General features: G+C 39.2%; 1 long non-coding RNA gene and 1 pseudogene across 1 annotated transcript; one reads left to right on the forward strand and one right to left on the reverse strand.

The window, feature by feature from the left end:
* Positions 1–12,172: 12,172 nt before the first annotated feature.
* LOC131515005 (large ribosomal subunit protein uL15-like) lies at positions 12,173–24,915 on the forward strand (annotated as a pseudogene).
* Positions 24,916–53,507: 28,592 nt separating this feature from the next.
* Positions 53,508–121,444, reverse strand: LOC131505120 (uncharacterized). Its single transcript, XR_009258279.1, has 4 exons — positions 116,178–121,444; positions 113,830–113,917; positions 112,164–113,091; positions 53,508–64,521 (listed from the first exon to the last, which is right to left on the reverse strand). It is a non-coding gene; the product is annotated as an uncharacterized LOC131505120 (long non-coding RNA).
* Between the last annotated feature and the right edge of the window lie 452 nt (positions 121,445–121,896).

Genomic DNA, 121,896 nt, shown 5'->3' on the forward strand with positions numbered 1-121,896 from the left:
ATCAAGCCAAAAAGAATGCTCAAAGTAAAAACAAACCTAAAAAAAAAAAAGTCTTTTTCCGTGAGAAAAAACAATAACAGGAAGCAGAGTCACCTTTCCTGACCTCTTGGGTACCTTTTATCAGGATCTTTCATCTATACAGCTTAGAGTCCCATACACCATGATTTTGAAACTTTGTACCAGGTTTGCATAAAGATTCCCCAGGACTGTTACTGTAGCTTGAATTATTGGTATGTAGAATACAGAAATTGAAGCCATCAAATCTTGGGTTTCTCTAAACCAAGACTGTAGCATCATGAAAATACACAGTTTTGGTGGAATTGGTCCAACTGCCCTCTTCTCTGAGGCATTCTTCTTGGGCCCTCCATGCAGAAGGCTGAGGGATCATTTGATGGTCTATGAATCTACTTTGTTTCTTCTATAGCTCAACTTTTCCACTTTTAGCCCCAGTAATGCTAGAAGTTATACAGCATATCATGCCCAAAAGAGAAGTAACTTGAAGCAAACGCTTTAACAAATGGGCAACTTTTAAAAATCTGGCTTTCTTTTAGAAACTGCCACAGTAAGAGTTAAAATAAAGCACATGAGGCACCTGAGTGGCTCAGTCAGTTAAGTATCCGACTTCGGCTCAGATCATACTCTCACAGTTTGTGAGTTTGAGCCCCATGTCGGGCTCTGTGCTGACAGCTCAGAGCCTGCTTTGGATTTTCTCTCTCCCTCTCTCTCTGCCCCTCCCCTGCTCATGCTCTCACTCAAAAATAAACTTAAAAAAAACTAAAAAAAAATAAAGTACAGATATGAACACCTAAATACCATAAAATACGCTCCAATATTAGCAGTGTGTCTGCCATTATAACAAGACAAATGTCCAGTGATGAGGCAAAGGCTAACTGAAGTGACCAGGTTCCAAATGGAGACAGACATGTTTACTTTCAGCTACTTCTCCCTAAAAAGAAAAAAATACATATTCCAAAGAGTTATGTGCTCTTTCAGTAACAACACTATGCATCCAATTTCTCTGAAGGCTCTTGTTATATGCTAATAAGAGAACTATCTGCATGTTATCTGTGGATAACCAAAGCCAAGGAGAACACATACCTACTTAGGAAAGACAGCCAGGTAATGTGAAAAGCAAAGCTACTCTCCGGAGCAGCTGGAAACACTCATGCTGAAAGATGGCCATCTTGCTATTGTGGTTGTTCTCAAAACTCTCAGGCCATAAAATCACCTGGGAATATTGTGAAAGCTATGTATTCCCAGAGCCCTACCCCTCTGAGGATACTTAAGGAGTAAGGCCCAGGAAATTGTATTTAGAACAAGTATTCCAGGAATACCAGAGATATGTGACTAAAGGGTTGAAAATAGAGTCCACAGGCAAGGGCCAAAGATGTGAGTTATTTAGAAAAACTGAAACAGGATTTCATTTTTTTTCAAGCACTGTATACGAAGATTATAGATATACATGTATAGATAAGGAAAAATTTTTTATTTCTACTAAACTGGACAACTTCAAATTGCAACACAGACATATAGATAAGACAGGCTAACTGAATGTTATGTTACTTGGCTAATTAGAGTCAAGAATGGAAATTATAGATATTTCTTCTGGAAGGATTGTAAGAATAAAGTATCAGGATTTCTTTCAGAATGTTTTTAAGAACAGGACTTTGTAAAAACAGGGAAGACAAATAGACTGCCTGAAAAGATTTATCATCTGATCCCATCATGATTTTATGGAGGAAAGGGCATCTTTTCTAAGGAATCTTGATGTTACTGAAGAACTGCTGTCACATGTTGGCCACTTGACCCCAACACTGCTTCCATCTATTTGTCCTGCTTTTGTCAATCATTGTTTATGCTCCCACACAGGTAAACAAGATATGAAAGAATCAATGCCAAATTAGTTTTGAACAAATTGAATTATTGTTTAACTAGATACTACCTGCGGGGGGGGGGGGGGGCTTTTAGAGACACTCCTGCTGTTTTTAAACTCAGCGTAAGAGAAACCCCTAAATCTCCTATCTCTTCTTCCAGGAAACAAATGCAACCCATACATGTAAAAGGAGTAGGGGGAGGAGAAGGAAGAGGAGGAGGGCTAGGAGGAGGACAAGAAAGAAGAGGACAAAGAGGACTAGAAGAAGGAGGAGGAGGGGAAAAAGAGGGAAAGGAGGACTAGAAGAAGAAGGAGGAGAAGGAGGAGGAGGAAGCAGAAGACGAGGAGGATAAGGAAAAGGAGAAGGGCTAGGAGAAGGAGGAGGAGAAGATGAAAAGGAGGAGGGGGAAAGAGGAGGAGAAGGACCTCTGTGTAAGTGAACCACATTTTCACATGTAATTGGCATGACTTCTGTGCAAGAATGAATAATAACTTTGCAAGGGAACCATAAAAATATATTCGTTTTCCTCTGTCATGTAGAAAATGTAAAAATTACATTAGTTCTGTGCATTGTAGGATATTTAGTAGCATCCCTGAGTTCTACCCACTTGATGCCAGAAACACGACCCATTCCCAGTTGTGACAATCAAAATATCTCCAGATATTGTCCCTGGAGGATAAAATCATCCATGGTTAAGAACCACAGTACTAGAGCAATAATCAATCAAGGTAATCTCAACCTGCTTCCAACTGCTGAACATAATTATAGTGCAACATAACTAGAATGTACCTGTTCCTAGAATGCTCTAATTAGCATTTCTGGGACTCTTCCTCTGTGCTGTTGTTTAGACATAGCAATACATGGAAAAGATGGGCAAGATATCAGCAGCATTCATGAGTAGGGCACACATGACCAGGAGAAAATCACTGCAGATTGTAACCCACTATGGGAACTCCAAAGGGAGAAAAAAAACGGATACAGCCAGGGTGTTCCCAGCTACCCATAGCTTCCGCAACTGAAAGTTGCCACAGAAGGGGACCAGAGTCATGGCTCTGCCACTATCTGCCCCTTATGTGGACTGATCTTCCTCTGCACCTAGGCTTGAATGTACATGAAGGTGATGTAAAGTAATGTTTGTTTTGGTTGTCACTTTGGTGACCTGGTGGTTTCAAGTCATGGACTTTGGAGTCACAATAACAGCATTCAGACCCTAGTTCTGCCTTTTACTATCTGGTGATCTTCAACAAATTACTTTATCTCTTCAAGTCTCAGTTCCCTCATCTGTAAAATGTGAGTAATAAAATCAACTCCACCAGGTGTGGCAAGGATGAAATGAATTAATGTATGCAAACAAAGGTCCAACATGAGCACTCCCTGAATTCTAACTTTTTTTGTAGTCACTTTTGTTGTTGTTTTTTCTATTACTGAAATCATTGACTACATCATCATCATCATCACCACCACCATACCAATGGATCCTAATGTTCTTAGACTCCCAATGAGTTCAGGAATTCCAGGCCAAAGACCACTGCTTCAGCCCACTCCCCCTTTTCTCTTTGACAGCTAAGAAATATCTATAATCTCCTAACTTAACCCCAATGAGTGAATTCATAGTAAAGTGGTATCATCTTTGTTGCTAACCCAATCACCATTACCAATTTTACAAATGCCTTTACAAGGGTGACTTCTATGTCTTAAATTGAAACCATAATCCTAACAATGAGAATTTAGGCATTACAACAGATTGAGGCCAAAACTGGGGGGGTTAGAAGGACCTGTTAATTGATCTTCAGTTACAACACCTTGGAAGAAGCCACCCAAGAATAAGCAGAATCAGCTTCTTCAGAGTCTCCACTTTCAGTTAATGCTGTGAAGAGAGGGTGAAAGCTGGCACTGGAACAGAAAATGTGGCTAGTGACAACATGTAACTGCGAACTTTCAGTTTCAATATCCCTTTCATCCTTCACCCCTGACTACTTGCCAGATAGACTATGTACTTCTCACAGCCTGAAAAAGCTATGGCCCTCTTCTCTTCCCAGAGAAATCCGACCATGCTTCAAAGATCAAATCAAGAGTAACCCTCCATGAAACTTTCCCTGACAGCTCAAAGTTGGAGGCAATCACTCATAGAACTGTAGAGCAAGAAGAAACCTTCTCTAATTTTAGAGTTTGAATAAATCCCATGGTTTAAAGATATAATCAAAAGGCTTTTGGTAGAAAAAGAAACCACCAATTCCAACTATCCACATTCCACTTGGAATTATGAATTGCTCTTCTCAGTGTTTCAGTTTTGTTTTTTGTTTTTTTTTTTTTCATCTGCACATATTTGTCTCAGGACCTGCATTCACAGGAACCCAAGAAAAGCTATTTCATAATATTTATGCTTGTGAGGATGTAAGGAAACAATCAGACCCACACAGCATGTGACAGGAACATGCTTTTTCACAGCCTTTGAAAGGTAATTGAACAGGCTGTCAACATTTTAAAAGTGCAGACCCTTTGAATCAGATAATCCTCTTCTCAGCCTCCCTCCTCACAGAGATGATACAAATATGAGGTATTATCTGTAGAATACTATATAATGGAGAAATATTGGAGATATCTGTTAATATTTCTGTCAAGATTTCTGTCAATAGGATAGTAATTAAGTTACAGAGTAAGCATTCCATAAAACATGATGAAGCTATTAAAAAAGCATGAGTTTGAGCTATATCTACTACTAAGATGTTTATAATATACTAATGTATCAAATTTAAAAGACATATTGTATTGTGTTGTATATCTGTTATTTTTCTCTCTTTCTGGAAACACACACACACACACACACACACACACACACACACACACCTCAAACTAGTAGCATGGTTACCACTGGGGAGGGAGATGACTTAGGGGTAGAAGTGGTGGTCAAGGTGGTACAGAAGGGTTGTGAAGGGAAATGCCTCTGTGTTTTTTTTATGAGTGCATATTCCCCTCAAAGTTGGAAAAGAAAAGAAATGCAATGCATTTGCAAATAAACATCTGAAACATTCTTTATCACTTTAATTTGTCTTACACTCCACAATCAGTCTCAGCAGCAGGAGAACTCAGGATTTTAGTTGCATGTTCTCTTTCTATCTGACACATGCAAGCATAAAAGGTGTGTTGTAACCAAATTTAAGCACCTAAGTGATCTAAAAAGTAATTAATAAGAAAATTATCTGTTGACACTATTGTCTTATTTATTTTTATTTTTATTTATTTATTTTTAATTTTACTTTTTATTTTTTAAAATTTACATCCAAATTAGTTAGCATATAGTGCAACAATGATTTCAGGAGTAGATTCCTTAATGCCCCTTACCCATTTAGCCCATCTCCCCTCCCACAACCCCCCCCAGTAACCCTCAGCTTGTTCTCCATATTTATGAGTCTCTTCTGTTTTGTTCCCCTCCCTGTTTTTATATTCTTTTTGTTTCCCTTCCCTTATGTTCATCTGTTTTGTCTCTTAAAGTCCTCATGAGTGAAGTCATATGATGTTCGTCTTTCTCTGACTAATTTCACTTAGCATAATACCCTCCAGTTCCATCCACATAGTTGCAAATGGCAAGATTTCATTCTTTTTGATTGCCGACTAATCCTCCATTGTATATACATATATCACATCTTTATCCATTCATCCACGGATGGACATTTGGGCTCTTTCCATACTTTGGCTATTGTTGATAGTTCTGCTAGAAACATGGGGGTGCATGTGTCCCTTCAAAACAGCACACCTGTATCCCTTGGATAAATGCCTAGTAGTGTAATTGCTGGGTCATAGGGTAGTTCTCTTTAGTTTTTTGAAGAACCTCCATACTGTTTTCCAGAGTGGCTGCACCAGCTTGCACGGCCACCAATAACGCAAAAGAGATCCTCTTTCTCTACATCCTCGCCAACATCTGTTGTTGCCTGAGTTGTTAATGTTAGCCATTCTGACAGGTGTAAGGTGGTATCTCATTGTGGTTTTGATTTGTGTTTCCTTGATGATGAGTGGTGTTGAGCATTTTTTCATGTGTTGGTTGGCCATCTGGATGTCTTCTTTGGAGAAGTGTCTACTCATGTCTTTTCCCCATTTCTTCACTGGATTATTTGTTTTTTGGGTGTTGAGTTTGATAAGTTCTTTATAGATTTTGGATACTAACCCTTTATCTGACATGTCATTTGCAAATATCTTCTCCCATTCTGTCGGTTGCCTTTTAGTTTTGCTGATTGTTTTCTTCACTGTGCAGAAGCTTTTTATTTTGATGAGGTTCCGGTAGTTCATTTTTGCTTTTATTTCCCTTGCCTCCGGAGACGTGTTGAGTAAGAGGTTTCTGCGGGCAAGATCAAAGAGGTTTTTGTCTGCTTTCTCCTCAAAGATTTTGATGGTTTCCTGTCTTATATTGACACCTTTCATCCATTTTGAGTTTATTTTTGTGTATGGTGTAAGCAAGTGGTCCAGGTTCATTCTTCTGCATGTCGCTATCCAGTTTTCCCAGCACCACGTGCTGAAGAGACTGTCTTTATTCCATTGGATATTCTTTCCTGCTCTGTCAAAGATGAGTTGGCCATACGTTTGTGGGTCCATTTCTGGGTTCTCTATTCTGTTCCATTGATCTGAGTGTCTGTTCTTGTACCATACTGTCTTGATGATTATAGCTTTGTAGTATAGCTTGAAGTCTGGGATTGTGATGCCTCCTGCTTTGGTTTTCTTTTTCAAGATCGCTTTGGCTATTCAGGGTCTTTTCTAGTTCCACACAAATTTTAGGATTATTTGTTCTAGCTCTGTGAAGAATGCCGGTGTTATTTTGATAGGGATTACACTGAATATGCAGATTGCTTTGGGTAGTATCGACATTTTAACAATATTAGTTCTTCCTATCCAGGAGCATGGAATCTTTTTCCATTTTTTTGTGTCTTCTTCAATTTCTTTCATAAGCTTTCTATAGTTTTCAGCGTCCAGATTTTTCACCTCAATCCTAGGTATTTTATGGTTTTTTGTGCAACTGTAAATGGGATCGATTCCTTGATTTCTCTTTCTGTCACTTCATTGTTGGTGTATAGGAATGCAACCGATTTCTGTGCGTTGATGACACTATTGTCTTATATATGATTGTTTTCTGTTTTAAGATGAGAGAAGCCACATGAACAGAAAATATATTTCAAACATACATGGTTTTCACAAGCAAACTAAGGAAAATCATAATATAGGGGCAAACAGGAAATTAAAATCAACTATAAACATATACCTAAGCCAGCTTTTTGTTTTGTTTTGTTTTGTTTTGTTTTGTTTCTTTATTCAGGAAATTAAATGATGCTAAATGACAAAGATTTGCAGTCTCTCAAGTGTTTGTGAGGAAGATAATGGCAAAGATATTTCTATCAGTGGGATTGAGTATTTTTTATTAATGCCATGAAAACCTAACAGGAAGACCAAACTCATTGTGGCCCATGCTTTTTTTGTCTCTGGAATTTGCTTTCCATAGAATTCTATGATTGTGGGTGGGTTTGGGAGATTATATGCAAGCTAGTTACAGTGAATCCCATAATGTAATAAGAAAGAAAGGGGATTGATGGTGAAAAACAAGGCCCTGCTTGGGTGTGTGATTATGAACAAAGAATCCTAAGCTTTAACTTTCAGTAAACTGGGAATAATTATATTAAGTGGTAAGATTACTCTGAGGATTAAAGAAGAAAATATATACCAAAGCACTTGGTCTAGGTAAGACTACCTACGTGTTGATTTTTGTCATTATTCCATTTGTATTTTCTTAAACTTTTGTATTGGACTGCATTATAGCATGATGATCAAAAGATGTAAAAGACTTGAGCAATACATCATTTCTGTAAAATTATTCCTAATCACCTACAACATGATCAACATGGGTGGCAGGTATCTATGGAAACTCAGGAGGAACAAATAAACTGGTATTGACACTCAATAGCAAATAATGTCTATCACATCTGCTTGGTTAATGATACAGAGTCCATTCATTCCACTAGTATTTTCTGAGTATGAACTATGCTTCATGCAGTCTGTGGACAGACTGTATTGAGTAAAACAGGGCTCCCACCCTAACAACTTGGAATCTAGTACAGATGAAAAACACTGGAAAAAAATTCATAATTCTAAGTATGCAGCAGTTTATTTAGGAGACAATGCCAGGAATCACTGTGAGGGAGTGGGGAAGTGAGACATGAAAAGGAGGAAACCAATAAAGAGTAAGACTAACCAGCTACCTTTATGGTAGAGTGGTCAAGTATCCCAGGTTATGTGGAATTGAGAAGGTTCTCACAACACAGGGCTTTCCAAACTAAAACTGGGACAGTCACAAAAAATCTGGAAGGAGTTAGTCACCTTATTCTATGGGAAAACTACGGTCAATCATTCTGGAGACCTTCAGAGAGGATGCAGGGAACACAATTTAGAATTATCTCAAAGAGGGGCACCTGAGTGACTCAGTTGGTCAAGCATCCGACTCTTGATTTCAGCTCAGGTCATGATCCCAGGGTCGTGGGATCAAGCTCTGCACCAGGCTCTGCACTGAGCATGGTACCTGCTTGGAATTTTCTCTCTCTCCCTCTGTCCCCTCCCCCTGCTTGCTCACTTACTCTCGCTCTCACGCGCTCTCTCTTTAAAAGAAAAAAAGAAAAAATTATCCCAAAGAAAAGCAAGGGAGTATTTCTCCCTCAATGGTTTAACCCTCAATGGTTGAGGGAGGGTCACTTCAAAGCATTATCTTTCATTTACTCTCCATCTGTCCTGTGCATGCTGCTATATCCAGAGAATGCTCTCCAACAAAGACACAAGAAAATATTGGCATGTCTAAGAAGTGTCTGCAAGCAATCTCTGGGGTCAGCCAAAGGGATATGGATAGGGCACAGACACCATCTGACACATGATTATTTATCTTCAATCTCGAAAGCAAAAGGATGATTTCAATGTTACTTTCATTTGGATCCTCTAGTTAACAGAGAGTTGAGACTTAACTTAATATTTGCATCCTTTTCTGAACATTTAAAGACAGTTTTAGGGTAGGTTATTTTCTTGACCTCCATAATAAAACACAATTAAAAACTTTCACTCAATTTACCTAGAAATATGTGCATATTTTGTGGTGGGAGTAGCAGGGGGAGCAAAGTAAACCCTTTCATGTGAACTGAAGGTGAGAAGTCATCATTTGGTCATAGTGTTCCCAGTGCCATGATCCTTGTTCTACTTCCCTCAACCTTTAAAGCAGAATTGAGGTCCTTGAGTTTTGTGTGTCACATTTTTTAGGTTCCCACTGAGTTGAATTACGGTCATGATTCCTATCTGTCTCTCCTCCAAGACTCTCTTCACATACCCATTTCCTCTCTGGTATATTTTCAGATCACTCCTCACTCTCCATAAGCCTATGAACTGTTGTGGGAGTGCACTGCCTCTATTTCACTTCTCCTGTGACCACTGCTGTACATTTCTATTTTTTCAAGTCTCACTCACTGCAGCCTATTTTGAATTGGATTCTAGCTCACTCGTGGGGAAATTGGGGATGTTTTATTTTTTATTTTTTTAATTTTTTTAATTTTTTTTAAATTTTTTTTTAACGTTTATTTATTTTTGAGACAGAGAGAGACAGAGCATGAACAGGGGAGGGGCAGAGAGAGAAGGAGACACAGAATCTGAAACAGGCTCCAGGCTCTGAGCTGTCAGCACAGAGCCCGACGTGGGGCTCGAACTCACGGACTGTGAGATCATGACCTGAGCTGAAGTCGGACGCTTAACCGACCAAGCCACCCAGGCGCCCCAAAATTGGGGATGTTTAATGAGAAGTCATGATTGAAATGTAACACTCAAATCTCGTGTGTAATTTAAAACCCATGACATTGTTTAGCTTAAAACCTACAGTTTGGGGTACTCACTGTATCATAATAAGAACATGAGCTTTGCACATTCAGAATATAACTAAATTATAAATTTAAACTTTAGATCCTGTCACTTCATTGATTAAACTCTCAAACATTTCTGCAACCACCTAAGACCTACTGCTATTAATCTTACCTAGTTTTATGCATTCCATTTCACTGTGTTTCTCAGCACATATGTGATGGCCCTTTACCAAAGCCATCCTCTGATCATGATTATAAACTGACAGTACCTTAGAATGATGATCCTTTGATGATTTTATTACTGAGCAGAAAGTAATCTATATAGTTCCTATTTCATAAACAAATTGCTTAGACTTTTCTGGCTAACCTTCTGTCTCAAAAACTTGTCCTTCAAAGAGTGTACCAGCCTTCATTTTACAAATATGGCAAATGAGCTAACAAGACAGTAAGTGACCTACTTGAAGTCACACAACTTATGATCAAGACTAGAAGACCTCTTCCTATGCTGCTTGTCTTTCATCAATGTCATCCTTCTTATTTCTCTGGAAAGAAAAGGATACCTCAGACAGCCGTCTTCCCATTCATCCACGTGACTCAGATCTCTGTGCCCCACCCTTCAACCATTCCATTTCAGACATGGTAGGACTAGCTTCTTTGTAAAACCTTCAGAGCATTGACCTCCACAGGCATGGCATGAATTCCAGTAACACTTACAGCCTCTTCCAGAGGCTGTACTCTGGTACTCACAGCATCCTATCTAGATAGTTATTCACATCTTCTTAAATAATGTACCTGTCTGCCTAACTCAAAGTCAAAGCCCTTGAGGGCACACTACAGATTTGGACAATTCTTTGCATTCCCCACCACGCCTAAATGCCTGACACTATGCATATGGTAGATGTTTCACAAATATTAAAGAGGATGCTAATGATAACAATTCCATATGTAATTATATGCATAAAATATATATATTATACATAATATATATGTACATATACACATTTAGTTTTAATTTTTTAATCTTGAGAATCAAATTATATTTAGTACTGAAAAATCAGTAAGAGATATCGGCTCCCAAATACAGGACTGCCTGTAGAGAACAAAGCAGATTTCAACAAGTGTGTCCACCTGAAATAAGGCAGGGAAGTTATTTCTTGTATTTTGTTGTGAATTGTTTTTGTGTTTGTTAAAGCAATCACATAGAACTAAAGAGAAGAATTTGCATTTAGAGAGTTCACAATTTTAGTAGACTCCTGATGTAAATGCTGTATTGAATTTATTTCCCCAGAGAGGGCAAGGGTCAAGTCAAATTCTGCACCATTTGGAAAACTGATGAAATACAAAGGCAACTTCTGTTGCAGAGTTGAGGGCCAAAGGATTACTAGACACAGAATGACACTTCTATGTGTCAATGAACAACAGGGTCAGAGAAAGTCAACTCACATTTTTATCTTGCCACTGCTTTGGCAACGTGTTAGGAGTTTGGTATTCTGCCCAAATTTCTCCTTTAAGGTATATGTGGAGATCTCTAAGGTGAAGACAGGGTTAAGAAATAGGACTTAAGGGGGAAAATGTATAAAAAGGAGAAACTTTAGCTAAACAAAAGACAGAGGGTTTTTGTTGTTGTTGTTGGATTGTTTGTTTGTTTGTTTTGACCATCAGGTCTTTAAAGCTAAGCCATGGTTTTACATTTCTACTACACTAAAACAGGTGTGAATTGCCACATGGAATTGGGAATTTTGTAGGCAAAGGAGGAAACACGTTAGGAGAAGAGTAGTATTACTAAATAGACAAGGTACCTTAAATGCTCCAAACTGGGTTTTATCCAAAGCAAAAGGTTTTGAGTTGCCACTTGGTAGACTGGTACAAAGTGAACAAAAATTTGCATATCTGAGTGTGCACAAAATTCCCAAAGTAAAAATTTTAGCTTGGAATTGTAATCCAAGTCTTCTATTGCCCTAAGGAAAGGTTAATGATAAGAGCCCACTGTTTCACAAGGGCTCAGGAGTGGTGGCTTTTGGACAGAACACTGCTAGCAGGACACTGGAGTCAATTTATTCAGCATGCCTCTAGTCCTCAAACTGTCATCAAAAGCCTAGACATTCGGGCCTTTCAAGCTCAAAATTGCCATTCTGAGGGGTGCCTGGGTGGCTCAGTCGGTTAAGCGTCCAACTTCAGCTCAGGCCATGATCTCACGGTTTGTGAGCTTGAGCCCCATGTCGGGCTCTGTGCTGACACCTCAGAGCCTGGAGCCTGCTTCGGATTCTGTCTCCTTTGCTCTCTGCCCCTCCCCCACTTGTGCTCTGTCTCTCTGTGCCTCTTAAAAATAAAATAAATGTAAAAAAAATCTTTTTTAATAAAAACAACTATCATTCTGAAAATAGCCACCAAAAATTAATAAACGTAAAAAACTATGCCAAACTATAAAACATGACACCACAGAAAGATATGGACACTAACACTGATACCCATTCTATCCGCTTGCAGCAAAGAGGTAAGAAGAACAAAAAGGCCAGGAACTGTCACAGACACTCTTGATCTTCATGGTTCTGTGTGTGATGTTAGAGAAAAAGAAAAAATAGAAAAGTTCACATTTGTGAGACTGTAAACGTGTACATACACATATAGTTAACGAGGTAGTATAAAGTGAGGAAATCTAATTTCCCTACTTGGATAGAGTGGATGGGGGTTGGCAAAATTCCTGGCAAAATTCCACGGAAAAATAAAGTGCTAAACTTTCCAGTATTCCTTATGTAAAGTGGTGCTAGAAAAAGAAATGGTCTAAGGCATAATCTGCCTTTCTCTACAAGGAAGATCTCAGGACATCAGGGTCAATATGAGACTTTGCATGGATAATACTCCTGTATTCAGCTTCAGATTTTTTTTCAGAAGCTAGTAGAGTATAAAGCATAATTTTTATTATATATATATATAATATGAAACTTGAAAGCTAAGTATGGCACAATGGCAAGGAAATGTATTTAATCTTATCTTCATACCTGTACTTCAAAAAGAAAAGAAACTATTCCAGCCAGTTGTCCTGCACCAAAATCACATTGTCCTTCCCCAGAACCAGACACCAAGTTCTAAAAGCCAAAAAGCTGTCACTGACCTTAGACCCAAAAAAGAGCCCAGTAGGCTGAACATAAGTTGGCTAAACTATGTTTATATTCTTGGATCAGGTTTATTATAAGTTAAACCCTGTATTTTATAATAAATTATCTCGTGCATTTTATTATGAATTATACCATGTGGCTACTGATCAGATCTGGGACAGGCATTTCCATAAGCAAAAAAAAAAAAAAAAAGTTGTTTTATGTTAACGTTTCTGAACAGCTGAGTCAAGACCAAGCCCAGGTTACCTGCTGTGATTCAAGGAAATGCAAAACTAAAATGTGACAGAACAGTTCACTAACAAAGGTCAACCCTTGAACCTTGTGCTTTGGGTGTTCAGAAGTCACTGATTAGAATGCAAATACCCTTGTGAGATTTTTCATTTTAGGTCTTATCAGCAGACAGCAAAGCTGTCTGGTATCTGTATTCAGATAGCCCTTTAATTAAGCCCTAAAGTATAACTTATATATGTTTTTATAATTTCCTTGTTGGTTTAAATATTTTATATTTGAAAAAGTTATCTGGGATATTACTTGGAAGACTTGCTTAACCTTATAAAGTTGAATCCTTATGGTCACTGAATTTTAGGAAGGATCCATGGACAGGCATATATAAAATATCAGATTTAAGTACACTTATATTGGCCAACACCAGGATGTGTTCTATAAATGGAATTATTTTGAATTAAGAGTTAATGTTAACATTCCCAAGTGTTTTAAGTGTTTGATGTAATTTGCAAAAAAAATGTTTATTTTCAACATTTCTTTAAATTTAAAATAAAGCTTACATTCATGGCCACCAGCGGACAGCACAGCTCTTGAATGACTGCAACCCAAATTTAATACAGAGGTGGTGGTTTGGGATGGTGAGTAGAGACCACAAGAAACCAAAGAGAATCAAGGGCAATATTTCCCTCTGAACACTCAATCTAATCCAATGTTGAGACCTCACAAGTGCAAATTCCAAAAATAAAAAAGAACAATCAAGAATATAATCAGGCTACCTGAAGAAAGACAGATACAGACATCAGGATCCTGAAAAAAAGGTGGGAAGGGTTGGGGAGTGGGATAGTCATGGACAAAGGAAATCTGGCTCAGGAGAGAGATAAAGAAGCACCAAGATATAAAGTGATGAATAGAAACAGGAGAAAAACACTAATTTGGATTCGGGGCACAAGAAATGTTGCCAGCAACCAGCCTACAACTGTTAGGTCTCTTCCATTCCTTGACCCAAGCTTGCTGTTAATTGCTTGCTCAGCCAGTCTCCTCCACTGGGTTTTGGCAATCTCAGTGACTATCTGGTTTCTGCTTTCATTGACACTAGTATGAGCTGAATAAAATACCTGTGTCTGGCCTGTCATTAGCATGTGCTCAAAAAATATTCATTGGTTTTTTTCTTCCTCTTAATTTCAAAATAAGAACCAAGGATCAAATATATTTTCCTATTAATATTAGAATGAATATATGCATACTAAAATTCCAAAAATGTTTTTGAACAGTAGAGAGGGTGAGGCTATAACTCAAAAGTTTTATAGATGTCTTTGAGGACTGAGCTCTTAAAACCACCTTGTCAATGAACCTTGAAGAACCAGAAGTTTGCAAAGAACTCCTTATGATGCGAACATGCTTCTGATTAGCCCCAAAACCACATACACCCCAGGGGAGAAATTCTTGCTCTCCAGAGCCTTCTTCCCACATCCAAAGAGCTTTAACTATTATTCTTTGAGGCAACTTATGGTCAGTGTGCCACTGGAAAGCTTCTCTTCAAATCTGTGCAGCACGCTACTATGTCAAACTCTGAAGTGCTGCATGTGCTAAAATAAGTCACAGATGACTGACCAGATTAGGGGAAAAAATACTGTGGGCGGGCAACCAGAGACGAAATTGGCAAGAAAGGATGTCAGAGGGGATTTCCAGAGTCTCTACACTGAAGGATAGTGATAGTGAGTTAGTGAGAGAACCCACCGGTGGCAGGAACTCTAATACTTTTGAGGGAAAAGGAGCTTAAGGACTATAAAAAAGAAATGTCAAGAAGGTAACCTACAATTATCAATTCTGCCCTAGGGAAACAAGGGAAAGAAAGTGTTTCATAGAAAACTGCTTCACAACAAACACCAGAACGACCCTCCTGGCAAGGTCTTACCACAGATAATTTTCATGGCTATAACTTCACAGATATTTAAATTTCCATTATACTACAAAGTATTTTTCTAAGGTTTGCACTATCTCTATAATATCTGATAATAATGGAACAGGCTTCACTTTCAGCCAATAGAAGGACTCGTCACTAGGACATGAATTACTCTGAGCCCAGACAAGCCACAAAAAGCACAGCCTCAAACGAATGTTCAAGACTCTCAAAATACACACACACACACACACACACACACACACACACACACACAAACACACACCACCAACAATGACAAAAACCAGAACCACAGACCAGTTTCCTTAATTTCGAGTTATGGCTTGTCATGAAGCGTTCCCTGTCTTCCAGATCTGTGCCACAGAGAAAAGGAAAAGATGTGTATGATTCTAGTTTTATCACCAAGAGAAGCCCTTTCTGTTCTCTGTGTGAAAACTTCAAGGGTTTGTCACTGCTCACAGAAAATGTACTATCAAGCCCCACAACCTTATGTGACTTTTTAAGGAAGAAGGAAGTTGCTAGTGCCTGTCGTGCACAGCGGCAACATGCTCAGGTTCTCGGTGCAAACCACAGCACTCGGTTTGCTAAGAGTCCTACCACCAGAGGAAATGTGCAATGAGACTCCCAGCCATCAGCTACCAAAGGAGAAAACAAATATCTCACATGGCACATAGAGAAAGCAACGGCCCTGGGGGTGGGGCACAGGGGTGGGGGGGTTGCCTAGAGCTTCCAGAAAAAGAATGAACAGGTAGCACCCCAGACCCAGGGCAGAGGGAATTGTCCTTCAGCAAGTGAACCCACAAAAGGCTATAACCTTGCTGATCTCACAGGTCAAAAACATCCAGCAGATGGATTGCTCTCATAGAGAAATAGAACTGTTTGAAATGCCTTCCATCTCCATAAAATTTTGATGCATGTAAATATTTATATCTTGCATGTTTATCATATGCATTTTTGCATGTTATAAGCAACAGGATTTTCTCTCAAAAACTCTATAGTGCAAGCCAAGCAAATCCTCCCTTACTGACATTGTTCACCCCCATATACAGTCATATACAGAAGACATCATTTTGAATGGTTACATCCCTCTGATTTCTAATCTTTGAGTCAGAGAATTAGCCTAAACAAAGTCATCTTTAGAGAACCAGACCTTATTTCTTTAGAGCAAAAAGGAGCAGCACCCTAGCAATACGGTACACAGATGGAAGACGGCAGAGAGGAAAAAAACCAGGCTCTGAACTGACATTATCTTGGCTTGCTACTGATTTCTATCAGTGAGAGGCAGCACTGATTTTTTCTTTCCAGTGAATTGAGGGGTGGGGAGGGGGAGGAAGAAAGGAATGGAGGGAGGAAGAGAGGGAAAAGAATGAAAGAACGAAGAACAAAAGAAAGAACAAAAGAATGAAAGAAAGAAAGAAAGAAAGAAAGAAAGAAAGAAAGAAAGAAAGAAAGAAAGAAAGAAAGAAGAGGGAAGGGAGGGTGGGAGGGAGGAAGGAAGAAACTAGCATATCTTCTAAACTATATTATGTAAGATATCATTAACTATATAGGAGTGCAGCTTAGGACTTCACTCCCAAGCAGCTGGAGTCCATACTGAGCCTGCAGACATTCTAGCTCCTATCGTGAGTATTTTAGGAGGTGGGTGAACTATTTGGGGACTGAATCACTTTCCTAAGAACATTCAGTGTACATCAACCAATCCCTCATAGCTCTGCATCACCTGGGCTGGTGAGATGGTCTTCTCCTTGCCTAGACAACTGACAGTTCTAGAGCTTATAGATAAGAGCTTAAAAGACAGCTGAGAAAAGATCATGTGTTAGGAGGACTAGGGGTACAACTAGGACTGGTTGTACTCAACTGGAATTAATAAAGTTAAAAACCAAACTAGAAACAGCCTATGGCAGATTAAAAAGGGTCAGAAATTCTTTGATACTCTTTCCTGCAAGAAATGGGGTCTCTTTCCCTTCCCCTTCAATCTGGGCTGGCTGGCAACTGCTTGATGAATAGAATGTGGCAGGAATGACACTCTGTGAGCACCAGGCCCTGACTCTAAGAGAACTGGCAGTTTTCACTTCAGTCTCTAGAAGTGCTGAGCTGCCATGTTAGAAGTCTAACTCCTCAGTGGAGAGGTCCTGGGAAGACATGAAGATGGAAAGCAGCCCAGCAGAGCCCCCTCCTTACAGCCATCACCATCCTGTGACCCATCAGAGTCTATTTTGGATGTCTATTTTGGATTTCTTCTCTACATCCAGGCACAAGTCTGCAAGGCTTAGATGATTTACCAGGGAGGAGCTCTGGGGGAGCATCAAAGACTCAGAGGAAGGGCAAGTCAGCCTAGGAGGGAAGGAAATGTAGAGTTGGAGTTGGAAGGCACATGAGCCAAGGCAGCCTGAGGTTGCATGACTGTTAAGCAAAAAGCACTCAAATAGCAGAAGTGGGACTCTGGGGGGAAAGACAGAGTGCCAATATTCAAGAAAAATCTCCCTGCTTTGTAAACACTGAGTGTCCTTAGGTAAAGCTCCTCTTGGAACATACTTAAGACACCTGGAGCCTGGCAAATTGGAAGCACAGAGATAAACAAAGAAGTGAAATTAAGAAGACATTCTTCTGTTGAATGGCTATTTGTTTATTTTCATCAGGTGGCTGCTTACTTTTCCTCCAATTGTGCCATATTCCACTTTATGCTCAAATAAGCTCATTTTGGCAAGAGAGTTGCTAAAGGTTCCATGCTTTGCATACTAAAGTTTTGTTTTGTTTTGTTTTTATACAGAGACTTCAAAACTATTGAGGGGCGCTGGGGTGGCTCAGTCAGTCAAACACTTGACTCTTGATTTCGACTCAGGTCATGATCTTACGGTTCATGAGTTCAAGCCCCGCATCGGGCTCTGCGATGACAATGTGGAGCCTGCTTGGGATTCTTTCTCTCTCCATCTCTCTCTGCCCCTCCCCAGCTCGTGCATGCACACATGCACTCTCTCTCTCAAAAATTAAAAAAAAAAAAAAAACTATTGAAAAATCTAAGCAGTGGTTCTCCAGAGGAAGTCTGTTGTCAGCCTCCCTGCCACCAGCACCCCTTCACCCAGTCCCCATAGAGAGACAAGAGAGCTACCTCTATTGGGAGAAAAAAAGAAGTCAAAGACACAAAAATTTTTACCCTTTGTAGTCAACAATAATGTATCTTCTAATGCATATCCTACCTGCCTCCTGCCCATGCTCTTGGCGGCAAAAAAGGTGTGCACTCTATGCCCAGGATGGCAGATGTGACCTATATTTTCATGTTCTGATGCTCTTTGTGGCTTCCTCTTCCCCTCATGGGGCCCATGATGCCTCTGTTCAAAGCACTTTTTCCATTAGCTTATGGCTTTGTGTCAGGCAAGTCCGTAACTGTTTCAATCATCCTGTCCATGCAGTCACCCAAACAACAGGAATTAGGTAAGCACATAAACCAGCCTAAGAGAGGTCTAGTCTGCTTTGGAGAACAAATGGAAAGTCCTGTAATGATGTACAGGCAATGTTTTGTGTGATTAAAATAATATCAACTAGATGACTAATGACTTGTGGGTTTCTTCTCATTTAGGAGGTCACATGATTCCTCTCTTGGGTCCAAATCTACCACTTCCACTTAGCTTAACTTACAAAAACAAAGGTCTCCAACACTCAACTGTATCATTTTTTTTTAAACTAGATTCTGTAATATCTCCCTCACTCTGCAAACCATGCTATTTTTCACTTTATGCTTTAGCTCTTATTGGTAAGATAAAATAAAAGTTTAAAAATGCGGATGAGGGGCACCTGGGTGACTCAGTCAGTTAAGCATCCAACTATTGATTTCGGCTCAGGCCATGATCTTGTGGTCATAAGTTTGAACCCCGCAGTGGGCTCAGTGCTGGGTGTAGAGCCTGCTTAAGATTCTCTCTCCCTCTGCCTCTCCCCCTCTCCCGCTCGCTCTCTCAAAAAAAAAAAAAAATGGATGAAATTTTGCTTTTATTATTAGTCCTGTTTTGTTACAATGAGCCTGATTTTGACCCTGTGGACATATAACCTGTTTAGATAATAGTGGTGTTTATGTTCATAATACCTTCCCCTAACACACTGACAGCACAAATTTGAAAACTAGAAAGAAAGAAGGAAGAAAGTAAGGAGAGAGTGAGGGGAGGGAGGAACGGAAGAAAGGTAGGTATATTTGGCTCATGTTTCTACCTCTTTTACCTAGGATTCCAACTCTACACGTATTCCTTCCTACCTGCCCTTCTATGCTTGAGCTGGTAAAGGACTTGGCTTGTCCTCCTACTAAGAGAAAAATCCTTAGTACCTTCTTTCTCTAAAAACATTAGGACAAACTCAATGAAGTCAGCGCACAGAAGGTGAGGAGTTCTCAGCCAATAAGACTCTTTCGGACCTTCCAGATATGATATGGTCTCTCCATCTTCATTCTGCCAACCAGCTCACTGTTTCTCTACCAGCATCTGCCAGAATCTGCAACTGCCAAGAACAGGAGCAGGCAGCTTTCCATTTTAGTCAGACATCCAGTCTTGGATGACTGAGCCCTACATCCTAGAACATGTTCCTTCCCTCTAATTGCCTTACTCTTTAGGAAGCTGTGGTAGGCAGAATAAAGACCTCCCCAGAACATCCATGCTCATGTCCACACCCTACTCCCTAGATCCTGTGAATATGTTGGGTTACATGGCAAAGAGGAATTTAAGGTTACAGGTGGAATTAAAGTTACTAATGAGCTCACCTTTAAAAAGGAAAATCACCCTCCATTATCTGAGTGGGCCCAACATAATCAGAAAGGTTCCTAAAAGTGGAAGAGAGGTATAGAAGAGGAAATCAGAGTGATATAATGTGAAAACAACTCAACCTGCCATTACTGGCTTTGAAAATGGAGAGAGTTGCAAGCCAAGGTACATGGACCTGGAAAGCTGGAAAAACAAAGAAGAAGATTCTTCCCTAGAACCTCCACAAAGGAACACAGCATTGCTGACACTTTGATTTTAGGTCAGTGAGGTCTGCATCAGACTTCCAATGCACAGAGTTGTAAGATTGTAGACTGTGTTGTTTCAAGCCACTAAGTATGTGGTAACTTATTACAGCAGCAATAGAAAACTAATACAGAAACCATTAGTACAAAGCAAGTCTACCCTACTTGGGTAGCCATCCTGCACTCATTCTAGAGTCTCAGGTTGAAGCCCAGGCACACAGTTCATCCCACTTGAACATGGGGTTCTAGTCCTCCCAATGTACCCTTCCTGGAGGTTGACATGGGACCACATCTACACTGCCTATTCCCTCTAGACTTAACTAACCTCTAAAGTTCCCCTCATAATTCTAAGGATGCTTATGCAAATTGTTACACTGAGCAGCCTGCAGAACGTCCTTGTAGATGTGCAAAATGGGCCCAACTTTTCATTCATTCATTGAAGAAATACTTATTGTTGAGCCAAATGATCCCTAAATTTTCTGTAGACTCTTAAGACTCTAAAGAGAAGACTCTAAGACCCTACTCATATAATCGAAAAGATAATAGTTATTACTTCTGAGAGCAAATATTCAAGCAAATACTGAAGTAAATGCCTTTGCTATTACTTTTATTTTTCTCTCATGTTGGCCTTCTCTAGAAGTCTTAGGAAGCGTAGATCAAAAAGCTCTAAGTGGCATGTAGGTCATTGCTTTGCCTTTGTAGATACTCATCTTAATATAAAAAGCCCCTTGTTTGGTTGAAAGGTAAATGAGTTTCCCAGAGAACCAGCCCTTCATCAGTGGCATAGTGCAGTAGTGGAGGCCCAGACCCCACTTCAGAATGCTCAAGTTCAGAACAACCTGGGATCTGTTTCTCACAAGCTATAGAAGGGGACAAGCTAATTCACTTCTCACTACCTCTGTTTCCCATTTACAAGATGAGTAAAATAATAATATCTACTTTGTAGGATACTTGTCAGGTTAAGTCATTAATACATACAAGATGCTTAGAGCACTGCCTGGCATAGGGCCATCCATCACTGTCACACTTTGTTACTCCTTTGGTTCTCTCACTGTCAGGGTTTTGGAAATCCTGATAATTTCTGGTCTTGCCAAAGGCCATGGCTTTCCAAAAAGAAATACAATGGTGTACTTATTCCCAATAGCCATCCAAATATAAAATCCATGTTTGGAAAACTTCTCAATGCTTCTTTTAAGCTGCTAAACTCCCCTTAATTAAGGTTTAAAATAAGTTCCTCCAAAAGTTTCAAAGCATAGGTCACTCATAATTACCTCTCCTAAGTTATTTTACAAAATTCCCAAGGGGAGAAATTCCTCCAAGTATATAAGGCAGTCTATCAGTGTTTAACAAACGGGGATGTATTTTAAAATGTAAATTCTCAGTCCTTATTTGAGATTTAATAAATTGGAATGGAGGCCCATAAATCTGAATATTAATAAAAATATTATATATGGTATATTGTTCTTATGCATACAAAGTTTAAGAAACATTGCCTTAGCAATCTTTAATTTAGAAGCTACCCTCATTTTATTATGCTAGATAATTCTGCAGGTAAAGACAACTCTGGAAAAAGGCGAGGCTTAACTGGCTTCTATACCATTCTCTTGTAAGATTTTTTAAAAATAAATCACCCATCTGCTTTCTCAAGGAAGGGAAACAGAAAGACCTCGCATACTGGAAAGTGACTTATTAACAGAGAAAAGCATTATTACCTCATAGCTCAGACACCACTGGATGAATGAGTGTTAAGAACACAATTACACGTGGTTTTCACAGTAGACACTGCATTATGAGAATCTAGATTCTAATATTAGAGTGTCTGAAGTGCACTCATTTGTGATAATAATATTGAAAATGCAAGTTGTAGTTGAATGCATTCCTTATTAATTTTCCTTCAACACATGATATAATTAACTGACAATCGTCAGCTCTTAAAACAAAAGGAACATTGCCTCAGCATGTTTGTTGTGAAATAAAAGGGTGACGTGTCAAAAATGTGCTAGGAACAGAGGAGTTGACATCATCTGCAGCGTGGTGATGAGCTTTCCTTACATACCTCCAAAAAAGGAAAAGAAATTCATGTTTTGGAAAACAACGCCAAGTTTTAACACTTTTCATCTTTATTGTTGGTTTTTTTTACTGTGATAATTAATGTTCAACCTCAAATATTAAAGGAAAATATTTGGGGGCACGTGGTTTCATGTGGCTAAGTTTTCACTTTTGGAAAGCGTGAGTGGGAGCCCACCTGTGGCAGCACCCTCTGCTTTCCTCCTTTCAAAGACGTCCAGACTCCTCTCTAGCCTCTGAGGTTAATGCCCAGAAAACTGCATTTTTAACTATCATCACTGGTGATTCCTGCACCCATCAAATTTGAGAACTACTTCTTTGAGAACATATAATGGAATTGAAACTTAGTGATGTATGTTTTCCTTATTTTTGAAGTACTTTAAAATTATCATAATAGTAAACTAATAAACAGAAATTCAGAAAATTAACATGAGAATCAAGTCTAAGACTGTGATAAGAATCAATAAATATTTCCCAAATAAATGACTAGAAATAACTAATAACATGAGTAAATATAATTGAGCCAAGGAGTTATGTATGAATTCTTTGACTTTACCAGTATCAAAAAGATAAATTATTAAAGCTTTATCATCTGTATTAAACTTGTATTCACAGTCCAAAGTAACCTACGAACTTATGTATCTCAATAATATTCTTCATTTTTTTCTCACTTGTTGGGGGAGGGGAGAATTATTATGTATTCACCAGAAGCAAAAATAAAATGTAAATCACACCAACAAACCTTTGCAATTTTTTTTGTTGTCACATCTTTGTTTTGACTTTTTAGATTTTTCTCGAGGCAAGTGATATTAGCATCCATCTACTTGAGCTCTTCATGGGGCTGCTTGTCTATGGTCAGGGGTGAGTAACTGGCCCCATAACTCATGAGTCCAGTTTACTGGTCACGCAGGTAGGAATCCCCTGACTAGCAACTGCTCCCACAACACTGGTTTGTCCTAATCTGTTTGAGAAATGACACTTGCTTCCACCTAATGCCAACATCAGTGCTCTAAGCACTTTTGGGTGCCTCTAGCACCCAAAAGATGAAATGGGATATCTACCAAGTCATCCAACTGTATGGATTATCTCCTTACATTATTGCTGTCTTACTTAAAATTATACGAAAATATTTTCAAATTATAGAAAATTTATAACACAGAAAAAAATTACTCATTTTGACATTACCCCATACACTTATCACAATCACATATGAATCTATTTGTAATTATTAATTATCTTCTCTCACTTAAAAAATAAGTCATATTTTTCATATTTATATTTAAATAGTTGTATAATGTTCCCTCAAATGGACAAGCCACAGTTTACCTAAACTATCCTTATTGTTGGGCACTTACATTGTTTCTAAAGTCTTACTATCAGCGCACCTGGGAGGCTCAGTTGGTTAAGCACCCAACTCTTGGTTTTAACTCAGGTCATGATCTCATGAGTTCAAGACCCACACTGGGCTCCATGCTGACAGTGCAGATCCTGCTTTGGATTCTCTCTCTCTCTCTCTTTCTCTCTGCCCCTCCCCTACTTGTCCTGTCTCTCTCTCTCTATCTCAAAATAAATAAACTTAAAAAAAATTTAAGTCTTGCTAGCATAAATCATGTTTTGATGAATATTTGTGGTGTTTTCTGTATTTTGAATTATTACCTTAGGACAGATTCCCAGTTCTGAGATTAATAAAGCAAAAGTATATTATTTTTATTGATTTTTGGAAAAGGGGTAACAGTTTAAAGAGCCCCAACAAAGGTATTATTAGTTTACTTTTTCACAGTATCCTTGTCAAAACTGGATGTACTTCTTTGTTTTTGCTAATTAAATAAAAAGCAGTCCCTTTGCCGATAACTGTGCTCTGCAGCCCTTTGTTGTTTTTCATCCAACTATATTTACAGTAAAGCTCCTTGAAAACTAGAACTAGGAAAGCTGCAAATGAGCAGAATCTCAATAAAAGAACTGGTATCCAAAACAATTACAACCGGCCAGTGAAGAAGGCTGGGAACATCCCAGAATAACTGCAGAAAGAGGGAGACGCAGACTGTGGAAACAGAATGAGTTCAGCGTCTGGAGTCCTGCAACGGCCAAGTGGCCACGGGGCTGGGGGTTGGAAAGAAAGGCAGAGAACCAACAGTTATCGAGCTACGATATGAACTAACATGGACCAGCAACCACGCTAGATAGTTCATAGACAATACGTGATTTCATCCAGGCAACAGTGCTGTACCCTACTGTGCTGGGTTAAAATCCCTCCAAAACTTCTTGTCCACCCAGAAGTTCAGAACGTGACCTTGTTTGCAAATAGCGTCTTTGCAGATGTAATTAGTTAAGATCAGGCCATACTGGCTCTCTCCTCCGGGCTGCCAACAGGCCATCCAGACTGAGGAAGACCCGAAAACTTCGGGGCCACGTGAGCCACGGACACGGCCGCGTCCACAAGCACCGGAAGCACCCAGGAGGCCCGGGTCATGCCGGTGGCATGCATCCCCACAGGGTCAACTTTGACAAATACCAGCCAGGTTACTTCAGAAAAGCTGGTGTGAGGCATTACCACATAGAAAGGAACCAGGGCTTCTGCCCAACTGTCAGCCTCGATAAACTGCGGACCTTGGTCAGTGAGCAGTCACAGGAAAAGGCTGCCAAAAACAAGACGGGAGCTGCTCCTATCAGCGATGTGGTGCGATCGGGCTACGACAAAGTTTTGGGAAAGGGAAACTCCCCAAACAGCCTGTCATGGGGAAGGCCAAATTCTTCAGTAGAAGAGCTGAGGAGAAGATTAAGGGTGTGGGAGGAGTCTGTGTCCTGGTAGCTTGAAGCCACATGAAGGGAGGTTCATTAAATACTGACAAGTGCTTAAAAAAATAAATAAAAAAAAAAAATCAGGCCATACTGGATTAGAGTGAACCCCAAATCCAATGACTAATGTCCTTATGGAAAGGCCACGTGAAGACACAGAAACAGACCAACACACTTCGGGAAAAACATGTGACAATACAGACAGAGACAACAGTGATGCTGCTGTATGCCAGGGAAACCCAAGGACTGCCAGCAACCACCAGAAGTTGTGAGGAAGCAAGGAAGGATCTTTCCCTAGAGCCTTCAAAGACAGCATGGTCCCCCAAAACACCTTGGTTTACGGGGCGCCTGGGTGGCGCAGTCGGTTAAGCATCCGACTTCAGCCAGGTCACGATCTCGCGGTCCGTGAGTTCGAGCCCCGCGTCAGGCTCTGGGCTGATGGCTCGGAGCCTGGAGCCTGTTTCCGATTCTGTGTCTCCCTCTCTCTCTGCCCCTCCCCCGTTCATGCTATGTCTCTCTCTGTCCCAAAAATAAAAAAAAACAAAAACAAAAACAAAAAAAAAACACCTTGGTTTAGACTTCTGGCTCCAAGAATTGTGAGACAATCCATTTCTTTGGTTTTATGGCATCAAGTTTATGATAATTTGTTATGGCAGCCATAGGACACTAACACAACTAGATATTTCATTCTGGATTTACAGATGAAAACGAAGTTCAGAGAGATTTAGTGTCCTCTAAATATACCTCTAAGTGGCAGAACCAGGATGCAAACTAAAGCAGCCTGACTCCAACCTGTGTTATTTCTTCTACATTTTGCTGCTTCACAGGAACCTTTTGGTTCTAAGCCTGGTTGTGTCACCAGTTTGCTGTGCGGCCTTGAGAAGTTCACATAATCTCTTCTGGCCTTAGTTCACTGTGTGTAAAACAGCTACTAGGGTGGTTGATTTCTTTTTTTTTTTTTTTTAATTAAAAAATTTTTTTAAGTTTATTTTGAGATAGAGCATGCATGCACACACAAGTGGGGAAGGGGCAGAGAGACAGATTGAGAGAGAGAGAGACGAAGAGAGAGAATCCTAAGCAGGCTCTGTGCTGTCTGCACAGAGCCAGACACAGGGCTCAATCCCACGAACTATGAGGTCATGACCTGAGCTGAAATCAAGAGTCAGACCCTTAACCGACCGAGCCACCTAGGTGCCCCTGGGTTGGTTGATTTCTGAGATCCTTCTTCCTCTACAGCATTCTGCAAGGTAGCTGCCCACCTACAACTCTAATCCTACTAGTACCTCCAGTGAGTGAGGCTCAAGGAACCTGGAGAATCCTTGCCTATGGCTCCACTAAAGGCATTTCCTATACTCAGTCCAAGTCCACAACAGGTTTATATGAAGGAACCTACAAGAAAGAAAGAAGCCTTGAGATCCTTAACACCACGGAGTTTGAGTCATGAACCTGCTGGTATTAGAGGCCAAGTTGTATCTTATTCAAGAAACAGCTTAAGATAAAAGTCACCACGCTCAGAGCAGAACACTCTGCAACCAACTCTGTTCTTTCATACCCCTGACTTCAGTGACAGGTTTTGCCAATACAATGCCATTTCTGGATTAGGCTTCATAGCACATTCCCATGCTCTAGAATTATAAACACTTCATACTAGATTTACTATCTGTCTCCAAACTGTAAGGAAAGGTCATTATGAATGGTCTCAAATCCTCTGAACCAAACTATTTAGTGTATCTCTCTCTTTTCAATGAGAACCAAAATAATAGCAATAACAGTTTTGAATTACAGAGTGTCTGTTGTATACCAGTGAATGAGCCCTACACATCCAGCATCTCATTCAACCCTCAGAACTCCAACACTATAGTTGCTGTTTTTATTCTCATTTTTTCTGGGATGGATCTGAAGACTAAGAAGCTCAAGGCTATTTAGTCATTTAATATATGCTTATTAAACTTCTCTTTATACCAGGCACAAGGGCTAAAAAGAACAAGGACATGGACATTAAGTAACAATTTTGATTAAATATATACCCACAAAAAAATCTGGAAAGGTGTCACAAAATGTTCAGGGCTATAGGACTTGCATAAACGGTGACTTTCATTTTCTACTTTGTTCTTCCATATTTCTACCATGGATATCACTTACATCTATAATCATAAAAAACACTGTTTTAAAGACAGAATCTCTGCCTTCGAGGGATTTATAGTGACGGGAAGCAGAGAGTATCAACAGCTTGCTCAGACAAACTGCAGCTCATAAGTGATGAAACAAATTCTAACCTAGGGCTGTCAGAATTCCAAATTCTAGTTTATCTTTCCTACCCTATACTGCCTCTAGTGACATATTCATTTGCCTTGAGGTCTATTTATATTTACTTTGCTTTGTTGAAATTATGTTATAGACTTCATGGGGCAATGGCAACAGTGCCGTCTGAAAGATGTGCCTTTGTGGGCTCGCTCAAGGTTGTTGGTGGCCCTCCCTCCTTTGCTTCTCCACCCACAGATCTTTGTACCCAAGGAAATGCAGAGGTGGTGCCTGTGAGCATTTTATCTGATATCCTGGCACCCTAAAGAGGTATTTCAGATGCAGTTAAGAGCTTCTAAAACATTCATCACACAAATTATATTTTACCTGCCCTATCACTTAAATCTGAAATACACAACATATTCCTTAATGATAACTATGCCATCCTAAAACTAGTTGGTGAAAGAAAAGTTCAAAAGAGCTCCAAACTCTTTCTCCATATCTAATTTATTCATCTGCAAAAAAGTTTTCAGTGAGAACCTCTCAGTCTGTCCTTCTCAAATGCCCACTGAGCCATGGGATTTGAGTTTTGATATATGTCTGCCCATGACTGATCTAATTTCTAGTCCTACAGCAATAGTCTCCTGGGGATAATTAGAATTATTTTGATTTTTCTAACTTTATTAATGTTTTTGTCTCCGTTCTTATAATTAGGTTAGGGATCGTGGCCAATATGGCTGCATTCCTGACAGTTGTTGTAGTTCTGAGCACAGAGTGAGTAATGAATAAACACTGACCAACAGATTAAGTTATTATTGCAATTAGGCTTAAGGGATTTTTTTAATCTCAAAAACAATAAAAGATAATTATTTTCTTCCTATAAACCATACAATGATTAACTCTTAATCTTACAGCTGTGCAGCTAGAAATTCTCCCAAATTCCCTGCTTTACCTTTCTGATATTTTCCCTGTCCTTCCTTTACTTGGAATTCTGAACTGCTTAGTGGAAAAAGCAATAGCAGCATAAACATGATGTAGAGTCCATTTTGGACTATTGTGTTCCCCTGTCCTCAAAAAGCTCTATCTTTCTCTATTCAATGCAGTTTCTGTATAAAATATCACTTGCCATTGAAAGCCTGTGTCAATTAGGGTCACTGTCGTCAAAACTGAGATGCGATGCAGGAGTCTAACAAAAGCACATACAGCTTAGAACAGACGTCACGGAGCAAAGTGAACTCACATCAAGACACCACAGCATGGCTCCCCCTGTGCAGTGAGGACCTGCTTATTTATTTTCCTTTCTTAATCACAAAAAGTATGTTCCCAAAGGGAAAGGAGATGAGACACAGTGAGAAATGGGGAGAGTGGGGAACAGAATGGGGTAGCAAGAGAGAGACCATTGCCTGTGACAAACACCTGATTCAGGATGTGATTGAACTCACCATGGAAATATCCCATGATGAAAATTGAACTCACTTATTTTCAGGGTGGTGGAAAGATCTGCACCACCCTGCCCTGGGCTGTGGCCTAAGCACACAATGCAGAGAGCTGAATTTTTCTGTGGAAGGTCTGAGAAAGATATGTGAGGAAAAAGAAAAAAATTTGAGATAAAGGTTTGAGATAAAGCACCCATTAGGTGCCAAGTGGTGCCCATCCATGGGGGTTCCACCACACAGCCCAGGAGGCAGGCTCCTGGAGGACTCAACTCATTCTGCAGTCAGGAGACAAAAAGAGGAAAAAAGAAAAGAGTAAAAGGAAAGAGAAATATAAGAAAGAAAAATGGGATATTGAATTCATTCACAAAATGGAGCTTGTTTTCCCCTCATCCATGATTAAAGGGTAAAGAGATCTACAAATGGTGAAGAGATCTGTTTTTTTTTTTTTTTTAATTTCTTTTTAACGTTTATTTATTTTTGAAACAGAGAGAGACAGAACATGAACAGGGGAGGGGCAGAGAGAGAGGGAGACACAGAATCTGAAACAGGCTCCAGGCTCTGAGCTGTCAGCCCAGAGCCCAGCGCGGGGCTCGAACTCAGGGACCGCGAGATCATGACCTGAGCCGAAGTCGGCCGCTTAACCGACCGAGCCACCCAGGCGCCCCTGGTTTTCTGATCTAAGTATGATGTCAGAGGGGCAGTACACGCCCGGGAATATCTAGCTGGAACTCATGAAAAAGGTTTCATCTCTTTCAATAAGGAATGTTTTCAGGTTATTGTTTCCATTTATAAACCGAATTATTTGAAATGTTATGTACCTGAAATGAGGAAGAGAACTCATAGCCTTGAGGAGAAAAGATGAAATGTTATTGGTTAAGACCAATGATAAATACAAACTGAGATCCATTCTAAAGCAGCTATTTATTATTTTTTTTAATATGAAATTTATTGTCAAATTGGTTTCCATACATCACCCAGTGCTCATCCCAACAGGTGCCCTCCTCAATACCCATCACCCACCCTCCCCTCCCTCCCACCCCCCATCAACCCTCAGTTTGTTCTCAGTTTTTAAGTCTCTTATGTTTTGGGTCCCTCCCTCTCTAACCTTTTTTTTTTTCCTTCCCCTCCCCCATGTTTTAAATCACAGGCATTTTCAAAGGCAAGCAGTACACTGAGGCACACTTATATGGTTATAAAACGTGTATTTTCACTTTTATAGAATAATTGTGTTTGGCAAATCTGACACAAAACAAAACATTATGGGACAATTCTATTTTCCCAGAGACTTGTATATTTAAATACCACATTTAACATTTCACATTTTAAAATGTCTTTTAGTGAACTCAGTTAAAAATGATGCTAAAAAGAGATTTAGGAGACAGCATCTAAAAATCAAAGTCCAAAACAGGAACATACCCACAGGCAGCCACAACCTTCCCTACCCATACCCAACCTGTTCCTTTCATTTGCAGGTTTTCTCTGATTTAGCTCCTTTTCCTTGGCCTCATACTTCTTGTTGGGTTTTTTGTTTGTTTGTTTTTAATTCTTAAAATCTGCTATATTTTAACTCTTGATAAGCCATGTTTTTTTTTTTTTAAAGTGTATTTATTTTGAGAGAGACAGAGTGAGTGGAGGACGGGCAGAGTGAGAGGGGGAAAGAGGATCCGAAATGGGTTCTGCACTAACAGCAGACAGCCCAATGCAGGACTCGAACTCATGAGCACCAAGATCATGACCTGAGCCGAAGTCAGATGCTCAACCAACTGAGCCACTTAAGGTGCCCATTTGCCTCACACTTCTAACCTTCATCTTTCCCTACAAATCCCTTCATACTACCCTCAGTTCATAAAATTTGCCCAGACTTGGGAATCTCAATAGTGACTCTTGTCTGGAGCACCCTATGTAATATAGATTATATTTATATGTTATATATAATATGTTGTATTTATACAGTATTATATTTATATATAATTATATATGATATACAGTGCCACCCCAGTAGTGGGTGCTGCTTCCCAAAACAGCATATTCTAAACTCCATTTAAGCTTCCAAATTATGTAAAATAAGCTAACTATCTGATGTATCATATATAAAGTGTAAAAATTTTCCATGGTTGGAATTTCTTTAACAGAAACAATAACAGGTAGCTTTCACCGAATACTTAAATTACGTCAGGCCGATTCCTATGTATTATTTCACTTAATTCTCATACAACCCCATAAGGGGGATACTCCCCCTGTGCCTCACTTGCAGTTATTCAGAGGCCCCTGTAGTTAAGTATCTAATTAGTCATCACAGAGATGAATTTCGAACCCAGTCAGCCATCCCCTGGACTCCTTGTCCGATTCACTGCACTATAGCACTGAATAACTAACAAATTCCTTATACTACTACAAAGTCTGACCTCAGAAAGTAGGTACACAACAAGCAAATAAACTAAGAATAATTATTTTCTTGGCGTTTCAATTATACCCCCATCTTCCCCCCTATTAGTTATGACCAATTGGGTTAATATACTACTTCACAACTGCCCAATTATTCCTTTTCCAAGTTCCAGTAAAAAGTAAATATTACAAACTTGCAGCTGTGGAATCCTGGGGTTTTTACAGCTTTAAGAAAAGTATCATCAGACCATTCAATCACTGTTTTGAGAAATGATTTTCTGCTAGAACTGATACACGGCCAGTAAAACATACAAGAGATGAAGCCCCCAAGTGAGAGTTTAAAGCCATAAATCAGATGCCATCACTTCCATGTGCTATCCTTACAGTGTTCCTAGGCAGCAAAGATCGAAGTCCTCCAAGACCTAGCCCCCCCCACCGTCCCCCATCCCCCTCTCTGTGGTTTCCTTCCTTCCATACTCAGTCCCTCTCCCAGGGTTTCTTTAGCTGGCCTCTTGCACTTCTTTCAGGTTCCTAATCTGCTCACTTTTCCTCCTCTCACCTGACCTGAAATTATATTTCATGCTCATATGTTTACTGGTTTGTTTCTCTCTTGTTTTCTCTCCTACTCCAAGAGGTCTGACACTTGATCCTGCTTATTACCATTAACCCCAGCACCTAATAAATATCTGTTGACACAAAAATAAATACCTATTGAATGAATAAATGAATGAATGAACGAACCAATTGTTCCAGACCAAGAAATGTATAGGACACTTCTTAGCTCATCACCTGGAGACAAAATTCACTTTGCCTCTACTCCCCTTGCCCATCTCCATTCATCAACGATCCTCCACATTCTAATTCAATGCCTAAGAACTGGAAGGTAGAAATCACACTCTTGCCTCTCACTCTTCCTTATTTGGCTCCTTCCCCTTTCTGTTGGTGTCAGCACTTAGAAGAAAGTGGTTTTCTCTGTTTAGAACCAGCCGGAGGACAGTAACTTCAAATTGTTGCCATTTTTCACAGCAAAACCACTACTTGTCTGAAACACTGAAAAGCTATACTGCAGTTACATACCTTACCCAGACACACAAGCATACTTACAAACACAGTAAAAACCTGCTAAAAACACCCACCCAGGGCTACAGGGTTAAGTAAAGGGAGACACAAGAAAATGTACCGCAATCACATACATTATTTTACAACTGAAAAACAAGGATTATCAGCAGTTCTGCAACAAATAACATGAAAATGTCACTCTCACTAGAGACATAATTATTTACCAGCTACCCGTATCTGTCTTCAAACCCCATCCAACTCCAGAAATAGCAAAGATGCAATCAATAGAGCCATTCATGACCACACTGGCAAGTAAAGGCAACATGGTAGTTTCAAGAACTGACACACCCAAATCGTGAACACGTTACAACAGCCACTGATAACTGCACATACTAAACCTTGTTTTTATCTTCAAATAAACTTGTATCACTCACATAAATTGACCTGGATTTTTAAGGTTTTGATGTCTTGGTTTCCAGTTTCCCAGACATTGTCGGCTTTTCCTAGAAAACTTCCTGCCTCTCTGAGTGGCCCCTGGTACCGATTAAATGACTAGCAGCTCACCAGGGTGATGATGTATCTGCCTCCTGGTGGCAGCGGGGCCTTGACTCCCTTGCTACTGTTAACCAGTGGCTCCAGCTCCGGCTGCCAAGAAAATGCCAACAGATGAAGGATGAGAGGCAAAACCAGGCCACACACACAGCTTCGAAGATATTTAATCACTGCCTTTTACTTGGATTTTTCTAAAGAAAAGCTTCTTGTCCCATACCCTGAGCAACTCATGTTCCTTTCTGAAACAAAAGCCCAAAAGGCACTTGCAAAGGGACTTGTCAGGTGACAACACCAATGACTGAAAATAAAGCCGAAGGAGGAAAACTGAATGTTTACTCAGGTAATGTCAACAATATGACTATCTCAAAGCTCCTCTGAGAGAGGAGTCTATAACAAAAGAGTAATAAAAAACATAGCCACACATAGTCTCTGATTTATCCCAGAGCATCCCCTTCCCGGCACGCATCTCCATCCAGCTGGGAGAACTCATTCCACCATCCCTGCTCTTAACAAAAGGCTCTGCCCGGAGGACCACACACATCGCCTCGCCAAGAGAAAGGGGTAGGGAAATGATGCAGTCTTCACTCTTGCCCTTGACCCGTGTAGCTAATCCAAAGGGACATAAAAATCCCTCAGTAGAGACATTTACCACATGGAGCAGGCCCTTGCTGGGAGTGAGAGCTTTGATCCCCTGTCCCCACAAGCCCTTCAGGAAAGATCATCACATCAGCCAGGCAAAGGATAGCCACAGCTGACTGAATGTGCTTTCTCTTTTACCTCTCAACCCTTCCTCTGTGGTTGTCCACGGCAACCTGAGTTTTCAGAGAATTCCAAAGTGACTATAAGAGGTTGTTTTGTTTTCTTTCAATCTGCTGCAGACATTTAATATAAGGTGTTATAGTGAATTGGGGAGCTGGTGGGAAAAAAAAACAAAAAACCTTTGTGCATATGGCCAAGTCATTTTAATCATGCATAGCTCTTAGATTCTTTTTGATGGATAATGTTAGTTGCTGAAAATGTTGGAGATACACATATATTAGTGACTCTTTCATAACCTACCACGTTATAATGAAAGCAAGTCTTAGGCTCAATTCTGCCACCATGCTGACTAGCTTCATTAGTAAGCAACAACAAAACAGTCAACGCAAACTTCTCTGTTAGCTTAAAGTTCTAGCTTCCTGTCCTTCTTTGTGTCAAACCATCATCTTCCATGAAAGGTTTCTGTCAGGTGGACATACCATTCTAAAGGTGAGATTCTGGTACTCTGACATTGGCATTAACCAAGCAGAAATCCTCCTTAATAATGGCATGACACAGGATTATTTAGAGATTAAGTCTTGAACACCATCCTTAAAGAACGGGCTATAGAATTCACTAACTCTTGGAATTTGTTTATGCAAAAATGGAAAGCCTTAAAATATATATATTTTTAAAATTTTTTTAATGTTTATTTTTGAGAGAGAGAGAGTGTGAGCGGGGAAGGTGCAGAGAGAGAGAGAGAGACACAGAATCTGACGCAGGCTCCAGGCTCTGAGCTGTCACCACAGAGCCCTATGCAGGGCTCGAACTCATGGACCGCAAGATCATGACCTGAGCTGAAGTCAGACGCTCAACTGACTGAGCCACCCAGGAGCCCCTAAGCCTTAAAATATTTTAGCTACTCTGTGTGTCTTAAGTACCTTTAATTTTATCGGTGTGAGCCCATTTCTCATATCTATCATGTTAATAAGCCAAAAATTTCACCAAATAAAAAAATGTATCTGACTCACCATGTGCTAACAAAATCTATGATTGAGGTAGGACTAGCTCAAGTACCTGTGGTAGCCAACGTCGGAGGGTCGCTTTTCTGATATATAATGCTTGTTGCCCACCCTTCAGGTGTGAATTCTTCATTAGAGCACCTGACTACTCCGAGTCGAAGGCCTAGCCAACTAGAAACAGTATCACACCGTTTTATGGTATTTGAATTTGCAATGTTTTAATATGGAGGCTACAATTTTTGAGATTAGGTTATCTGCATCATAACTGGATAGGGAAGAAAAGAGTTTGAGTAATTAATGATGAATGAGGATTATTTTCAAAGCGAATTCAAATCTCCTCCTCCTTCAGTTGGCAGACACGAAAGAAGGCAATTGGAAACTCAGAGATTTCTACCAACGGTCCAGAGAATACAGCCCTCTACAAGTGTGTGTGTAAGACCTTCTTGAGGGGTAGGTCAGAGTGACTGATGTGTGTGTGCACGGGTGTGTGTGTGCATGCTGTGTGCGTGTCCACAGAGGTAAGATTTCCTTTTCATTTTTATTGTGATTTGTTGGTTAGTTTCCTGTCTGGGTTGAGTTTTACTTCCAATCTCCACTCTACCCCTAAGTGGAAAAGTCCTTCCTTGAAAACCGTAAATAAGGTAAAATCTTTGATGTTAAATACCAAGGGATTAGTGCTTAAAATTTCAGATTTCCATGTAAAGCTGCTTACCCTGTGAGTTCCAAAGCCAGAAAAGAGAAATTCAACAGGACTAACAACTATTCATGAACATACTATTTAAGTTGATACTTAATACTAAGATCATTTAAAAAGCATTTAGAAATGTTTGCAGTACATAATTTGATTAATACAATTAAGTATGTGCTAACTATTATCATCATCAATGATTTTTACTATAGATATTTTTGGATTGTGAACACACTCTTTGGTCCCTCATAATTGTGGCAAATATAATCTTAGCTTTGAGTCTGAGACGTCTTGATGAAGGAGTTTGTTCTTTGTTGTTCCCGGAGGCAACACTTAATTCAATGGGTGGAGATAACCTAAGAGAATCTCTCTAACTATTAGAGCTGTCCAACAGTGGAATGGAATTTTTTTAAACAAAACTATATTCTGGTCACTATAGATAAGCTGGTCTTGATTCTTTCTCTTATTCCTGTATGTGCAGTTGCTTTATTCTCTTGTATTTCCCTTTGCTTCCTTGCCTCTGTGTGACGCTCCCCCACTCCCGTTTCCAAACACAAATCCATAAACACAAGTCCATATACCCACTCCACCGCATATCATCCTAAACATATAAGCATCTTGATTTCTTCTGAGATAAGATTTCAAAAGGAACTTTTATTAATTATGTAACTGAAGAAGAGAGAAGGAATAAAGAAAAGGCATAATAAGAAGAGATTCATTTGTAAAACATAACTGGTCTGTAAGGTTACGAAAGGCATTTTTCCAGCTCCAGTTGGGGCCTCAATGCCTGTTAAAGTCTATTTCCTAATACCTCCAAATCATCTTTATGACTCTCATCTACTTTGCCTCTATAAATCCTATTCTTACTTCTATCTCCCAAAGATTCTCTCTCTGAACTGTGAATACCTTACAATTACCCTGGTTTTTTGTCTCCCTTGAAGATAGCTATCACCGGACCCCTAGAATACCTTATCATACATATTGCCTAAAGCACATGTACTAGCAGGTATTGGCTGTTTATACTTTTCAGGAAATTTAGGCTATTTTGCCTACTATCTCACACTGGTGCTAAGGAGCCTTGATGATAAATGCCATCCTGCCTCAAGTCTGCCACCATGTTTCTCCTTATTTTGAAGCCCACCTTCCCTTTTGGGATGCCCACTAAGCACCTTTTGTTTTATAAGAGGGTACTCCCAACTCTTAGCTCACTCAAAAATTGGACATAATTGACATACCTTGAACCCAGCTAGTTAAGCCCTACATGACCCAGGATGATAACTGTTAACTTTCTCAGGTTCTCTTTTGGTGGCTCAACCCTTGGCAATTCTCAGGGAAGTGGTTTACCAAACTCTTATTTCTGCAGTGTTAGAATACCAAAATGCTTGGTTATGTATGAGGAGAAAGAAACATCCTTTTCCCCTAAAATAAAAATGAAACTTGACTGAAAGATGCCTTCCAACATAACATAATTAATAAACAAAACAAAACAAAACAAAACAAAACCACAGCCTTTGACTACCTGAGAAACTTTAAGTGCAACTTGCATAAAATCAATGTTAAAAATCCAATATGTATGTTCAAGAACAGTGATGTTCTGAGAAACATTTAAATTCTAGGATCCCTGAGCTTGAGCAAAAGGGTTGTAGAACAATCAGGAACTCAAATAAAGAGGTTCTTCTTAGGGGATCTGATTCACAAACCTGAACTCCCATGATACACACTGGAAAGCACCCCTAGGAAAAGACACGAAAAGTGAAAATCAGGAACAAAATCAGCCTAACAGGGCCTTTTCAAGTAAAACTAGTTTTTGGAATGGAAAATTAGAACAATTGTTGCTGTGGGAGAAATTGTTAGTCCTTCTTACTGCTAAAAGATAAAAAGAAAAGAAAGAAAATTCTGAGACTAACACGATTAAGAAAATTGGAGAACCAAGTGCAAGACCTGGAAGAAGTTGGTTCGACATCAACATCTACCACAATGACACCTCATCAGTGGTCTGAAGCAGAAACATTTCTCAAAGGAATCTAATGTTATCCATATCATCCCTCTTCATCTCTCCCTTCCATATATCAGGATATTCACAAAGCAGTATTTGATACCAATGAAACTTCAGTTTCAATAGATATACTCCTACATATTAAAGTATGTTTTCTGATTAATATTTTTGGTATGTTACTGTGTTTTTTCTACTTTTTCAGTTGATGCCTTTGACATATAAGTCCCCTTCTTTCTCCCCTCTGACATTCTGCTAATGACATTAGAAGTATGTTTTCTGATATTTTTGATATTACTGTTTCTTCTACTTTCTGAATTGATTCCTTTTGTATATAAGTTCCCTTCTTTCTCCCCTCTGACATTTCGCTAATGATATTCATAATACAATAAGTTCAAATAATACTTAAAGAGACATCTCCAGTGAATTTTTTGGTATTTACTCAGGAAGACACAAAGGTACATTTGACAGTTCCTCATTCAAGTTATTTACACTTGAACCTTTACAATAAAGCATTATAAAATCAATTAAAGTAATAAATATAATATATAATAAATACAAAAGACACAAATTTCATATAAAATACAATCTATTTAATAAATACAATATAAAATAACTATAACACAATAAGCATGATTAGTGAGTACACAAATAGATACAGTATACAATAAATTCAAATAATAAACAATATAAAATACAAAAAAAATAATGCAAATTACGATGAATTCAAGAAATAAATACAATATACAATATATTCAAGTAATGAAAGTAATTTACACTCTAGCATGTACAATAAAGTACTAAATGTAATACACGTTATGAGCTATATAAGAATTAAGCTTCCCATTTCTCTCTTCCCTGACTCTAAATGGAAAACTCAATTAATATTTCTGATCTTCAGTGCTCTTATCTGTAAAATGAGAAGACAACGTTGATCTGCATTATTGCTAAGGTTTTTGAGACTATAAATACCCTACAGTTCTACAAATATTTGATGTTTGAGGAGGAAGATTAAAAAAGTACACTGCTCTTGGCCTAATACAGAGAGGCCTCTTCCTTATTAACAGTCTCCTTTGGTTTTAGGAGGAATCCAATTTTATTTGGGATAGCAATATACATGCAATAGAGGTAGCCATTTGAGATCCAGACAATGAGATAAACAGAAATTGCTGAGTAGAGCTTTAAGGAAAGTCTTTTAAGATATGGAGACTTGGGGTGCCTGGGTGGCTCACTCTTGATTTCAGCTTAGGTCATGATCTCACGGTCATGAGATCAAGGCCCATGTTGAGCCTAATATCAGGCTACCCACTGGGCATGGGGCTTGCCTAAGAGCCTCTCTGCCTCTCTCTCTGTCTCTCTCTCTCTGTCTCTCCCCCCCTCCCTCTCCCTCTCTTTCTCCCCCTTCCCAGCTTCCACATGTTCACATGTGCTTGCTTTCTCTCTCTCTCTCTCTCAGAAAGAAAGAAAGAAAGAAAGAAAGAAAGAAAGAAAGAAAGAAAGAAAGAAACATAAGAAAAAAAAGAATAGAAAAAACATAAGGAGAGTTATGCTTTATCCATTTTTATATTCCTGGAACATGTATATGAATCTGGAAGTGCAGCAGCCATGTTGTGGCCATGAACTGGCAAGGAAGAGGTCAAAATATTACATTTTTGGAGAGAATAGATAGAATCAGCCTGGGTGTCTATAGCATCCCTGGATTACCTTCCCTCAGATTTGTGTGGTGTGTGGGGTGTGTGTGTGTGTGTGTGTGTGTGTGAGAGAGAGAGAGAGAGAGAGAGAGAAAGAGAGAGAGAGAGAGAGAGAAATACAAAAAAAAATCCTATTTAAGCTCAAGAATAGGCAGGTGCTATGAAATTTTGAATTATGAAGTTAGATTCCCTATCTACTAGTCTCTTTCAATAGAAACTTTTGTGCATCATGAGTTATTTTTTCCTCTGTGTCCTATACCTAAATAAATAAGACTTACTCAATACACCAAGCCTTTATTAACTCTTGTCTACATAGTAGGCACTGTTTAGTATTAGGAACAGAAGGGATAACACACAGTCTCTTGCCTTGAGAAACTCAAAAAGTAGCTAAAGACATAGATGTTGCCACAGGAGGATAAGACACTGTAGTTCTTGCTACAAGACAGTTGAGGACAATGTATTATGGAAATAAAGCTAAGTCCTGTCAAATATGATGTTCAAAAACTTAAATATACTTCCAGCACAGGTGTGGCTCTCTTGGTCAGGTGACAGTACACCTGCACAAACACCTTCTGTCATACAACTGAATCTATGCACATTCTCTAGCTCCCACCGAACTGTGCTAGCTAGCTTCAGGCTTACAAAAAAGTTTTAGTAGATTTATTCTTAGAATTGCCTTAAATACAATGTTTCCATTTTGAAAACATTGTCAAAAGTAGCCAGTAACATTTTCACTTCTGCAGTGGGATTTCCCCCATTTTCCACTAGAGACAACATCAGTGGTTTCTCCTTCCACTCTTTCTTGGACCAAACAAGCGAGGTATCCTCTATAGTAGTTTATACGTAAATAGCAAACACCATGGGCTAACATCCACCAACTTGGCTGCTCCCACCCACTTTTTATCACTTAAGTAGTCAGCCTGACAAACACTGATTCAGCAATCCCTGGTACCCTGGTAGGAAAAGGGCCATCACCCTCAATTATTTCTCAAGAGGAGAATCATCTGGTGGTTAGAAGGCGACTGTGAGTCACAGAGATGCTAATCTAGCCCAAGCCCTGACTCATTCTGTGACCCTTGCCCTACACACTCCAACGCTGGGGTTCCCAAGATATTGGGGTACACTCCTTTATTTACATGTCACAAGGAATGAGCTATATTTAGAGACTATTTGCAAATTAGCTCAAGCTGTGGGACCTAAAGTGGCAGCAACTACGTGAGACATTCAGGAACATAAAATAGTTGTTCGTATCAAATAGTTTTCTCAGTGCTTAAACATCTACCAGAGAAAGGATTCAAATTTAGAAATTAAGCAAACATCAACGTGTACGAGAATCCTTTCTAGCTGGTCACCTTTACCTCCTGCCTTTCACAGATGTGTGTGCTGACATCTAGAGTGGAATGACCTGTCCAAGGAGGCACAACTCGCCAGCACTGAATGCCACATCAACCAACAGAAATATAATGCCAGTCACAAATGTGAACCACAAGCGGAATTTTAAATTTTCTAGTAGAGAAAATTTTTTTAAAAAGTGAAATTAACTTTAAATATGTGTTTTATTTAGCCTAATATGTTCAAAATATTATCATTTCAACATACAGTCAATTTGTAAAAATTATTCACTAAGTACCACATAACTACTTTATGCCTGTCACAGCACTGTTCTGAACTATTCTTTTATTCCCTCATGACCCTTTAAAAAAGAATCTCATCTTTCTCCAGAACTCCTCCTCTCCATCCCTTTCCGGTACTCTACTTTGATTAAATTCCTCTGAAATTCCCTTTGAAAAATTCACTTTCTGTTTACCTGAGAGCCTGAGTGTGTCTAGGGGAATCATCAGTAGGGATTTTCTTACTTGTAAGTTATCTTTAATTCCTAACATTTCTGCCTGTCTTATCTTTAATTCCTAACATTTCTGCCTGTCTGAAAGCATTCTCAACAGAAACTAGTCACAGAACCAGCATCTGTGACTTCATGTTGGTGATCTCAGTTGGTGATCTCATAAGAAAAACTGAAAAAATTGCTAACTTTCATTGTCCTAGAAGTTGATCTGTGTCAACACCACGTTCATTCTCAACAACATTATGCCTTAAAATGATATTTCCTTGTATCCTTGGAGTAAGGCATGATTCCAAGTTTAGAGATTTCCAATGATGAATATTTTGAGTAGAAATTCAATGAACCCAGATATCCACAGAAAGTTGGGTGGTGAGTAGATCGAACCTAGGGAACACACTCCTTTCTCTCTACTTTCCAAGACAGGCCACATTCTTGGAACTGTCAAGTTCACAGCAGACAGTCAGAGGGCTACAATGGCCACAGTAAGCTATCCAATGTGCAACAGGGCTGTATTTCAAATTTTTCTTGGCATTACCTTTTTCTGTAGACAAATAGCAAATGTAACTAAAATAGGCCATAAGCAAAACTCTGAAGTCTACAAGACTGGACTCCATGCCACAAGAATTCATTTTCCTACTTACAAACCACTGTCTAATCTGCATTACAGATAAGAAGCTGGAATCCAGCTGAAGGTTAACAAGTCCATGGCAGCAAGAAAGGGGGAATTTGGGGGAAGGTTTTCAAAAATTGAGGAGGCAGAATAATATGTGTCTCAAAGAAGAAACCATCTCCATAGCTAACAGAAGCGTTTATATGTGTGTATTTAGAAGAGGAAGAGAATGATTTAAAACATTGTTTTAAAGAATCATGCTGGACCCACTAGCTCTACAAAATAGGGTATGGGATGCCAGAAAAGAGGCATGCACCAGGCATGAATCAGAAAGGTATGTGGGGTAAAGAACACCTGGATTCTGCCCACAGTTCTGTCTTAAAGGGGTCATATGATTTTTTTTTTAATTTTTTTTTTCAACGTTTTTTATTTATTTTTGGGACAGAGAGAGACAGAGCATGAACGGGGAGGGCAGAGAGAGAGGGAGACACAGAATCGGAAACAGGCTCCAGGCTCCGAGCTATCAGCCCAGAGCCTGACGCAGGGCTCGAACTCACAGACCGCGAGATCGTGACCTGGCTGAAGTCGGACGCTTAACCGACTGCGCCACCCAGGCGCCCCAAGGGGTCATATGATTTAGATCATGTAGTTGATCTTCATTTGCAAAATCTAATCAATTTTAAGTTCCCTTAATGTTCAATAATGTAAAATTGTAAATAGAAGGGCAGAGATGTTTTAGAAAAAGAAAAGTTTGTGGGACAGAGGTGGAGCAATTGGCAGGAAAAAAAACCTGAATGTTGTTAATACTCTCCCATGTGTTTCCAACCACACCACCTCCTTCTAGAGAGGAAGTTTTCTCTTTCTCTGGCATCCTGCTAGATCTCGGCAGAATTCAGGGCAAAAAATCCCCCTACCCCCTCAATTCACATCCAGCTACATTACAGTTACCAGGGAGATCCTGGAAACATAAAGATCACATACAAGAAGACTGGGAGGCAGGGCAGGGAAGTCTGTGCTACAGCACAGTTAACAAAGCGCTTGTTCCTACCACCACCTCTCCCCCTTTCCAAGCAACTCATGCCCAACCCTGTCTATTTACAGAGCCATTATGACTATGAAAGCACCAAATATTGGACATAAAGGGTAAACATAAGTTTTATTTTTCATAAAATTTCAACTTCATAATCTTTAAATCTATAGTCGACACCAAATGTAATAACCACTAACCAGTGAGAATGAAATATATTCTCTGGTCATTAGCATTAGCTCCCAAGATAAATTTACCCAGCTCTGGTCCTTGGAGAAAGTCTGCCTTAATCCTTGAGGTCCCCAAGAAATAACAGAAAGCATTAGAATTTCAAATAATATCTGTAGTGTGAGAAGCCCATAACATCATATGATTAAAATGTGCTTCTATTTATTTGCCATCATGATATGAATTCCCCTTCTCCGTGGTGTTGCTGACTTTATCCCTAACATCTGTACTGTTTTGAAATACATGGTATGCCCAGTAAGAGAAACTACGGAAAGGTTTCAAGGAAGCCTTACTGTTTCATAAGATTTGTGGCCACAAAAGTTAAACATTTAATCTGGCAGGAACTCAAAGTCCATGCTGCCTCTAGTCCTTCAGCAAATTGTGTTCTGAAAGTAAGTGGATTGGTGTTTTAAACCTAGACACAACTGCAGTGGAAACAGTGCTGTGAATAGTGGTTAGGTTCCTTTCTAGACTCTAATGCCCACTGTAGCTGGCACACTATATATTTATGATAAATGTGGCTGGAAAGAATACTATTTTTAAAATTCCATAGAATGATTCAGTTCTGCATATGACCCTACTTCCAACTGTTCCTTAGAACACTGGAATAAGCCTTCATCCATGCGGGTTCGGTGCACTGACTTAGTATAAACTATGATAAAGAATAGCTGAAGTCTTTCATCTGATATGGGAACCGGCATGTATTTTATTTTTAAGATATACAAAATTCTTCAGACTCCGAACTAATAAATCAGTTAATGTGAGCAATGTCTGATGCAATCTTCACATGTATTAATGATTTCCCCAGAAATTTCTTTTAACAGATAGTATCAAAACAGAAGTTTCAGAACTTAGCAATTGTAGCATTATGCTATATGTTAAGGTCAGGTTTTTTTAATGTTTATTTATTTTAAGACAGAGAGAGAGAGAGAGAGCTTGAGTGGGGGAGGCAGAGAGAGAGAGAGAGAGAGAGAGAGAGAGAGAGAGAATATGAATCCCAAGCAGGCTCCATGCTGTCAGTGCAGAGTCAGACATGGATCTCAATCCCACAAACCATGAGATCATGACCTGAGCCTAAATCAAGAGTCAGACACTTAACAAACTGAGCCACCCAGGCATCCTGTTAAGGTCACTGTTAAGAAAAGGCAATGTTCGGGGCGCCTGGGTGGCGCAGTCGGTTAAGCGTCCGACTTCAGCCAGGTCACAATCTCGCGGTCCGTGAGTTCGAGCCCCGCGTCAGGCTCTGGGCTGATGGCTGGGAGCCTGGAGCCTGTTTCCGATTCTGTGTCTCCCTCTCTCTCTGCCCCTCCCCCGTTCATGCTCTGTCTCTCTCTGTCCCAAAAATAAATAAAAAACGTTGAAAAAAAAAATTAAAAAAAAAAAAAGAAAAGGCAATGTTCATCTGAACCTAGAATGCTGAATGTTTTTGTTTTATTTTTATAGTCACATTTCATCTACTGTAAGAATATCTAAATAATTTGTTTTAACATCTACATTGTAAAGATGTAAAACAATAATCAATCCTATGAATTCCATGACCTAAAATACTACGTTGCCTAACCAGGTCCCTCACACTCAACAAAAGAGGATAGATTCATCCCGTATATGTTAACTCCCAGCCCCCAACCCCATACAACTCTTTCCTAAGAGAAAAAGGAATTAGGAAGAGTCTTCAAAGACAGTAGATTGCTCAGGAGTAGGAGTGTGCCCAACACTTAGGTGCAAACTGATTTTACAAATTAAAAGGAGAGCTACTAAATACTCTGACTTGTCCTCAATAAAAAACCAAGTATCCTTTTCTGTATGTCGCTTATAATTACAAAACAGAAAACAAACAAACAAAAAAAAAACCTGCTTTAACTCCAAACACAAAATATAGACTTGGCTTTTTGTTATGCTTCTTTTCCTATAGCTAAAAGTCAAGAAATGAACAAAACAATCAATATCTTCAAATTTTTAAGGATTTAACTTACAGAAGCTTTTTTCTTGGGTGATTATTATTCCAATATCAAAGAATTACTATTTCTAGTATCAACTCCCTCCTTTGGATCTGAGTAAGGACCACAGAACTATCCACTTAATCACTTTTTTGTGGCAAAGATGCTTCTATATTTCTAATTAACAATGGTCCCTCTGTGAGAAGAAGCTCTTTCTCATATGCATAAAGCCCTAGGCAAGCAGATACAACAAATTTGGGGTTATTAAATTTATCATAATGGTTATATTTGCAAATGTGCCTTAAAATGAAGAGTGGTCTAAGTTAAAGACTCCTCTAGCCAAAGAAGTAGCAATATAGACAGAATTGAAATAGCATGATATATTTCTAACTGTAAAACTGAACAGATTTAACTTGCTATTGCATATTTAAAATTCAATACTACAAGAAGAATAGTTGGAGATTTCAATACACTACTTTCAATAATGGACAGGATAAATAAGCAGAAGATCAATAATAACAACAACAAAATAAGAAGACCTGAATTACACTACCAAACAACTAGACATAATTGACATCTATAAAACACTCCACCAAACGGCAAAATATATATTCTTCTCAAATACACTTGGAACATTCTGCAAGATAGAACACGTGCTAGGCCATAAAACAAACCTTGATACAAAGTATGTTCTCCAACCACAATGTAATACAATTAGAAATCAGTAACAAAAAGAAATTTGGGGAGCTCATAAATATGTAGAAAATAAACAACATACTCCTCACCAACAAATGGGTCAAAGAAGAAAATGAGAAGAGAAATATCAAAATATTTTCAGATAAGTAAAAAATTAAGATAAACCAAAATATATGGGATTTGGCTAAAAAAAGAGAAGTGCTTAGAGAGAAATCTATGGCTGTAAACACCTGTATTAAAACAGAGAGAGAGAGGGGCGCCTGGGTGGCGCAGTCGGTTGAGCGTCCGACTTCAGCCAGGTCACGATCTCGCGGTCCGTGAGTTCGAGCCCCGCGTCAGGCTCTGGGCTGATGGCTCGGAGCCTGGAGCCTGTTTCCGATTCTGTGTCTCCCTCTCTCTCTGCCCCTCCCCCGTTCATGCTCTGTCTCTCTCTGTCCCCAAAATAAAAAAAAAAATAAAAAAAAAATTAAAAACGTTGAAAAAAAAAAAACAAATCAATAACCAAACCTTCAACCTTAAGACATTAGAAAAAGAAGAGCAAATTAAACCTAAAGCAAGAAGGAAGGAAATAATAAAGATTAGCATGGAAATAAATAATATGTAGAATAAAAAATAGAAAAAAGTCAATGAAATTAAAAGTGGGTACTTTGAAAAATCAACAAAATTAACAAATTGTTAACTAGAAAGATCAACAAAAAAGGAATAATTACTAGACTCAGAAATGAAAGATTAAATATCACTAACAATGTTACATAAATTAAAAAAATTGTAAAGGAATACTGTAAACAACTGTATGCTAATAAATTAGATAATCTAAATAAAAGGAACAAATTCCTAGAAAAATACAAATTACAAAAATGTCTCAAGAAGAAATATACAAGCTGAATAGATCTGTAACCTGTTGGTAAAGACACTGAATTAAAAATCAAAACACTACCCAAATAAAATCCAGGCCCAGATGGCTCCACCAATAAATTCTGCCAAACACTTAACAAAAAATTAATACTAACTCTTCAGAAAACCAGAAAAGGACTCAGGAATACTTTCCAACTCTCTTTATGAAGACAGTATAACACTGACGCCAAACCAGATAAATCACAAGAAAAGAAACTACAGATCACTATGTGACTGTGTGATGTGGATGCAAAAGTCCTCAGCAAAAGAGAAAACTGAATCCAGCAACACATGCCAAGTGAGGAATCCAATGTTGGATTAATATCTGAAAATCAATTAATATAATATGCCATATCAACTGAATAAAAAATAAAACTACATGATCTTTTCAATAAATGCAAAAAAAGCATCTGACAAAATCAATACCCTTTAATGATGAAAACACCCAACTAAGAACAGAACTTCTTCAACCCGATAAAGAGTCTCTATGAAAAACCCACAACTAGCATCATACTTAATGATAAAAGCCTGGGTGCTTTTCCCTAATAGCAGGAACAAGGCAAGGACACTATCAAGAAAGTGATAACATAACCCAAAGAATGGGAGAAAATTTTTAAAATCATTTACCTGATAAGAGGTTTGTGTCTAGAATATATAAAGAACGCTTACAACTTAGTAATAAAAGAGAACCTAATTTAAAAAGGAGATGGGGGGGCATGAGGGGATAGGCAAAACAGTGAAGGGGATTAAGAGATACAAACTTCCAGGATAAAATAAAAAAGTCATGGGGATTAAAAAGTACAGTACAGGGAATATAATAAATAATACTGTAATAACTTTGTGTGGTGAGAGATGGTAACTACATTTCTCATGGTGAGCATTTTGTAATGTATATAATTGTCAAATCATACGCTGTTCATCAGTGATGAACATATGTTACATCAACAATACTTCAATTAATTTTTTTAAGTGGGCAAGGGATATGAATAGACGTTTTTCAAAAATGATATATAAATTGCCAGGAAAGCTTTAAAAAGAAAAAGAAAATAAATGGGGGTAAAATCTATTGTTCATTAAAATCTAGGTAAGCTACTGGTACAAATTCCAAAATTGCCTACATACTCTCACCACCTTTTCATAAGCACGCAAATTTAATTCTACATCCCCACCGCCAAAAATCTGTGTGAGTTGTGTTTGGCTCACTGAAAGAGATTAAGCCTTGTGCTGAACTGATGTGGTAAAAATTAAAAGCAGATACAAAGATAAATGAGGAATTAATCCCCAAGACTCATGGATAACGAAGGAAGAATGAGGAAGGAAGAAAAATACCTGAGGATAAAATCATTTGGGGGCCTGTTCAGATCCGTAGCCACTGAATCCATCCTCTTCATTCTATCCATGAGAAAACTGAACACCAGGGACATTCGGTGTCTGATTGAAGATCATACAACTAATTGCTGACCAATCATCCCAGTTTGCCTGGGACTGGGACAGACTGGGGGAAGAGATTGGGGGAAAGGAAGGGAGTTCCCGGTGCTAAAACTGGGGAAGTCCTGGGCAAACCTCAACAAGTTGGTAATAGCGATCAAAGTCCACGGTAGCTCCTAACTCCAAAACCTGGTGTTTTTTCTTCAAGGTCATGTTCCCTCAGAAAGAAAGCTCTTTACTTTGAAGAAATTTCTGAGCCTACTTTCCAAAGGCTGCTCTCTGGATGAAAAATTTTCACAATCCAAATTAGATGGTGAGTTAAGTTTATAACATGAATAAATACTTGTATTTCAAGATCTAGTGTTCTTTTTGGCCACCAGTCAATCATTTTATCAAGATATTTAATATAAACTGAACATCATATCATTTTCCTTCTCATTTGTCACATTAATTCCAGTGAGATTTAAGTTTTCATATGTCTGGAACTGATGTTCCAGCTATAGCACACTGCCGTGGAATGGGCATGTGGTCTTTGGAGTCTTTGTTACCACTGATATAATAATCCACACTGAAAACACAGAGACATAAAACTGTTTTGAGTGACTAATCCACTGGCTTCCTTATAAACTGCTGTTATGCCATCACAGGCATAAATGCCATATAATTCCATTATATGGAATTTATATATATATTTATATGGAATTAGTTTCTATTTGCTTACCTTAACCAATCACCCATCTAATGCCCATATGGCCATCTTAGAATCAAATCTACAAGAAATCAAAATAAAGCCCTTCACAGCCTCAGACTATGTAGGGCTTCTTACCTGAGGTCTATGGACAGGGTAGGGAAGTATGTGGAGACTATCCAGCACACGAAATGATACATCAAAATTTTCATGTGTGCTTTATAATGTGGAGACAAGATCTAGCATTTGTTACATTCTCAAAGGGGCCATTGAATCAAAAACTGGTTAAGAAGTTAAGCCTTAAATCTTTCCTACATCAAGGTTATCTCATACCCCTTGTACAGAACACAAAAGGAGAGTTAAGTGATTAAGCTTGACCTAGTGGGGAAGGTTGATTAATCCTTGATTAGTTCTCCAGAGGCTACAGAGAGATGAACACACTGAGTAAGAAAACGGATTGGGAATAAAAGCACTGAGAGACGAACAAAAACAAAACAGAAGCTTAAAACCATTTCTAAGACGTAAGGGAAAAAATCAGAGTGAAGGGAAAAAGATATAGTTACTGTTAAGGAGTTTGTCTACCTTCAGTGATGGAGACAGATAGTTGGGACTACCATGAAATCTAATTAGGAGAAACAAAAATGTCCCAAAGCACAATGAGAAATTGTTAATACCGACAGCTTTTATCTAAGAAACCACTGTAAGTGATTTCTCGTCATCACTTGAACCTTTAACTCTCACTCTTAAAAGATACATTACAGTACTGAGGTAAGCAGTCTCCTTTCCCTAAATCTGGAGAAGGCAAATTGGAAAGCTTTAAATCTCATGAGCAACTGAAGCAGGCAATAATTGTTTCTGCCCAAACCAATCTTTGCATGATTGTGCCCAGAAGCAGGGGTAGAGCTAGAAGATGATCAAGTTGTCCTTTAGACTTTTATTTTCCAAGTGATTGATATGAAAAAGAATCAATCAACCATATTCTCATCAAGTTCTCTTGTGTCCTCAAACATCTAAATACGGATTGAATATTTGAGTTACAACACAGTAAATGCAGTAAGGAATATTAGTCATAGCCAAGCAATTGATACTGGAATAAAGAAATGTTATAAGTTTAACACTAATACGTGTCATTCTTGCAACAGAAGAAAGAAAAACACAGGTTTCCAATCAATAAATATGATCTAGTAGTGATACATTTCTGAATATTTCACAAACCAGACTTAATTTTTGTTCCAAGACATTCTTTCATCTCTATTTTTTTCATTTTATGTTTCCTTTCATAAACCAATGGTTTCAACTAAGGGTTTTTCAACAAACATTTTCTAAAATATATGCATAAACAGTATATTACCAATGACTGCCTGAATATGTTTACTATACTTGCACAGTAAAATTATTTATGGCTTTTTACGACAGTTACAAAGGAAAACAAAATACTATTACAAATCTTGGCCCTTCTAAGAGGAGATTATGAGCACTTGGTGCAATGTTGATGTAAATGTAATTTTCTAGAGGGCAGATAATCTATCTTTTGAGTAATTTATGCTCAGTCTAATTCCATGCATACTCAGGCACTTACCATTATTCAATGAGACAGAGCACTATAATGATGCTGGCTTATTGATAGTCAAACACTTTTTAGGCTCATGCTTTTCCATACTAGTGGTTGGAAATTTCAGTGAGAACATTATTGTAAAACCGAAATCTAAAGGAAAAGCTCAACTCAATTTAACTAACCATTACTGGGATATTATCATGTGTTGAATGGTGTGTTAAGTGCCATCGTTTATAAAAGCAATATGAAATATTTTTATGCTCTCTAGTAGTTTGAAAGATCATTGAAAATGCAGAGCAAACATAGGAAACAATTAGAAAATAACACAAGCCAGTAAATGAATGATTACATGTCAAATGTGGAAATGAAAACAGCAAACGTTGGAGCATTCAGAGCAGAGAGACACTGCATGAGCAAATGAAGTTGAGTAAAAGTCTCAGGGAGGAGGTCAGAGGAGAGCTGGCCTTTAAAAAATAAAAAATGATTTAGAAATCTTAAAACATAACCCAGACAAGGAAATGGAATTAGCATATCCAAGGCTGGAGCTAGAGCACCAGTTGAAGATGAAGAAGAAACTGACCAGAAGAAACAGGCTCCATTCCAGCAAATGAGAGTGTCGACCTACATGGTCAAGAGATAACAGAGGACTATAATGGGAGCAACTCTCAGAACTATAAGATGGAACCTAATAAATAAGACTTGAAAGGGGCTTTAATTCTCAGTGTGTAAGGTGTCATAAAGTACTCCTTTGTCTAATACCAAGAAAATCTCTCTATAGAAATTCCATTTTAAAGTGGACTGTTAGAGAACGACATACCCGTGTGATTTTACTCACACGTGTAATTTAAGAAACAAAGCAAACAAAGAAAAAAAAAGACACAAACAAACAAAACAGACTCTTAAATATGAAGAACAAACTGATGGTTACCAAAGGGGAGTTGGAGGGATGGGTGAAATAGGTAAAGGGGATGAAGAGCAAACTTATCATGATGAGAACTGTTGGATCACTATATTGTACACCTGAAACTAATATAACATGGTATGTTAATTATACTGGATTTTTAAAAAATAAACAAATAAAATGGACCACTAGTTTTCAATCAAGAATAAAGCAAGACAGAAAGAGGTATTAAAATTACTTGGGAGTTTTTTTTGTATATAATCTATGCTTGTGTTAGTGTCTAAAACATCGCTCTAAAGCCATGTGCCAGAACCTCTGGAGGGAAATATAATGTGTCTAACTGTAAAAAGCTCTATGTATACCCTAACATCAGATGAGAACTATAGCAGAAGGGCTTTGGAAGACCAGACAACAAGACAGCATTTTAAAACAACCCCACACTGTAGGACCAAAATATTTTCTTAACCCAATGTGTTCGATGTTTAGCTGTACAGAGTAACTTTCCCCACATCCTACTGTCCTAACCAAAAACACGGCTTGGGTTTTGTTCTCAGTTGCTGCAACAAAACCAAACATCTCAACCTCAGAAGCATTGCTTCCTCAGAAGCAAGCAACTGAGGTTGAGCAATGTGACACCATTGGAACATAATAAAATCAGCTGTCATTTAAGAAACTACTCAAAGACAGTGAGAGGTCAGAGACACCACAGGTTTATAGCCTATGTTAACCTTCTATGACATAGATTTTTGCATCACCTCTGGGTATTAGTATAGTTCTTTAAAGATTTATAACTGGAAGGACTAATTTATCTCCCATTGAAAGGACATCTAATCGAAACATATAAAGCAGATGAGCTCTTCTTACTATTTACCTAGTAAATGGGTATTTCATTAACTTTTAAGTTTTAGTAAGTATTTCATTAACTTTTAACTTTTAAGTAAGTTTTAGCCAAGCATTTAGGGTTTTTGTCTTTGTCTTTTGTTTATCTTTACAGAGCTTAGAATTTTCTAGGTTGAAGTATATTTACTAATGCAAGGAAATACATAATCACAATATGGTACATACTATGGATACCCAGAAAATACCACATCTTGAGTTGGGGACCACCAGCACAACCAATGGACCTGCTAGTTACTAGGGACTAAGGAAACAGAACTCTTTATATTCTTTTCTTAGTGGGCTTGAGGAAGCAGATTCCATTCAAAAGAGTAAATGGTGGGGCACCTAGGTGGCTCAGTCAGTTGAGCGTCCGACTTCAGCTCAGGTCACGAACTCATGGTTCACAAGTTTGAGTCCCCGCATCGGGCTCTAGCCGACAGTCTGCTTTAGATTCTGTATCTCCCTCTCTCTCTGCCCCTCTTCCTGCTCATACTCTTTCAAAAATAAATTAAAAAAAAAAAAAAAGTAAATGGTGAAGTTTTGAACAAGTACTTCATTTCCTTGATTTGAAGATGTATTCTTCCCATATTAATGTTCCTGAAACTGGGATGCCTCTTTCCATAGGCACATGCATTTGATATAGAAACTTTTCCCTGATGATACTATTAAATTGATGGCACATCTTAAAATTTATAGCATCTTAGAACCAAGGAATTTTTTTATTTTTTTATTTTTTTTTATTTTTTTTTTTTAAATTTTTTTTTTTTTTTCAACGTTTTTAATTTATTTTTGGGACAGAGAGAGACAGAGCATGAACGGGGGAGGGGCAGAGAGAGAGGGAGACACAGAATCGGAAACAGGCTCCAGTCTCCGAGCCATCAGCCCAGAGCCTGACGCGGGGCTCGAACTCACGGACCGCGAGATCGTGACCTGGCTGAAGTCGGACGCTTAACCGACTGCGCCACCCAGGCGCCCCCAAGGAATTTTTTTAAAGGATAAGGATATAAAACAGAATTTGTGTGGTCATTTGTGAGGGCACAGCAAAGACTGGACAGGTCAGGTCCATGGTGAGGTTGATGAGTATATATTGTGACTTCCTTCCCTTCCCTATCCTTCAACTCTATGTCTAGATGATGTGATAATAAAGCATTCCTAACAATGTCCCCTCACAGCCATGTACTTATAATGAGCTCCATCTCACATATGGAGAATCATGCATAAAAGATGCGAAAGGATGTGAGCACTCCCCAGGAGTAAAAAGCCAGAAGCATAATGTGGGGTTCTAACCTCATCCTAGAGGGAATAATTACATCTACCACTCCACCTCCTATTCATGTGATCAATTATCAATCCACCTTACAAGTAATGTCAACCTTTTTATCTCTTGTTTCAGTCAAGAGGGTCATGGAAGCAAATATCAGGTCAAATGCTGATATTATATTGATGAATAGAATGCTGTTTTAGAAAAAATGATCTTAAGAAAGAGTAAGTCTCAGTATACAAAGACCTGGATTTTAACTCTGGCTTCTTCACTAGGGTCTTATATAAGTGACTTAACCTTACTTTGACTCTTTTTTTTTTTTTTTTTTTTTTTTTTATTTATTTTTGGGACAGAGAGAGACAGAGCATGAACGGGGGAGGGGCAGAGAGAGAGGGAGACACAGAATCGGAAACAGGCTCCAGGCTCCCAGCCATCAGCCCAGAGCCTGACGCGGGGCTCAAACTCACGGACCGTGAGATCGTGACCTGGCTGAAGTCGGACGCTTAACCGACTGCGCCACCCAGGCACCCCTGAAATTCATTTTTTAAGTCAACTAACCAATCATCACAGAAAAGCCCAGAGATCCCTTTAATTATAGAGTCCAGTAAGAATACACTGGAAACTTTTAAACCAATGTCTGAATCTCCTGTCATCCAGAATGACCGGTGAATAGTTTCTATTTTTTCTTTTTTTTTTTTCAACGTTTTTTATTTATTTTTGGGACAGAGAGAGACAGAGCATGAACGGGGGAGGGGCAGAGAGAGAGGGAGACACAGAATCGGAAACAGGCTCCAGGCTCCCAGCCATCAGCCCAGAGCCTGACGCGGGGCTCGAACTCACGGACCGCGAGATCGTGACCTGGCTGAAGTCGGACGCTTAACCGACTGCGCCACCCAGGCGCCCCTACTTTGACTCTTTATGATTGTCCCTACCTAATGACATCCAACAGAAAATAATAAACATTGACTCACTTCCCAGAGATGATTTAAGCAGCAACGAGTAATACTTTCAAAGGCTTTTCACTGCCATTATTGAAGTCTGGGGTTTCAAAATCAAAATAGCTTAATTTTCTTTAAGTTACTTGCTTCTATAAAAACAAAATAGTCTTAAACTTAATAGAGAATTTCATCAAAGATAAAATCTGAATTTAAAATAGTTGGCTTGGGGTAGGGAGGGCAGAACAGAGTATATAGAAGAGGAAATAGCTATAGAAGCCAAATTTTAAAATTCATATGAATGATACACCATCAACTATGAGGTACTTTAAGCAATAAGCTTCCTTTCAAGCATAAAACTTCTTAACCACCCTCAATAGTCCCTCTGAATGTGTCTGATGGTAGAATTCACAGATCCAAAGCTTAGCAGCTGCAGAAATCTGATAAACAGGGTTTTATTTGTGAGACTGTGCCAAGATTTGTTTTTGAAAAACTTAAAGTGAAGGGCAAATAACTATAAACAGCAATTACCTTGTGACCACTTTGAAACAATTAACATAAATATAGAATCTTTCCCTGAGGAAAAATGTGGGAAGTAATCATGATAAGATGGTCTCCATATGGGGAAAACACCTTGTTTAAATTAAGCAGCTACTGGTAGATCAATATCAGATCCAATTATGGAAACACTTCTGTATTCAAATGAGAGTGACCTTGTGACAAAATCAATCTTACTCAAGGTGAAAAGGAAAGTTTGAAAGTTCAAGGCACACAAAAATTTTTTTTGTTTAATTACCAACCCGATTATTACCTGGTATCTGTAAGCTACCCTCTTGGATAGATGGCAGCTTACTAGAAGACTTTCTACTTGCTATGATATAAAATTAGAAATTATTGCTAGAAGTATCTTCATGGTCTTCCAACACCTCTTCCCTCAACCTTGCACAATTCTCCCCTCAATATTTCTACAAGATTCAAAAATATGAAAAATACATCTGCCTCCTCTCTGTCTCTCTGTCTCCCTCCACATATACACATATGGTTTCCTGCACTTGATGTTTAATAAATATTGGTAAACTGGGGTGCCTGAGTGGCTAAGTCAGTTAAGCATCCAACTCTTGATTTCGCCTTAGGTCATGATCTCATGGTTTGTGAGATCGAGCCCCACGTCAGGCTCTATGCTAATCGCATGGAGCCTGCTGGGAATTCCTTCTCTCCTTCTCTCTCTGCCCATCCCTACTCGCTCTCTCTATATATAGACAGATAGATAGGTAGATATCAAAATAAATAAACTTAAATATACATATACTGGCAATCTCACCCAATAATTCTATTTTCCCACACACAAGGAACTTCTCTATTTTATCAGAAAATAACTTAAAAATAGTGAAAAAAATTCATTAAAGGAATTAAAATTTTACACTAGAAACTATTAATTTAATGTAAAAGAAAGCAGCAAAGGAGAAACATAAAATAGAGGAAATATATAAAAAACAAAAAGTAAAATAGCAAATATAAATCCAACTATACCAATAATAGTATAAAATGTAAATGAGTTAAACAATTCAATGGAAGTCAGAGATTGTCAGACTGGATAAAATACAAGATCCACCTATTTGCTCTGCATATTCAAATATATAAAAAATTGAAAGTAAAAGGATAGGAAAAAATGTGATGCAAACAACAACCACAAGAAAGCTTGAGTAGATATACTAATATCAGGCAAAACAGCAACGCAAAAGTTACTAGACACAGAGATAGATATTTCATAATGATAAAATGGCCAACCCACCAGAAATATAACAATTATAAACATACACATTTAACAACTAAACCCCCAAAATACATAAAGCAAAAAGTGACAGAATTGAAGGGGGGAACAAATGATTCAACAACAGTAATTGTTATTTCTTTCTAAAAGAATAGAACAACTAGAGAGAAGATCAAAAAGAAAACAGAGAATTGAACAACACTACAAAAGTAGATTTAACACACATCTATAAAATGCTCTAACCAACAGCTGTAGATACACATTCTTCCCAAGCACACATGAAAATTTCTCCAAGATCCACCACATATGCTAGATGAGAAAACAAGCCTCAATAAATTTAAAAAGATTGAAATCATACAAGTGTGTCTGCTAACCATAATGGAATGAAATTAGAAATCAATAACAGAAAGATATTTAGAAGATTTGCAAATATGTACAAATTAAATAACGCCTTCCTAAACAGCCAGTGGGTCAAAGAAGAAATAACGAGAGAAATTTAAAAATCCTTGAGATGAATGAAAATAAAAGCACAATACATTAAACTTACGATATGCAAATGAAGCAATGCTTAGAGGAAAATAGTTGAAAATGCCTATATTTGAAAAAAAAATCTCAAAGTAGTAACTTAACCTTCACCTTAAGATACTGAAAAAGGAAATTAAGTTAAGCCAAAGCATGCAAAAGGAAATGAAATGATAAGTGTTAGACTGGAAACTATTGAAATAGGGAATAAAAAAAGGAAAAATTAATAAAACCAAAGTTGGTCGTTTGAGAAGATAAACAATATTGACAAACTTTTAGCTATATTAACCAAGAAAAAATGAGAGAGGATTCAAATTACTAAAATCAGAAATGAGAAAGGAGACATCAATACTGACCTCACAAAATTCAAAGGGATTATAAAAGAATATTGTAAACCCATGCCAACAAATTAGATAGCTTAGATTAAATGGAGAAACTCTTGGAAAGACACAAACTACACTGGGGCGCTTGGGTAGCTCAGACTGTTAAGCGCCTGACTTTGGCTCAAGTCATGATCTCACAGTCTGTGGGTTCCAGCCCCAAATCAGGCTCTATGCTGACAGCTTAGAGCCTGGAGCTGCTTCGGGTTCTGTGTCTCCCTCTCTCTCTGCCCATCCTCTGCTTCTGCTCTCTCTCTCTCAAAAATAAATAGACATTAAAAATATTTTTGAAAAAAGACACAAACTATGAAAACCAACCCAAAATAAAAAACAGAAATTCTCGATAGAGCTCTAGAAAGTAAAGAAATAGCATTAATAATTCTAAAACTTCCCACAAAGAAAATCCCAGACACAGCTGGTTTCACTAGTGAATTCTCCTAAAGATTTAAAAAAATTTTTTGTTGTTGTTAATGGTTTTATTATTTATTTTTGAGAGAGAGACAGAGTGTAAGTGGGGGAGGGACAGAAAGACACAAAAATTAGCTCTAAATGGATAGTAAACCTAAACATAAGAACTAAAACTACAGAGGTCCTAGAAGAAAACATAGGATTAAATCTTAGTGACCATGGGCAAGACAAAGTTTTCTTAGATACAACTCCAAAGCATAAGTGACTGAAGTAAAAATAGATAAATCAGACTTCATCTAAATTAAAACCAAGTTGTACTCTGAAGGACATCTTCAAAAGACAGTCCACAGAATGGGAGCATATTTTTGCAACTCAGATCTGACAAAAGACTTGTATCTAGAGTATATAAAAAACCTACTACTAATAAAAAGACAAATAGTCCAATTTACAAATGGACAAAGGATTTAAATAGATATTTTTCCAAGGAGGACATACAAATGGAAAACATGCACTTGAAAAGATGCCAGACATTGTTAGTCAGAGATATCAAAATCACAAAGACATACCACCTCACACCCACAACGATAAGGTATAATTAAAAAGACAGACAACAAGAGGAAAAATTGGACCCTCATACTTACTAGTAAAAATGTAAAATGGTGCAGTTGCTTTGGAAAACAGTTGACAGTCTCTCAAAATGTTATACATAGAGTTATGATATGACCCAGGAATTCTACTAATCATCATATACCCTAGAGAGATGAAAACACAAGCCACACAAAATCTCACAGAAGAAAGTTCATAACAACATTAATTCTAACAGCCAAAAGGTAGAAATAACCCAAACATGGGAATGCAAGCTGGTGCAGCCACTCTGGAAAACAGTATAGAGGTTCCTCAAAAAACTAAAAATAGAACTACCCTAAGACCCAGCAATTGCACTACTAAGCATTTATCCAAGGGATACAGGTGTGCTGTTTTGAAGGGACACATGCACCTCCATGTTTATAGCAGCACTATCAACGACAGCCAAAGTATGGCAAGAGCCCAAATGTCCATCGATGGATGAATGGATAAAGAAGATGTGGTATATATATACAATGGAGGATTACTCGGCAATCAAAAAGAGTGAAATCTTGCCATTTGCAACTACGTGGATGGAACTGGAGGGTATTATGCTAAGTGAAATTAGTCAGAGAAAGACGAACATCATATGACTTCACTCATGAGGACTTTAAGAGACAAAACAGATGAACATAAGGGAAGGGAAACAAAAAGAATATAAAAACAGGGAGGAGGACAAAACAGAAGAGTCTCATAAATATGGAGAAAAAACTGAGGGTTACTGGAGGGGTTGTAGGAGTGGGGGATGGGCTAAATGGGTAAGGGGCACTAAGGAATCCACTCCTGAAATCATTGTTGCACTATATGCTAACTAATTTGGATGTAAATTAAAAAAAAAGAAAGAAAGAAAGAAAGAAATAACCCAAACATCCATGAACTGATCAAGGAATACGCAAAATGGGATAAATACATAGGATGTGATATTGTTTGGCCTAAAAAGTCACAATATACGGATATAAGCTACAACACAGATAAACCTTAGAAATATTATGCTAAGTACAAGAAGCCACATGCAGAAAAAAGGTCATATATTATTCTATTCATCTGAAATTTCCAGAATAGAAAAATCCATAGAGGCAGAAAATAGGTTAATGGTTACTTTGGGCTGGGAGCTTTGGGGGTAAATGGGGTATGATGGCTGATAGGTACTGGGTTTGTTTGAGGGATGATGACAATATCCAAAAATGGATTATAGTGAGTTTCACAACTCTGCGAATATACTAAAAAAAAAAAATGAGTGTGTGAATTATTTGATATATGAATTATATCTCCATAAAGCTGTGTGTGTGTGTGTGTGTGTGTGTGTGTGTGAGAGAGAGAGAGAGAGAGAGAGAGAGAGAGAGAGAGAGAGGACTTAGAACTTAACCACAGCTTTAAGATCATGTCCAAATTATGCCAGTCTTTCAAGCCCTTCCCTGCTCCAAAATCACATGTCACATGACCTCATTCTCCTTCCAAATTATTTCCAACTGTATTAGTTATATGGCTCTGTAACAAACTACTCCCAAATGTAGCAACTTAAAACAACAAACGTTAATTATTGTATAGTTTCTGTGGATCAGGAATCTGGGAATGGCTTAGCTGGGTCCTCTGGCTCAGCCTCTAATTGTCTGCCAAGGCTGCAGTCATCTCAAGGTCTGACTCAGGAGTGACTTCCCTCACTCACATGGCTCTTGTCGTGCCTTGGATCCTCGGTGGCTGTTGACTGGAAACACCCCACCAGCTCCTTGCTACACAGGCCTCTCTATTGGACAGTCCATCACTCCTTTAGACAAAGTGATGATGCATCAGAGGGAGCAGGACAAAAGTCAGTCTCCTTAATCACCTAATCTTGGAAATGGCATCCTATTGCTTTTGCTAAGTTCTGTTCCTCAGAAAGGAGTCACTAGCCCCAGGGCATACACAAGGGCACAAATCCCAGGAAGAGTCAGATGGGGGCATCCCAGAGGCTGCCTGCCATAGCATCTTACACCATTTGATCCCAATGGGCAAGTTTGCTCCCATCTTCCAGGCACAGTTTGCGCCTTCCTGCCTGGTACCTTTATGCTTTACTCACCTTATCCCTTCACCCAACACCTTCACCAACTCAGTCAGACCATTATTCAAGATGAGTTCAAATTCCATGTGTTCCATGAAACTTTCCCTGATTACCCTTCATTACTCTCAATTCCTTCATATCTTATAATTACACTACATAATTTGCCCCTTAATTATCTGCTGCCTTGCTTCATTATTCAAAGTATGTCTCTTCTGACAGCAAATGCTTCACCTGAAACTTTGTTAGAAATACAGACTTTCAGGGGCGCCTGGGTGGCTCAGGCGGTTAAGTGTCCGACTTCGGCTCAGGTCACAATCTCGCCGACTGTGAGTTCGAGCCCTGCATCCGGCTCTGTGCTGACAGCCCAGAGCCTGGAGCCTGCTTTGGATTCTGTGTCTCCCCCTCTCTCTGCCCCTCCCCTGCTCACGCTCTGTCTCTCTCTGTCTCAAAAATAAATAAAAACACTAAAAAAATAAAAATTTAAGAAATACAGACTTTCAGGTCTTATACCAGACCTACTGAATCAGAATCTGCATTTTAACAAAATTCCCAGTGATACTCATGCACATAAAAGTTTGGGAAACACCATGGAATTTTACAAGTCGTTACTGCAGGTAGACCTGTATAGGTCTCATATCCTCGACTGGGTTATAAGCACTTGGACAAGTCCCATATCTTATAATTTTTGCTGTCTCTCTCTTCTCACACACAAGCATATTAAACAGTTTAGTACTGAGCACATTCTAGAACACAAATTTAACCTGCCAGAGAGGAAACACCATACTATGAACTGAATGAATTTTAAAAGATTAGAAGACATAAATGAATCAAAAGACCTAAATTGTAATCTTAGTTCTGCTCCTCACCAGTCTGAGTGACTTTAGGCAAGTCAATTATTCTACCTTTCCATTTCTTTTTCTGAAAAATGAGGTGACTACCGTGGAATCTCTGATTTTCAACTTATTTCTAAATATTTATTAATCCACAATAAAGCTTGAATGAGCATAATCTGAAACTGCTGAAGGAACAAGAAAATATTCTGGAAACTTTTAGTGCCTTATGGTCATCAACATGAACATTAGTATTAATTGCACTGTAGATGTGGGGAAATGTTGCTTAGTCCAGGACTGTTTAGGAAAAACCATGCAATTGTACGTCCTATGTTTCATTTCTCTTCTCTAACTTAGGCCATGCCAAATATTTACTCAATTGAAGAAATAAAGTAAACTGTTAAGAAGCTTAAAATGAGTTTTTGGCTGGAGAACGGGACTAGCTAGGAGGACAAATGAAATCTCCCCTATTTTACACCTTGGGAATCTCCCCTACACTCCTTAGCTCAAACTCAGGCTGTATCTATAAAATTCAGATTAGAGACAAGAATTTGGCCTTCAAAAAAAAAAAAAAATCACGAATTTCCATCAGGCTCCAGCATTTTCTATGTTACAGAGAAGAGTGAGATTTGTTATCTGCAGCAGCAACACAAGGCTGAGTAAGAGTGGACACATAAATAGTTTTGTTCTTTTTTTTTTAAGGCACTCAATTGAATTTCCTCTTCTACCTGAAAGTAAGGTCCAATCCCACCCACAGAGTTTAAATTGGCACTTCCCCTGAGGACCTGGACTCCAATTACATCTTATCTTCCGATCTCTACATCTCTTCAATTTCAAGGTCTCCACCTACTCTCCAGGAATAAAGGGCTGCTCTTTCCTTGTCCAGGTTTCCCCAGCCTTTGTTCTCCTCCCTTACCCTGGAGAGGGTAAGAATTCCCCTGCAGGATCAGTTTACTTTATGCATTTCTCTATGTTCTTTACTGTTAGAACAAGTCCTGGGTGTGGAAAATTGACTTCACAGTGATAACAAAGCTGGTGGGCAGGGTTGCTGAGAGTGTGGTCTGAGCTGGAGATGCAGAGTTACCGGGCTAGCATGCTCCCACACTTACTTGTCTACATTCATCGTAGCTTTTACTCCCCGCAGGACTGCTCCCAGAGACAGCACCCAACCACCCACCTGTAAGTTTATGAGAAAAAGAATGGTGGCAGTGATGATGATAATAACAATAACGGCACTAGTAATAACTGGCTGCCTCTGAACAGAAGCATATTTTTGGTTTCTGTCCTCAGGCTCCAAAGTGGTTCACATGGTGCACACTGGTTAAGTGTGTCAGCACTTCGGCATTTTCATGTTATCTATCTGCCCACTCCGGGACCCACTTGGCACTGACTTGCACTTTGAAATGTATTGCTCGTTCCTCCACAAACTGGACAGCGAGGACTATTCCCAGACTTTGAGATCATTCAAGACACGTGGGGTCCCAGAGATCATTATCCTGGAAGCACAAAGTCAAGAATAAACATGGGCACTCAAATCTGCCTAAAGAAGCAAACTCACATACCCTTTCGGCAGGTAAAACTGTGCTCACAGCCAAATGCTGCTTTGGTAAAGTTGTCCTGAGAAATGTTCCTTCTGTAGAGCGAATCTCAGACACCTGGACAGAAATGGCAGAGCCATCACAGAGCAAAGAGATGAGTGACAGTAGCACTGAGCTGGGGACCACGAACTGGGTTCTAGTACCATTTTCACCACTAACTCTGGCCTTGAGTGAGCCATCTCTCCTTCCATGCACTCAGCTTTCCCATCTGTGAAATACAACAATTGGACACCATGTATTTTGCAATACATGTAATAGGCAAGTGTGCCTATTCATAAATATCTTATCGAACACTTGTTATAAGTCCAGATTTCCATATTGCTTCCTTGGAGATGCTGGCTGAGTAAGTCTAGCAGTAAGGTCCAAGGATCTGCATTTTAACAAATGACCCAGGAAAGCCTCTATAAACATCAATTTAGGAGACACTGGAACTCATGACATCTAAAAGGTCTTCCAGGTCTGTATTCTCCAGAAGCCAGCTGGTCACTATTAAGCTTCCACTCCCTACATAGTCCTGCTAGATCATCAAGATGATAGGAGTAATAGCTACTATTTCTATAGTACCAGCCACTATTCTAAATGCTTCCCATACATGAACTATTTTAGTCTTCACAATAAACCTACAAGGCGGGTACTATTATTTTTTAAAATTTTTTAATGTTTATTTATTTTTAAGAGACAGAGAGAGACCGAGTGCAGGGAGGGGTAGACAGAGAGGGAGACACAGAATCTGAAACAGGCTTCAGGCTTTGAGCTATCAGTACAGAGCCCGACACAGGGCTCAAACTTGGGAACGGCGAGACCATGACCTGAGCTGAAGTTAGACGTTCAGGTGCCCCTAAGGTAGTTACTATTATTATCCTTATTTTAAAGACACAGAAACAGAGGCATAAAGATTAATTGATTTGCCAAAGACAGCTTGGATAATAAGGAAATAGGATAGGGATTCAAACCCAGGCATCCAGCTACAGTGTAAGTCCAGCAAATGTGAAATAGTTCAGAATCCCCCAGCATTAGGCATTTGGTAAACAGTTTAAAAAGCCCTGTAGCAACTAATAATAGTAATTTAGCAATCATCTACTTGGATCAGTGTCTCAAGAGCCACAATAGCTGAAACAGGAAAGTTAACAAGGCAATGCGCTGGGCTCCATCCCTGCTTCAACCAGAGTAAACTAATTCTGTTTGTGGGATATACTAAGGCTCATGTCAGATTTCATTTGGTGCCCAGAAAAAGGATTCTTGTGATTAAAAATGGGGCATTAAAAAATCATTGATCTAGGCTACCTTTTTCATGTAAATAAGAAAAGTGACTCCAAATATTTGAATTAAGAAACTTCTCTAGAATCACACAATAGGTCTGTACCAGCTGCCTGTAAAATCCCCAGGTTTCCAGAATCCTTTCTTAGGGTCAAAATGGACTTGTCAACCTGATGGACTTGAACCCACTAAAATTAATACAGAATAGCAAACTATCCATCAGAAAACTGAAGGTCAGATGAAGAAATCAGAGCAGCAGCATTTGAAATGTGACATTCATAGTGACATGAAAGGGAAAGGAAGGTGACCCGTGTCAATGGCTGTGTCTACCCTATGCTATCTATGAAGTCAAGATCTATGACTGTCTCCCCCAGTAGCTGTAACATCACCAAAAATCAGGGAAAAAAAGCCCCCAGGCCTGTGTTGAAGTGGAAAAATGGTTAGTACTGAAGTTGGAGGATCTGAATAGGAACTCTAACTGCGCCACTTCCTACCTGGATAATGACACTAGTGATTAGACAAGCCACTGAAATGAGGCTTTCATGAGACTATGTCAATAAGCCTACCAACCATAAAGGTGTTTGATAAACATAAACATCTTTTAGACCGCAAGCTTCAGCTCACAGCTCGATTTTACTGGTTTGAACTTGTACCATAGAAGAGATCTGCTAATACAACTATTATGCCATGATGTTGAGAGGAGGGCTGACCACATACAGGAGGAGAAGAGACTAGAACTCCCAGGAAATTTCCCTGGGCTACCCCTTGCCTTGAACTTCTGTTGACATGTATAACCATAAAGAAATAAAGAGGAAATTCTGTAATGTTTGAGCACTGATGAGCTATCAAGTAGATGTTGTGACCATTATCAGTGTGATTCAGTGAATGACTCAATTGTTCCATTGGGACACCACCTAGAGGTCACCAGAGGTTTAAAGGTTAATGAGGACTTTGGCATGGAAGTCAGTGCTGCTGATATCACACACTTTTCTTGCTTACCTCTGCCTCTGGTTAGTCGACAAGGAGGGAGCTGTATGTTAGCCTAAGGGCAGGTTGCAGTGGAAAGGCACTGAAACACCAAAGTAGTGCCATCATCAAGCAAGAGGTTTCATTGCAAATCAGATCAATATTTGTCTCCCCCTGTGCCAGAATGAGAGTTCTTAGAAGGAACAAATGATAAAATATGAAAGTCCCTCTTCATCCATCCTGAATTTTCATCATTCATTTTTTTGACAAATGGATCAAGTGTTGACTTAGCCCATTCAGGCTAATATAACAAACTACCATAGGTGGGGTAACTTATATAAACAACAGAAGAGAAATAAATTTCTCATACTTCTGGAGACTGGAAGTCCAAGAACAGGGTGCCAGCATGATTGAGAGCTGGTAAGGGTCCTCTTCTAGGTTGCAGACCGCCCACTTCGCAGGGTTTCCTCACATGACAGAAGGAGGATGAAATAGACACTTTCAAGCAAGCATAATACTGAGCATCGTTCTCTACCAGTTTCTGATTAAAGGGTGTGTTTCAAGAAAGGGGAAAATGATCCAGAAAGAAAATCTGAAAGATAAAAAGAAATGATGAGCAAAGAAAACGGTAAATATACGACAAAATTTAACATAAGCTATAAAAAATAGTAATAATGGGGGAAGGATGGTGAAAATCAAGCTTTAGCACTTAAATACTAGACGATATAACATAAACCAGGAGGGCATGATTGACGATTGGTGCTCAAGTTTTCTAAAATCTTTGTATTGTGAGGGAGGAATATCTGAGGTCCAATTTTATTTGGCAAGAGTGCATAGGAGCTTTGCTTAATAAAAACGGCCTGTCTGATGCAGTGAGGAAATCCTAAAGATAAAATAAATACCCCACACTGAGATGTTGACCAAAGCAGAAAATGAGGACAGTGGATGGGAAAGAATTTTCAAGTGAGGAAAGAAAAGCAAAACTTCCGTTCTCAAAATTCACTTAATAGAAGAATCCTCAGAAAAGAATAGTTCAGGACATCAGCAAAATGACAGAAGAGGAGGTTCCCAGTTCCTGTGCCCCAGAGAAATAATGACTTGGCAGCTATTTACAGACAGAAGTGTCTTTGCGGAAGCTTTGGAATGTAGGTAGGAGATTGTGAAACCCTAGTGGAGCCAAGACTGAGAAGGGCTGTTTTGAGAAGGCAGGCACATGCCTCAATGTCAGGCTTGCTGACTAGTCCCAATCAAAGACCAGAAGTAGCCCCAATCATCAGTGAATCTGGCTCCACCCCACTCTGCCATCATCCAGGAGCAGTCCTCCATATCTGGTTAAAGGCCTGCGATCTACAGACCCAAATGCAGACCCGGAAAGAGCCCCGAGCCAAAGTTAGTAGAAGGAAGGAAATAATAAAAATTAGAACAAGAAAAAAATCAAATAGAGAATAGAAAAATAGAAAAAAAAACAACAGAAGAGTTGGTTTTTGAAAAATAAACAAATTTCACAAACCCTTAGCTAGACTAAGAAAAAGAGAAGACTCAGAGAAGTAAGAACAGAAATAAAAGAGGAGACATTACAATAGATGCCTCAGAAATTAAAAGGACCATAAAGTACTGTTATGAACAATTATACTCCAACAACTTGGATAATCTAGATGAGTGGATAAATTCCTACAAGCATACAACTTACCAAACCAGAAATCAGGAAAAAATTGGAATCCTGAATAGACCAGTAACAAATAAGAAGATTAAATTAGTAAACAAAACCCTCCCAACAAACAAAAGCCCCAAATCAGATGACTTCATAGGTGAATTACATCAAACATTCAAAAAATAATTAATAGCAATACTCTTCAAACTCTTCCAAAAAAATAGAAGAAGATGGAACACTTCCAAACTCATTTTATTAGGCCAGGATCACCCTGATACTAAAACCAGAGAAAGATACCACAAGAAAAAAAACTATGGGTCAATATTCCTGAACATAGATGCAGAAATCCTCATTAAAACACTAGCAAACCAAGTTCAATAGCACATTAAAAGGATCACACACCATGACCAAGTGGGATTTATCCCTGAGATGCAAGGATGGTTCAACATATGCAAATTAATCAATATGATACACAATATTAATAGAATGGAAGATTAAAAACCACATGATCGGGGCACCTGGGTGGCGCAGTCGGTTAAGCGTCCGACTTCAGCCAGGTCACGATCTCGCGGTCCGTGAGTTCGAGCCCCGCGTCAGGCTCTGGGCTGATGGCTCGGAGCCTGGAGCCTGTTTCCGATTCTGTGTCTCCCTCTCTCTCTGCCCCTCCCCCGTTCATGCTCTGTCTCTCTCTGTCCCAAAAATAAATAAAAAAAAAAACATTAAAAAAAAAAAAATTAAAAAAAAAAAAAAAAAACCACATGATCATCTTAATAGATATAGGGAAAGAGTTTTACAAGATTCAACATCCAATCATGATAAAAACTCTCAAGAAACTAGGGACAGAAGGGCGTTACCACAACACAATAAAGAGCATATATGAAAAGCCCACAGTTAACATCATAATCAATGGGGAAAACTGAAAGCTTTTTCTCTAATACCCATTACAATGCAAGAACGCTCACTCCTACCACTTCTATTCAACATCGAACTGGAAGTCCTAGCCAAAGCAGTAGACATGGAAATGAAATGAAATTATCCAAATTGGAAAGAAAGAAGTTATCTTTGTTTGCAGATGACATGATCATGTGTAGAAAACCCTAACTAAACAACAACAAAAACTATTAGAACTTATAAGTGAATTCTGTAAACCTTCAGGTTAGAAAGTCAACATACAAAAACAGTGGTATTTCTACACACTGATCATGAACTTCTGAGAAGGAAATTATGAAAACAATCCCACTTACAATCAGAACAAAAATAATAAAATACTTAGGAATAAACTTAACCAAAGTGAAAGACTTGCATACTGAACATTAGAATACATTGAGGAAGAAAATTAAAGAAACAGATAAATGGAAAGACATCCCATGTTCACAGATTAGAAGAATTAATATTGTTAAACTGTCCTTAATACCCAATGTGATCTACAGATTCAATGTAATCTCCATCAAAATCACAATGGCAATCTTTATAAAAAGAGAAAAAACAATCCAAAACTCCATATGGAACCTCAAAAAGACTCCAAAGAGCTATGCAATCTTTAGCAAGAAGAACAAAGCTGGAGGCATCACACTTCCTGATTTCAAAATATATTACCAAGCTAAGGTGATCAAAACAGTATGGTAATAGTATAAAAACAGACATAGACAAATGGAATAGAATACAGAGTCCAGAAATAAACCCATGTATTTACATTCAACTGATCTTCTGCAAGACTGCCAAGAACACACAACAGGGAAAGGAAAGTCTCTTCAATAAACAGTGCTGAGAAAATTGGGTATCTATTTGCCAAAGAATGAAATTGGACCCTTATTTTATATCATATAAAAAAAAATCAACTCAAAATGGATTAAAGGCTTAAATGTAAGATTTGGATCTGTAAAATTCTTAGAAGAAAACATAGAGGAAAACTTCTTGACATTGCTCTGGGTAATGATATTTTATATATAACACAAAAAGCACAGAGAACAAAAGCAAAAAATAGACAAGTGAGTTGCATTAAACTAGAAAGCTTCTGTACAGCAAAGGAAGCAATCAACAGAGTGAAAAGTCAACCTACAAAATGGAAAAAAATATCTGTAAACCATATATCTGATTATCTGATAAAGGGTTAAAATCCAAAATATCTAAGAAATTTATACACCTCAATAGCAAAATAAATTAATTAATTAAAATAACACAACTAAAAAGGGATGAAGGACCTGAATATACATTTCTCAAAAAAAAAAAAAAAAAACCCCATACAAATGGTCAATAGGTACATGAAAAGGTGTTCACCATCACCAATAATCAGGGAAATACAAACCAAAACTACAGTGAGGTATCACCTCACACCTACTAGAATGGCTATTATCAAAAAGACAAAAAATTACAAGTGTTGGTGAGAATGTGAAAAAAAGGAACCCTTGTACATAGTGGAAATATAAATTAGTACAGCCATTATGAAAACTGTATGAAGGTTCTTCAAAAATACAAACGCAGGGGCACCTGGGTAGTTCAGTTGGTTAAGTGTCTGACTCTGGCTCAGGTCATGATCTTATGTGCAGTTCATGGGTTCAAGCCCCACATCAGGCACTGTGCTGACAGCTTGGAGCCTAGAGCCTGTTTCAGATTCTGTGTCTCCCCCTTTCTCTGCAGCTGCCCCCACAATGCTTACACTCGGTCTCTCTCTCTCTCTCTCTCTCTCTCTCTCTCTCTCAAAAATAAATAAAACATTAAAATATAATCCCACTTCGGGATATATAATATATCTGAAGGAAATGAAATAATATCTTGAAAAGATATCTAAATCATATCTAAAAGATATATGAATGTTCACTGTAGCATTGTTCACAGTAGCCAAGATATAGAAACAATCTAAGTGTCCACGGACAGATGGATAGAAGAGTGGTGTTTGTATATATATGAATATTATTCAGCCTTAAAAAAATAAGAAAATCCCACCTTTTGCAACAACATGGATAAACCTGGAGGATGTTATACAAAGTGAAATAAGCCAGACACAGAAAGACAATTATCTCACTTATATGTAGAGTCTCAAAGTGTCAAACTTATAGAAGCAAAGAGTAGAATGGTGTGTACCAGGGGTAGGGAAGGTGAGGAAATGGGGAGATGTCAGTCAAGTGGTACAACATTATAGTTGTACAAGATGGACAGGTTCAGAAGAGCTAATTAATAGCATGGTGATGACAGTTAACAATACCGTACTGTATACTTGCAATTTTTCAAGAGGGTAGGTAGATCTTAGCATAGAAAGAATCAACAAAAAAATGGTAACTATGTAAGGTGATGGATATGTTAACTAGCTTGTGATCACTTCACAATGTATATGTATATCAAAACATTAAGTCATATACCTTAAAATATACTATTTCTATCTATCAATTATACTCCAATAAAGCTGGGGAAAAAAGAATAATTCACCCAATTCCTCAAAAGTAAAAACGGTAACCTCTATCTTAACCCAGAGAACTGACATAAACCTTTATGCCAACTCAGACCTCATCTACGCTTTCATAACTAGACTATGTATAGGGATGAGAATGGTTGCTTTACACGGTTTTTATCTTCTAAATTCTCACCAAAGCTATGTGAATGTCTCTGACTAAGCACTAGAAACTTCCTGTGGGCTTCTCACACTGCGGTGGGAGAGGTGGCAATTTCCTGGGAGAATGAGCTCTGACACCCAAACTGAGACATTCTGGGCTTTTACAAACTATCAAATCTGATAAAAATGGTCTCACCCACATAGATCTCTAAAAACTAACAAGTATAATAAATCACCTGCTCTCTTAACCAGAAACAATCTAAGTGAACAACAACAACAAAAAATACCAGGTTGAAATCAGTTTAGTGTAGTTACATTGTAGTTATATTCTGTATCTTAAACTTCTGTCACTAGAAGGTGTTCCTCAAAATTCATAAAGGTGTCAACTTTGCATTGTATAGCATATCTAAGTTGAGGTATGAGCCTTGGGGTTGGACAGCCTGGATTTGAATATCAGCTTCACTACTTACTACCTGATCCTTAGCCTCAATTTCATCATCTACGAAGTAGAGATAATAACACCGGTCACATACAACTGTTATAGAAATAACTGAGATATGCACATGGATTTTAGAAAGAAGCTGACCGCAAGGAAGCAATCAGTGTTGGCCATATCAATAACAATAATGGAAGCAACATCAGTGTGACTAACCTGTACCAGGGGCTAATTAAATGTCACTAACAAGGGACTTTGGAATGCATAGACACATAAAATGTAGGAGGCTGAAGAAGGGACTTAAAGAGCACTCATCCCAACTGTTATTTTCTAGATGAGGATTTGAGGCCCAGAGCAACTCAGGGACTTGTCCAAGTCACCAAGCCAGTATAGGGAACTCATATCTGAACTTCAGCTTATGGGCACTGGTATGACACTATTTCTTCTTTATCAGAGCTCTTCTGTTTTCTTTTATCTTCCCAGCAAATAACTTGTGAGGTTATTTAATTATATATTATACATTATATATTATTATATAATATATATAACTTAATTATAATTAAAATCAGAAGCCTTTTCCTGAGCACTACTCCAGGTAATAGAAGAAACACGGTAGCATAGAATCTGGTCAAGGAAAAACCAAGTTTGAGAAAAAATGTGTTTGGCCTCCCTGGATGTAGTTCACCACCTTGTGAAGCAAAAGAAAACAAAGAAGCCAACTATTATAGGTTCATCTCCGTATCTTTTAGGCCTATTCATTCATAGTATGCTCAATTTCATGGACAAATAATCCTATCTTTTCAGCAATCATATTTTCTGAACCAAAAAAAATCTGGAAATTTGTACTGACAATGAGATGAAATATTTAAAATGCAAACATATTATTCTTGAAAATTCAGGTCACAAAATTTCATCTGCCAACCATTTCTGTCATCATACCTTTTTTTGACTGCCCTCCCCATTTGAGAGATATTCCTGAAAAATATAATTTTGGGGCTGGCCTCATTCCTTTTGCTTTAGCTACTTTGGAGCCCCATTTTCTTTATATTGACTAAAGTCACTGCCCTTTCTGTGCCATCGCTAAAAACCAACAGAGCATCCCATAATATCACTCTGATGGCTATCTAATGGAAAATTATGCTCATTATGACTGAGTCCCAACTTAGCATATCATTATTTTCAAATTGTGCTTTTTTTGAACAGCTATAGCTATTGTAGGTTGGAATGAGTAAAGAATTTTTCCTCCTAACTGTGGGAGTCCCTAGCATCTTTTCATTCACATCCAGAAAGACTTCTCCTCACCCCCAGTACCCGAGAGCACACATTCTGCTGAGAGCCACAGGACAAGTTCAAAAATCATAGTGCAGCTTCTCAAATGGGGGTGAATGATCAGTGTACCTGGTACAGAGACATATTACGTCAGCTCCAGGTGGCAGAGATCACTTCAAAGGTGGCCTCCTTTCCTAGCCAAGCTCCTTCTAGTCATAAAATCCATAGTAAACAGCTGAAATCACCTAGTCTAACCCTCTCAAGATACAGAAAGATCTACCAAGGTTCAGAAAGGTGAAATTACTCACCAAAGGTAAACCCAGATCTCCTGACTCCTAACTCAGGGCTTTGACGTGGTGTCACTAAATCTATGGCATCCCTCCCAGCTCTCACTTCTGCTCTGATGCCTCCACAAAGTCCCAGGGGATTCCCTGAATCTCTTCTTACTAACCCTTACTAACTTACTAATGACTTCATTTTATATATGTTTTCATTATAGTCTTCTCTTAACTAGCCCCCAGTCTTAAGTACACTAAAAACTGATGTCTAATGAAATCATTAATATAAAGCCACAGAATCATTGCCAAAGGGAGGATGATAATAGTGACCTGACCTCCAGAGAAATGCGTAAGTGATCAACCACACTGTTATTTTTACCTGTTTGTAATTATAAAAGGATGTATAAAAGTATAAATGAACACAGGGTCACATGGACAGTGAGTCAGAGCTTTCAAAAAACTCAGGTCACATTTAAAGCACTGAATTCAAAAGATGTTGGTCTCTTTCTTCTGCCACTAAGTTATATGTACTGGGAGTGTTAGTATACCAATGTGGGACTTGATTTTCTCATCTATAAAATGAGGTATCTGAAATGGGTGAAGGTGGTCAAAACATACAACTTCAAGTTATCAAACAAATAACTCCTAGAGATGTATGTATAGCATGGTGACTATGATTAATAATACTGTATTGTATATTTGAAAGTTGCTAAAGGATTAGATCTCAAAAGCTATCACAAAAAAAAAGTGTGAACTATGTGTGGTGATGAATGTTAACCACATTCATCTATTGTGGTGATCATTTTGAAATACATAGAAATATTAAATCTTTATGTTGTACAACTGAAACTAATGTTACATGTCAATTAAATCTCAATTTAAAAATAGAAAAAGTGAGATATTTGGCCTACATGATCTCTAATTTCCCTTCTAGGACTAAATTCTATTCCATGTTCTAAAAATAAAATAGAGGTATTCCCTCAAATTTAGTTTTTGCCTTCATTATGAGCCAAGAGGTTTTGGCTCTCATCCATTCAGACCTACTCTCTTTCTTATCTCTTCCAACATTTTACCTATTAGAATGTAAAAGTTCAAGGGATGCATAAATATTGATGTAAATAGTGATAAAAGGTTAAATCTGAAATCCTTCATGTTTATTTTTAATCAATTTAAGCAAACAATTAAGATGTTTCTTCTTAACATCTAGTGAGTCTTTTGGTGATTGATCCATTTATGAAAACTTAAAGTTTAGACATAAGAGAACTTAAATGGGAAACAGGTCTTTGTAGGGGGATATATGGGCCCTGAGTCACAGGAGTACTACATGGGTAATAAGACAACTATCTAACATGGAAAGAAGCAGAAACAAGGTTTGGAATATGTTGCACATACCCTGAGTTTGCAGCTTTTCTGAGGCCTTAGTATGAGCCACCTTGGGCTTTGGACCCTTGCTCTGCCTATTCTGGGCTAAATTCCTGGGATGTGTAGTAGCAAATGAGGGGATTTAGCATTGCCTCAAAGGCCTTTCACTTCCATTTTACCCTGGGAGGCAGAGGCACAAAAGCCCTTCATGGTCTAGGCAGGAGTCCCAGAGTCCAAGCAACTGATATTATCACAACGTCTAAAGAACATCATGTGCTTTAAGGACTACAAAATTACCAACTGTAAGGAAAAAAAGGAACATCACTCTAATGTAATCATTCATTAAACAGGCTAACAGACTAAATTTCATAGATTATCTGCAAAAATATTCACCTCCATCTTATATAGGTCATTCAGCACAATCCTAAATCATTAAAAAAGAATTCTACTAATACCTTCATGACTTCAAGAAACAGAAACAGAAACTCACTGGGCCTAGCTAATGCAACAAAAACAGGGGGAAGTGCTATGATATACGAGGTAGCCTCTGCTCCTCACCTACCCAATTACCCATTCCCTTATTCCAGCATTAGGTAATAGATGATTGCCTTAGTCAAGGCATACTTTCCCCCACTTTCTCAACTTCCTTTTCTGCTAGCAGTGGCCATGTGATAGCCATGTGATCCAGTTTTATCCAGTATGATAAAAGGGGAAGTCTGCTAGGGAAGCTTCTGGGAAAGTTTTCCTTTCCTGATAAATAGGGCAGATAAAGTTAGTGCAATCCCTTCCTCCTTGAACAAATGTTTGGAGCTACAGCATGCATCATGCAATTATGAGGGGTTAATGTATGAGAAAGAGAACCACAGAGATGCCAGTCTGCCATCACTGAGCCCCTGAATCCATGCCTTCAGCCAACTAACTCCAGACTACCTATTTTGAAGGCAAAGTAAAAGTTTATTTAAGTCTCCATAACTTAGGGTTTGTTGGTTTTTTTAAATTTTTCTTGCTGCTAAGCCCATTCCTAACTAGTCAGGGAAATCTCATGAAACCCAAAGCCAAAATTGAAGCAAACTTGACTTAATCTCTTGATACCAATTGCATTCAATGATCTAACCCAACTTCAAGTCAAGCCTCTCTTGACCTTGCTGATTTTACTCCTATTTTGTGCATTTCATTCATATACTACTCATTTTTCATCTTGCTTCTGAAAAAATATTGAATAAAAAAGAATTTACCATTTAGATCTTTATGAAGAGACTGGATTATTTCTCATTTGGGGGGAAAAACCACTAGATTTCAATTTATTTTAATTAAATTTAGCATGAGATAATATTTGTTTCTTTCTATGAAGAGTACCCCAAGCTAGTTGAATCAGATGGCTCTGTGTTTAATATGATGCATACATTTCAAAGATTTGCAATTAGAGTAACATTTTAAATGCAATGGGCAAATATCAGATACTGTAAATTACTTGTACACTTCTTCACCTATAGCTTTAGTCATAGGTATTGATTAACAAAGTTAATTAAAAGTATCAACTCTACCATGCTGTCATTCCTAATGTGGTTGTTGAGCTTCAGCATATAGAAATTGTCTTTATATATAAGTTTCTAGAGGGTGTAGGCTCAGATATATAGAAAAGAAAGATACGTTTTTCCATATCTACAAACAAAGAGAAAGGGCTGCAAAAGGACAGGTCCAGAATTTCAGTATGTGCTTACATCTCTCCAAGGGAAAGACAAGAGAAGTCTGCCATCAAAATGATGAATTTTGGCTATAATGCCTACCTGGGGTTACCCTGCAGGTAAATACTGCATGTAACTTCTATAATCTCTCCTTTACTCATGAAGAAATCAGGAATAGGACATAATGTGTCTACATTCCTACCTAAGCTAAGAAGGCTTTCAAGTAACAGAAAAGGCATCCACTGATACACTACAAGTTTCCTCACAACCTTTATCTTAATTCCATTATATAATAGCTAACATTTATTAACATTTTATATGTATTATTCCATCTAAATCTCATAAAACTCCTATGAGGCAGGTACTACTGATAGTCTCATTTGACCAGTTAAAAAACTAGAACCTACAATGTCAAGAAACTTGTCAAGGGTACATCAGTGGAAAATCTAGAATTTAGATTTAGACCTACAGAGTTTAGTTCTGGAGTCAGGAAGCTAAACCACTATGTCATGGAGCAACCACATATGTGAAACATTTCAGTGATTACCTCTAAGCAGGCTACTTCAGAGGGCAATTCATAGGTGGGTATTCTCAAAATAGGAAACAATCCTCTGATCTTGGACTCCTCGCCATGTGGTACCCAGCCATCGAGCACAGAGCTGACTGTTCTTCAGACTACCCACCACACAGATGAAAGCAGGAGCTGAAATGGGATTCCTGGAAGGGCTGCTAAAGGCCTTGCTTTCACCCTGACTGTTTTGATGCCTATAAATTCTATTAGCACTTGAACTAGGGTACAACAAGGATGGCTAAACTCATGGGAACTCATGGGTAGAAGATGAGCTACCCCCGGTTGCTCCTTTGCAACAAGGATCCAATAAGATTATTCACCTTCTGATTCTTCTGAAGGGAATAAGCTCTTCACAGGTGATCAGAAGGTCACAAAAACTTCCCAAATTGCTATATCCCTCTATCTTAAGCATTCTCACTGTCCTTTACCAGGTAACTCGGCAATCTCTACCTGAGATGTGATCACTTGATATGAATGAGTCTGTCAGGTCATTTTGATAATGATCAAATGAAAGCTAGATTTGATAAAGGGGAAAAGGAGGAAAGTAGTATTTCTGTGTGGGGAAAACAAGGAAGCAGACAAACTTTCACTGCTTTACACTTCAAGCTAAGATCAGCTCTGGTCACTGGAGACTAACAGGCCTCAAGAGTTACCAGGACATGAGATTTTCAATGCTAAAATCAGCCACTGCAAATTGGGATCATCATATGATTGGGAGCCAATCATAGGATTGGTCATCCTATCACTGATTCAAGTCTGTCCATCTGTCTAATGCCCAAGAAAATTTCTCAATTGTCAATATTCTGAAACCAATCTAACTATCCCTCAATGGATTAATGGCTAAACAAACTATGGAACATCCATAAAATAGAATAATACCAGCAATAAAAAGTAGCAAATTATTGATGCATGCAACAACTCAGATGAATCTCAAAGGCATTATGCTGAGTGAAAGAAGCCAGTTTCAAAAGACTACATGCTGCATAAACCAATTTAAAAGACATCCTTAAAAAAAAAAAATAGTGATAGGTAACATGTCAGTGGTTGTCAAGGGATAGGAAGTAGGAAAGCGCATTAATATAAAATGACATGAGAAAGTTTTTCAAGGTAATATCATTCTCATTCCTGGTGATGATTATACAAATCTATACATGCATTAAAATTCATAGAATTCGGGGGTACCTGGGTGGCTCAGTTGGCTGAGCATCTAACTCTTGATTTCAGCTCAGGTCATGAACTCATAGTTTGTGGGTTCAAACCCCGAGTCAAGTTCTGCACTGGGTTTGGAGCCTGCTTAAGGTTCTTTGGGGTGCCTGGGTGGCTCAGTCGGTTAAGCGTCCAATTTTGGCTCAGGTCATGATCTTGCAGTTTGTGAGTTTGAGCCCCACATCAGGCTCTGTGCTAACAGCTCAGAGCCTGAAGCCTGCTTCAATTCTGTGTCTCCCTCTCTCTGCCCCTCCTCAACTTGGAGTCTCTCTCTCTCTCAAAAATAAACACTAAAAGATTCTCTCTCTCTCTCTCCCAAAGTAAGCATTAAAAAAATAAAATGAAATGAAATTAATAGAATTTTATAACAAGGAAAGAGCCGCTTTTACTGTGTGATAATTTTTAAAATCAAATAAATTCATTCATAAAGAATGTTCATGAAAAGAAAAAAAGTTTCTCCACATATCCATCTATGGCATAGGACACAGAAAACTTACTGCACAAGAAGTTAGAAAATATGGCTTCTTGATGCATGCACTTGATGCATGCACTTTGGTAAATCACTGAATTCAAGGTTTCAGTGTTCTAATCAATGACAGAGCCATGAACTAAGTCTCTAAAACGTATCTGACGCAGCTCTAAAATTCTGAGGCTAGGATCTTGCATCATACGGAATTCCCCGAATTGTTTGCCTTAAACTCTAGCAAAGACTAAAATTAGCTAAGGGTGGGAGTTGGAATGGACAGACATTAAATGAGGGTACTTCCTAATTTAAAATGCTCTCGAAAGAAGAAGTAAAGGGAGAAGTCTTTCCCTACCAGAGGAAAAGAAGAAAAAGAAGAAGAAGAAGAAGAAGAAGAAGAAGAAGAAGAAGAAGAAGAGGGGGGGGGAGGGGGAGAAGGAGGGGGGAGGGAGAGGGGAAAAAGAAAAAGAAGGAGGAGGAGGAGGGGGGAGGAGGAGGGGGAGGAAGAGGGGGAGGGGGAGGAGGGGAGGGAGGAGGGGGAGGGGAAGAGGGAAGGAGGAGGAGGAGGAGGAGGAGGAGGAGGAGGAGGGGGAGGAAGAGGAAGAAAAAAAGATGAACTTCAAGCTCAATAAGCTTTCTTAGGCATTCAGTCACACAAAGGACCCACTAGCTAATGCCATGTAAAAATTTAAATCCCTTCTTCCCATCTTGCTCAAAACAAGACATACAAATTAAAGGACAAGAAAAGAAAATCATGACTCTCTCTGCCTATAACTAAGACTTAGCATTTTGGTTTTGCCACTCTACATTAGAGATAAAATGGATAATGAAGAAGGGACTTTATTTATGCCATTAAGAGATTTGAAGTTATTCAAGTGGGTGTGTATTCAATCTAAAAGCAATCAAGCTGCTCATAGCTTCATACTGAAATTCCAGAACAGAAAACATTGCTATTTCAGGTATATTGGAATGTCCCTTAAAATTTTTATCTCCATTTCTAATTGAGAAAATCCTGTGGAACAGAGGAAACAAAAAGATCACTTTATATAGGACTCAGGAATCCCTAAAGGACATTAAGGGGAAATGCTCTAACAAATCAGTATCTTGCTGGTACCAGGGAGGGAGTTCAAAGAACATTAAAGGGAACTGTGGAAAAGGCTATCTCTCTTAAATTTTGCTTTAATTTTCGGGGTGCCTGGGTGGGCTCAGTCAGTTAAGCTTCTGACTGTAGCTCAGACCACGATATCACAGTTCTTGAGTTGGAGCCTCATGTCAGGCTTTGTGCTGACAGTTCAGAGCCTGGAGCCTGCTTCAGATTCTGTCTCCCTCTCTTTGTTCCTCCCCTCCTCACACTCAGTCTCTCTCTCTCTCTCTCTCTCTCTCTCTCTCTCTCTCTCTCTCTCAAAAATCAATAGGGGGTGCCTGGGTGGCTCAGTCAGCATCTGACTTCGGCTCAGTCATGATCTCACAGTTCACGGGTTTGAGCCCTGTGTTGGGCTCTGTGCTGACAGCTCGGAGCCTGGAACCTGCTTCAGACTCTGTCTCCCTCTCTCTCTCTGCCCCTCCCCTGCTCAGTCTCTGTGTCACTTTCTCTCTCTAAAGTAAAATAAAACATTAAAAATAAATAAACATTAAAATTTTTTTTAAATTTTTTTTTTCAACGTTTTTTATTTATTTTTGGGACAGAGAGAGACAGAGCATGAACGGGGGAGGGGCAGAGAGAGAGGGAGACACAGAATCGGAAACAGCCTCCAGGCTCCCAGCCATCAGCCCAGAGCCTGACGCGGGGCTCGAACTCACGGACCGCGAGATCGTGACCTGGCTGAAGTCGGACGCTTAACCGACTGCGCCACCCAGGCGCCCCAAACATTAAAATTTTTTAAATTTTGTTTTAATTTTTAAAATCCTTAGTGTCATATATTTGCTCCAAATTGTAAACCAAATAACACTGAACACCAAATAAAAAGAGTATTAAATTTTAATACCACTGAAAAGCTTTGGAGTATTAAAAAATGTCAGCTCACATACTCTTTATGTTCACTTATGTCACAAAATTGTAGTTTCATAAGAGCCTCTTCATGTACTAAAAACTGTAGTGAGTTTATGGGTGTATTGAATTTTCCTGCAACCCTTTTATTTGGTAAAAGGCAATTTGAATTGTATGGCAGAAATGCATCTGTGGGAATTCACCAGCTCTTAAAGCTGTGTAAATTTAAAGGTATAATTTGAAATATAAAGTGATTCTTGAAGTAAGTATAATATGATTCCCAATCCATTCCCTCTTAGAATTTTAGAGATCAAGGACCTTAGTGGACATCAGATGCAACCTTCAAGCTGACGCTGAAAATCCCTATAGCCCCCTTGCTGGCCTGCTCTAGCAAAGAGTCTGCATCTAGCAACCTACAGCACAAGACAAAATTGCACCACTGTGAAACAATTCCAATCACTGGCGACCCCTTCTGATGACTGAGCCTGGATCTGTTCTCATAGATTTCCATCCCCTAGAACAGGTTCTGCCCTCAAGGATACAAAGTATCTTCTCATCCTTCTACACATCTGCCCTGTGTCTATAAAAACTTCGATCATGTCCCTGCTTTGGTTTTCTCTTTTTCATATTAAACCCTCTTTCCCCTTGAACTAGTACTTATGTGACTAGATTTTCAGCCTCTTTTCATCCTGGCCACCCTCCTCTAAATCAATAGTGACTTTTACATTCTGTATACCTAGAGCAGAACACAACGACAGCAGTATACCCAACTGGCACAGAGTCCCTACCTTAAAATGAACAGTATGCTTCTATTATTGTGGTATTGATGGTATTATTATTATTATTTACCATGTCAGGGATACATTCCTTAAAGAGAACTTTCTTTCAAAGAGGAAATGTCCTCATCTGTAAAATGAAGAAGTTGCATGAAATCAACAGGGGATATGTTTCATCAATTAAAATCTCATGTTAAGACCAATATGCTAAAAAGCCAGGCAAGGAGTGTCCTTGTTAAAAATGAGAGTATGCAAAGTAATCTAGAGACCCAATGCAATCTCTATTAAAATTTCAATGGCATTTTTCACAAAACTAGAATCCTAAAATTTGTTTGGAACTACAGAAGACCCCCAACAGCCAAAACAATCTTGAGAAAAAACAAAGCTGAATGCATTACACTTCCGGATTTCAAACTAGATTACAAAGCTTTAGTAGTCAAAACAGTATGGTACTGGCATACAAACAGACACACAGATCAATGAAACAATAGAGCCCAGAAATAAACCTGTGCATATATGGTCAATTAATTTACAACAAAGGAGCAAACAGACATTTGGAAAAAGGACATTCTCTTCAATAAATGGTGCTGGAAAAACTGGATCATTACAGGTAAAAGAATAAAACTGAACTACTATCTAACACTGTACACAAAAACTAGCTCAGGATGGATTCAAGACTTGAACATGAACTTAAACCATGAAACTCCTAGACGAAAACATAAGTGGCAAGCCGTAGCCAACATATGGTCAACGGGTACCTGAAAAGATGCACAACATCACTATCATCAGGGAAATGCAAATCAAAACCACAATGAGATACCATCTCACACCCGTTAAAATAGCTATTATCAAAAAGACAAGAAAAGGCAAGGGTATGGAGAAAAGGAAACCCTTGTGTACTACTGGTAAGAACGTAAATTGATGCAACCACTATAGAAAACAGTATGGAGGTCCCTTGATTTTTTTTAATTTTAAAAAGAACTACCATATGATCCAGCCATTCTACTTCTGGTATTTATCTGAAGAAAATGAAAACATTAACTTGAAAAGATACACGCACCTCTCCCCATATTCACTGAAGCATTATTTACAATAGCCAAGGCATAGAAACAACCTAAGTGTTCATCAATGGATGAATGGATAAAGAAAATGTCATAAAGAAAATGTCACACACACACACACACACACACACACACACACACACACACAATGAATATCATTCAGCCATAAAAAAGAAAATCTTGGGGGCACCTGACTGACTGAGTTGGCAGAGGTGCAACTATTGACACTGGGGTTGTGAGTTCGACCCCCATGTTGGGTGTAGAGCTTAACAAGAAAGAAAAGAAAAGAAAAGAAAAGAAAAGAAAAGAAAAGAAAAGAAAAGAAAAGAAAAGAAAAGAAAAGAAAAGAAAAGAGAAAAGAAAAGAGAAAAGAAAAGAAAAGAAAAGAAAAGAAAAGAAAAGAAAGAGGGAGGGAGGGAGGGAGGGAGGGAGGGAGGGAGGGAGGAAGGAAGGAAGGAATGGGAGAAAGGAAGAGATACAGAGGGAGGGAGGGAGGAATGAATTTGTAACAATATGGATGAAGCTTGAGGGCATTATGCTAAGTGAGCTAAGTCAGACAGAGAAAAGACATAGTTTGATTCACTGTATGTAGAACCTAAAAACAAAAACAAAATAGAGCCTTAGTCACAGAGAACAGATTAGTGGAGGCCAAAGGCAGGTAGGAGTGGAGGGGGCAAAATGGGTGAAGAGAGTCAAAAGGTACAAACTTCCAGTTATTAAGTAAGTAAGTCATGGGGATATAATTACAGCATGATAACTATAGTCAATAATACTGTATTGTATATTTGAAAGTTGCTAAGGGAGTAAACCCTAAAAATTCTCATTTCATGGGAAATAACTTTATAACTATGTATGGTGATGGACATTAACTAGACTTATTGTGGTGATCATTATGCAATATGTACACATATCAAATCACTATGTTGTACACTTGAAACTAATACAATATTATATGTCAATTACACCTCAATAAAATTTTAAAGTTTTAAAAAAATATATTAAAGTAAGGGTTTGGATACGATGAGGGAGGTTGGATGTGTGCCTACTTGAGCACCCCCTTACCACAATCTCCACCTTTAGGCTTCTCAGATATTTCACTTAGGCTAAGATCCTTCATCTGAAAGCCCAACCCCAACCTCATGGTTCTCTGGAAAATGAAAATCTTTCTACCTTGAGTGTTACTTGCCTCTAAAAAGCAACAGGTAGTAAAATAATTTACATTTCCCCATCTTGGGTATTATACCAACACTTCACTGTTCACTCATATCTTGTTAACAGTAAGGTGGTGGAACTTTTTTTGTTTACTTGTTTCTTCATTTTGGTTGTTTTGTTTTTGGCTTTGCAAATCACTTTCATGCAGGAAAAAGGAAAATCAGGGGCCATATGCATGGAAATCAATTTAACTCCACTTTCATTTAGTGTAAAAAGAATAAGCCTCTGTTCATTAACAGTTAAGAAGAAGGTTTTAAAAATCAAAGAAATTTTTAAAAGTAAAATAAGAGCTATAATATGTTTGGTCTAAAGGATCCGGGACAAACAAAAAGAGGGAAACATGGGGGAAAAAAATGAAATGGAGAGAGAGGGCAATCAGAGGTACAAAAATTCCTACAGAGAAGCAAGAGAGGAAGAGAAAGAAAGTGGTAAAGCTGGAGGATGGGGAGGGAGTGGAAGGAGATGGGGGGGGGGGTGATTCCGTGAAGCACACATGGGACGTAATTTTGTTTCTCTACACACCAGTCCAAGAACAGAATCTTGATTTCCTGGGCACTACATTCCACAGGTTCTTATTAGTGAGAACCAGCCCTCCCAGATGAAATCACTGCCCTTCCCATGCCTGCAGGGAAGTATCCATACCAACACTTAACCTTCCTCTGGTCTGGTCACCCACCGTACAAGGAATGCTGACACATTTTAGTTTATACTTTTAGGATTTCTAGGTTTCATGGGATTTAAGTTTATTTATTTATTGTGAGAGAGGTAGAGACTGGGAGAGTGGGGGAGGGGCAGAGAGAGAGGAAGACAGAGAATCCCAAGCAGGCTCAAAACCATGAAACCGTGAGATCATGACCAGATCCAAAACCAAGAGTGGGACATTTAACTGACTGAGCAACCAGGGCGCCCCAAGGATTTTCACTCTCTTAATACAATATACCAAAAAAGCCTTAAATGTTTGAAAGATAATAACTACAGCCATTAGAGATGAAAAACACATCTAAAGTAACATCTGCAATCTCTCATGTGCAAATGGAGAAACTGAAGCTTGATGCTGAGGTGAGAGGTCTTAAAGCCTGGAAAGGGGGTGGCCACGAACTAGATCAGGGAGAGCAGAGTGTCAGTGCCACCAACATGAGAGCAGAATCATTTTCTGAAAAATGACACTGCTAGAACAGCCTGAGACTTTGCCAGCCCGTTCTCCACCCTGCATCTGTAGGCTTGGCTCTGTCATGTTACCACTTCCTGATATGGGGACTGTTTTCCTTTCAGAAATAAATAAACAGTACAAGCCAATAAACTCTAGAATGATAAATGCCCTCTTGTCTTAATATTTTCTTCCCAGAAGATGGAATATGACATGCAAGGAAGATTCTCTTCACCAAAATAATAAATATTTATCGTAATACTCAAACAGGACACTAAAGAAAGTCTTGGGGTGATTTTACTTTCTGTCAGTGAAATATTCTCCCCAAGTCCTTGGGACTGTCAGCCCAGGGCGGACACACAGAGAGTCAGGCTGGATGACTGACCCTAACCACTTTGGCCACCTTCTAAGTCCAGTTGCTCACAGGGAATGGGACCACAGAGACACGGTGCTGCAGAATTTGTCCCACTCAAGCAAATTCCAGACACAGGTTGCCTGCCACAAATGTACCCACCCGTAGTGGCAAATGCAATTCCCACATCAACCAGAAGTCCCAAGACCTACTCATTCTTATGTCTCAGAAGAGACTGGTCCTGATGCCTGGAAGGCCCCAATAGAGGAAGTTTCTATGCTACATTACAGGTCATTTCTGTGAGGTGTTGCAAGCCACTCAGCCCCATTCAGCCATGGCCCAGGATATCATCCTACTCCCCAACGAGGTGATGGGCTGTGTCATCATCTTTAGTCCAAACCCTGTCCACCCCTTATAGACAACACTGAAAATTCCCATGATTCTGATCTCAGAACTGAAAGAATCTCAATCCAAGGGCTCTTGTCTCACAAATACACTAAAATGAATAAACAGGTTATAAGCACTTATTGAATACCTACTATGCACAGGGCACCCTATTAGGGGTTGCACAGGCACGGCTGGGGGAGAGTGAATGGCAATTACATCTGAACATAAAACTGTTTCAATTCCAATTTTAGTTGCTCATTCAACTAACAGCCTTCTTGTCTCCACTCCTGATGGCTTTGCTCCCTGTTCTAATACCTCTCAAAGAAGATAATATGGAAAATTTTAGATAAAGCAAGGCAATTCAAAAGAATCCTTTGCTAATATGAAAATCACAAACTACACCTGGATATCACTGACTCTTGCTCTTTGAATCCCTCATTACTCCCACTGGCTTGGTTTTGAGGGGTTGGTACCATCACAGAACATCCCTTGTGGCAGCACAACAATACTTCCCAAGGGAAGAGAACACACTTGCTACTGGTTTCTAATCCACACTTTGGGTCTCAGTGCTTCTTCTTAAAGAACAGGTGCTGATGTTTCTTCCTTCCAATGATCCTTTCATTTTCATAAGGACCATGTCTGCTGACCACGTCAAAAAAGACCTGGTGCCTTTTCCTGCCTTAACAATCCTCTACAAATAAATGGCCAATGCACAGAGAAATGATTTTTGTAATCTAGGACGCAGAGGTGAGGGAACACGTGTGCAGGGAGGTGTCCCCCCCCCCCCAACACAGCGCAGGTGCAGGTACTCCTGGTCCCCTAGGAAGTACAACTGCAATAGATTGACTTAAATGTGATCCTGCCAAAGGCAAGGAACATACTAGATAGCATTTGATGAGTTTTTGTAGCCTTATAAATCTGATTCTTGACTCTTTGCCCCTGAGAGATCTGAAATTAAAGGGATCAGCATTATTGAATTTTGTAGAAAATACAGCCACAGGAGTGACGCACTTAACTTCCTTTACTGAGCATTCTATTGTGAAGAAAATGGATAACTGTGATGCAAGAAACCAGGAGAAACAGGTGGACAAAAATGTGGCCAACATCTGCTGAAGGTTGACTCTTTCCTTGAAATTCTAATAGTTTACATGTAAATTTTCCCAAGATTATTTCACCTACTAAAACATATTAAGCTCCATTCACACGCACCACAAGATACCAAGTACAGCAAGTCAAGAACAAAGGACAATAGAGGTGCCTGGATGGCTCAGTTGGCTAGGCAGCCATCCAACTTCAGCTCATGTCATGATCTCATGGTTCATGACTTCGAGCCCCACATCACGCTCTGCACTGATGGTGCAGAGCCTGCTTGGGATTCTATCTCCCTCTCTCTGCCACCTCTGCTCACTCGCTCGCTCTCTCTCTCTCTCTCTCAAAATAAACAAACACAACAAGAACAAAGGACAACAGTAAGAAACTGGTCATTGACTTAAAATGACTGCATTTTTCAAATGATAGGCTTGTATCAATTGGTCAGTGTTTCTCAAATTGCCTATTGATCCTTGGCATCAGAATGACCACAAGAGCTTTGCAGAAATGCAGAGGCCTGGGTCTCACCTAACATCTAGCAGTGTAGAATCTCTGAGCAAAGGGCTTTTTCACAAGGTTCCCTAGAGATTCTAAAATACTAAAGTTTGAGACTGCTGCCATACGAACCATCGCCTCTGTATCTTTCAGGAGATTCCAATGCAGGCCTAGGTGAGAGAATGACTCAGTTACATGGGGTTAATTTTTTTTTAATTTTTTTTTATGTTTATTCATTTTTGAAAGACAGAGAGAGAGCACAAGCAGGGGTGGGGCGGAGAGAGAACGGGACACAGAATCTGAAGCAGGCCCAGGCTCCGCAAACTCACAAACCATGAGATCATGACCTGAGCCGAAGTCAGATGCTCAACCGACTGAGCCACCCAGGCACCCCACACAGGGTTAAATTTTACTAAGAGACTTACATGGGGTTAAATTTACTAAGAGTTACTAAGTGAACTCAAGTTCACATCCTAAAGGAATTTCTTTGGCTCTTGTGTTTGAGAGGAAATTGCTCAATGTTCCTGAATTATCCTTACTAATAGCTCAGCCACACTTAAAGAGCTGAATATAGTAATGCATGATTAATTTGGACCTGTTAAAAGAGAGATTGCATTAATTTGGGAGGGGTCAGATTCACTGGACCTTTTTAATAGAGATATTTTTTCCCCTGTGCAATAATAATATATTCTAATCACAAATTAAGGCCAATTTTTAGATCCAGGCTTTTGGCTTTGATATGGGTTGAGATGTACTGTAAAATCTCCCAATCACCTATGCCCTGGTCCATCATTACCAATTGTTAGGGATTTTTTTCCTCTGGTTTAACAAGCATTCTTGTTCTGAATTTAAGTAACTAATGGAAAAGAGAAGGAAATAACTGATATTAAAACACACAGAAAAGAACACAACCAATGCAATGATTTTCCCAGTTCTTTCTCATATCATTTATTCATCATGATCATAACCTTGGAGGTAGATAATATTAGCCCTACCTTAAAGTTGAAGATAGGGGATCGCAAAGCTACTAGATGATAACACCAGCTATGATAACTGGTGTCGAACCTCCAGATCAAGAAGCTGCCTTTATTACATCAGGCAGCATCTTCTTTCAAAGGCACACACTAGGGAATAAATGATGTAGTGGGGAAAAAAGTACTTTCAAGTCCACTGGACTGAATTTGAATCAAAAATGCATCTCTCTAACTAAATGTATAACCTTGAGCCAAGTTTCTCAATCTCTCTGTGGCTGTTTCCCCATCTATGAAAGAGAATACCATCTATTCCCTCCCTATGAGGAGTAACTGAAATTACGAGGTAACAATTAGGGCACCTGGTGGCTTGGTCGCTTAAACATCCAACTCTTGATTTTGGCTCAGGTCATGATCCCAGTGTCATGGGATCAAGCCCTACATCAAGTCTTAAGTCAAGCTCTGCACTGAGTGCGGAGTCTGCTTAGGATTCTCTGTCTCTGTCTCTCTCTCTCCCCCTCTCACTATGCCCCTCTCCCTGGCACATGCTCTTTGTCTCTAAAAAAAAAAAAAAAAGAAAAAGAAGACTGTAAGACTGTAAGACTGTGAAAGCATCTAACATCTTAGCTAACAATTAGTAAACAAGCTTTTGCTCTTCACCTTTTTTTTTTTTTTTGGAATATCACTTAGTTCTATAAATATATTTTTTTAAAATACAACTGAGACAGCTCAGGAAGAGAATAGAGAATCAAGAAGAATAAAGCAGGCAAGTAAGGAACCCCCACAGAGCAGAAAGAAAAGCAAGTATCAGCAAGTAGAAAATATATATAGAGAGAAGAGAAAAATAGATGGACACCCAAACCAAAATTCTTCTATTTGACAAATCTGTGAAGCTCATTTTGATAGAGGTCCCACCATGCCTGTCTTGATGAACATAGAAAACTCACTTAGCAGCAGCATATAATAATGAATACATTAAATAATTCCAAGTACTCATATCCAAAAGTGTTTTCCTTTAAGAATAAACATGTCCCTTTGGGGCACCTGGGTGGCTCGGCAGTTGAGTGTCTGACTTCTGCTCAGGTTGTGATCTCACAGTTCTGTGAGTTCGAGTCAATGGTTCAAGCCCCACATCGGGCTGGGGGCTGTCAGTGCAGAACCTGCTTCAGATCCTCTGCCCCCTCTCTCTGTCCCCCTCCTCGCTTGCACTATCTCTCTCTCAAAAATAAACATTCAAAAAAAGAATAGGGGTGCCTAAGTGGCTCAGTCAGTTAAGCATCTGACTTCAGATCAGGTCATGATCTCATGGTTCGTGGGTTTGAGCCCCACGTCGAGCTCTGGGCTGACAGCTCAGAGCCTGGAGGCTGCTTCAGATTCTGTGTCTCCCTCTCTCTATGCCCCTCCCCCACTCACACTCTGTCTCTCTCTCTCTCAAAAATAAACATTAAAAGCATTTTTTAAAGAATAAACATGTCCCCTTGAAATTTGAATTTTTACTCAAATTTTAAATTGTATTGCTGAAACATGTTAAGAAACGCTCTTAATACAATACCCCACACTGTATTCTACAGCTAACAAAATACTTATAATTTTGAGAGGTCACCTGATTAATAAGTTCCACAACATGAGGCTATCAGATGGTAAAGACACTTCTCCACAACTCATGTCTCAGCCAACACAACGCAATCCCCCAAAAAGAGAGGTGTTCCCAGCCTCATGTACCAAGTGAGACTGGCCTTCCCTGAGTCTGCCACATCACCTCAGAACTCAAGAAAAGAAGTTTCCAGAGTTCCTCTGTTCCCAAGGTCAGCATACTAGCATACCGAGGGCTCTTTCACTACTCCTTCAGCCATGATCCTGCTGACAGCTGCAGGAGAAAACACCTGTCCAGGGGCCCATGTCACCCTGGTTAGCCACCAGGTCTAATACCATCATGCCCAACATCCCTGTTACCTGTCAGTCAGAAACCTGAACTCCCATATCATCCATCATCCCAAGCACTGTGTACATCTAGTACTCTGACCCACTTTCCCAACCATCCTCTACCCTCCAAAACCCTTCCATTATGTCTTCTTGTCTGTCATCAGCAAACACTCTTATTATGGGTTCAAGTGGGTTCCCCTCTTTACTCAAGTTCATGTATTGAAGTCGTAACCCCAAGTACCTCAGAGTGTGATCTTATTTGGAAACAGGGTCATTGCAGATGTAATTATTCAATTTAGAATAAGGTGGTACTAGAGTAGGGTGGTCTCCTAATCCAATAGGACTAATATCCTTATAAAAAGGGGAGATTTAGAGATAGGCATACACGTAGGGAGGATATGATATTGGAGTTGTGTTGTCATAAATCAAGGAACTACTAAAAGCTAGTAAGGACCTGTAACAGATCCCTCCCTAGTGTCTTCAGAGGAAATATGACTTTGCCAACAACTTGATTTCAGACTTCTATCTAGCCTTCAAAACTGTGAGACAACAAAATTCTGCTGTTCTAAGTCACCAGTTCATGGTGCTTTGTTATGCAGTACCAACAAGCTAATATAATTCTTCTCTGAACACTCCCTTCCCCTGCTGCCGTCTGGTGACACAGTCTCCTTGAGCCCTCTTGAAGGAACGATCTCTTCTTCTTCTGCCTCTCTGTACCTCAAAGTCTAGCAGTGGAATAGAAGGGAGGAGGAGGAGGCGTATCAATTTTCTGACCTATTCGTTAGAATTGATCTTGCTCTCAACCTTACCTCAAGTACACACTTCATTGGTTTTACCCTAGATCTTGTCACTACTGACAGAGATCACTAATTTCAATTTCAAAGATACCATTCTCTATTCTCTAACTTCTACCTTTCCAGTTTACACTCTCTGCCACACTTACTCCAAAACTCTGTTGGCCCTACTGGGACATCTAATCCACTGGTCCTACCACCTACTTTTCTCAATTCCCTCCTTCACTTGCACAAAATTTAGGTCCAAGACCCATGATTTTAATCACTCTTTGCCTACATCCTCATCTATTTTGCATCTTTTAGATTTGTCCAACAAAACTACAACCTGCTAAAACTAACTCTATGCCCACTACACATCTGCAACTGAGCAGCTGAACGTGGCTAAAAAAAATTTGAATCACTGCTCACTGGTCTTTCAAGGATGGCCTCAAATCTCAAAAAGGCTAATACTGTACAGCAATCTTCTATATTCGTCTCACTTCTCCATTCTGCAGGACATATCTTTTCATATCTTTTCTATCCCCAAACCTCCACACTAACTCTACATTTACTCATAGCTAAAAGATTTGTCTCTTATTTTCCTAATAGAATCACTTAGGAAATATTCCTATATCCTTCTTACACCAAGTTTACCAGCCTACCTCCATCTGCACCCATACCCTCTATCTTCCCTCCTGTCACTCCTATCTAAAGCTAACCTCTCCTTTAATTATCTGGATGCCACCCCTTTACCCCTAACCCAAAGACTTTGCTCCTACAATTACCCCCTCTCCTATCTATAACGCCAGTTTTCTCATCTGTAATACAGTTTTCTCATCAGTATACAATTATGCTGTACTATCTCCTGTCTTAAAAATACCCCCGATCCCACAATCTCCCTCCAGCACCTGGACCATTTTTTAACTCTCATTTATAGAAAAACTCCCCCCAAAGAGACCTTATGATACTTGTCTTTATGCTCTCAATCTCTACGATCAGAATGTTAACTCATCATTTCACTAAGCTTACCCACATTGCCAAACCCAACCATCAGTGTTTGGTCCCCAGCCTGTACCAACTTTCAACAGTGCTGAACACAGCTAACACAGACTGTTCCTTTGCTATCTACTTCACAGAATCCTCCTTCTCTTCTCAACCCCAGTGTGGCAGGGTGACCAGGGCTCAGTTCTAGACCTTCTTATCTAAGACTACCCCTATGCCCCAGGTACTCTATTCTAGTCACCTAGCTAAATATTCTGTCTATATGAATAGACTATATGACACTGTCATATAGACATAAGTAAGGCTGATTTGAAGTATAGAATGAATGTGTATAGAATGAATGAATAGTGTACAGAATGAATGGATGGATGAATAACAAGCAAGTATGTGGAACTGCTTTGTGCCAGGAGTAGAAATCATTAAAAAACTACCCCTTACAGTTCAAAGATGCAACCAACAGCATTCATTCTTAACACGCATTTTAAAAAACTTATGAGGAAATGAAACCTGTAATAAAGATGCTGAGATTTATAGCAACAGTCCTCACTTCCCCTTAAATTACTGGTATAATGTGCCCAGTGTTGCCATTTTGGAAGGTCTGATTTCTGTTAACCTAGTTTAAACAATTTCTGACATGATGCATTTTTAAACCTTTGCTCTCCAAATAAAATAAATCCCTAAATTTCTGTCAAATACTGATTTCCAGCCATTGACTTTGCAACTGCTCGGGTAAAAACCTGGAGAACAAGACTAATTAAACTAACTTCCTAGATGAAAGGAGCAATAGCTTCGGTGTACCAGAGCAGGAAGATAATGAGCCATATCACATTATCTCTTGGGAACACATTCTGAGGGTGGAATAAATAAGGTGTTTTCCTGAACTTAATATTGTAATCAAATACATTGTTTTTGCTTTTCAAACCCGAATTTAATTAAAAATGTAAACAATGTTTTTAGGAGTGAGAAACATCAATTCACTTTTCTCCTATACACAAAGTACATGACTGCCTACAAAAATGGCTGTCATTGCTTTTTCAACAAAGGAGCAAAATATTGGGTTGTCTCACATACCCATGAGCATCTTAGGTTTACTGACCATCATCCACATCCCTTTTAAGTTCCTTCAAATTTAGAAAGAACTTACCAGATGACAAGTGTATAAATAATAATACACTTTCATAAAATGTTGTCTGAGGCCCAGGTTGTAAATTCATTCCCCACACTGACAAGTCAGTCAGGAGACAGTTCATCTTGACAAGGCCTCCCACAGAGGTACCCACAGGTCACAAGGACAACTGGAGAGTAGAAAGCACGTTCTATGTACCACTGCTGGAACATCATTTCATAACACATACACTCTTGACAGGAAGTTTATAGATTATTTTGAAAACCCTCTCACCTCGGTAACAAAGCTAGTCATTTCTTAGGTTTTCCATCTGCAGTATGACAAAGCTAATGCAAATGGAAAGATACAGAAAGCTGCTGAAAAGAAGCAAATGACTTGAAAAAGAACAGCAACTTTCAGTTCAGGAGGATGGAAATGGTAAAGGATCATCTGTGTCTACTGAACACATGACTCAACATGTTAGATGAAGCACACTTTTTAACTTCAGGAAGAAATTCCTGATAATAAACAGAATCTGAAGAAAGCTTTTAAGCAAAACTTGTGGTGTCCTTTACCGGACATTGGAACACAGTGTTGGGAACTTAGCTTCTTGGAGTCATTTGTGACAAAAAAATTAATGAACAAAGGAGTTCGTGCAGTTGCCTCCTGAAGAAATCATGAAAAGCTACCACTTAAAGTCAAAGTTCTGCCCTATGTGACTAATTACGTGACCTTGAACAAGTTACTTAGCTTCTCTACCTTCAGTTTTCTTCCCCGGAAAATGCATAATAAATAGCACCTGCCCCATGAGGCTGATTTGAATGTCGATAAGAATAATAGCCAACACTTATTAAATGTTTATGTGCCAGGCACTATTAAAGTAGTTTAGTAGTATAAATTCACATGAGCCCTAGAGTAAATAAGAGGTAGATAGATATTACTATTGTCCTTATTTTGTGGAATAAGAAACTGAGGCACAGAATTGTGTTCCAGAGACAAGCAGCAGCGGCATCACTTGGGGACTTGTTAAAAAATGCAGAATGTCAAGCCCCACCTCAGATTACCGAATCAAAATCTGCTTTCTAATAAGATCAACAGATGATTAAACTTTCAGAAGCACGTGACTAAAACCACCTGATTATAAGTGGTGGAGGGGGTTTGAACTCTACAGTTCTCACTCCACAACTTGTACTGCACTTCTTCTTTGCATTAGAGAATGCATGTAAAGGGGATGCATGCTTACCCTGTTATAAATATTGGTTATCATTATAACATTTTAGGGCTGATTTACGCACAGTTCTACTTAGAGGTAAAAGAAAAAAAAAATATATATATATATATACACACACACACACACACCTACCTACATACACACACACACATATGGCTTGCACTAAAAACAAAACGATCAAAACACCAAAGAGCTGAAATGACAGGAATTTAAATTACAGATTTCTAGAACTTCAACATTAAAAGGGAACATGAAGAGCTAACAATTCAAATATCTTACTTTATTTCTATGGAAACTGATGCTAAGAGAGAGAGGTAAACTAATATGGTCAAGGTCAACAAGTAAATTAGGGGCATAGCAAGGATTCCAACTCGGGCCTCACAGTTAGATCTGCAATCATGCAATTATTACTGGCTTCTCCTTATTCCCTGCTATGACTGCACAGGTCAAAAAAGACAATTGAATAAGTAAACAATTAGCAGATGCAAGTGGTTTCACATTACTGTTTAAAGTGCTCTGCCGACCACAGAGGCTACTTCTAATGTCTATGAATACAAAATATCTTCATAATGTGTTTCTTCAGAAACCAGTTGTTTACTGGCTCCATAGATTTTCTCATGGGTGTTTTCCTGGCATTTGGCCAGAGCACTGATGCAAAATTGGTGTTGTGTAACATGCTAAACTTTGGGCAATAGTGGAACGAGCCTTCACGAACAATCCTGCTTTTCCATCCAACATTAATCCTTACCATTCTATCCATCTTCATATAACATTTTTTGAAGGGTGACAATGCTGTGAGCCTCTCTAAATTACATTATATTCTTCCCCACATACACAGGAGTCCATTTTGTAAATAACTATCTTCCAATCAGTCCAGCCAAATTTTATTTTCTTCCTGCCATCTCCCTTTCTCCTCTTATTTCAACTTCTTCCAAGATAATCATGCAAAACATATTGAAATTATTCTTTCAGTAAGCTATTTTACTCTTTCTTCAAATTGCTCGAAATTCTTTTTTTCCCCAAAAGTCTCTTCTTTACTAACATGAACTGTTGAGGATGACTAGGATTCTTTTTTAAATATTAGGCATTTTATTAATCTTTACTATGTAATCAGCAGTAGAGATCTAACATGATAATCCCCAACTTCATCTCCTCTGCGATAGTATCTATACAGATACCAGCTATCCCTTAGTTTTATTACTGAGTTTTAATTCAGATGATTTTGTGCCTTCACATGTTCACTGTTCCTGATCCCTCCTACCCCCGTGTGTTTACTGATCTCTGTGGTGATTCAGGATATACTGTGGACATCTGTCAAGAAGAAATAGGTTTGCCTTCCTGTAGAAAGTAGGTGAAAATTTAGATCTACTTATCCTAGACTGTATTTTTCCTTCAAGTGACTTTCCTTCAACGGTTCAAAGAAGTAAAAGGCTTCATGTATGCTCAACAGCATTTGTTTTAAATAACAGGACAAAACTGGAAAGCTATGCAGCAAAATATTAACAGTTTGGTTATCTAAGGATGTTTGTATTATGGGTGATAGTAACCTACTTATTTTTGCTTTTCTGTATGTTTCAAGATTAACAAAATAGCATATTAACACTAATTTTGAGAAAGCAAAGTTATTACAAACATTAAGTTTGGGGTCATACTGCCATCTGGATAGTAATCCACAACACATTAGACAAACATCAAACTAAACTACAATTAAAAAAAAAACAATAAAAATTAGTTTTTATAAGTCAACCTGATAGGTTAAGACTACTAGGTTATCCCACAACAGAAGAAACTAGATGAAAATCAACCTACAAAGGATTCTACTCATAGCACATTCCAATTTGATACCATGAAATAGGAACCACAAGAAACAAGAAGGTAGGAATGTTTTTTTCTGATTTCTCTTCATATATTTCCAGACTCAAAGACCCAAGGTATTACAAATGAAGAACAAGGTCAGTGTGACTTTTCACTTTCTCTATTCTATTCTGTAAAGAAGGAGTAACTATACCCATTTACCCTCCCCAAAATCAGATATTCTATTCAGCTACAAAAACAAAAAGAAAAACAAAACGAAACAAAATAAAATTCCCTTAATTCAAAGAGCAAGAATTGTTCAAGTTACACTTTCTCACCACAAAGCAGATTATAATACTTATTTTTTTAAATTTAGGTACCATTTGGAAATTAAAAGAGGAAAGTTACTTTTAAATAACCCTTATATAGGGGCACCCTTGGTGGCTCAGTCAGTTAAATATCCAACTCTTTATTTCAGCTCAGGTCATGTTCCCAAGGTCATGGGATCCAGCCCCTTGTCAGGCTCCATGATGAGTGTGGAGCCTGCTTAAGATTCTCTCTCTCTCTCTCTCTCTCTCTCTCTCTCTCTCTCTCTCTCAAAAAAAAATTAAAATTAAAATTAAAAATAACACTTGGATAAAACAAAAAACCATTACAACTACAGAACATTTGGAAAATAACAAAAATGAGAATGCTACATATAAAAAGTTGGAAAATACTGCTATAAAGTCAAAGAAAGTTACTTTTAAAAAAATTTTTTTAATGTTTATTTATTTTTGACAGAGAGAGAGAGACAGAGCATGAGCGGGGGAGGGGCAGAGAGAGAAAGGAAGACACAGAATCAGAAGCAGGCTCCAGGCTCTGAGCTGTCAGCACAGAGCCTGAGGCAGGGCTCAGACCCACAAACCCTGAGATCAAGACCTGAGCCAAAGTCAGATGCCCAACCGACTGAGCCACCCAGCACCCCAATAAATAAATTTTTAAAAAGAAAAGGAAAAAGAAAAAAGATCAAACAACAAAAAATGAAAAGTATTTTAATTTGGGAAAAAAGTAAAAGATTAATAATTATAGGATGGGGCGCCTGAATGGCTCAAATGGTTAAGCTTCCTACTTTGGCTCAGGTCAGGATCTCATGGATTGTGAATTCAAGCCCCGCACTGGGCTCTGTGCTGACAATTGGGAGCCTGGAGCCTACTTCAGATTCTGTCTACCTCTCTCTCTGCCCCTTCCCAACTCACACTCTGTCTCTCTCAAAAATAAATAAACATTTAAAAACAATTTTTTAAATAAATAACCATAGGATAAATTGGGGAAAGTTGCCAAAAGAAAATCCATCAAAAGATAGTGTATGGCCCACATTCATGCAAATGGATGGGTAATGTTTCTGTTCTTTCAAGTAACGAATAATTTCTTTTCTAGTTAAGTTGTTAAAAAGTAAAGAAAAAAGATGAGATGCCTCATAATTAATTTAGTCAATCTAAAATAATCCTTATACAGAAATCTGACATAGCAGATAAAAGAAACCCAAAACCCATCTAACTTAAAAATATTAATATAAGATTTATAAATATTAGCAAAAATAAACCTTTTAATGTAATATAAACATTGAAAAAAGAAAAAAAGACCCCATAGTCAGTGCCAGTAGAAAACATTCCAAGAATTCTAGGTGGATGCTTCTTTAATACATAAAAGAAAATCTTTACTGCAATTTATCAGATCAGGAAACCAGGAGATAAAGCAACCATCTCAACAGATGCTGGAACAACATTTGTAAATAATTAAACATTCATTCTTGGTAATCTGCAGAAATATTAATAAAATAGAGAAAAATGTTCCCAATCCAACAACCAACAATTTCATGCTTACTGTCAAAACATAAGAAAATTTTCCATTGACAAGTGTGCCTGAAGGCACAATTATTTATCACTGTTCTGGTAGTCTGACCAAAACTAATAACATAAAATAAATTATAAATTTAAAAGCAGCAGAGACAGAATCATTACTATTATTTATGTGTAGTGTGGGGGTTTTTTTTGTCTGTAAAACCCAAGAGAATCAATTCAAAATATTTTAGATGAGCTAATTATTTGAAAATCCATTGGTTAAATGTATGTTTAACTATTGTTTGCCCAGAGGAGTTCACTAAGATTGTACATTCCACTTCCTAAGGTTAAGGTTTTCTATACCAAAGCAGTAAATAGAACATATGACCTATTTTTCTCTTCCCCTTGGATGAAGGGGCAGTTTGATGAGACTATAGCTCCAATTTTTTCTTTTAATTTTCCTCACTTTCAAACTCAATGGAGGAACTCAGAATCCACTGTCAAAGTTTTGAGTCTCCTGAGAAAATCCCACCTTAAATGGCATCATATAACAGTTGCCATATACATTTATTCAGTCAACAGAGTATGTTCTAAGTCCTAGAGCATGGTGATATGCACTAAATGTTTATATACAGATGAATCTGATCTCATCCCTGTAGCATGAGTACGTAGCATGAGTACATCCCAGAGGAACCTACACTGTTGTTAGTAGGGGTGGCCACTCACAGCTACTTTGAAAAGTCCAATGTGGCCAGCAACACCTTTTATGATGATCCCCAAGGGTGTGCAGGTGCTTGCACAGGCTGCCTCATCCTTCACTTTGCTATTTGTACAGAGGGCACCAGGCCGGGAATCTATTGAGAAAGGGTTCTTCAGAGTACCGTCACCAAGCTTAGGCTTTAAATTGTCCAGCACATGAGTGTCTTCCCTGAATTCATGATAACCATAACTGACTTGCAGGTGATGGTAACCTCTAGCCACATACTTATAAGGTTGTGTTGTTTTCTGGGGTTTGGTCTTTTTTGTTGTTTTGGTTTTTTGGTTTGGGGGTTTCTGATATGCTGATAGAATCCAATCAGCACTTCCCACATTTGTTTGATTTGCCTTTTCTTCTTTCAAAATCATTCCTATACTGCATACAGCCCTAAATTTTATTCGTTTTCTCCTTCTTTAAAAAAAAATTAGCTCTACCTTGATTTCTACTTTCATTTCTAGTGTCAATGCACATCCCTACGTACAGGCACTCTATTTTTCTTACTGCTTTTGCTCTATTGGTTCATGACATAATTAACGATATTTATAAAATATGGCAAATAATCAGGGGTCTCTGAACTGGGTTTCAAGTAGCCCTGAGTTACATAACAGAGTAGGCAAGCATGGGTAATTGCCAAGCAATGAATTTCCAGATCCTCAGCTGCATTCTTAGACGACAGCTACAGCAGAGATACCTTGCTGAACATTTCCTTCCACAACCATACAATGACAATCCACATGCATATTTTACTTGGGCACCAAGTCTTCTGACAATTGTCACTCATCAACCACTTCTCTGATTTCTCATTCATTCTTATCATATACCTGGTAGATTTACATTAATGAGAATATGGTGTGATTAATATACCTTTTATACATTTAGTATCCTCCACAGTTTTGGCTGTTGAATCCCACTGAATCCTCTCCCATTCTAATAATCAGTAATACTCAGATGCAGGTAATGAGCTGATGTACCTCATTATGAGCCTTTAGGAGGGTTCGGTTCAAGACGGCTATGTAAGAGGATCCTGAATGGCCCTCTTCCTATTAATACACCAAATCTACAGCTACACGTGGAACAATGTCCTCTGAAAAAAAACAAAACAAAACAAAACCTAAAAACTGACTTGTTTTGTTTGCAGTGAGCCAAAGAGAGAAGACCCACACCAAAGTGGGTTGGAAAGCCTGGGTCACAACCTTGTCATAAACACCATTCTACTTGGGGCAACCCAGTCCGGAGGGAACTCAAAACCTGGTGCTTCTCCTTGAGGAGTGAAGAGTTTGAAGCCCACACGGGCATCCTGACTTTTAAGATCTGCACCTGAAAGGAGTCCCCAAAGCATACAGCTTAGACAACTAAAAGGGCTGGCGCGCTAGGACTCACCCGGCCCTGGGTTCCACGTAGGAGCCGCCCATGGAGGGGAGTCAGGATTTTGTGCAGGAGAGGCTCACTTGCTGGTCTTGGAGCTCTGGCCTGAGAGACAGGCATCTGATTTACACACATTTTGAGGCCCGTAGGGGAGCTCTCCGGAGGGCGACGGGCAGCCGCGATCGTCACGCTCGCTCTCCCTCTGCCAGCTCCAGGGCAGCGCCAGTACTTCCCAGAAGGGAGCTTTTACGACACTGCAGCCCCAGGTTTTGCGACCGCGCACGGAGGACACCTCTCCACTAGCGGCGGGCCTGGCTTCCGCTTGTGGTCCCGTGGGACTATATGTGTTCGCACGAGCCTTTCTCCTATGAAGTCTACTTTTATGTTTGTGAATATATAATTCTATAACTGTAAAGTAAGCTACTTTGTGTCATAATGGCAATAAAGTTAAATTTATTCAGAATAAAATTTTTATTACTTCGAGACTTATCACAGAAAAATGCTAATTTCACATCTCAATTTATTTGCACAATTTTTGCAAAGTATACAGGACCAGTGTAAGCCATTCAAGCATTAAAAAATTACAGTAGAGGGGTGCGTGGGTGGCTTAGTAGGTTAACTATTGGACTTGGGCTCAAGTCATGAAATGGTTCATGGGTTCAGAGGCCCGTGTGGGGCTCTGTGCTGACAGCTCAGAGCCTGGAGCCTGCTTGGGATTCTTTGTCTCCCTCTCTCTCTCTGCCCCTCCCCTGCTCTCTCTCTGTCTCTCTCTCTCTCTTTTAAAAATACATAAACATTTAAACATTGATTACATTAGATTAAAAATATACAGGGGGAGGTGAGATGGAAATGAATTCAAAAGGAGAAGAAATGGTATAAAATTTGACTATTAAAATGACCTTCACATATTTTTAAGTGAGACATTATAGCTATTGATTGTTATTGTGTTAGGATTCCACTGGAAAATGTTTAAGGTGATTTAATCGTTTGTTTTGATGTTAATATTGGCAACTGGGCAGAAATTACACTACTTTCAACAACTTCGAGTAAAATATTTTAGCTATAAATGTGGAAGAAATACATAGATTTTTCGGTATTATTTTAATGGACGTGCAAGCAAAAGTTTGAAGTCCTCTATGTAGACCATAGAAGGCTAATGGGTAGGTACTCCAGCTAGCACTCATTGGTACCAACTTAGCTAACATGCTTTTTGCTCTGAGGCTCTGGTTCATCCCTAAATTCATCATCTGGGGCACCTCGGTAGCCTGCATTAAATTTCCCAGAAATCTAGTCCAGATAGCTCAGCACCAAACCCAGGCTAATTCCTTTGCATGGCCATTCCCCTAACACAAGTGGGGAAAATAACAGACCTGTAGGCTCCTCCTGCTGGTTTCCAATGTTAGGGTCTCCTGAAAATACTACACTGATCAAAAAGAAGACACAGAAACACAGAGCCAGATTAATAATTCTCTATTTCTCTAATTCTATAATGATACGGTTTCCACAGTACTTTCAATCTATATTATCAAACACAATACTTAACCTGATGGCACTTTGCGTCAGTCCTGTGCCAAGCACACCTTGCCTTCCACCCTCGGGCTTGACAGCCCAGAGTGAGACGCTACAGGAACCTGTTTCATGCTAAACCTCATACAAGCCAGAAGGGCAGATAATTTGTCCCATGAGGTGAACCTTTGACAAATAGGGGGTGCGAGCTGATGGATAAGTGTTTCCCCCTCTTTTCCTCAGGAGAGATTGTCCTGAGATGCATTTCACAAGGTTTCTAGGATAATCCCATGAAGTGGTGACCATCCTGATAATACTTCTTTGTAGAGGTTCTCCCTCTTTCTCTCTTTGCTGCCCTGAAATTCTGTTCTTTGGAAATATACTCCCCAGTAAAGTAATCTGCATATTTGGTCTAAGGATACAAAATCAGACAGGGAGAATTTATTGACAAAAGGAACCAGTGTTAATATGCTGCTAAGATGCTTTCTTGGAGCTTAGACATGATGGGTCCATTGTAAATGAAGTGGACCATGCCAAAACTTTCTTAGCGTAATACTAAGATAGGGATCAGAAGACTCAGGGAGGTTGGAATATTAAAGTGGAATTATTATGTAAGAATCCAACTCATGTCTATGTTTCCTACGAGGGCACAGAGGATACAGAATGCATAGGTAGGGCATGACAGAGATCTTTAAGAAATATCACGAAGAAACTCAGTGAAGGATGTCCTCTGACATATAGTATTGACAGTAGAACATGGCACCATATAGCTGTGTTCCCTACTGTCAAGGGGATGAATACTCCAGATTAACAGGAATCAGTTACTGACATTTAATTGTTAAAAGCAAGTCACAGTAATTGGCTGATTTACTGACAGAATGATAGAAATAATACATTCTGGGTCAGATCCCATTTGCACCAGCACATTATATGAAAAGGCAGCCCAGACTCCCATGTCACAGACCTTGGTCATACTAACACCAATCCCTCAACTTACATATACAGTCCCATGGGGAAGGAAGAGGTGGCCCCTTCTGACCAAATGGCAGAGGAGGAAAAACAGTCCTGGTGTACAGAGAAACCAGTTCAAGGTTGGTGCTGGCAAAAAACGGACTTCTGTTGTAACACAGTCCTACTCAGGAGTGGTCCTAGTGGGCAATGATAAATCTTCCCAGTAAGCACTTCTGCAAGCAGTCTGTTTGGTTAGTTATTTTGTATGAAGAGAGAAGTGGTCCAAGATACAAATATACATGGATTTATGAGCAGATGAATGGCTTGGATGGTTGTTAGAGGTCAGGAAGTAATTGTACTAAAAGACTGGGGAACCAAAAAAAAACAAAAAAAAACCTGGTAAAGACGTATATGGATGGCCCATGGGAGATGGCCAAGGCAGGCAGATTTCCTTGTTTCACAATACCCTCCTCCACCCATTGCAACCAAAACTAGGCACTCAGGATGACCTGTTCAGTAAACATCAGCAGGCCTCTTTCCTCGGTCAAGCCAGTACTGATGTGATAGGCCAGTACTGATAGGCCAGTCCAAGCCAGTGCTGATGTGATGAGAAGTAGCAGAATTTTGTCCTTTCCAGAATTCACATCTACTTTCAGAAGAGTTTGTCTTTCCTGTCCTAAGTGCCTCTTGCAATAGTACCATCTGAGAGTGACAGAATGCCTGATCTATCACATGGTATCACATACAACCCTGCCTTAGGTCAAGGGGCCTGTTTTATTGCAAAGTACGTGTGACAGTGGGCACAAGACCACAGAATCCCTTGGCCCTTACCACGCACTGAACTAGAAGCAGCAGACCCAATAAGAGTGGGGGTCTTGTCAGAGACTCTGCTAAGGCACCAACTTGAGGCAAACACTGTGCAGGATTGAGACACTGACCTCCATGATGTGATGTATGTACTGAGTTAACAGCTGAAAAATGATGCTATCTCCTCAACAGCTGCAATATATCAGTCTCAGGACCAAGGAGTTGAAATGAGATTGGCTCTTCTCACAATCAGCCCCAGGGTTCCATTTGTGGAATTTGTGCCTCTTGCCTCTCACACTGGGGCTTCTCTTTTGATGACAAAGCGAGAGACGCTATGGGAACCTAACTCAGAAGTGCCGGAGAGTTATTCCTTGTGGGGCAAACCTCTGACCAATAGGGATGGGAGCTAATGGAAAAACATTTCCCCTAAAGTGCATTTCATGCTGTTCCTCATAAGCTTCCTTGGGATTGAACAACCCGTTTCTCCATGTTTCCAACTTGGTTAACACTTCCTAGTTTGGGCTCTCCTTCCTTCTTTGCTCCACTTGTCCTTTCCCTCACTCCTATACCCTGCAATAACACTCCCCAGTAAAGTACTGCCCAGAAGTACTCAGACTCCGCTTTCTGGAAAAATCTAAGTAGGAGAGGTCCTGTACTAATAGTTTGCTGGAAAAAACTAAATTTGCTCCAAAACGTAGTTAGCCTCTCCTTTGCTAAAAACCAGGCTTCCGGCAATTTTATGTCTTTATATCCTTCTTGTCAGCAAACTTTAAAGATAAATTCTCTCAAATTCAAACTCCTGTCTCCAATAGGTGCTTCCTTACATGTGGATCTATTCTCTTCTTTCTATAAATGAATACCACTGCTCTAGCTCAGGCCTTCAGTATCTCTCACTACAACAGGCTTCCTCCAGTGTTAACTTCCTTATGTCAGTCTCTCACTGCCACGAGAGTAAGCTATCTCAATGGCAAATCTGACCTTGTCTCCTGCTTAAAATTCTTCAGTGGCTCTTCATTACCTAAAAGATGACCCTCACGTTCCTTACCCTCTTTTGCAAGGCTTTCTGGGATCCAACCTCTGCTGACCTTTCTAACCTCATTTTCTGCCACTCCTTGGCAGTTCTGGCCTCACTACTTACTATCTTTCCCCCTCCTACACTGGCTTTGCAGACCTCCCGGCTGGAATGACCTCTTTTCCCCATTTTCCACTACCCTTCACCCCTGCCTATCTACCTGAATAAGCGTTACTCTCCCGTTACATTTCAGACTGTAAGTGTCCAACTGCAAGAAGCCTCACATAGCTTCCTCTTCCCAAACTGGACCCCACAGTACCCTGTGCGCATCTCCCCTGCACTAACTACTGGATATTTTAAGTATCAAGTCACCATCTGTTTGCTTCTAATGGCAAGTATCATGTCATAGGCATCCATATATCCCCGGTGCATGGCTTGTTACATGTGTCATAACCTACAGTGAATAAATTTTTTGAGAAAGTAAATTAAAGGAGAAAAGAATACTTAACTCTAACAAATTAAATTAAAGGAGAAAAGAACACTTAACTCTAACAAATCTAGAAATATAAACAGAACTGCTTTTGACAAATCCCACATTATTTAAGCTTCTTTGTTAGGGTAGACAGATCACCCCTGCAATCATATGTCTGACTCCCTACCCGTGTGATACTCAAACACCTGTTGCCGAGTGATTAAACTGCTCTGACGCAAGCATCGTCCTGGCCTGAGGCCTAGTACTCTAAGGTGTCCTGGTTACCCACCGCCCTCTGAGTCAGTGTGGTACACTTCTCACTGATGGTCCACGGCACCACAGATCCCAACCTACTGGGTTATAGTTCTCCATGTCCCTGGTATTAGTTACTGACTTCTTTTTCATGTCTCTGCTTGATATTCTAGTTCCTCCAAAGTCCAGGTATTCCTCCGTTTACCCTCATCTTTGGGAGGCTAGGTCTCTGCTCCCTGCTGGCTGCCTTCCAACTGTATCTGGGTTAACTGCCCGACCTCTGAATCTCTATGAGTCACCTGCTCCAGATTTTGTGCTTGACTTGGACCAAAGGTAGATGTACGCTATCTGTCCTTCCTCCCCGTTGGCCTGGCATCCAGTTCTGAACCTTCCTTCAGACTCATTTCATGTCAGTTTGCCTGGACTTACAATCCTGAACTTTACCTGACCATTCTCATCCTCCTCTCGGAACCCAGACAGGACATCCCCAAATTATTAAGCTTTTGTATAAATCCATATTTTATTATATTGACCTTGCTCAAAGTGAGTTATATTTTTAATACAAAGCAGAAAAAAAAGGTTTACAAATAAATTCAGAGGAAATAACTCTCTCTGAATGGACTCAACAATTCAGAACATTGTGCGAGATGATTTAGAGGAGTGGTTCCCAAGTAAGCCTGGCTCTCGTAGAGACCCACTGGTGTGAACAAATTTTCTGACATCAAGCTTTTATGGAGTCATCAGAAAGTATACACATACATGATCGCCCCTTCTTACTTTATCAGCTTCCTTCTAACTACCTGTCTTAAATTATTTCATTACCAAGACTGACTTAGCTTATCCAAATACCCTAAAATGCAAACCATTTTTGTTTCCCCCAAAATCTCTGGAATAATACTGATAGGAAAAGGAGGTTGAAACTTTGTCCTAAATAAGACTTTGGCATTATTTATATATTCATATGTTCATATGTTCATATGTTTCCTTTATGTTCAGAATGAATTTGTTGGTGTCTCCCCAATTTGTCTGCATCCTTCCTTCAAGTAATAAATGCCTCCCCAGGTTAGCAAGGCCGACTTATCTTGCCCGGGATACTATTAGGTACATCGTGTACAGCCATCCTGATTTTATGGATATCATGGAATTTGGCGATCTGCTCCAAGATCTCCTTACCTACTTCTCTTTTTAATTCCCTGCAAAACGAAACCTGGTATTAATATGGATGCCCACACTATTTTCTCATTAGTCATTTCTAAATCACAACAGGAAAACAGTCAATGAGGTCATCTTTGGGTCTTTGGCTATCTTTTTAAAGAAACACTTTTCCCTTCATTTCCCTGGTATTATTTAGTTGTTTTAAAGTCTACCAGTCACTGAAGTGTTTAATCTGCAGCTTTTCTCAGAAAAGAATCGTGTTTTGCTGAGTAAAGTGCAGTGTGCTGCATTCTCTATGCGGAAGATGAGCTATTGATCTTTCTCTAATGATGTTTGATTTGGGGGCATATATTACTGTTGAATTACTTTGTCTTTTTGAATTGAACACCTTACAAATGGATTCGAGATGGCCCTTTATGGATTAAAATACTTCTCAACAGTACATTATCTATAACAACAAAATAAATCACCAGTATATGAGTAAAATATTGACTATATCTTTCTTCTCCCCATTGATTTGAACTTGACATCTAGTATTTCAGTTTTTACGTAGTGAGATGGCATTATATCCACACTGATGACAGCCTAGAAATGTTGCCAATTCATAAAAAGTATTCTTTGTTTCAGGTAAAACTGGTCTGAAAACGAAAGCTAATGTGGCATTTTCAAAGTAATTTGGTGTCAATAGCCTGTCATGGACTTTTTCATGAACTCAGAACAATCTCATTGGAAAAGTATCTATTTCATGAGCTGTGGCAAATAGCTGAGAAAAAGGATTTCAGCCTGGCTCTAAGCATTAGTTCTTGATTCAACCGAAAAGAGGAAACATCCAGAAAATTCCTTGCAGCCAGTGAAGAAAAGTGCTTTTTGAACTCATGTCCTCCCACTTAAACTACAACAAATTCCTTTTCATACTGTAATGGTAGTTCAGTGTCCTGGAAACAATAGCAGTTACCATGCTCATCAGATCATCACCACCAGCACTGTCGTGGTGATACTGAGAGCTATTGATTTTTCACAATTTTTTGGATAAATTGATACTGAGATACTGAGATACTGAGCACGAAGTGAGAAGAGCAGAGCTGATCCAAGATCCCATTTTTTGACTTTTGATCTGCTGCTTTTTCCCGGCTATTATCATCAAGAACAGGATATAAAGTGCTATTATGGGGATAGATCTACATTTTAAGAGGGCAAAAGAAAATGTCACTATTGGTTTTTTAAAAGAAAATGTCGCCGGGGAAGAAAAATAAGACATGGATTTAAACCCCTATTAGATCCTTTAAAGTGCTAGACACGTCAGGTTAAATTATACTCTTCGGAACAAGCTTTTGTGGTGTTGACATGATTTCCCCTACGTTACAGAGGAGGAATTGGGCTCTGAACACGAAAGCAATATGCCCACTCAGGTGAGACCTATGAGGCGGAAATGAATGCCACATTCAACTGAGGCAACAATTGTTGGTTCCCGTACAGATGTCAGTGGTTCTCAGACTTAGCCTCACGCTGCTGTCACCGAAGGATCTTTGCTTGGGCACCACGCAAGGTCAGATGAACATCTGTTACATGAGTACTTTTAAAAAGTACTTTTTAAAGGGAGCCATACATGAATACTTTTAAAAAGCTTCTCATTTTAAGGGTGCCTGGGTGGCTCAGTTTGTTAAGCATCTGACTGGCTCAGGTCATGATCTCACAGTTCACTAGTTTGAGCCCCACGTCAGGCTCTGTGCTGACAGCTCAGAGCCTGGAGCCTGCTTCGGATTCTGTGTCTCCCTCTTTCTCTGCCTCTCCCAGCTTGTGCTCTGTCTCTGGCTCTCTCGAAAATAAATAACCATTAAAAAAAATTATTAAAAAAAAATAAAAAGCTTCCTGTATTAAAATCGTCTTAAAAATTTGTCAAAAAAGGGTTGGGGGGGGGGTCGCCTGGCTGGCTCAGTCAGTAAGAGCATGCAACTCTTGATCTTGGGGTTGTAAGTTTGAGCCCCACATTGGATGTAGAGATTACTAAGAAAACTTGAAAAAATTGTTAAAAATAAATAAAATTTTAAAAAAAGCTTTCTGTGTAATCACAGTGTCTAGCCAAGGTTGGAGATACTGTGCTAGTAGAAGGCTACCTAAATGCCATGAACTAATAGGCAGTTTAAGGCCACCTGTCCAGGACACAAAGTAACCAATATTTCTGATACCTATTGATAGAGTTCCTGTAAGTGGCAAATATTTTTGGCCAGAAGCATAACTGCAGATGATTCCTTTCAGCATGCTTATAAGCTAATTCATAGCCCAAAAAGGAAGTTGAAAAACAATGATAAGTAGAAATAACTTCCTGACAAAAACTTACAATTGTTTTTTGTTAATTGAGTTAATTGAGGCCTAAGAATTCACTTGAAAGGCCACTGCAAGAAAACAGATTTTAAAATTTGCCCCTTCCCGTGGCAATAAGGCCTCTCTACTTTTCAGAATAATTCAGTATCTAAAGCTTTAAGAAATGTAGAGGATAAGATTAAGAGAGAGGTCAAACTGGAGTCTTGTAACAAGCATGTAGAGCTTGAAGACTGGGAATGAAAACATCACCGAGAGAGGACAACCAGAGGGGCACCTGGGTGGCTGGGTCATTTAAGCGTCCGGACTCTTGATTTCAGCTCAGGTCACGATCTCACCGTTCAGGAGTTTGAGCCCCGCATTAGGCTCTGCACTGATGGTGTGGAGCCTGCTTGGGATTCTCTCTCCCTTTCTCTGCCCCTTCCCTGCTCGCTCCTTTTCTCTCTCTCTCAAAATAAATAAACTTAAAAAAATGTTTTTTAAAAAAAGGAAGAGAGAGAGAGGGCAACCACAAAAGAGAACGCGGCCTGGGATGGAACTTTAAGGGCCTCAAGACGCTCTTGCGAAGGAGCGAAGGAGCGGCAGGAAGATAGAAAGACAACAGGACAATATAAGGACTCGAAGGGAAGAGAGGAAAAGCTTTCCAGAGGTGAGGAGTGCTCATCTGATCAATCACTGCTGAGAAACCAGGGAGGATGAAAAGAAAAAAGTTGCCTGCTCTAGTTGGCAGTATGGGTGTCACCAGGGACAGTGATGCTTGTCGCTGTCCACTTCATTCCAAAAGCACAAGTACACCTCGCTTGTGCTCTGCCAAGAAATTATACCTCCTGTTGTGTTTGATGGTAACTTGGAAATAACCTGGAAATCCTTTCTTGGATCAATTTTACAACTCACAATTTTAAGTTCCATTTAAGCCTCAGTGCTTTGGGGCTGTGGGGAGAAGGAGAACAGAGTTTGAAAAGCTAAACTAGAGAAAATACATATTTAACCTTAAAAATCTATCTCACCAGTTTTGTTTTGTTTTGTTTTTTAATGTTTATTTTTGTGAGAGAGAGAGAGACAGACAGAGCACAAGTGGGGTAGGGGCAGAGACAGAAGGAGACACAGAATCCGAAGCAGGCTCTAGGATCTGAGCTGTCAGCACAGAGCCCGATGCGGGACTTGAACTCACTTACTGTGAGATCATGACCTGAGCAAAGTCGGACGCACAACCGACCAAGCCACCCAGGCGCCCCTATCTCAACAGTTTTAAGGAAAATAATCAGCAATATAATTCTAGTTATTTCTCTTGACTCATAAAAATTTATAATAAAATGTGCTTTAAATTTTTTACATTTCTTCACACCAAGTGTCTCTAAATGACAAGATGTTCTTTAGAAAATTGTGGTTGAAGGTATATATATTTTTTACTTTATTTATTTTGAGAGAGAGGGAGCACGTGTGTGTGCACACACGTGGGAAGGGGTGGGGGGGGGAGAGAGAGAGTCAGAGAACCCAAGTAGGCTCTGTGCTGTAAGCACAGAACCCAACACGGCTGGATCTCAACAAACTGTGAGATCACGACCTGAGCCGAAATCAAGAGTCGGATGCTTAACTGACTGAGCCACCCAGACGCCCCTGAAGGTATATTTTTAAAAGCGTGGGTTTGGCACAAAGAATAAACTGGATGGTTGCCAGAGTTAGGGGAGAGGTGGGAGGATGGTCAAAATGGGTGAAAGGGAGTGGGAGATACAGGTTTCCAGTTACATGGTAGCTATACTTGTGAGTACAGCATAATATTAACCGTTGAAACTATGTTGTACCTGAAGCTAACATAAAATTGTGTTTCAACTACAGTCAAATAAAATAAAATTATTTTTAAGTGAAAGGAATAAAACAGTTTGCTGAGAAAGAGATTGAATCATCTCACATAGACCAATGAAAGGTTACTGTTTGGGGAATACTGTTCTAGTCTTCATCTCCACAGAAGGTAAGACAGGGCTCAAAGTAAGGTAAGAGAAATAGAAATTATCTCTAATGAAGAAATTCTGACCAGGTGGTAAGGCATATGTTACAGGCTGAATTGTGCCTCTCCCCACCAAAAAAATAAATAAAATTCAAATGTTGAAGCCCTAACCCTTTCATACCTCAGAATGGGACTGTATTTGGAGATAGGGTCTTGGAATCTTTTTTTTTTTAAGTTTATTTATTAGGGGGTTGGTGAGAAAACTTGCACATGAGTGGGGGAGGGGGAGAGAGAGAGAGAGAGAGAGAGAGAGAGAGAGAATCCCAAGTAGGCTCTACTCTGTCAGCACAGAGTCTGAGGAGGGGATCAATCCCACGACTGCAAGATCATTACTTGAGCCAAAATCAAGGGTCCAATGCCTAACCGACTGAACCACCCAGGCACCTGCTCAAGATAGGGTCCTTAAAGAGGTGATTAAGTTAAATGAGGTCATTAGGCTGGACCCTAATCCAATATGATTGATTGGTGTACATAACTAAAAGAGGAGATAGATTAAGACACAAAGAGACATCAACAATGCACATGCACAGAGAAAAAGTCATACGAGGACACAGCAAGAACACGGCCACGTACAAGCCAAGCAGAGAGGCTCTAGAAGAAACGAACCCTGTCAACACCTTGATCTCAGACTTGTAGCCTCCAGAACTGTGAGGAAATACATTTATGTTGTTTAAACCACCAAGGCTGTGATATTTTGTTACGGCAGCTGATGGGGTTCAGGACATGCTACTCCAAATGTGGTACCTTGGCATATTAAATATTTTAAGGTGAAGACATTTTGAAAAAAAATGGCAGAAGCAGGAAGGTCACTCAGGTCCTAAAACCCTCAGGTGAGAGGTGCCTCCCTATACCTGGAAGAAAGGAGCATCCTTATCTTTGAAGACAAAGGGACACTGAAAGGAATCCAAATAGGTTTGCTAAGTTTCCCCCAGAGTACGACACTTACCTCATACTCTTTAACCTATCATATTTCTCTACAACTGTCCATCCTTCATCAAACCACCATAGCAATATTCAACTCTGTTTTTTCAGGTCTTCATTTCCTTGTGAAGGCTCCTGTGCCATATAAAACTTGTATTAAATCAATATGTATCCTTTTCTCCTGTTTAAAAAAAGTGTGGCTTTGGGACCTTTATTTACTAATTTTTAAAAAGTAGAGAGAGTCATACTATATGATTTCAACTATGAGACATTCTGGTGAGTAAATAGTAAAAAGCTAATGGCTGCTAGGGTATTCAGAGGGAGAAGAGAAGGACTGAATATTGATGCACCTGGGGATCTGGTCAGGCAGTAAAACTATTCTAACACTGTAACGGTAGATACGTGACATTATGAGTTTGTCAAAACCCATAGAACTTTATAGAACAAAGAATAAACTTTAGTGTATATAAAATTTTTTAAAAATCATTTAGAAGATTTGGAGGTATCAGGAAAGAATCAGACCATGACAAGAAAATCTAACTGTATTACAAATGTATGAAACAACCTCACTGGAAGGGAGTCAAGGGGAAGAAGTGCTGACTTAAGTAAATATAGAAATGAGTGGAGTCTATAAGACTAAAGGCAAAACAAATGGCTTATAAGCACTGTAAGTGACAAAGTTATTTCCCATAGGAGTATAAGAGTAAGGGATAATCATTCAGATACTGCCATACATGTGTACTGTAATGGAACAATAAATAAATGGATGAATAGTGGGAACCAGGTTTCCCAATGTTGGTGTGGGAAGTTTTGGAAGAGCAAGAGGAAGAGCCTAGAATGATCTCTTTAATAACTGGTTAGAACTGGAGATACCAGAGGCACCTGGGTGGCTCAGTCAGTTAAGCGTCTGACTCTTGATCTTGGCTCAGGTCACGATCTCACCGTTGGTGAGTTCAAGCCCTGAGTCAGGCTCTGCTGCTAACAGCATGGAGCCTGCCTGGGATTCTCTCTTTCTCCTCTCTCTGCCCCTCCCCCACTTGCGTGCGTGCTCTCTCTCTCTTTCTCTCTCTCTCTTAAATTAATTAATTAAAAGAAAAAAAAAGAATTGGAGATACCAGCATGCACTCATGTTTAGCTTAATACAGACACATAATGGTTACACATAGAAAGTTACAGATGTTATAAATATGCACAATATATAATATATAAACACACACACACACACACACACACAAACACACACACACACAAGCATATCTTTCCTTACTCCATTGGCAGAGAAGACCTAAAAGTAACAATACACCAGTAATGAAAAGCACAACTAGCACCAAAATTACAGTGGAGAAATCTAACCTACATTACCTCAGCCAGATGATCAAGGTCAGTATCAATAGTGATAAATCATGTTGATAGTATGGACCTTTGATATAATATGATTTAAAAATTGGTTTTATCTCTGTGACCTTCCTCCCAAAACCCACAACTCCAATCTAATCACAAGAAAAACATCACACAAATCCAACAGATGGCATTCTATGAAATACCTGACCAGTATTCCGAAAAACTAGCAAGGTGTTCAAAAACAAAGACAGCTGAGGCTGTCATAGCCAAGAACTGCTTATGGAAACATGACAACTAAATGCAATGTGGTATCCTCGATGAGATTCTGGTACAGAAAAAGGACGTAAGATAAAAACTAAGGAAATTTAAATAAACTATGAACTTTAATTAATAACAATGCATCAATATTAGTTCATTAATTATAACAGATACACTATATTAATGTAAGATGTCAAGATGAGAAACTGAGTGTGGGGTGTATGGGTGCTCTCTGTACTATCTTCCCAATATTTTTATAAGACTAAAATTATTCTAAAATAAGAAATCTATTTTTAAAAAAGCAAAAAGAGTATCTTATAGAATCATTCAAAGCAACACCAATTTGAATGCCATAGCTGGATAATCATGTAATAAAATAATTCATCTTTTTTTTTTAAATAAGCCATCTTCTTAAGAGAGAACACCTATTTATAACATAATGTCAATAGCAATCAGATAATTCTGTTTATTAAGTTGCTATGTCTGAGTGTCTTTTGGGATTCTTGGACTCAATTTCAATGTGTGTGAGGGGGATTCCCTTCACACCAACAAACAATTCTCGGACACCATTGGTGTTCTCTGACACCATCTAGCCAGAGACAGCATTAGGTTCTACAAGTTAAGAGTTCAGTCCTTCAAGAGTGCCACCCTCAACTTCAGATGCCAGTTGCAAGCTGAGGCTGCTATCTGTACTTCTGACAAACCAGCTGTAAATTACAGGTTCCCAAGTCTCACTCCCTTGGGTTGGAAATATTTGCTAGAGCAGCTCACAGACTCGGAAAAACATTTTACTTACTAGATTTCCTGTTTATCATAAGAAGATATAACTGAAGAACAACCAGACGGAAGAGCTGCACGGGACAAGGCTTGGGGAAAGAGCTCCCATGCTCTATCCAAGACACCATTCTTCCAGCACTTCCATGCATTCACCAACCCAGAAGCTCTCCAAACCCTGTCCTGGTGGTTTTCCTGAAGACTTCATTATATAGGCATGGTTGATCAAATCATTGGCCTTTGATGATGAATTCAACCTCCAGGGCTTCTCCCCTCCCCAGAGGTTGGGGAGTTGCCTGCAAGTCCCAACCGGATCCTAAGGTTGGTTCTCCTGGAAAGCACCCCCCAGCCTTAGGTGCTTTCCAGAGGTCGTCTCATTAACATGACATAAGACACCTTTGTCATTCTCAACACTTAGGAAATTCCAAGGGTTTGGGGAACTGTGAGCCAGGGACTGCGGAGAAAGACTAAATATATATGAGAGATACAGTAGTCCTCTTTTATTCGAGGGGATACATTCCAAGACCCCTAGTGGATGCCTAAAACTGCAGATAGTACAGAATCCTATATATACTATGTTTTTTCTTATATATACATATCTATGATAAAGCTTAATTTATACAATAGGCACACAAAGAGATTAGCAACAACAATAAAATAGAACAATTATAACAATATACTCTGATAAAAGTTACATGAATGTGGTTTCTCTCTCTCAAAATTTCTTATTGTACTGTACTCACCCTTATTCTTGGGATGATGTGAGATGATAAAATGCCTACATGATGAGGTGAGGTGAAGGATGTAGGCATTGTGATGTAGCCTTAGGCTCCCGTTGACCTTCTGATAACGTCAGAAGGGGGATCACCTGCTTCTGGACCGAGGTTGACCTCAGGTAATGAACTGCAGAAAGCGAAACTGCAGAAAGGGGGAACTACTGTACATTTTGGGCATCTAAACAGCCAACTATGTATTTCTTATAAATCACAGTATCACAGAGTGTGTCCTCCCAAAATTCATATGTCGAATTCTTACCCCCAAAGGTGATGGTATTAGGAGGTAGAGCCTTTGGAAGGTGATTAGTGCCTTATAACAAAGGCTCCAGGAGCCCCTTCTGCCACTAGAGGATATAAGAAGTTATAACCTGAAAGCGAACCCTCACCCGACACGCTGGCACCGTGATTTTGGACTGCCATCCTCTAGAACTGTGAGACATGAGTTTCCGTTATCCATAAGCTACTCAGTGTGTGGCATTTTGCTACAGCAGCCCAAATGGACAAGACATAAGCATTGCAAAATTATTATCTTACTCGATGCTCACCACACCTCTGAGAAGAATGAAAAAAAAGAGGGAAAAAAAAAAGCAGTCCTGGTTTGTATTTATTGAAAAACATAAGAGATAATAAAATGCAAAATTTTTAATCAAAATGCACATGAAATGAATAAAGCCAAGACCATGGAAAATGCACCATACAATTAAGTAGGCATATTTCTTAACATTTGTGAGGTAACTTGGATGCATTTCTCCTTGGTGAAACGTGGTGCCTCTTTACGGGGCATTCTCATTATCTAGCCTTTCCTGTGTCTATACATCTCTATGTGGACACCCATAGGTAATGCTAATACACTGAGTCCTACTTCCCGAATGACCTTGATTGTAGCTTCCCAAATCTGAAAACAAAAATTTAAATAAGTTTCATTAAATTGAATATTTATGCCTTATATACCACACAATAAGTTCTATTTTTTTTAAGTTTAAAATTCAAATAAATGTTTGTAGATTCTAAGATATCTGGAATACGTAACAATAAAAATTCCAAAAATCCAATAACTTCTTGACTGCTTAAGAAGCTAAAATTCAAGAAGCTTTTACTCAGGAAATACCTTGCGGATCAACTCAGTTTAGGGATGTCCACAAAGCACCTGAAATTGGCCACTGCGTCCATTAGCTGCTTTGTGTCTGACCTATGGCTTGAGGGAGCGGCTCAGGTTCCTGAGCAGACCAGGGTTTTGTCCTCCTCTGCCACATGGATCCTGCAGAACTCAGTGGTAGGACAGCCCTCTCTTGGTTCTGCATGGGACAAGATGAGGACTCTACCAAAACCTTAATATCATCATAAAACAGAGAAGCCAGCATTCCCAATCCTAAAATGGTATCTTATTTCGCTGGAATTTTAATTACCTTTTAACAATTAACTCCTGAAAACTTGTTCGAATTTTACAGACTTGAAATTTTAGACAGCTACATTTATGGCTTGGCTTAGAGATGCATAAAATGGAATATATTTTCCAGAGTATCTTCCTTCCCAAATTCTCTTGAAACTAAAAGACTGTATGTACCCTGTCTCAGACAGCAAATTATCCAGGACTAGGATGTTAGTGAGAGACTTATCTTTACAAATATCTTACCTACTTCGCTTTTCCTTCGGCTGTGGGGGAAAAGGTGTCCAGACGGAGTTGTTACTTGCTGAGCTCCCTCTTCATGACAGGCATTGTGCTAGATGTTAAATATACATTATATCATTTAGTCTGCTCAATAACTTCATGCAGAATTCACTATTTTCCCATTGTAATCAAAGCAAACTAAATTCCAAAAGGTTAACTAAATAGCTGAGACATGCTGGAAGTAAAGTCTTCATGGAGACTTGAACTCAGAGCTGAGACTCAAAGGCCATGTTCTCCCTCCAACACCACCCACAGCTCAAAGAGGTAGATAGACTGTGAAGCCAAGAAGTCTACTGCAAACCTTTTATCAACCTTGAATTAAATATAGCATTTCATTCCATTATAAATATGGACCAGTAGTCACTAATAGCCACAGGTATTCAGGTATTTGTAACTTCACCTCCAAAGAAACCTCAAATATTTTAATATCACAGTATAGTTGTTGTAGGTATCTTAAAATATTATTTGTATTCATCACTACTATGAAGTTATGAAACCATTATGTCTGTGCACTAGATCTTGTTTTTAATTCATTACTAAAGCATATATCACAAATTTTCAAAAACTTTGATTAATGTCTTCCAGTAGTATTGGTTTTCTTTGAAGTTTTTTAAGTGTTTGATTTTATGTATTAAAAATGCTATTTTCAGGGTGCCTGGGTGGCTCAGTTAGTTAAGCATCCATCTCTGGATTTTGGCTCAGGTCATATCTCACGATCATGAGATGGAGTTTGGCAACCAGCTCCACACTAGGCATGGAGCCTGCTTAAGATCCTCTCCCTCTCCCTTTCTCTCTGCCCTTCTCCCTTCTGCTCAGGTACACGTGCACACTCTCTCACCCTCTCAAAAAAAAAAAAGTACTACTCTATACAGGGGCCCATAGACTTCACAAGACTGCCCAAAAGTTCACAGCACTACTAAGATTAAAATACCTACCCAGGGCCATATAATTAGAAATATTTGAAGAAGCAATGACATACAAATTGGTTTTGTTTATTGTATTTTGATTGAACTAAGACAATTCTACTAATCAATAATCCCCAATCTGGGCATCACATACTTCTCAAGTAATTTCTCATAATACATACTCTTTTCGTTAACTTAGCAAGTCAGCCATTCACACTTGCATCACCAGAAGAAATTCAATTGTTCTCTGCTACTCCACCTGTTCCTAGATATCTCACCTTACACAGGGCAGGTCTGCGATAGGATGTCAGGGGCACCAGGAAAGAGTTTGTTTCTTCTACCTTCCTCCTCTACCAGATTCATGCTAATTATGGATGCTTGTAATTTCTTTATGAATTTAGGGTTTAGGAGGGCCCCTTCAAAAAGTTTTGTATCATTATTAGGGATAAGAGTTAATAGTCAAGTGCCCTCTCGAAGGGGGATGATGATTAACATTCACACAGAGGTATAAAAAGCACACACTTTCTCCAAGGAAAATTAGAAAAAAATTATGTTTATTTTAGAGAGAGAGAGAGAGAGAGTGTGTGAACAGGGGAGGGGGAGAGAGAGAGAGGGAGACACAGAATCTGAAGCAGGCTCCAGGCTCTGAAATGTCAGCACAGGGCTCAACGCAGGGCTCGAACTCAAGAACCATGAGATCATGACCTGAGCTGAATTGGATGCTTAACAGACTAAGCCACCCAGGCTCACCTCCAAGAAATATTTAAATAGGAGAACTGTGCAATAAGAAAGAAGCATTGAGAAGGGAGGGAAAAGAGCACAGCAAGAGAAATAGGGCACCAAAGTCTCTCTCACAACTTTGCCCTAAACTTTGATGATTCACTTCAATTCTAGTTATTACAATTTCCAGTTCCTCGGTTTCCCATTTGCCAAGCAGGAGTGGTAATATGTGCTTGCCACTCATGTACTGGCTGTGTAGGGACGGCTACCACCCTTCTGGGCATCAAATGCTTTGCATTCAGTCAAGCAAATGTCACATGCCACAGTCAGTGCTGGAAAAACCATCTCTTCTTTATGATGGATGTCACCATGGCCTGTCCTTTCCTGCTAATAATGTAGTCCTTCGGTCTCTAGGCTTCCCACAACACAGGAAGACTGCAATTACACGTGTTTTTAGGCTGACTCATTTTCTAATGGTAACAATCAGTATTTAAGCTAATTAGGAAGATTCTTTTGATGTTCTTTATTTCATTCACAATTAGTCTCCTGCTCTTACGTGTGTGTGTGTGTGTGTGTGTGTGTGTGTGTGTGTGTGTGTGTGTTTAAATAAACTCCCAGCCAGTAGTGGGAGGAGAAAGAATCATTTCACTGTTCTCAATTTCTATCTGGTTTCAGAGAATTGCTCACCATCTGGCTATTTCTCACTTGAGGCACCTAAAGAGAGTTTGAGTTACTCTGAGCTGCCTCTGAATCCAGGTCCGGATGGGTACTTGATCTGAGAAAGGTCAAAAGTCCCAGAATGTTCTCTCTTTCTTTTGAGTCAATTCCCTGTTTCCGCCAAGTCCCTATCAAAATTCAAGTGGAACTTCCAGACTCTAGCGCTGGGCACAGATGACTTTAGCCATTAGCCAACTTCAGAGAGCAAGACCCTAAGAGAATGGACAAAGAGATGGGTAAAATTAGATGGGATGCAAAGTTTGCAGATTCTACTAGAGAAGGGTGAGGTAAAGGGTGCTCTTCAGGAAAGAGATAGGAGGACCCTACAGAGGTCTACAAAGGAGATGAGCCCTCCCAAAGAAAGTCTTTAGCACTTTAATTAACCACTGGCTTTTTAATCAAATGACTACTGTTCCATGGCTTGAAACAAGGGAACTTTGAACACTAGTCTCTAGGTGAATTTTTTTTTTTTTTTGATGGGCCACAGAGGTGGTTGAGTCAGTTAAGCATCTGACTTCAGCTTAGGTCATGATCTCGTGGTTTGTGGGTTTGAGCCCTGCATTGGGCTCTGTGCTGACAGCTCAGAGCTTGGAGCCTGCTTCGGATTCTGTGTCTCCCCCTCTCTCTCTCTCTCTGTCCCTCCCTGCTTGTGTTCTGTCTCTCTCTCAAAAATAAATAAACATTAAAAAAAAAACAGGTCACAGAGGCAAAATTAGGGCCTGTCAATGTCAGCCTGGACAAGGAGGGTGGTTCTGGTCAGTGGCAAAACCGAAGATCAGACTATTCATAGGTTCTCCGGGACGGCCTGTGAATAGAATTCATTCAGCCATTCAGTTGACATGTAAGGCAAATGTATTCAAGCTACAGAGAACCCTAAGGCGTGATCCTTCTCCTGAAGGTGCTCACCATCTGGCATGGGAATGAAATGCTTGGACCACTCACAGACACTGACAGAGCTTGGGTTAGTCTCTGTGAGTGAGATGTCACAGAGCATGGCAGATGATGCTCACCAAAAGCACACCTCTGAGCTCTGAGCAGGAAGCTCCATTTTCATTTAAAGTAACACCACAGATGGAAATCACTATCTTGTGTGTGCGGATGTGGCTAACAAAAATAAATAAATAAATATATAAAAAATCTCCTTTTCATTGCCTGTATGTGAAGACTGAAATTTGGTTTGCAGGTGCAAAAATTGCTTGCTGTTTCAGATGTCTGGGGGTTCCAGTTCACATTCTGAGCTGGGCTCCTAACTTGTTCACACAAAACTGTCAACTTTTGGGGTGCCTGGGTGGCTCAGTTAAGTGTCAGAATTTAGCTCAGGTCGTGGTCTCACGGTTCGTGAGTTCAAACCCTGCATTGGGCTCTGTGCTGACAACTCAGAGCTTGGAGCCTACTTCGGATTCTGTGTCTCCCTCTCTCTCTGCCCCTCCCCAGCTCACACTCTGTCTGTCTGTCTGTCTCTCTCTCTCTCAAAAATAAATAAACATTAAAACAATTTTTTCAAACGTCAATTTTCTAGGCAACTGTTGCGGCCCATCTTTACTTACCCCTGGGAATGCCTAAAGTCAATAACCCAGGTCTATCATTTAAAATTATGGGTCAAACTGAGAAACAGACTCTTTAAAAAAAAAAGTTTATTTGTTTTGAGAGAGAGAGCACAAGGGCGGGGAGGGGGGGCAGGGAGGGAGGAACAGAGAGAGAGGGAGAGAGAACCCCACGTAGGTTCTGCACCGCACTGTCAGTGCAGAGCCTGATGTAGGGCTCGAACCCACCAACTGTGAGATCATGACCTGAGCCAAAATCAAGAGTCAGATGAAACCAACTGAGCCACCCAGGCGCCCCTCAAGAAACAGACTGTTAACTATCGAGAACAAACTAATGGTTGCCAGAGGGGAGGTGGGTGAGGATATGCGTAAAATAGGTGATGACAATTAATTTTTTTAAATGTTTTTTTTGAGAATGAGAGAGAATTTAATGAATTTTTGAGAGAGAGAGAGAGAAGGCATGAGTAGGGGAGGTGCAGTGACAGAGGGAGACACAGAATCGAAAGCAGGTTCCAGGCTCTGAGCCAGCACAGAGTCCAATGCAGGGCTCAAACTCCTGAACCCTGAGATCACGTCCTGAGCCAAAGTCAGACGCTTTACCGACTGAGCCACCCAGGCGGCCCCGGTGATGACGATTAAAGAGTGCACTCGTTGTGATGAGCACTGGGCATTGTATGCAAGTGTTGAATCACTTAAATTGTACACCTGAAATTAATATTCACCATATGTGAACTACTGGAATTTAAATAAAAACTTATAAAGTAAAAAATAAAATTATGAGCCAAGATGTATTTTTTTTAACATGTGGGATTTTTTTGTTTGTTTTGATTTGTTTTAATTCTCTGCCTGGCTTTTATGTAGGCTCCTTCTTTCTCGACGTCCAGCTTTTCAGTTACACTGCTTCACCTCTCACTCTACTAGCACACAGTGTCACACACTGTTCCAGCATGAACACCCCCCACCTTCCCCACCCCCACGTTGCTGAAGCTGTGACCATCCCCCTGGCGGCAGCATGCCCTTCTCTCTCAGAGCTTCAAGCCACAGAGCTATCACCTCCCCGAACAGAATTATCTTCTTTCTCTTCTTTGCCTGGTGAAATCCTATTCATCCTTCACATCCCAGCTGAGGCATGACTGCCACCGTGACACCTCGGTCACTAAATGTCATTCCTCCTTGATGTTACCACATCTGCCCCCACCTCCATTGCAGCGCTAACATAGCACCCAGCTGTTTCTTTATGTGATTATCCGTCCAAAGAGGAAGTTATTTTTCAAGCATTTAGGATGGTTCCTGACAAAGAAATCACTGATGGATTAATGAAGCAATTAATAGCCTACTCCTCTGATAGAACTGTTTTTCAGAAAGCACCAATTGAGTAGTCAGATGACCTAAACTTGCCATTTTAAGCCATCCTTGTAGCTCAGCGATGAAGCTGATGTAAAGGATAAAAGTCTGGATGCGTATCTGTTACTTGAAGAAGCCTCAGAGGTCGTAGAAAAAATAAGACAGCTTCTCCTCTACAGACCTCCAATTTGCTCTATAACCTGATTTAATCAAGGTCACGCACTCAGTCTAGAAGACAGAGCGAGCCACCCTGCACTGGATTCAGTTCAATGAGAGCAGCATGCAGGGACTGCCCTCATCACCTCTAACCTGCACCAATCATTACCCAGAGGCAAGAGAGAAACTCAAGTCTTCATTGGTCCTTGGCAAACACTACTGAACACTCCAAATAACCCCACCCTGCATTCAATCATTAACTGGTGAAGTCCTAAGCACTGACACTTGGAAAGGGTCTAGCAATCACCTCTTCTGACTTACCCCCAAAGGAGGAACCTTCTCTATTACATTTGAAGCAAATGGTCACCAATATCTGCTTAAATACATCTACAGCCAGGAAGCTCCTTACTCTGTGAGGTATCTATGAACCTCTGCTGAGCAACTATACAGATTAATGAGCAAATACACATAAAGCACATAGTACCCAGCACAAAGTAATTGTTCAAACAATTTGAGTTACTGACATTTTTAATCATTATCAACTTTCAAATTCTTGGGTTTTTTTGGCTGACAATTCCTTCTTTTTTTTTAAGTTTTTTAATTTATTTTGAGAGAGAGAGAAAGAGGGTGAGTGGGGGAGGGGCCAAGAGAGAAGAGAGAGAATCCCAAGCAGGCTCCATGCTGTCAGTGCAGAGCCTGACGTGGGGCTCGATCCCACAAACTGTGAGATCATGACCTGAGCTGAAATCAAGTCGGATGCTTAGCTGACTGAGCCACTCAGGCACCCTGACAATTCCTTCTTTTAATATAAACAATGTACAAGTGAGCAAAACGTTATGTCTAGTACACTTTGGTTTATACAAAATATAAAGAATCCTACACATATGTATGATGATGTGTATGAGTTTGTGTAACTATGCTTACAAAGCTTCTTGAAGGACTCCCTAGCTGCCACTGCAGATGATGCCCACCGTGAGAATGCGAATGCCCATGCCAAAGATGTGGTCTGTAGTCCTTTGATGCCAGAAAGCTCCTGGGCTCTGTGCCATAGGTGAGATGAAAAGCCCTCCACCCACTCTTAGGCTGTACAATATCACTTGGAGCTGGAAGCAATATGCTATATCCAGAGCCCTACAAAATCCATCATTCATCTAAGCCAATCCAAGATGCTGGGTAGGGTGTCATCTTCCCATCTCCAACCTTTCCAAAGCTCAGCTACTAACTTCACTTGGAAAAAATGAGTACACACAAAATATTTTCACAAGAGTAAGTAACTATTTCTGTATCAGTAAATTTAGAAATTACCTAAAGGGCATGGTGTCTTCAGAGATCCAGCTCTGACTAGAACATAAACACCTTCCAACAATGTGATGTAGAGCAGTTTAGCTACTGAGAGCTATGGCTGTCAAACATACACTTTTCTAATTATGAGCAAAGCTCTGTAATTATAAAGCCAACTACCCCAGTCCTGTAGTTTCCCTAACTAAAGAACTCTTTCTGCTGAAGGTGTGTTCGAGTCTCCAGCTCATGCAGATACACTTGCAGCTTTGAAATGACAGGTTGCTTTTGCCCTCACCTTCTACCATTGCCATTCAGGTTTCAAAGATCTAAACCCTAAGACAGAAGAGTCACGTTTCAGTCAGAACTTATATCCTGGGTATTCATGTTCTCTTCCCCAGGAATTTCTGCAAGAAGCCTGCGAATGAAATCTTAGCTTGGCTACCCAGTCATCTCATACGTATTCATTAGTTCATCATATAACATTTTGAGTACTTGTTTTACATAAGCCATAATATACCCTTCACTATTGCCTCTCCTGGATATATTTCAACTCATGGAATACAGAAATGTGGAAAATCATGCACAGTTCCCCTCCCACCAACTTCATTAACATTCTGTTTTGCTTATTTTTAATTATCATAAATTTTTTTTTTCTGAATTTAAGATAGAAATAAATGCAAAGGCCAAATAACAGTATGTTACTGTTATTTAAGAGAAAAAGACTATACATAAATATATGCTCATAGAGACATGAAATATTTCTAGAAGAAACTGATGTTCGTGATGCCTCTGAGGAGAGAAGGTAGGTAGCTTAGCGATAAGGTAAAATCCTAGGTGATGAGACAAAAACAACGTAAAATCCTGCTTCTGTCCTGGGATCCTGAAGAAGCAAATTTTGAAAAGCAAATACATGCTTACCATTTTATGTTCTTCTACGCTTTTTCAATCTTGAACGATGTTCATGTGTTGAGAATTCAGAAAAATCATAAATATTGCACAATACTGACCTAATCTTAGTAAATTTATAATTAACTTTTGAATAAAAAATTCTGAGGTCAGCTCTTAGTTGACCTAGAGATTCTTAGATTTTTTTTTTGTCTCCTATCATTAACAAAAACCCCCAAGCCCTATCTCCCAACTCACCAAAGAAATTACCAATTCCTCACTTATGGTAAATAAGTAAGTATATTACTTTCCTATTGACAATATAAAAAATTACCACAAACTTCATGTCTTAAAACAACACAAATTTATTTTCTTATAGTCCTGGAGGTCAGAAGTCTGGCATGGGTCTCACAGAGCTAAAATCAAAATGTAGGAGGGCTGCAATTCTTTCTTGAGGTTATAGAAGAAGGATCCATTTC

Source organism: Neofelis nebulosa, chromosome 1 (genome assembly GCF_028018385.1).
Source record: "Neofelis nebulosa isolate mNeoNeb1 chromosome 1, mNeoNeb1.pri, whole genome shotgun sequence".
Lineage (NCBI taxonomy): Eukaryota > Metazoa > Chordata > Mammalia > Carnivora > Felidae > Neofelis > Neofelis nebulosa.